The sequence below is a fragment of the Cajanus cajan genome, chromosome 8 (genome assembly GCF_000230855.2).
Source record: "Cajanus cajan strain Asha chromosome 8, NIPB_CcT2T_4, whole genome shotgun sequence".
NCBI lineage: Eukaryota > Viridiplantae > Streptophyta > Magnoliopsida > Fabales > Fabaceae > Cajanus > Cajanus cajan.
In genome coordinates, this window is record NC_138524.1 from 19,807,345 (window position 1) to 19,951,523 (window position 144,179).

The 144,179-nt window shown below is 30.5% G+C and overlaps 10 protein-coding genes, 1 long non-coding RNA gene, 1 other non-coding gene and 1 pseudogene across 16 annotated transcripts; 5 read left to right on the top strand and 8 right to left on the bottom strand.

The window, feature by feature from the left end:
* Positions 1-10,105: 10,105 nt before the first annotated feature.
* LOC109819012 (uncharacterized) lies at positions 10,106-16,197 on the top strand. Its single transcript, XM_020384584.3, has 7 exons — positions 10,106-11,775; positions 13,006-13,096; positions 13,777-13,934; positions 14,025-14,076; positions 14,181-14,263; positions 14,434-14,527; positions 15,085-16,197. Exons 1-7 carry the CDS (start codon positions 10,312-10,314, stop codon positions 15,690-15,692), a joined length of 2,550 nt encoding a protein of 849 aa, XP_020240173.1. The 5' UTR covers positions 10,106-10,311; the 3' UTR covers positions 15,693-16,197.
* A 3,284-nt stretch (positions 16,198-19,481) lies between these two features.
* On the top strand, positions 19,482-22,396 carry LOC109819006 (protochlorophyllide reductase, chloroplastic). The gene is made up of 5 exons (XM_020384578.3): positions 19,482-19,641; positions 19,750-19,836; positions 20,454-20,985; positions 21,394-21,752; positions 21,996-22,396. The coding sequence occupies exons 1-5, from the start codon at positions 19,588-19,590 to the stop codon at positions 22,149-22,151; spliced, it is 1,188 nt and encodes a 395-aa protein (XP_020240167.1). The 5' UTR covers positions 19,482-19,587; the 3' UTR covers positions 22,152-22,396.
* A 6,356-nt stretch (positions 22,397-28,752) lies between these two features.
* On the bottom strand, positions 28,753-34,443 carry LOC109819011 (cyanogenic beta-glucosidase). Its single transcript, XM_020384583.3, has 13 exons — positions 32,177-34,443; positions 31,833-31,902; positions 31,400-31,458; positions 31,112-31,187; positions 30,917-30,994; positions 30,727-30,814; positions 30,379-30,634; positions 30,172-30,287; positions 29,637-29,854; positions 29,498-29,529; positions 29,304-29,406; positions 29,072-29,180; positions 28,753-28,976 (listed from the first exon to the last, which is right to left on the bottom strand). The coding sequence occupies exons 1-13, from the start codon at positions 32,351-32,353 to the stop codon at positions 28,781-28,783; spliced, it is 1,578 nt and encodes a 525-aa protein (XP_020240172.1). The 5' UTR covers positions 32,354-34,443; the 3' UTR covers positions 28,753-28,780.
* A 6,236-nt stretch (positions 34,444-40,679) lies between these two features.
* Positions 40,680-45,852, bottom strand: LOC145950706 (uncharacterized). Its single transcript, XR_014428574.1, has 4 exons — positions 44,592-45,852; positions 44,328-44,411; positions 41,748-43,335; positions 40,680-41,661 (listed from the first exon to the last, which is right to left on the bottom strand). It is a non-coding gene; the product is annotated as an uncharacterized LOC145950706 (long non-coding RNA).
* A 4,754-nt stretch (positions 45,853-50,606) lies between these two features.
* On the top strand, positions 50,607-64,277 carry LOC109819010 (MLO-like protein 11). 4 transcript variants are annotated; one of them, XM_083062325.1, is made up of 17 exons: positions 50,611-50,889; positions 51,115-51,301; positions 51,766-51,902; positions 53,197-53,254; positions 53,418-53,653; positions 54,046-54,162; positions 56,269-56,332; positions 56,901-56,995; positions 58,433-58,507; positions 61,728-61,813; positions 62,223-62,272; positions 62,379-62,419; positions 62,679-62,849; positions 62,946-62,981; positions 63,359-63,426; positions 63,505-63,565; positions 63,884-64,277. In XM_083062325.1, the coding sequence occupies exons 3-17, from the start codon at positions 51,777-51,779 to the stop codon at positions 64,148-64,150; spliced, it is 1,551 nt and encodes a 516-aa protein (XP_082918451.1). In that variant the 5' UTR covers positions 50,611-50,889; positions 51,115-51,301; positions 51,766-51,776; the 3' UTR covers positions 64,151-64,277. The 4 variants fall into 4 exon arrangements, with proteins under 4 accessions (XP_082918453.1, XP_082918452.1, XP_082918451.1 ...); XM_083062326.1 differs by lacking the exon at positions 51,115-51,301 and having other exon boundaries at positions 50,610-50,889; XM_083062324.1 differs by having other exon boundaries at positions 50,611-51,301.
* A 3,589-nt stretch (positions 64,278-67,866) lies between these two features.
* On the bottom strand, positions 67,867-71,074 carry LOC114915025 (protein unc-13 homolog). The gene is made up of 3 exons (XM_029268959.2): positions 70,132-71,074; positions 69,626-69,779; positions 67,867-68,855 (listed from the first exon to the last, which is right to left on the bottom strand). The coding sequence occupies exons 1-3, from the start codon at positions 70,149-70,151 to the stop codon at positions 68,781-68,783; spliced, it is 249 nt and encodes an 82-aa protein (XP_029124792.1). The 5' UTR covers positions 70,152-71,074; the 3' UTR covers positions 67,867-68,780.
* A 133-nt stretch (positions 71,075-71,207) lies between these two features.
* LOC109819016 (choline transporter protein 1) lies at positions 71,208-78,274 on the bottom strand. Its single transcript, XM_020384590.3, has 10 exons — positions 77,860-78,274; positions 76,916-77,274; positions 76,661-76,806; positions 76,273-76,456; positions 75,460-75,533; positions 75,264-75,377; positions 74,442-74,798; positions 73,656-73,916; positions 72,578-72,805; positions 71,208-71,673 (listed from the first exon to the last, which is right to left on the bottom strand). The coding sequence occupies exons 1-10, from the start codon at positions 78,042-78,044 to the stop codon at positions 71,482-71,484; spliced, it is 2,100 nt and encodes a 699-aa protein (XP_020240179.1). The 5' UTR covers positions 78,045-78,274; the 3' UTR covers positions 71,208-71,481.
* Positions 78,275-87,427: 9,153 nt separating this feature from the next.
* On the bottom strand, positions 87,428-89,844 carry LOC109819013 (pentatricopeptide repeat-containing protein At4g21705, mitochondrial). Its single transcript, XM_020384585.3, has 2 exons — positions 89,495-89,844; positions 87,428-88,823 (listed from the first exon to the last, which is right to left on the bottom strand). Exons 1-2 carry the CDS (start codon positions 89,726-89,728, stop codon positions 87,591-87,593), a joined length of 1,467 nt encoding a protein of 488 aa, XP_020240174.1. The 5' UTR covers positions 89,729-89,844; the 3' UTR covers positions 87,428-87,590.
* A 627-nt stretch (positions 89,845-90,471) lies between these two features.
* EXPA12 (expansin 12) lies at positions 90,472-94,630 on the bottom strand. Its single transcript, XM_020384591.3, has 3 exons — positions 93,881-94,630; positions 92,736-93,045; positions 90,472-91,114 (listed from the first exon to the last, which is right to left on the bottom strand). The coding sequence occupies exons 1-3, from the start codon at positions 94,023-94,025 to the stop codon at positions 90,802-90,804; spliced, it is 768 nt and encodes a 255-aa protein (XP_020240180.2). The 5' UTR covers positions 94,026-94,630; the 3' UTR covers positions 90,472-90,801.
* Positions 94,631-110,089: 15,459 nt separating this feature from the next.
* On the top strand, positions 110,090-112,583 carry LOC109819014 (uncharacterized). The gene is made up of 2 exons (XM_020384587.3): positions 110,090-110,215; positions 111,628-112,583. The coding sequence occupies exons 1-2, from the start codon at positions 110,194-110,196 to the stop codon at positions 112,395-112,397; spliced, it is 792 nt and encodes a 263-aa protein (XP_020240176.1). The 5' UTR covers positions 110,090-110,193; the 3' UTR covers positions 112,398-112,583.
* Positions 112,584-118,874: 6,291 nt separating this feature from the next.
* Positions 118,875-118,947, bottom strand: TRNAK-UUU (transfer RNA lysine (anticodon UUU)). Its single transcript has one exon. It is a non-coding gene; the product is annotated as a tRNA-Lys (tRNA).
* Positions 118,948-120,066: 1,119 nt separating this feature from the next.
* On the top strand, positions 120,067-125,083 carry LOC145950301 (protein PEP-RELATED DEVELOPMENT ARRESTED 1, chloroplastic-like; the record flags this gene model as incomplete). Its single annotated transcript, XM_083061385.1, has 9 exons — positions 120,067-120,399; positions 121,127-121,282; positions 121,707-121,775; positions 121,879-122,049; positions 122,694-122,837; positions 123,122-123,280; positions 123,397-123,462; positions 123,709-123,768; positions 124,605-125,083. Coding segments are annotated over 9 exons (1,206 nt in total), but the record flags the coding sequence as incomplete, so codon positions are not given.
* A 558-nt stretch (positions 125,084-125,641) lies between these two features.
* On the bottom strand, positions 125,642-141,356 carry LOC145950606 (T-complex protein 1 subunit theta-like; annotated as a pseudogene). The gene is made up of 16 exons (XR_014428397.1): positions 141,067-141,356; positions 140,467-140,729; positions 140,216-140,362; positions 139,967-140,128; positions 139,746-139,823; positions 138,463-138,595; positions 138,272-138,344; positions 138,117-138,194; positions 137,843-137,965; positions 137,539-137,633; positions 132,871-133,077; positions 132,577-132,634; positions 128,741-128,887; positions 127,547-127,649; positions 126,834-127,014; positions 125,642-126,055 (listed from the first exon to the last, which is right to left on the bottom strand). The product of XR_014428397.1 is annotated as a T-complex protein 1 subunit theta-like (transcript).
* Positions 141,357-144,179: the final 2,823 nt, after the last annotated feature.

Below are 144,179 nucleotides of genomic sequence, written 5' to 3' on the forward strand. Positions count from 1 at the left end.
ATAAAATTAATTTTTTAAATTATTTATGAAAAAAATGAATGTATTTCTTAAATCAAATAAACCCTAATAGGAATAATAAAATTTAAAAATTAATTAAAGATTGAAATGACGTCTTTTAAAAAAAAAAATAGATTATAGTTCAAATATAATAATTAATGTCGTATCATTTTTATTATATCATTCAATCATGTATTATCATAAATTAAAATTATTAACTTTTAGAGTTTGTTTGGTTAAAAAGAGGGAAGGGGAGGGTAGAAATTTAAGTTTTTGTTTGGTTGACAGGAGTGTGGATAAGAGATAACTCTTTTTTTATTTGATTCATAAAGTGGGGAGAAAAATTTTAAAAACTAATTTATCTTTATATCTTTATAATTTCAAATTTAAAAATACAAGTAACGATATTTTAGATATTATACAACATATGTTTTAAAATCTTCCTTTCTCCTCTAAATCTTCCAATATTGAAGGAGAGGGGTTAAGAGAAATTTTGTTCCATTCTCTCTTAAAATTTGAACCAAACAACACAAATTTCAAAAAAATTTCTCACTTCTCTTTCATTTTCCTCTAATCAGACATTTTGTTAGAGTTTAATAAATATGCATTGTTAGTATAAAATATTTTATATTAATTAGAAATCAACTTTGGTGTGATATTTAGGATGATTATTTTCAAAGTTAACAAATTTATCAATTATCATACATTAGCATTAAAAAAGTATTTTGTGCCTCCATGTACTTTTAAAAATAAAGAAATAAAAATTAATAATAAGTATTTAAAATAGAAATAATTATAAGAACAATTTTTTAAAAAATGGTGGAAGAAAAAATAATAATTTTAAAAATATAGTTTAAGAAGTGGTTATAAGAATAAAGTTGTTAAAATATGTTCCCCAAATAAAGTAATTATTTTTATTAATAATACCCGTGAAAGATTTAGTCGTGTGTTTTCATATAATTAAAAATGTTAACTTTAAGAAAAGGATGAAAAAAAATGAAAAAATATTTTATAAAAACGAAAGAAATAAAGAGAGAGAAAAATTATATAAAAAAAAAAAAAAAACAAGAGAGGTATGACATATTCTCATAATATTAAACACTCAATTTTATTTCGGTCGATAAAAAGATTATAAAAATGTTTTAATAAATCTCAAAATGAAGAAAATATAAAAAGTAAATAAAAAATTATATCAATAGTCATTTTCATCACACATCTTCTTTTTACACTACTATAAAAATACTTTTCAACGCCGCTATATTTACATCGATTCCCTAAAAAATGATGTAAAAAAAATATGCGGTGACAATCTTGTAAATAAGTAGAAAATATAAGTATATTTACATTGATTCTTTCAAAAAATGATGTAAATATGAACAATTCTACATCGATTATATTAGTGATCGATGTAGAAATGAAATCAGTGAAGTATTCTACATTGAGTTTTCTTTTGACCGATGAAGAGGGGATGACCAAATTCTTCCCTCCAACCCGCATGAACACACAATAGCTAGGAAGCTTACCCTCTCAACACTCACAGACGCACACTCATCTTGACCTGTAGAGTCTTGTTGATTTTTGAAGCAGCCCCGTGCAAACACACACTTACTAGGAAGCTTACCCTCTCAACACTCACAGACGCACACTCATCTCGACCTGTAGAGTCTTGTTGATTTTTGAAGCAGCCCCGTGCAAACACACACTTACTAGGAAGCAAACCCTCTCAACACTCTTGGACGCACACTCATCACGACTTGCAGAATCTCGTTGATCTTTAAAGCAGCCTCGCACAAACACATACTAGCTAGGAAGCAAACCCGCTCAACACTCTCGGACGCACACTCATCTCGACCTAAAGTGCTCTCACTAATCTTCAACTAATGACAGTCCAAACTTGTTGATCTTCGACTAACGACAATCTAGGGAAGCGTTGAAGCCCTCTTCGACGAACGACATTTTAGGTAAGCGTAGTGAAGCCTTTTAGTTGCGTATCTTGGTTTTCTCTTTTGTTTCTTGTTGCCTCTCTCATCTTGTACAAATAGGTGTTGATGGTTTAGGGTTTGGAGACACTCCTGGAGGAGCTTTCTCGAAATGCGGTGGTCCTATTGTGCGAGTCCGTTGTCGAAGGTATTTGTTTGATTTATGATGCAACTCTGTTTGGTTTCAAAAAAATGGAGAAGTGTGGGCACAATAGTGGCCACAATTGCAACTTTTTTTTTTATATAGCCTTCTAAAATCCATTTTTATCCATAAAATAGCATTGTTTGGGTTTTTTTTTGTATGTGGAATATTCCAAGAGTTCCCTCTATTTTGTCATTTGTTTCTTCACACTATATAAGGTTGTTCTTTCATCTGCTTTATTCTTTGTATTCCTTTATTAGATTTTGCATTTTACATTTTATATAGGCTTTGGAGCCTTTCTTTTCGATTTTCTTGTTGTCATTGCTGCTATATATGCATTCTTCTTAAAGTTTGCAATATTAGTACACTTATTTGAAAATCAAATATCATGCACGGTTGTATTTAACATATTTATATTTTAAGTTTGTTACTTACCTAAGTTGCCCATTTCAGGTGATATGTCCCGCAAGTCTATTTGGGGTTAGCAATAATGATTTTACGCTATATATTACATTTTAAGATATATATGAATTAATACAACGTGAAGCAATGCTTAGCATCTCAATTATACAATTATGAATGTTGTAAGTACAAAATTGTTAGTACCGTTATCTATTTAATTATGATTCTTTCACTTTTAATTTTTTCTTTTGTATGTATTTTAGATATTTGAATCATAAAATTGAAGACCTCGAACATGGTGACTTGTATGGATTTCTTGAGCCCCATGATGGGAAAACAACAACACAATAACAACATAGAGCAAACTCAAACAGTTATCGCAGTAGAAATAAATTCCCCAAACTTGCAAGAATCTGTGAGGAGCAACAACCAATGAACAAAAATAATAAATCACCAAAAATCACACACAGAGTCACCAAGATTTTTAACGTGGAAAACCCCTCAAAGTAAGGGTAAAAACCACGAGTCGTCCAGACCAAAGAAATAGCTCCACTATGATCAATAAAGAGTACAAAAGAGTCTCAGTCAACTGCACAAAATAGTGCTAACACCCAGCCAAACAACAAAGCAATAAAGCTTACAAATAGAGAACAAAGAAGATGAAAAACTCCAAATACACAGCTACAGTGCGAACTAAATATCTCCCTACTCAGACCTCCTTTCAACAATCCAACCGGTCAGAATGAAGAACCGGATGTCACGAACCTGCTATCCACTTTTTAGCCCGATCCAACGGTGAACGAATCTGTAGTACTGATTATACTGTCGCAGCCCTGTGTAAAAACGAGAATGACTTTCTCTCTTCCTCTCTCTCAAAGTGTTGGTGCTCTAAGTGACTTCTGACTTTCCCTCTTTCTCTCTTGCCTGCTTCAGACTCTCTCTCCACTTAATTAAGTGAGACATCAAGTGAGCTTCTCAATTTTGGGTCTTTTCTCCACATAGGAAGGGAGCCCAATACTCAACACTCCAATCAATTCAAAAATCCGGGAATAAAAAAGCAGAGTCTCAAAATTATATCAATGAAATGATACAAAATTTACCAAAGCAAATTTACTTTGCTCCTTATGTTGATTAGTAAGTGCATCTTTGTGAACTACATTTAATTTGTGTAATTTATGTATCTATTGTGAAACTAATTGTGGCTAAATGTAGAACTCATTGGCAACTATTGGTTCTCTGTCCTGCAAACAATGTTGTTGTTTAGTTTTGTTCTTTGCATCGTAAGCCTAATGTTCAATTAAAAAATTTAATGAAAAGGTAAAATTTAGTTTGTAACAGGTATTACTTTTATGCTCTCTATTATAAATTTTAACCATGTAACTTACATTCATTTATTTTTTTAGTGTTATGATTGTGTATAATGTCATGGGGGTAGATCTACAGCACAACCAAAGAACCTAGTTAGATTTATCCCATGGTAATTGATTTGTAACCTCAATATGCCTAAAATGTTTTTTATTAGCTTAAATTAAAACTTACTTATACAAATCAATTTGATATTCATTTTAGAGTAATCGGCAACAAGGAGATTACAAATGTGGATATTATGTGATGAATTGGATGTTAAACATAATTGAAGGAAAAATAACAATTGATTGGATTGAGGTAATATAATTATTTTACTTTTACTATTATTGATTAATTTATTTTCATGATTTTTATGTAACTAATATATTATGTTGTATGTTACAACTTTTTGATGATGTTGCACCATTGCCATAAACCAAATTGGAAGACATTCGAAGTCAATGGGCAAACTTATTTTTAGAAAAATTTAGAAATAGAGCATAATTTTTAGGGTAAGCCAACTCTTTATGTAATTGCTTTTAGTGATTTATTTTCTATAATATCTTAGTTGTTTTCTAATCATGTTACCTATATCTATTTTCAGCCCAAATGAAATTATCTGGATGTTAATCAACATATTTTTTTTATAAAATAGTTTAGATCATAAGTTTGGTGTTGAAATATGTTTTTCTGAAGTGACACATATGTTTGTCAAGGAAGAATCTTATTGTACCATGTTGAAGAATATTTTATCATTACATTGAATGTGAGCTTAGTTATTTTTAAGAACAATATGATTAACTTGAACACCTCTTAAGAATGTAAGCCTAATTTTGTCGACTTTTAATAGGCTTACAAGAGAGTTGGCAGCATGATTCATAATGGTATGTATTTTCCTATTTCATTTTGTTCTAGTAATATCTTATTAATTAGTGTTTTGCATCAGTTTACTTTATATAGTACTAATTGAAACCTTAGAGAGATTAATGTGTGTTGTGCTTGCTTGTTGAATGTTTTCACTCATTTGAGGAATATTAATTGGGTAGAATTCATGTGAAACCCACTAAGTAGTGGATGAGATCGACATTATTTCATCGATCCTAATTATTTCAAACTTGGCCCAGCTCGAAAAGGTCACAATGTGACTAATTGGTGAAGTAATAAATTTCAAAATTTTATGCTTTTGAGTTAGGCTTTTATATGCACAAACCACTTTGTATCTCAAACCAATTTATGTCATGAGCATATGGAATATCGTGCCCTGTTCATATTAAGATAGGCAGACACGCTGATAACGTATATTTAATAGTTTCCAAGAAAAATATGAATACAACTTTGAAAGCTTAAACATAAAAACACACATGAAGACACAGTAAGGTACCTTTTCAGATTGAATATTGCTAATGCATTAGGCAAATGCCAACCTTATATAATAAACATATCACCACCCTATTATGGCATGGGACCACTTTAATTTTCTCCAATAATCCTCAGAAGGTGAACCACAAAGTTTAAAAATTTTATGTAACTTTTCGACCTACTAGATAGAACAATACCTTTTAATCATCTAATTAGTACAAGTATGCAACCAAACTATTGACACACAAAACATACAAAGGAACATTAATTAGAATTTGTAGTGAACATAATATTTATCTGTTTTGTTAGGCATTACTGATATTCCCTTTTGAACCCATCTTAATTAATGCTAAAGAATGGTTCAAAAGCCACCACATATAATACAAAAGTATATTCTAAAATTTCTTATTTCACCTATGAAGAATGGAAGTATTAGCATAACAAACGATTTATGATGGAACATTAATATTAGTAAAATATGGTGTCTATAGACATGATTTATCATAGAATTATGGCATAGTAAGATTCATATATTCAATGACACATAGATATTTAACAAATGAAAGGAAGAAATAGATTGCCACATTTTAACATAAAAATTTAAGTTCTCATACCTCTATTCTCCCAGGCATTATAAGTTTGCTAGCATACAGCTCAACAAGCATACAACTATGGTAGTGATCAAGTCCACATAAAAGTTGTAGCACGTAACATTTAACCTGCCAAGTTCCAATGAGAAATTAATTTTTGCTTGAATTTTTTGCTTGAATTTTGTGGCCATGAAGCATTTAATCTTTAACTAGGATTGTTTACAAGATATCTCAAACACAATTTTGTGTTTTTATTTTATAGTTTATTTTCTTATCCCAAAATAAAATAAACTAAGCAGTTAAAGCTTGGTTATCATGTTTTGATTATTAATTTTTCATCAAAGTATTCACTTAAATTGCTTAGCCAATTATTTGTTGCTGTTTTCACTAGGAAGTTTTTAATTCTCTTTACAACATCTAACTTTGTACATGGGGGTGAGGGGTTGCTTTTTGTGTGTTTCAGTTTCATAAATGTTAAGGAAAGTATGAATTGGTTGGTGCAATGTGTTATTGTTTTTGACCTTTCCCTTCAATGTTTAGAGGCATCACAATTTTTTATTTAGGGGTTACATTTTTGTGTCTCCGTATGTGTGTGATGTCAATATTGAATATATAATAATTTCTCTTATTTTGGTTGAAAGATGTTGTTTTGTTAAATACTCTCATAGAGATATGACTCTGGTAGCTATTAATGGACTTAATGGAACCTATACAATGAGAGTAAGAAAAATTTTCTACATTTTTTTTCCTTTTAATAATTCTCCTTAAGAAAACATTTTAGTTAATCTTGTTGATAGGGATGGCAACAGGGCGAGGCGGGTACGAGTTTCATGATACCCGTCCCCGTCCCCGCAAGTCAAACCCATCCCCGTCCCCGTCCCCGTACCCGTCGGGTATGTGATTTTCATCCTCATCCTCGTCCCCGTCGGGTATCGGGTATACCCATACCCATACTCGTACCCGTCAATTTTTTTATTTTTTATTTTTTGTAAAAAAAATGATATTTTTAAATTATTTTTTATTATATTATAATTATAATTAAATTATTTATCTATCTCATACTATAATAAATAATCACACATAAAAAATATTAAAATTCTTTAATATAATTAAATTGAAAGTGGATATTAAATTAAAAATGAGAACGGGTACAGGTACGGGTACGAGTACGGGGCGGGTAAGTACATACCCGTACCCGTACCCGATTTAATCTATCGGGTTTTACCCGTACCCGTACCTGTACCTGGTCAAACCGGGTATTCCCCGTCAAAATCGGGACAGGTTCGAGTATTACCCGTGGGCACGGGTATAGTTGCCATCCCTACTTGTTGATCCTACACAATGAGAGTAAGAATCTGTAATTTTTGTTGATCCTAATTTTTTACTCCAACAAGTCATTTTTTCTTTCTTGTCACTTATATACTTTTGTTCATCAAGGATGAAGGGAAGGAATTTCTTTTTCACCTTGAACTTTATTACATAATTGCATAAAGAATTCTTGACATATGTGCTTAGAATATGAATCAACTTTTGTGTTGATGCAAAAATATATCAATACTAAACTATTTTTTTTTGTTTATGTAATTAACTGCTTCCATCAAGTCATTAACCATTACTAAGTTTGAACAAGTTTTTTGATTTATTAAACAAGTTAAATTGTATATTGACTCTGCTCAAGCAACAGAATTGAGTAGAATAGCGCACCATACAATTTATGTATGATATATATATATATATATATATATATATATATATATATGTGTGTGTGTGTGTGTGTGTGTGTGTGTGTGTTCATTACAGGTAATCAAAAAGAATCTAAAAAACAAACTATATTTTTTAAAATGCAATCTACATCGATTATCAATAAAATCGATGTAGATTTGTGCATAAATCTATATTGGTTTTCCTTACAATCGATGTAGATTTATGCACAAATCTGTATCAGTTTCAAAATCGATGTAGAAGTGTATATATTTCTAAGTTACCGTATTCTATATCAGTTTTAGAACGAATGTAGATGACCTCGCAGAACTGATATAGATAATGCATCTTGTAGTAGTGTTAATTAAGCACAAAATATCTATAGATTTTGTTAGTTAAATGCAACTAAAACTCAAATAAAAAGATATTTCAGACATGGTGAAAATTGTATAAAAATTACTTCAAAAGATAATTAAAAATATTCAAAAAAAATATAATTTCATATTATTTTTTAGTTGCTTATAAGACATATATTTCACACAAATAAAATTTAAAAAATAAAAGATCATAATAAATATTTTAAAATATAAAAAATCAAAACAAATATGACAAATAAGATAATTTATCTATTTTTTTTTCATTTATTAAACTCAAACCAAATACATTGCTTAAAAATATTGAACTTAGTACCACTAAAATCACATCTCTTTGCCAACCAACAATCCCATGAACAATATCCCATATTTATGATAAGTACCAAACCATTAACACATTAAAGTCTCATCCTGAGTTACTAATACCTCTTAGTGTTGACCCACCATCACGCATGAGTACCAAACTCTTTACCATCGTAGCCAATATAGGGTATAAACCATCAACGAGCCCACTAATCAACCCATCAATCACATTGTGATCAACACACCAATTATATCTCCTAAACCCATGAAAAAACCAACAACAACCATGATTGAGCATCTAAACATACTAAAACAAGTTTGTATACCATATTAACGATTGAACCAAACACCCCATCACTTTATACATGCTACATGCACACCACTTGAGAAGCATCGTGTGATATCATATTACTCCAAACCTATCCACCATGACACCACTTATGAACTAGCATCAACCCATAGTAATTAGGTTCCTATTATTGGTTGTTTCTTCTTTGGCTTTGAGGTTACTTAGATTACTTATGTTTTTTTTTTTAATTACCACTTGCGTCTCTTTAACTAAACGTGTCATATTTAGTTGGTTGCATCTTTTTCTTGTTGTTTGCATGTGACATTGAGTTGTGACTATCTTTTTCTATCCAAATATGGATGCTTTTCATTTCATTTTGATTAATAACTTGTATGTGTATTTTTGTTATATTCCTTTCACATTCTTTTTAGTTTCTTTGGATCAAAATTGTAAAGCTAGTATATTCTTTCGTACGTTAAAAAATTATTTAAATAAAGAAATATGCCTTGTGGTACCGTGAAAGGTCAAGTAAAAGGTAATTAATTAACATATTGAGATAAAATCTTTAAATAGTAACTATAAATACTTCAAAACTATGTAAATAACTCAATTTATATTTATAAAAAATAAAATAAACTAATATAAAAAAGTAAAATAAAGATGTCTAATTGTTATCAATAAAATATGTGTTTCGTTTTTAGTTATCACAACTTTCAAAACATTTCAATGAAGAAATTTATATCTTATTGCTTAGAATCAAACCGAAATTTCAACATTTGAAACACAAAAATAAAAACACTCAAAATTAGTAATAAAACACATAATTGTTGAATATATTTGTTTGTTTTTATATTTGAAATAGTCAAACCTCATTTTGACTCAAAGTAACAATAAACAATCTTCTCCGTTGAAGTATTTTGAAAGTTATGACAATTATAAATCAAAGCACACCGAAATATTAAAATCTTACTATTGAAAGTCCAAATCCTTTGCGTTAGATTCTTATCTCATGTTTTTACCAATTTTAACTCAAATGCTCACTTAAAATGATGATTGTGTTTCCCTCTATGCATTATCATAAGTGAATGATGTGCTTGATGATCATGTGCTATATTTACATTAATTTTCTTAATAAAATTAAAACTTAAAATTTTTATAAATGACTAAAAGTTGACATTTTAAAAATAAGAAGAAAGAGAAACTTTTACACACTCCTTAATTACTAAATGAAGTGTAAAGTTTTTTCACACTGATAACCAATCATATTTTTTAATAGTATCATATCAGTTGCTTATTTAATGAAATAATAAAATAAGCAACTTAAAAAAATATAATTGATTGTCAGTGTAAAAAATTTACATTGTGAATGTATGAATGATTAAACTCTTATTAAATTATTTATATAAAATATTCATTAATATTGTGGATGATTAATTTTGGTTAAAAAAATTTGATTGAGCAAGATCTTTAGGTAGAGTACTTTTTTTTACCCATAAATTTGGATTTCACCAAAATCTAGATTAAAAAGAAATGAGTTAATTTAAAAAAATAAAGTGTATATATATATATATATATATATATATATATATATATATATATATTATGTTGATGGGTGTGATATAGTTATAAAGAAAAGAAAAAACAAAAAAGGCATTCCCTTTCTTCCTTCGTAAACGCATCTTCTCTCTGCAGTGTGCAGTCCCTACTGTGAGTGACTCCAAGTTTCCAAGCGAAGAGAGGCACAGCAGCAGCAGTTTCCTTGGCATTGATCGGATCTGACTCCCCAACCGGACCCGGATCCGACCCAAATGGGAATGCCCCATAAACCATGACCCAACGCGTGGACGACGACACCGAGTCCTGCCGTTTTCACGATTCCTACGACCGCTTACTCTCCTCCTGCTCCACCTCCACCTCCGACGACGACACCTCCACTCCCCAAAACGACGCCGTCTCGCTCAATGCCCTCCCCCAATTCCCCATGTGCAAGTACGACGCCTGGATCTCCGAACCCTCCTCCCTCTCCGAGCGCCGCTCCCGCCTCCTCCGCCAGTTCGGCCTCCCCGCGCCGCCCCCCATCCCCCGATCAGCCTCCTCCACCCAATGCACCGACACTCCCGCCGCCTCTATTTCCCGATCCAAGTCCGACACCACCGCGGATCGCGCCGTCAAGCATTGCAAGTCCTCCGTCGTTCCCATCGACGACAATGCCAACGGTTTTCTCCTAAACAACAATAACAATAATGATAATAATAATAATCATGTTCGTTCTGTTAATGGTGCTTCTGCACCTTCTGTTTCCGTTGTGAGTGTGTTTGAAGATGATGATGGAATTGTGGACGGGGATGGTAATGATAACGGTAATGGTAATGGTAATGGTAATGGTGATGATAATGATGAACAAGCTTGTACGATTAGGGATTTGGATAACGGGAAGGAGTTTGTGGTGAAGGAGGATGGGGTGTGGAATGAGGTGAAGGAAGTGGGGACTGGGAGGCGTTTGACTGTGGAGGAATTTGAGATGACGGTGGGGCATTCTCCTATTGTTCAGGAGTTGATGAGGAGGCAGAATGTGGAGGAGGAAGGTGGTGATGGGGAGGGTTTGGATGGTGGTGATGAGGGGGATGGTGGTGGTGGTGGTGGTGGTGATGGCAAGGTGAAGAAGAGGGGAGGGGGGTGGTTTAAGTTCATGAGTTTGAAGAGTGTTGTGGTGGGTCAGAAGGAGAGGAGAAGCGGCGACGAGAGGGATACCTCGTCGTCGGAGAAGGGGGGTGGCCGGCGGTCTAGCTCGGCCACAGATGATAGCCAGGATGGTGGCAGTGGTGGTTTGGGTCATGGGGGTGAGAGGGTGAGGGTTAGGCAGTATGGGAAGTCTTGTAAGGAGGTTACAGGGCTTTATAAGAGCCAGGAGATTCAGGCTCATGATGGATCCATTTGGAGCATTAAGTTTAGCTTGGATGGGAGGTACCTTGCTAGTGCTGGTGAGGATTGTGTGATCCATGTTTGGCAGGTTGTGGAGTCGGAGAGGAAGGGAGAGCTGCTGGTGGAGAAGCCGGAGGATGGGAATTTGAACATGTTGTTTGTTGTGAATGGGTCCCCGGAGCCTTTGTCTCCTGGGCTGGAGAATAATCTGGAGAAGAAAAGAAGGGGGAGGTTGTCTGTTAGCAGAAAATCCTTGAGCTTGGACCAGTTAGTGGTACCGGAAACTGTGTTTGCACTCACTGAAAAACCCGTTTGTTCCTTTAAGGGCCATCTTGATGATGTGCTTGACCTTTCTTGGTCCAAGTCTCAGGTTAGCTACTATTTTGAATATAGGTGTTGTTCTGTAATTTCACTTGTGTGTTCTATGTCTGAATGTAAGTTTGTTTTTCACTCATATGTTGGCATTAGTTGGTCTTGTGCTTATTGTTTACTACACTTATACGCATTAAAATTGTTATTAGTTTTTCTGTGTTATCTTGTTAACAGATAAAATCACTTAGAGGAAACAACTGGACTTTTCTAACCAATTGATTCTGAGTGCTAACCAAGTAAGCACTAAATAGCGGCTGTAGCGAGAAAGTGGATCTAATGGAACATACTTAGATTAAAGGAGTATAGTAACATAATACTTACTACACAAACATTACTAAATGGTGGCTGTAGTTAATAGTGGATCAATGGAACATAGATTAAAAGGAGTATACTGAAAATTTGATTTTTTTTATAGAGTCCAACAGTGTCTATTGATCTATTTTGGGATTAGACTGGGTTGATACTATTATATAGTACTATTTTTAATTGCCAGAATAGGCATCATGAGACGATGTGTGGATTCTAAATTGCATTAGGATATAATATTAGCTAGAGTTAATTACAGTTTACTCCCTGTAATTTGTCAAATTCCCCGATACTCCTCGTTTTACTTCTATACTAGAGAGTTGGGGTGGGGGGGGGGAGTCATATGCAATCTCATGAGACCTTAGGAAGTGTTATGTAATTTGCTCTATTTATTATTTAGTGTTTAAAACTTTGTTTTGTTGAATATGCTGTTGATGGAACAGAATTTTTTTTTATTAGAGGTGCTGAGAATTTTTTTTTTTTCTGGTTTTTTTTTTCCTGGTTATCAATTCATGGAATGGAAGCATTTTGTGTACTATTAGAACAGTTAACTTTTTACTTCATGGATGTAGAGGGAGTGGCTGTAAGTTAAAGGGAATTTAACTTTGCCGCGTAAGAAACAGAAAAAATATGTTCAGATCAGTACCTTGCTTTAGGAGTTGTAGTGGCAATTCTCCCCATGTTGTAGTATACAGGGTTAAAATGAAAATAATAAATTTTAGTGGTAGACATTATTGCAAGCTAGGAAGATGTCTTTGAAGAGCTTAATTTGGGGAGGGTGGTATATGTTTCTTGATTATTATCAATATGTGATCTTTAAAATTAAAATATTTGTCATGAAGATGTGCAGCGTGTATCAGAAATATAAACTAAACTATATGTGCATGTAAGTCATCTAAATGTTTTTTCTCTGTTTGGTCAGCAATTGCTCTCGTCTTCGATGGACAAAACAGTGCGATTGTGGCATTTGTCTAGCAAGTCTTGCCTGAAAATTTTTTCACACAGTGACTATGGTGAGCACATGCATGTATTACATCTTGCAAAGCTCTCATTTTTGCTTCTCCTTTTTCTGAATAGAATTTATAGACTATACGTCTACACTCCTTTGGTTGGGTACAGTAACATTAAAATAAGTGCCGGAGTATGCATTTGTGTTGGAAGTTTCTTCTGTTGCTTCTCTGACTAAGATTTGAAGAGAAATGCAAGCAATACACTCTTAGACATGCACTTTTGAACATCAGATTATTGGTTGAAATTTATCATTACTTGTGAAATTAATAGTGAGACTGAGAGTCGTTAAATTAGAAGAAACACCCATGTCTTTTTGCGATTTCAATAATAATAAAGAATGTATTGGAAATAATGTATGAGAGTGTGTTGTTAGCATTTCTTAAATTTGAATTAGATTCACAGCATGACCTTTATCACTATACAATGTCAGCCCTTATGCATCGATTGATTGACCACATTAATGGACTGGACAGAGGCATGGTCTTATCAAAATTCATTGTTATTTCATCCTTCATATAGAACTGATTGTATGAGAGTTCTTTGGCTTCTTTCACATGTTGTCAGTTGTCACTTAAATTTAGCTATAAAAGCATTTCTGTACACCCCCACCCCACCCCACTCCAAACCCTTTACCCCCTTGCTAATTATACCTTTGCTTCAATTTGTTCTCTGTCTGGCACAGTAACTTGCATCCAGTTTAATCCTGTTGATGATAGATACTTCATTAGTGGATCTTTGGATGCTAAGGTTCGCATATGGAGCATTCCTGATCGACAAGTTGTTGATTGGATTGATCTACATGAGATGGTCACTGCAGCTTGTTATACGCCTGATGGTCAGGTTGGTTCAACATTTGTATGCATCTTTTTCCACAAATAAAGAACTTTGATTTTTAGGTCACAATTCAATAATATTTTCTGGTCTCTGCAGGGTGCGCTAGTTGGTTCATACAAGGGTAGCTGCCATTTATATAATACATCTGGTATCGGCAGTGAGACTCCAACTATATATAAAATCTATATTCTGATGATTGCAGCAGGGCCACTGATTATTATGTTTATCATTAATTTATTCTATTTGATTCAGAAAATAAGTTGCAACAGAAAAGTCAGATAAATTTGCAGAACAGGAAAAAGAGATCGAACCACAAGAAAATTACTGGCTTCCAGGTATTTGAAGGCTTAATTTTTGGGTTGTATTAAATTTTCCCATCTGAAGGTTTTAAATGGAAAAATAAATAAATAATGACAAATAATTGAGAAGAACCTACAACTATTGTAAATTTTCTTTGACGGGTAATAATGCTTGTGCTTGTTTTCTAACTAATTTTTATGAACAGTTTGTGCCAGGAAGTTCATCTGAAGTACTGATCACTTCTTCTGATTCTCGGATTCGGCTTGTTGATGGTATTGATCTGGTTCATAAGTTTAAAGGTAGGTAAAATTGGTTCTATGTTAAGTGAATTTTATTGAAGATATCAAAACAAGTGAATGTGTATTAACATTGTTGGGTACCTGATGATAATTTTTACTGCTGCCAAGGATAAAACTATTGTTGAGATAATAAATGCTCTGAAACATATGAAGAAGACTTCTGACAAAAATAATGAGAACAAGTGATAAAAAAGTATGCATATACGCGTGTGTGCATGCGCACACGCATGTGAGGTGTGTATTATGTAAGAGCACTAGAGGAGTTGATTTTCACCATACAATCACACATAAGTGGTCAATACTGATTTGACTTTACCATCTGTGTCAGATTAAATGATCTAGATTAGTTCTTCTCATACTCTCAACACATTTTGTTTTGAAATGATTTTTCTTTTTGTTACTTTAGTAGTATTTCGTTTATTTATTTGAATGATATGAGGAAAAGAAAATTGTGGTCATTGCTAGTTATAATTCTTCGATGGAATGTAAGATCTCCCATATATGACTTTCCATACTGGTTTCCATTTCAGAGTGAAATGATGCAAGTTTTTTTCCAGGTTTTCGGAATGCAAATAGCCAAATTTCAGCCTGTCTGACAGAAAACGGTAAATATGTTGTTTCAGCAAGTGAGGATTCTCACGTATACATATGGAAAAATGAAGCTGATTGCAGACCTAGCAGGACTAAAGGTGTTACTGTCACAAGCGCATACGAACATTTTCACTGTAAAGATGTGTCAGTGGCAATTCCTTGGCCTGGTATGGATGATGCATGGGAGATGCATGATACATATTTTGGGGAAGAACCGGAGCTTGATGATGATGGGGATGAGAATAATGGGGATGAGGTCTCATCGGCCAATCATCCTCCTACCCCAGTGGAGGAAAATTTTGGTTCTGAGGGTTCGCAATTTGCTTCAGGTTGCAACAACAGTCCACTTCATGGAACCATTGCAAGTGCGACAGATAGTTATTTTCTTGATAGAATTTCTGCAGCATGGCCTGAGGAAAAACTTCTAACTACAAGGGAGCGAAGCCCTCGGGTAAGTGTGGATTTATCTAATGGGGTGAATCAGAATATGGCCTGGGGTATGGTGATTGTAACTGCCGGCCTTCAAGGGGAAATTAAAATTTTCCAAAATTTTGGATTGGCACTTGGTATATAAGAGGGGATTGAAAATTTATGCCTATCAGCATGGGAGAATGAGTTGAAGGCATCAATTCAGAAGAAAAAGTAAAGTGGTGGGGCTGTTCTGTTTTGGACTTCCACATTCTCCATTAGTTGGTGGGGACTTGTACAGAGAGGCGTTGGGTGAGATATTATAAGGTGAGTTCCATTTCTTCCGTGTTCTTTTGCTTATCGATGAGATATGTTGCAAACTTGCAATTCCAATCAAGTGTTTGGGGGGACAAAAAAAGAAAAAAAAAAGGGGTAAAAACAGTGAACAAAAGGGAAAAGAGAAAGAAGGTACACCTGGAATTTGGAAACCAGTGGATTTATTGTAATGGGAAAATGTAGAGATTAACGGGTATGGGAAAAGCTTGTTGAATTACAAATGATTATTCTTTTACATTTGTTAATATTAGTCCTGTTATTATGTAATCAATTTCTTGTCCAGTGGAATTAATTTCAATAAAACAGCATATGGCTTAAAGTGTTTGTCGATAAAATTATATGTGGAACACCAAGAGTTAAGAGTAAGAGGGCTTTTGTATAACAGATGAAAACTCCGAAACTTGTCTGAAAGTAAATCACTTTTCTGACTCAACAATCAACATGCTGAGTTTCTCGTGCGATTGAACAGTTGTGAGTACCGGTAAGTGGTAACGGTTAATTCACGATCCAAATTAAATCGATTAAGTGAGTTTGGAATTTTGGATCAGATTTTTTTAATGTTCTAGTTAGATCTAATTCAATAAAATCAAATTTCGGTATTATATGGGATTGGGTAACCAGTTTTGTCTCTTCAATTCATTATCGAACTCAATTCGATAATAAATTTGATAATAATGATAATAATAATAATAATATTTGAATGATAATTTGTTCAGAAAAATATTTATTATTGTTTTTATTTAATAATAAGTTGTGTTTTAGATCGATAATATTGTAATAATATTTTAAATTTTATTTTATATTAATTAATGTTAATTTTTTAAATTGATAATAATGTAATAAATTAATAAATTTATTTTAAATTTTAATTTGTATTATTATTTATTTTATAAGTTGATAATATTGTATTTATAACAATATAATAAATAATTTATATTTATTTTAAAATATTTAAATTTTTACAAATAAATAAATAAATTCATTTATGTAAACTTGATTAATGTAACTTAATTACTCGTAATTAGGTTGGATTGAATTTAAAAAAAAAAAGTACGAATTCAATCTAATTTATTTCATTAAATTTTGGTTGTGTTTGAGGCAAGTAACAAATTCATCTAAATCTGGCTTAATTCAGCCGCCTACACCCAAGGTTGTCTTCTTTCTTGGGTATTGTTTAATTTGGCGTCTTCACCGTTAGCAGATGGAAAAATTTACGTTTCATGCGTTTGGTGGGCATCAACACAAGTGTGCGATACTGAAAAATTGTGTATAATCTGAATTTCTTATTGTGGCACATTCCTGTAATACCCAAAATTTCAAGAATAGAAATTGAAAAAAAATATATAGTTAAATATATAATACCAACGTGTAATTATGCTTCAACATAAAATGCTTTAACTGTTAAAATTACTGTATGCTTTCTGTTAGTGTAGGATTCTTCTGTTCACTGCTCATAAATTATTTGCACCCAATCAATAAAAATCACTTGCAGTTTGGGTACAGTTGATATGAACTTTTTCGGCCTTTGACAAGATATAGAAACTGAGACTAACATTCGGAAACAGTGATAAGGTAAAATTTAGTTTAAATGTATAAAATCAGTGAATTTTAATTTTAGTTTCTGTATTTTATTTTTGGTTATCCTTCAAAAGTTTAAAATTATTGTTTTTTTTTCCTTCTCAAAATCAATCTGTTCATGTTAAACACAAATATTTTACATGAAAATATTTTTGGAAACTTTTCTTTAATGAGAGAATTTTTAAATTTTTTAAAACTTTTTTATCTAATTCAATTTTTATTTATCATAATTGTTTACGAATTAAATTTTTATATTTTAAAATAAATTATCAATAAATAAAATAATATTATATTTATTTATCATAAATCTAAAATATAATTTATATGTTTAAAAATATCTATTTATATAATTTTTAAATATAATTTATATATTTAAATATATTATTTATTTATATATAATTTATTATAAATTTTAGCTATACATAATAAATATTTAGCCTGTGCAATACATAGACTAAAATATTAGTATATGTATAAAATCAACTTAGATTGATGTGAATGACGAGAGACTCAACGTGAATCGAATCATAACTTTTAAAAATGCAAAAAGATTCATGCCAGAAAAGGAAATATCCACTTATTTGGTCTCTATTAAACTCGTGAATGAAATTGTCCCTGAATTCGATGAAAAAAAAAATTACATACATATAATAATTTTCATCCTTTCAAAATTTAAATTACTTTTTATTAGTTCTAAATATTTATTTGAAGAGAGGTTATAAAATTCAATTTAGGAATTTGAAAAAATATAAAGATGGTATGTTGACCGGATATTATACAAACATGGTTACTTAATCTTTTATTAATACAAAAACTGTTAACAGATGTTAGAAGACAATAAAAAAAAAAAAGAAAAAAAGATGAGCTTTAAGTTTTTCCAAAGATAAAAATTTACAAAGATCCAAAAAATAAAATAAAATTGCTAGTCGGGGAAAAACATATTTGATTCGTAAAATTTTCTCTGGTGTAACGATTTTGGGAATTTGAAGTCTTACATTACAGGTAATGTTGTGCTAAATGTGCAGAAATTACAAACCATTAACGTAGTATACAATTTATCAAGGAGTAAAATGGTTAAATAAATAATAATCTTTTTAAATAAATAAAATAAACTAGTAAATTATCTTACACAGAAGAAAATCTGCGACTACCATCATAAATCATAAATAAGATATAAAAATTTCTTTAAAAAATGTGTATACTGAAATACTATATATCATTATATATTATAGGTAAAATAAATGCACAGCTGTAACCTTTTTTTAGGTGTTCAACCTGAGCATCCAGTTTCTTGGATATTTTCAGCACAGAAATTATCATTTTTTTTCTTCTTCTAGATCTCTATCATCAATACAAATAATGAATGATCCGAAGGAGAGAAATAAAAAATAAATAAAAATTGTTATACACCTATAATAAATAGTAAAGTTAAAAAATTATTAAAATTATAATATAGAAATTAAAAAATCTAAGACAAAAATATTAAAAATTTACTTAAAAAATTATTAAAATTAAAATATAGAAATTCAAAAATTTTAAGTGAAAAGATAAAAATATATTTAAAAAATTATTAAAATTAAACTATTTAAATATATAATAATATTATTACAAATAAATTAAAATATATAAAATAAAAATAAAATAACTAAATAATTTAAAAATAAAAAAATAAAATATCATAAATATTATTTAAATAAATTATTAAATACATAAAATATTAAAAAAACTGTACCGGTACTCTCTAAAATAAGATGGGTACTATAGAATTTCTTGAATAATATCCATTGTATCCACGTAGACTTAACTGACAAAAGAAGACATGTCTTGTTTGCCTTCTACTTCCACTCCAAGTCCCTTTCATCATCCACGTTCACTGTTGATTCTTGCAACGGATCAAAATATCCCTTCTTTCCAAACTCCAAGCACAAAGTTACCAAAAATATCACAAGAAATCTAAAGCTCAAAGCTTCATTGGTCCGTTTGAGGTGACATGGCAGGTGCACATGCTGCAAACTATCTTATCCACTCATATCCAATGCAACACTTCACTGTATAAATTCGTTACATTCACATCCCCACTTGAACCAATTCAGTGGACCATTCTAAAACCAAACCACCCACTTCACATTTTTCTTTTCTAACTTCCAATGGCTCTCCAGGCTGCTTCCTTGGTTTCTGCTTCTTTCAACATTGCTAAAGAGGTTTGCTTCATTTTTCACATTAACACATCTTCTTTATGTCTACTTTTTCATCTTATTGTTATTGTACATTATTTGAAGAAATAACAGAACTGATGTTTTTGTTTGCAGGGAAAGTCTGGGGTGCCTCTTAGGGACACCACAATGTTTGGTCTTTCAATGTCTGACACTCTCACCTCTCCCTCATTGACATGCAAAGTAACTACTGCAACATAATTTTTGCTTTATTATTCCTAGTTTTCCTTTATATAGTTTCTACATATTTCTCAGGATGTTAATTCAATTCAGTATTGGACTTCAAGAGAAGTGTATGCCCTCATACCTTGTATCAAAACATACTCTAACTCATCTTTTAACATAATCTGTCGAACATGTTCTATATTATCATGTGAATGTCTTATAAATGCACCCTTTAATATAATTTGTTAATGATATTAATATAGTCTTTATTATTGTATGAATTTCATATAAGAATTTGTATGGATACAAGTATAAAAGAACTATTCTACCGGAAATAAAGAGATTTTTTCCAGATGAAAAACTCTACAAAACACTTTTAATTTTGTATCAGAAGAGACTCAAAATCTTGTTAATAATCTCATTCTTTACTACTATTGTGTGAATTTCATATCACACTTATTAATCACTTATAATTTATATACTAATGTGTTAGAAAAATACATCTGACATAGCTTTTCTTTTCTGTTTTGATTTTTTTGGACACTGCATGATGTCATGGTTTCTCACGTGTAATGTTGGTACTTGATCAAAACTCAAAACACAAGCATATTCTAATTTCTGTTTTACCATCTCAGAGGGAGTTCCAACAAAAATTTGGCCCTGTGAGGGTCCAGTCAGTGGCGACAACAACTCCAGGAGTCACAAAGTCTGCACCAGAAGGCAAGAAAACTTTGAGGAAAGGCAGTGTTGTGATCACTGGGGCTTCCTCTGGATTAGGCCTTGCCACTGCCAAGGCTTTGGCTGAGACAGGAAAGTGGCATGTGATAATGGCATGCAGGGATTTCCTGAAAGCTGAAAGGGCAGCAAAATCTGCTGGCATTGCTAAGGAAAACTACACCATCATGCATTTGGACCTTGCCTCTCTTGACAGTGTCAGGCAATTTGTGGATAACTTCAGGAGGTCTGGCAGGCCACTGGATGTGCTTGTTTGCAATGCTGCAGTTTACTTGCCAACTGCTAGTGAACCCACATACACTGCTGAAGGCTTTGAACTCAGTGTTGGGACAAACCATCTGGGACATTTCCTCCTTTCACGCCTCTTGCTTGAGGACTTGAACAAATCTGATTACCCTTCAAAGCGATTGATCATTGTTGGCTCAATCACAGGTATAAATCATTTCAATGTTTTTCGAGAGAAATAATGCATTATCTGATATGCATTCATTTAAACTTTAAGCACACTATTATTGGATGAAATTCACGAGTTCTGAAAAACTCATGTGAAGTTCGCTAAATAGTGAAGACTTAGGAGTGTGTTATGTAGTGTGTTGCTAACATTCTTCGTTTTATAAGAAAAATGTTAATAATATATTATCTAACACACTCTTTAGTATTATATGATATTCACATGGATATACCATGTGGAGTGTGTGGATCCTATCCACGTGAATTTCAATGTAATAAAGAATGTGTTAGAGAATGCGTTGTTAATAATTTTGTTATTGCGTGAACCTTTAACTTGATTGAAGGATTTTGGGATTCATATTGGTGTTGATGATTTTGTAAATGAAACAGGAAACACCAACACATTGGCTGGAAATGTGCCACCCAAGGCTAACCTCGGTGACTTGAGGGGACTAGCTGGGGGCTTGAATGGACTAAACACTTCAGCCATGATAGATGGAGGATCCTTTGATGGTGCAAAGGCCTACAAGGACAGCAAAGTCTGCAACATGCTCACCATGCAAGAATTCCACAGAAGGTACCATGAAGAAACTGGAATCACATTTGCTTCCCTTTACCCTGGTTGCATTGCCACAACAGGGTTGTTCAGAGAACACATTCCCTTGTTCAGACTTCTCTTCCCTCCCTTCCAAAAGTACATAACCAAAGGCTTTGTCTCAGAAGATGAATCAGGAAAGAGACTTGCACAGGTAATACGAATAGCAATAACTATTAATATACTTTAGAGATGATTATGAACCTGTTTAGATACAAACTTTCAAGAATTTTTTGCGAGTTTTTTTTACCAATAAAAACTCTTTATTTTTAATAGAGAAACTCTCAAAAGCTTTATTGAACTTGTATCCAAACAAACCTTATACACTTTTGTATGTTGGAATGTGATTTTGAAGAATATTTGTTTCTCATGTTTGATTGTTGTGTTCTTGTTATAGGTTGTGAGTGATCCAAGCCTAACAAAATCAGGTGTTTACTGGAGCTGGAACAAGGCTTCTGCTTCATTTGAAAACCAATTGTCACAAGAGGCCAGTGATGTAGATAAGGCTCGCAAGGTTTGGGAGATTAGTGAGAAACTTGTTGGTTTGGCTTAAGTGGAAGAAGCTTTCAACACTCATCTTGATTCAGGGACATTTGTCATGGAGTTCAGTAACATCTCAGAAGAGTTTAGACCCTTTTCTGATGCGTTTCTTAGATGCTTTTTTTTTTTCTTCTAGCTGCTAACTCCTCGTGTCGATGAATCTTTCAACTATGAGGCCAAGTGCACATGAACTATAGAGAAATCGAATACCCATGCATGTTGTCTATAATCAATGTCATTGCCTATCTTGGGTCAGCATTTGGTCCTGTTTTTTTCACTCTTCATTATCTCTCACTCATTTTTATCTGTCAACTATATAAAGGAAATAAGTTATGCAGAAAGCATTTTCCTTCAAAACTTCCTATCAACATATTTCTATATACAAATTTTATAAAATTAAATTAAAATTTTTATATAATTATATAATAAAATAATCCATTAATATAAAAAAAAAACTGTAACGGTATTATAAAATAATATTAAGATAAAATTATCATTATATGCTAAACAATAATGAATATTAGTGGGGAAAAATAATACATTAGTAAAGTGAACAATTATCGTAATAATATTTTCTCCCTAAGATATCATAAATAATAATTATAAAAATTATTATGTATTAAGTTAATATAAGAAATATAATTAAATCTAATTTTACATAAAAATATTAATATTTTTATGTAAATAGTTTTAAAGTAAAATATTCAAAATTTCTAATCCAGAAGATTTTCATCTAAAATAATATTTTTTTATAAAATAAAAAGAATAATATATTAATATTGTAAACTTTAACATCTTAAAACATTAATTACATTAATTATTAATTAGTTCAGTTTTAAAATATATTTAAATAAAAAACTACGTATAAAATAGAAAATAAGTATATATAACAGAAATAACTTTTTTACAACTATTTTTCTCAAAAATTCATTAATTACATTAATTTTAAATTATTTTAGTTTTAAAGTAAAAATAATTATAAAATTTACATAATAATTATGATTATATGCTAAAAATATTGAATATTAGCAAAAAAAATAACACATTACTAAAGTGAACAATTTTTGTAACAATTATTTTTCTTTAAAATATCAACAAAGTAATTATAAAAATTATTATTTATTATTTTCATATAGGAAATGTAATCTAGTAATAATATACAACTTCGTTCAAAAACTCTTACCTACCTTCCTTCAAAAACTCTCTCAATTTTTTTATTTTATTTATATAAATGTTAGTTATAAAATTTAATAATATAAAGAAAAGAAGTTCTACAATAATTTCCTTCCCTCCACAACTCTCAACTCTTCCCTTAAAAAAAAAAAAAAACTAATACAGAAATTAGTCAATTTATTAAAAAGATTATGTCATTCATATATTCCATATATAATAGTGATTTAGCGTATTTACTGGTATGAAATTATTACATGCTAAATTAATTAAAATTATTTTAAAATCACAATTTATCAATTATTAAATTAGTCTCATTGACACTCATTTTGTGACACCCTCTACCCCATTATTAATATACAACAAATGTAACAATAAAATATTTCTTTTCTTCTTTTTGGGTAAATAAAATCTTTCATAGTTGACAAATATTTCAAATATAACAAGGTAGAAGATTCACATTCGTAACTCATAAATCATAACTCCAGTGTAAAAATTATAAAAGAAAAGAAGTTAAGATTTTCAATACAATTTAGTGTAAAACAAGAAATCATATATATACAAATAATAATAAAGGAAATATAAATTAACTCCAGTAAAGGTGGCAGTGCCTCCTAGTTAGGAATCAATTTATATTTTCCAAATCATGTAATAAAATATAACAAAGATATTCATTCTGGTCTTTTATCAAGAACGTTCAAATTACAATTCTTAACATACAATTTCCTTGAATTATAAACTTTATCTACGTTATCTCTTCGTTAGAAATTACAAAGAAGAGAAACTAAAGTTATTAAAACAATAACATATTAAACTAAAAATAACTATGCCCCGATGTTACATCCTATCAGAGCATGCCCAATTGAAGCTTTTAAGCCTCATCACCAACATCCTCATGATGCTGATCACCTGCAACATAATTTAAACATATACAAAAGCAACAAGGGAGTGAGAAACATCTCACTCAGTTTCAGGTGCAGAAATAAAGGCTAGATAGCACCCACACACACAACAAATATAAGTCACTTATAAACAATACACATACATCATCAATATCACATATATATTCATTTATCATGCAATGATGTCATGATCTTGACTTATAAATGCATGCATGTGGCGCCATAAGGAAGTTTCACATATCATCACTGGTGACCCTAAGGCACACCTGGTTACATCACTGGTGACCCAAAGGTACACCTGGTTACATCACTGGTATGCGGCCTCAGCGGCACACCTGGAATAAGATATGCATATGATGCATGTCATACATTCATTATTTCATGAACTCAACATTTAACTTATTACAGAATTTCATTTAGTACATCATGTCCTCATTTGTCATAGTCTCATAATCATAGTTTGTCTCAATAGTCAATTCTTAGGTCTCATGTCATTTGTCCATATTTCACATGGTCATGTCATCAATACTCCTCATAAGGTCCGCATAGGTATTCACAGAGATTCAGAGAGCATTCTTATTCATATTAAAACTCATGTATTATTAACATTAATTTCATATTCATTTATTACTTCAACAAAGAAAAAGGTAGAGTAAATAGAAAATCAGACAGAACAACGGCACTTTCAACAAAAACAAAGTAGAATAAATAGAAAATCGGACAGAACAACGGCACCTTCAACAAAAAACAAAGTAGAGTAAATAGAAATTTAGACAGAACAATGGCACCTTCAACAAAAAGCAAAGTAGAGTAAATAGAAATTAAACAGAATAACGACAAAGGATTGGGGGCCAATCCGACAAACAACTATCCAACAATTATCCCCACACCCTTGAGCGAGGTTCTCACTCCCCCCTTACCTGGATAAGCGGAGCTAGAACTTAGGCAGAGCCTCCTCCTCTGGATTCCCTCTTCCTTTCTCTCTCTCTTTCTTTCTCTCTCTCTCTCTCTCTCTCTCTCTCTCTCTCTCTCTTCTCTTTCTCTCTCTAAAATTTCACTTTCTTCCTCTGTATAAAAATTTTCACCCCTGCCCTATTTATAGGCAAACTGATGTACCCGGAACGGCCCGTATTGCATTCGGAACGGCCCGTTCCGGATCCTTCAAACATGGGCAAAATTTTCATCTGGAACGGCCCGTTCCAAAATCGAAACGGCCCGTTTCCGAAAAAGCAGAACGGCCCGTTCTCAAATCTCAGCAGAACGGCCCGTTCTCCCTCCGGAACGTCCCGTTCTCCATACCAGAACGGCCCGTTCCAGGCCCGTTCTGGTGCTACAAAAATTTCACATTTTCAACATTTGGAACGACCCGTTTCACTTTTGGAACGGCCCGTTCCGGAACCCAAAATACCCCTATAACTTTATTAAAATTACGAAAATTCCATTAAAATAATAATAATAAAATTTTGGGTGTTACACATTTCAAATAATATATAATTTGTGAAATTTATAAAAAAGTTATTTGTTTAAGATTTAAATGATTTTTGATATATATATATATATATCATGTAATATGTAATATTTTTTAAAATTAAATGATTATATTTTATAATAAATATATAATTTCATTAACAAAATAAAATTAGCTTCAATTTTTGACTGTTTAATGATGAAATAAGAATATGATAAATTAATAATTAAAAAATATTAAATGAAGTCAAAATCTAAAAATTATAAAATGAAATATATATAATCAATATTATTAACTAATAAATTTATTTACATATTATATAAAAATATATATCAAAATTAATGAAAAAATTAGATTAAAATATTTTTTACAACGTGAAATTTAATATATTTGTTTTAATAAATATATTGACTATGAATTTAAAAGTGTAATAATAAATATATTTTAATAACATCAGAATAATATATTACTAATAATTATAAATATTGTTTACAAAGAAGTTTTTAATAATTTGTAGTAAGTTAATATATATTTATTTTTTAATATTATTTTTGACTTATTCTTAATATTATTATATTATATATATATATATTATTGTTGTCAATTTTTATTTATAAAATTAATTAAATATTATTTCACTCAAGTTACTAAAATAAATCGTACATCACGCATGTATCGATTTAGTTAGCATAACAGTCAATAATATTTATGCGAAGTCGAGAGTTAATTAACTAAGTATATTAATAATTTAACCATGATTTGGAAGGTTTACCTCATATTCATATACAATTTAATCAACGTATATTATATGATATTAAGCCAAATTAGGATGCTTTGACCTAAAAGGAATAACTAGTTTGAGTACCAAGAATAATTCTAACTTCAAAATCATGATGATAGTACCATGAACAAATTAATATAAGTAACTATTTTGTTGTTTTAGTTGCATCATGAAAAAACAATCGATTATTTCTTTGGCATAAACCAATCAAAACACATGGTTGATGAGACGATGACCTTCGACAATAGGCAGTTGAACATTTGAATGGAGGGGTATACTTCACGATCTGAATAATCATTAATCTCATTAAAGTACATATACAATTTCTTAAAATGCACAACAATGTTATATTTCTTTGGGTCTTTTTTATACGAGTAATTATTTAATTTATCATGATTAAGGAAGTTGAATAATTTAATTGATAATATTAAATTTATTATAAATTTATATTTTCTTTTTGGAAATTACTCCTAACAGTAATAAAATTCATAGACTCTTTTAGATATCAATGTAAAAGAGTTTTTGAGAATTTCTTAATAAAGAGTTTTTTTTAGAAGATATATATTTATTTTTTTTAAACTTGTATATTCAAATAAACTATTTTTAAATTAAGAGAAATGACTTTAAGTAAAGGTATTTCTTGTAAAAATAAAAAACTAATACAAGAGACATGTTAAAATTGAATTTTATAAAAATGACTAAATAACATTCTTAATTTGTATCTTATAAAAAGAACTTGAAGGAGTACTTAAATATATACATAAAATCTCCTATGGTGTTTTCAATGTAACATTTTTTTTTTTATTTATGAAATTTTATGGAGAAGGAATGATGTTTTGAAATTAAAGATGATAAAATTGGTCACAACTTGTGAGTCAACTTGATTCATCAAAACTTGATGAAGTGAGGTGAACATTAATTATAATTCATTATTCTTTTTATTTGTCAGGCTAAATGACGAGTCAGTAGGGATGAGAATAAAATAAATCATGTTAGACTTTAAATATATAGACCAAGTTTATTTTATAAAATTAAAGACTAATTAAGTCTAATATATTATTTATCATAAAAGTTTTTACAAGTCTAAACTAACATTTTTAACAACTTAGTTTGCCCTATTAACCTATTTAAAAGCCAATTTTTTATATTAATATATTAAATAGGTCAATAAATTTAATCTTAAATAAGTCACTAAATCTATTTTTAAATATGCTTACAATTCCTTTTAATTTGTGTGATAAAAAAATAGTTTACTCTATAATTATAAAAATTTAGAATTTAAAATAAAAATATATTTATAATGTTAATGAGGTAATATGTATGTTATTTTTTTTTTCATTATATCATGTAGATAAATAGATTGACTTTTTTAAATCTAAGTTCAACTTTTTTTTTTTAAATAAATACTTTTTAAAAACCCAAACTTGATTTTCAAACCAAACTTTAAATAAGTCAGACTATAGATTTTGTTTAAGGCCCGATCAACTCCTATTCCTACAAGTCAAGATATGTAATTAGTCCATGAACCAATTTAATTAAATAATATTTTTATTTATTTTATGACTTATATCATTTATTGATTGAAAAGTTTTTGAATTCTACTAATGTCTTCACATATTAAAATTTCATTCTAAAAAAAATGTAAACATAATAATTTATGAGCTTTGAGAAATATTTTTAGGTATATATGGATTTGAGAAGGTCATACTTTGTCATTATTAATTATTCTTATTATTTCTTTAATAAACCAATGTTATTACATGATATGCTAAACACCCAAAAATACATAAATTCATACTGTTATTGTTTTCACGGGATATAATTATGTACAGATTTAAGGTGTTTACGTATTATTTCATGTAATTAAGTTCTCTTAAATCAATGGTACATAAATTTCTATTTTTTCCCCCTATATATTGTGTGATTCATGACATGGATGGTACTCAAACATTTATAGGCTTGACTACCATATTTGGGCTTAATCCAAACAACATTATTAAAGGTGGTAATGTTATACTTCGGCTAGTAATTAATTTTGCTTGTAATTTCTTAATTACTTTGTTTAATTTCTATTTTCTAGTTCATGATGAAAATAAAGAGAGCTTCATCAACTTTTACAAAAATTGGGAGAAAACTATAAATGAACAAATTATAATCAATATATTTATCATAATAATTATAATTTTCCTTCTTTCATATTGGAACAATAAAAATATACATGTCGATTTTCCATTTACTTTCGAATCTAATGGTACTTCTTTAGAACAAAATAATAAATTATGAAAAAAAAATCTTAAAAAAAAAATAATCTCATAATAATACTATTTACTATAACCATAAAGTCTAGTATCTTTTATGAGAAAACCTTTGAACCATAATGCAGACAATTTCTTATATCTTTTCAACTCATTTTTATAATCTACAAAGGTCATTCCAAATCGTTTTGTATAACCGGAAGACCATTCAAAATTATCGAACAATGACCATACATAATATCCCTTCACATTCACTCCTTGCCTGTCAAGTATAAATAAATGGAAGTTAATTAAAAAATATTAAATTGTGTAATGACAAAACAAAAAATCATTTTAGGATTATATAAAACTACTTACCTAATTGCAGATCGAAGATAAAAGAGATGACGGTAATGATAATCAATTCGAAATGTATCCATTAGAGATTCTTCCACTGATAATGTGGGGTCATTGAATTCATTTATACCTATAAGCAAAGAATGTATGATGAAAATTGTCAAACCCTAAAGGAAAAATAAACCACATATTGTGATGTATGATTTTAAATTCAAGGAAATTGTATATGATATATAGATAAAGAGTTATTTACCATTTTCAGTGATGTAAATCAAAGGGTTATTGTACTTTTCCTTGGTATATAGCAAAAGGTCACGAATTCCTTTTGGATAAACATATATCCAATCAGAAGCAATCTGCATAAATATATATGGAAAAAGGTTAGTTTTATATCGATCAAATGGATTTAACTTGATACATTTGCAAATTTAAAGAAAATACACATACATTTATACCAATGGGTTTTCCATCACGCTCAACTGCAATCAATCAGAAGAAAAACCATTGTTAATAATGATCAAATTCAATATATATTTAAGAAATTTAGACAACTAATAAAAAGGTTATAAATCAATTTGTTCCTTACATGCAGGATTGACCAAAGAATCAGTCAAGTAACTAGGTCTAGCATTACTTAAATGAGGTGCATCAGAAGCGTAAGTTGTGGAGTAATAATTTAGGCCAATAAAATCAAATGAACCCTTGAGTAGTCTAGATTGCTCTGTAGTGAATTTTGGTAATCGTGTTCTCACGAAAGATCGCATGCTTTTGGGGTACTCTCCTAATGTCAACGGATCCATAAACCTGAAATCAAATAGTTTTCAATGTAAGTTTCCATTTAAAAGTCATCGACCCTATATAACCAAAAGGAGAAAACAACAACAAGCTTCCTCTATCCAAGCCTAGCTCTTAAAAACACTGGTTTGACTCTTTATGGCCTCAATAAAATGATAAAGGATTAACAACTTACGAAAGCTACTTGTACAACATATATACATGGTTGAGAGTTTACAGATCTTATACAATTCATATATATGTTTTCTTTTTCTTTTTCTAGTACAACATATGCATGTGTTTTTGGTAAGTAACTTAAATGTGGAGAGGAAAAAGAGATCTCTTACCATCCATACATGAAATCAATTGCTCTTTCAGCAGCCTTTTGATCATATTTGGTATCTGAGTGTGGCAAAAACCAATTAGCTACCAAAGTTATGCCTATCAAACCCTTTTGTGATACCTGCACATAAAAATTCAAATATTTTTGGTTTATTATTACTATTTAATTTAAAAATTAAAACAATGCCCTTATTAACAACAAAAACACTAACTTGATACTTAGTCTTGTACACATGAACAGCTGCTGCATGAGCAAGAAGTTGGTGGTGAGTAACTATGTATGGTTCTGTCCCAGAATCACCACCAGTACAATTTGAATTTAACCAAGCAGAACATCGTCCAGGTGCCATTTGTCCGGTTGCATAGCCATTCTTGCTATAACTCCATGGTTCATTTAAAGTAACCCAATACTTAACCCTATCACCGAACTCTTTGAAGCAAAGTTCTGCATAGTCTTGAAAATCTTTTCTGAAGATAGAAAAAGTTCAATAACATTATAATTTTATCTAGAGGTATTGAATTATTTAATTGTACAATAACAATTTAGAATGAAAACTCACATTATTCGAGGACTTAAGAAACCACCATATTCATCTTCTAAGGATTGTGGAAGATCCCAATGAAAAAGGGTTACTAATGGTTGTATATCTACAGTAGTTGTTAATATTTAATTAATAATGATTATCAATAACAAGAAAACATAATCATGAAAAACTCAAAATAACTAAAAGTTTAATTAGATCTTATTACCATTTGCTACTAGCTCGTTGATAAGGTTGTTGTAATAGTTGATTGCATCTTGATTTATACCTCCACTTAGTTTTCCTTCTGTGGTGGATGTACCAATTGTAAAAAAATAATTTCAAATGATTAAATTTAATCAATTGAAACATTGTTGAAGCGGGTCAGATTTAATATAAAATAATCATCAATCTTTTGACTTACTTGGTAATATTCTTGACCAAGAAATGGAGAATCTGTACGAATCCAAGTTCATATCCTTCATAATCCCAACATCTTCCTAAACACATACATATTGCCAAAAACTAGATATTATTATATTGCACTGAACAATAGTAATAAAATGAAAAGGAACAAAAGTTAACCATAAGATTTAATATACGGCCCTTCAAAATTAGAAAAGATATTATTTAAACTATTATTCATTAGTCAATTACACACATATCACTCTTTAATTTAGAAGATACAAAATACTTTGAAGCAAGCATATACCTTGTAACGGTGATATGTATCAATGGCCACGTCTCCATTGCTTCCGTCTTCTATGTTTTCTGACATCAATATTCAACATGTAAAAATTGTAAATTATCGTTACAAAGCTCTTAAATAACTTTTTATTCTTCGTATGCTCATTGTATAGGGGACTTGTACTGTTATTGGCCTTATATGTCAAGGAAAAATATTTAACATATATATACTAATTTTCTTTACATCTCATTTTGTTATCTCTCTTATTTATTTATTATACCACTAGTCATATTAATTTATCATTTGTTCCCTACTATTTTTCTTTCTTAAATCTTTCTTCTTTACACATCAGTTCATTCAGGGTACTAGACGTTGATTACTATTCATGCATCAGCAAGTATAGTGTTTTGGTTGACCATTTTTTTTTTCTTTTCATATATTAATCAATTATATATACCTGGATGTTCATGGGTGAAGGTATCCCATATACTTGGTCCTCTACCACCTTCCGTTGCCGCACCTTCGAACTATACATTTCACAAACACAACATAATCAAGACCATGTTAAATGTGATCAAGATCTTATTTACGCTTATTTGTAATTAATTGTTTAATTAAAGTGTAACTTTTTTTAATAATGTATAAAAATTAAACCCACCATAACAATTTAACTATTATAATCATACACATGTAAAAGTTTTTAATACTATCATGCATAATAAACTTGTTTTTTGTATTAACTACGTTAAAGATTATAAAGAGGATAATTGATTAACGTAAAAGTCTTCACAAATTAAATACCTGGTACGATGAGGATCCGGCACCAAAGATAAAGCCTGGAGGGAAACTGTGGCGATTCAATGTAGCAAAGTCAAGAATGGGATTAACTTCAACACTTTGTGTGCAATTAACGTTGGATTTGCTAATCACAAAGACAAGAGCAATGACACTGAGAAGGAAAAAGTCATTGCTTGCCATATTTGGTTAATCTTTGATCTTCTCTTGTTTTTCTGGTTAATCTGTTATGTTTGACACGAATGAGAGTGATGAGTGATGCCCTTTTTATATAGGAAGCTGGCCAGCTATAACAAGATTATGATATTCATTATGTGCGGACATTTAGAGACAACACCAAATGTTGTTGAGAGTATAGTAAAAAAAAAATGTTAGAACTTGGTCTCCTTTGACTATTCCAACGTGAAATTAAACAAACAATGTGGCGGCACTTTCTTTTTTAATTAATGCTTTCTTGACCACTTCGCCAAGCTCTTGATTTTATTGACTTGAACTGATTAAAAACTACAAAATATGAGATTCATCGAATAGGACATGAGGTTATATGATTTTAATATATAATTTTCTACCTATCAGATAGATTGTATAGGATAAAATGTAATCTATCTGATAAGTGTTTCCAATAAATGTTTGTGATATTTTTCCCTTTTTTTTGACTAATATTTTTTTTTTTCAAATTTAAAAATTGTTATTTTTAGTTTTGTAATTAAAAAATCTTATTTTAATTCTTATACTCAAATTTTGTTAGAGTATTAAATACTATTACATAAAATATATTTACTGGTATCTTTATTAATAAAAACACCATATTAAACTTAGTTGATATTGCATAATTATCTCAATCTGTCATTTTTAAATATGTTATTGATGATTTGAGAGACTGAAACAATATTTTTTTTTTTAAATTATAGGGGCTAAAAACAACAATTTTAAATTTTAAGGATTAAAAACAAATTTATCCTAAATTTGAGGGATAAAAAAAATATTTAAGCCTACTTTTTGTTATTAGTTAAAAGTTGCAAAATTTTGATGAGTCATACATATTACTAAATCAAAAGAGATTTATTGAATAAGATGTGAAATCCACAAAATTTGTTATTTCTAATAAATTTTAATTTAGTGAAAAAAGTGTTAAAAAGAGAATATTAAATGTGGTTACCATTAATTTCTCTTTCTTTATTATTTCTGCCAAATAGGCTACATGTTTTTTTTTAATTTATTATTTTTATTTTATATATATATATATATAATTTTTTTTTCTTAACTAGAAAATAATATTAATAATTTAGTATTTATTAGTTATTACTGAAAGAAAAATCCTTCAAATATTATGTATTGGTTTTATTTTTTTAATTAACTTGTGTAATTCATATACGAAGGAGCTTCACGAAGATGATACATTTGATTAAGTATCTTCACTTTTATTAGTTAGTATTTGAAATCGAATTTAGTTTTCTTCGTGTTTTATATTATTCTATATAAATTTACACTAAAGATGAAATAGATGATTTATAATCCTACTAAATTTTTTAAAGAGATTTGTGATTAATTCTATCATTACAAGAACTGGTACTTTTTGCAACCAAAGAAAAAAATGATATACGAAGATAACTGATTGGAAAGATGAGAAAGTGAAGTATAGCATTTTAGTTTTGGTAGCAGTTGTTTGTTGGTTTGGTGTTGGATTATGGTTGTTATGAGTTAGTTAAACACTTGGTAATTTGACTAATGTATCTTAGTAGGTATATCTATTTATCAATACCTAACTTTGATTAAGAATTATTTATGAAACTGATGTCAATAAATTTGTCGTATGTGATGTTGTCAATTTGTTAATGAATATTTTATTAACACATTAATTGATTCAATAAGCAAAAAAAATACTTGATTCTAAATAATTTATCAAATTTAAATTTCGTAAAAAGAGATTTTTTTAAAAGAATAATTCTATCTTGTAGTCAGAATCAAAATAATATTTAAATACTGAAAAATTTAGACTAAATCTATAAGAACATATGAAATTTATAATTAAGTAATATTTTTAATAATCATTAGTCATTAAATATAATAAATTTAATATGTCTAATTATTTAGAAAATGAATAATTTTAATAATGAATATTTTTATAAAATTGAAAATTTCACTTAATCAATGTAATGTTATATATATTGACATATAAAAAATGTCATTATAAATATAATATATGGAAGTGTCAATCTATTTGACATTAGGGATGACAACAAGATAAGGTGGGTACGAGTTTCTCTATACTCGTACTCGTTTCCATTCTCATATCCTATATCTATCATCATCTTCATACTTGATAGGTATGAAATTTGTGTCTCTTGTCAATGAATATCGAGTATACTCATACTCGTCCCATATCCATACAAAAATTAATTAAATATTATTTTTTTGTAAAAGAATGTAAAAAAACTTAACATAAGAATGTAAAAAAAATTAACATAAAATAATAATTACAAAATTACATTAATTAAACTTTATTTGACATAAATTAAAAATATTGTAAGAAATTATATAAAACTTAAGTAAATTCTAAAAAAAAAATATTTATAAATATTTTTAAAGGGGTACGGGGATATGTATATATCCATCCCCATCCCTGTACCCAATTTAATGAATCGGTACCCATACCTATACCGTGCCCGGTCAAACTAGGTATTTTTCATCAAAGTCGAGACAAGTTTTGATGGAGGACCACCCTTGAAGCTTCATGTGAGACCCATTACTAGGTCCATGCCTAGGAGAGTGGAGGAGGATGAAGGAGACACCATGCCTAGGGCTATGCTCATCATGTGTGTAGAGTATTGACTCTCTCCTAGGCTTATTTTTGTGTAGTATAGGATTTATTGCTTTTATTTCCATTTTATCCTTGTATTTTGGGGTATCCTAGATGATAAGATTTTATTTTGTATATTCATTTTAGCCTTTGTATTATGGGGCAAATTAACTTAGAATTTATTTTTGGGCTTAAACCTTGACTTGTGAGGTCCAAGTCCACTTTCTTCTTTTTTCTTTCTTTCTAATTTTAGGTCAAAGAGTATTTTACTCTTTTAGGAGGAAAGGAACTCAAACCACACTTAGGGTTTACTTAGGGTGCATTTGGCTTGCATTTCTCGGTCATGCACCTTCAAATGCAACCCTAGATGCTTTCCTTCCTTCTATATATACCATAGGTCTCCCACCATGTAGAAACTTTGGAATATATGATATTGAGTGACCATATTTTTTGCCTCAACATCCTTCCTTAGTCATCTAGGGTTCTTCGGCCTTAACCTCTCCTTTCAACCTAAAGTTAGTGTTAGGTTTACCTTGAGTGACCTGCACCCATCCTTGGTGAAGTGAGCCAACTTAGAAGCACTCAAACACCTTCCACCTCCCATTCATCCTATTTGCCCACCATCCCTACCTTCACGCCTAAATCAACCTACTTCTTATCCTTGAAGAGATTCAACCATTTTTCTTCTTCTATTGCCGTGGAGAAGAGGAGGTTTTCCCTTTGGGAGTCATCAAGCGCACCATGGAGAAAGGAAATCCATCAGGTTTGGGCATTACCCACTAGTACAAGTTTACTTGCCATTCCTATTTGAAATATAGTTACACACAATTTTAATATTGATTTTGAATGAGATTTAACAAAACACACACACGCACGCACGCACGCACGCGCGCGCGCGCACACACACACACACACACATATATATATATATATATATATATATATATATTGTGTATCATTATAGTTTATACCTACACTTTTTAATAATATACTAACATATAATTTTTAATGATAAATATTGTGTTACTATAAAGTGTGTATCATTATATGATAATTTTTTTTTGTAATACTTGGATCAGGCGTGAGTGAAATTGCATGAATGTAAACCACAACCTCTGTTACACTATAAACTTGTACTTTTAATACTAATATTTTAGTTTGTATAATGCATAAACTTATCTTTTTATTTTATATCATAAAAAAATATAATAAAAATTATAAATACTTTTTACATATAAAAATTATATTATAAATAACTTATATTGCAATACAAAATTGTTATATTTTGAAATAAGTTTATGATTTCAAATTTTTTTCAACCATATACTAGTTCAAATGAGATAAAAAAAAATTCAAACCAATTTTATCTAATTAAATAGATATGGATTTTAAATTCAATCTACTTAATTATGAACTAGATATGAAATTCACTCCTCCCCACTAAAAATAGTGGATCAAATTTAAGCAAAAATTAATCATCAAATGAAGTTGATGAATACTTGATACAAAAAATATGATTATCAAAAGATAATTTGTGTTGATCAATGATGCATTATTTGAATAATAATTAGAAAACATTTTAGTTAGAATTACTTGCATTAGTACTTGATTAAATCTTCAATTTTTGTTCATTCATATTTCATTGTATATTTTTCATGAGAATCGCTCATTGAGTGGTTTCTCATTTTGGTTAAAATTGTAAGTTTTATGATTTTTTAATACATCAATTATAAAAAATTAAAAGGATCTTTGAAATTCATGATACTCACATAATAATAAGAAATAATATGTACCTTTCTCCATAATAGAAACCTTCTTTGATCCTTAGAGTATTTTGATCTTCTTGAGAAGAGAACCAAGATTTCACTCCCTTTGACTCTTTTTTTTTATTCTCTCTATCTTCTGTGATGGCTAGGGTTTGAGAGAATATTTTCTGTAAGGGATGTGGACCTTGTTTCACATTAGTGAATATTTATAACTCCTAAAGATTGTTATTCGTATCAAATAACAATTATTCTCAAAACTACTCCATTAAACCTATTTATGATTTAGTTCCTAATTATTTAATTATTTATTTATCCTTTTATACATCACATATTTATCACATGAGACATAATTATCTTAAAAAATCTCACTAAATTATTTATTTTAATTAATTTATAATATATGAGTCGATGAACATATTGTATCTTGTCGACAAAGGCTAGTGCATGCGCAATACCTTTATATGTGATTTATAGTGCACCACTTTCATTAACCATTATATTTATCTAATCTTTATGAAAATATCATGTAACCTCTGAACCGAATCCCTTTACGGGAAAAGCCTTTATGTTGTGTTTGGATAAATCATTTCTAAAATTCAAAGAATTTCAAATGCTTAAAATTTGAATTACTCTCAATTGAATTCCTTTTTCAAATATTTTGTTTGGATAGAGCATTTTTCAATATCTTATATTTCAATTATCTTGTTTGGATAAAATATTTCAAATTCTACTAAGTAGAATTTTATTTTTAAATATTTATTAAAAAATTAATGTTTTATATTAAATTTTATTAAAATATATTTAATAATTGGATATTAATTTTAATATTAGAAAATTTTAATTAATTCAAAAATAGTATTAGACATTATATTTAATCAATTTTTTCTTTATAAATTTTAAAAATATTTTAAATTCACAACATATTTAAAAACTTCAAAACACCATTAACATATGTAAAATAATTAATACACATTGATTCACGATACGAAATAAGTCCATTTTAAACTAAGAAAAAAATAATAAGAATCTTTAACTTTGAGCATAGGTGGTTCAAAATCATAATATCTCGTACAAATTTAAACCAAATACTAATGAAATTTCAAATGTATTTTATGTCCATATTAAAATAACAAAAATAAAAGATAGTTTGTCGAAGATATCAAGATCACAACTTCAAGTCCAAAGATTTTCACCTCCTCATAGAAGCAATGCCTACAAAAGAATAAAAACAAATAACAATAATAATAAGACCAAGGATCAAAACTCAAATAACAAGACTTTTTTTTGTTATCACACTTTAAATTTACACAAGTATATAATATATGATAAACTACAATAATATGTTAAGCATGAGTGTAGTCTAAAAACAATGAAGAGCCACATGGAACGTGGTGCAAAACTTAAACATGAAATCAAGTCAAATAAGTAACTGACCTGATGATAAAATCCAAATATTCATGGAATGCATAAAAGCTCCAAACCTGAAACATACAAAATACATGAAAAAAGTTAGAAAGCTAACTTGCAATAACTAATCAAATTAATTAAAATTAAGAAGTTATGAAAAAAAAATTACATCAAGAAATATGTGTTAAAACATGTTAAGTCTCAATTTTACTTCTTTTTGGATGAGACTTATTGAACAATTTCACTCATCCTCTGAACCATTGCAATATAATTGTTCTCCTTTTGGTTCATTTTGTGTGCAGATATAACTAACCCGAATTCATCTAACAATACCTTAATCCACCTCATTTTTTGTGCAGGTATTGAGTGAAGAGTGGAAAGTTGAAGATCCCTTGGATTGGAAATCTAAGAAGCTAAGGAGCAGAGAAGAGTGAATGCACCGGGCGCCACATGACCTGCGCCGGGCGTGATCAAAACAGAGTCTCACCTCTGCAAAGCCACATATGCGCCGGGCGTAAAATGAATTGCGTCGGGCGTATCCTAAGGCAGAGAGTATTTGGAAGACCCTGCGCCGGGCGCGAAGACTTACGCGCCGGGCGCGAAACCCTAATCTGATCTCCCCAAGCTCGTATTTGAAGCCATTTTCGAGGGTTTCTCCCTCATTCACGTAGGGGCGCCTCCTTGGAGCTGTAGAAGGAATTCTCAGAGCTTGGGAACGTTCGTGTGTGGATTTTTCCTTCGGTTCTTCACTTCTCCTTTCATCTCTATTTTGTATTTACCCTCATTGTTGAGTGGTTCCACCCATTTTTGTGGGGTTAGATGTAACCAACGTACTCTATTGTAATCCTTACGTTTTTAATGATATATATATGTATTGTTTCATTCTTTGTTGTGTATGTTTCTACGCTTAATGCTTGCTTTGGATTGATCACCCTTTGCATGATTTAAGGTTCCATTGAGTATTGGGAAATACCATTGAAACTAGTTCTGGAACATATGCCTAGTGGAGATTGTATCTAGGGATAGAGCTTGACCCATTAGTAGTCTTAAACCCTAGCCCATAATGCGGGTGTAGATATTGGGTACTCAAGGGATTGATATTCAATGTCCGCACCTAGGCTCTTTCTCTAAGGGATTAGGTTTGAGTAAACTTATGGGTTGACTAAGCAGTGTATGTAATAAGAGATTAAGGATTCATTAGTGTAACGTTTGGTGAAATCTGACCCCCACAACCTCACAAAACCATTATACCATTTCTATCCTTTTTCACTCACAAACCAATATTTATTTATAGCTTTCATTCCAATAGTCACAACTTTGAATTCACATGACAAACTATGAAATTGGAATTATTCTTTAGTCACGAATAGTCAATAAATGCTTATTTTACCTTCTAATCCCTGTGGATACGATATTTTTACTACTTGAACGGCCGATATACTTGCCGTGTTTGAGACCGTTGATAGAATTAAACTGATTTACAATTATAACAAAAGTACTTCAACGGAAATCTCAACAAAACATAAGGCCCCTTTTTTTCAATTGGAAGAGCTTTCACAATTGCTCACTGTTTTGGAGTGTCAGATAACCATTTAACAGCTTTGGCTCATTGATGTTGATTAAGGTTTGGTATCAAAGTTGCTTCAGCTAACACTTCTTGAATAAAAACATCTTCATCAATTGTAATATCAAATGCTTGAACAAGTCGCTTTAATGATTCAGCCACTTCTTTCAACGAATTAGCTATTCCATCTTTTTCTCCTGTCTTTCTCCTTTGAGATTGTGTGCTAGTAGAAGCTGAAGATTGACCCCTTCTTTGTGTAGTAGAGCCAGGTTCATCTAAATATATGGTATCACTAGGACCCTCTAAACCTAATTCCCCTTCATTTATTTCTCTACTCATGACCTCATCAGCATCCATAGCAGTCTCAGCTCCATGTCCAGTGGCTCTATCTTTAGCACACAAGTCCACTATATCATCCCAGTTTGCAATCACCTTGAAACAAAATTGTCTTGCTTCTTTATGGGCCTTGAAAATAAAAGAAACAAGTCTGTAATAGGAAAAAAAATTACATTGCTTTAAATAATGATAATATAAAATTACATACATTAACATACTCATTCCAAGCATTTTCATTGTCAACTGTAATCATGTGTTGTGTTCCATCCCAATCAAATCCACTTTGACTGAGGATGTCACTAACAACTCCATACCATGATCTCCAAAGTTTGATACGATTTTTTACATTTTCCCAAGTGACCTGGATTTTGAAGTTGGTAGTTAACATTACAGCTGCAACATTATATGCTACCCTTTTCCAAGCTACATCACTCTTGTTGCCCAAACTTCTTTGATCTTGTAATACATCAGCTAATGCACGTTCCATCTCCAAATTCCATGTGAAATAACTTCTTGTTTCCTCGTTACTTCTTTCTGTCATCTTTCGTTTTCCCTTCAAGTTCGCTTTGGATGACTCCATTGAAGTTAATACCACTTATAAACCTACACATAAAAAATATCATATACAACCCACAAAATTAACTTGATCAATCCAATGCATAATTCTAGATCATGCAAATATTTTTTTGTAAACAAGTGGAAGCTATCAAAAGACAATATTTCAACCAAAGTTTTCTTCAATCTAGTACATAGAAGTCCATCAAGTACATAACAAGAAGTCTTTAATCAATAGAAATTACATAAAAATAAAAAAATCTCCCTAAGCAATGTTTCTTCTAACTTGGTAGTTAGCAAACATATTCATTGCTAATGTATCTCGAAATCTTGTCCATTCCTCAGTAACTTGAATAGTTACAACCTCGTCTGTGACATTGTTTTGAACTCTTTGAATTTGCTGGTTGGTTAGCTCCTCATCAACAATAGATAAGAGCTCCAAGTCTTGAGCCTCCAAAAGTTGATCAATTTGTTGCTCGTCTCTTATATAATTGTGTAACACAAAGCAAGCATTAATAATTCTTATTTGTGTCTTTATATCAAAAAATGAAGGAGTTCTTAATATACCCCATCTTTTCTTCAATATTCCAAAAGACCTTTCGATTGCATTTCATGCACTTGAATGACGAAGATTAAATAAGTCCTTGAAATTTTGAGGGGTGTTTCCAATCCACTCATTTAGATGATATCTAGTTCCTCGATATGGTGCTAAAAATCCTGGACCATTAGTATATCCCGCATCCACAAGAAAGTACTTACTTACAATTTTTAAAAATGAAAATCACAACCTAGAACTAAGATAAAATTAAATAAAATACTATTTACATGATATATTACCAGTTGGAATTTCAAGTTTATTTTGACGACGTAAAGCATCTCGTAATACTTGAGAATCTCCTGCTGACCCTTCCCACCCAGGTAACACATAAATAAACCTCAAATCTGGACCACAAGCGGATAATACATTTGTAGAGACATCACCCTTTCTGTTACGATATTTAGGCCTATCTTCAAAAGAAACTGTTATTGGAATATGTGTTCCATCAAGTGCTCCAACACATTTCTACAAAGACCATAAGTTTATTCACATTTAGTTTTTCAAAAAGGTTTATTTTTAAGTTTGACTAGCCTTACAATTGAAAAACTTACCTCAAACCATCTCCATTTGTTTTCACCTGGAGCTTCTAGATAGGTATGAAACTTCAAATAGTCCTGACTCACTCTCATTACAGCTCTTAAGACATTATTAAATTGTCTACTTATTGTTTCTTTAGATCTACAGTAACTAAACTGCACTACTCTGTACTTTAGGTTGTGAGCAAGAATATGTAAAAACATTGTCACTGCTTCAGTTATTGGAACATTTCTTGTTCTTACTAACCCCCCTCTTTCTTGTAAAATTGCACAAAACTTGAAAAATGAACTCTTACTGAGCCTTAATTGTTCAATGCAATCTTTTTTCGTCCCTCTATAAAGATGATTAAGAAAACTACGCCGCTCCAATTCCCAATTATGGGATGGTTCCTTAACAAAATAATTTTTATGGTACCATGCTACTACACTCATAACCATATAAACCACATAAGCAACAACCAATATGATTATCTCCTTGAACTCTTCTCTTTTACGTTTTCTTGAAGAAATTCTGGTATTAACTAGGCTAACATCCATTTCTTCTCAATCTACACCAAGTGAAACTAATATAAGAGAGAAAAATTTAAAATAATTAAAATGAAATATAAAATAATTTCAAAATATATTATATATATGTCAAGTTTCTATTACATATAAATTCATAATAGTTCAATATACAAATATTAGCAATGATATGTAATTAATAAATGATATCATATTAACTGAAAACAAAGAAACAAAACAAAATATTCATTTTTTGTCATTTTTTGTTTTCACTAATAATTACAACAATGACACCTTTCTATCACATTTCCTATTTTCAAAGATTTATGGCATTATTCAATGATTCCTGTACAAGTCTTTAAAAATATAAAACAAAATACAAACTTGACATTGTTGTAATTACTAGTAGAAAAGAGGAAACAGATATAGAAAATGTTCTTTCAAACCAAACAAATCTCGATATCCAAAAGAAATGATAAATTGCACACAAGTCTCAGATTAATAATTGGTCCTCAAGATATGCTGCTCATCATACAACCAGCCAATTTGAATATTTAAATAAGTTTCACATTTTTAAAACTAATACAAACAATGACACAGCCAGCCCGATAAGTACAATAGGAGATGGTCAAAGAATGGTATAAATTTATTAAGATATACCTATAGACCACCGACAAATAATCAACATCAAGACATAGTAGTTAGTCCCAGATTGCGGCACAAAGCCACCAACCCCAAAAATGAGATAGCATGATGACCGCTATTCTGATGCTTTTATTTGTTATATAGATGCGTGTGCGCGTGCATGTGTATGCTTAACAACATAAGGTAATATAAAGAAAAAACAATGCATTAAAGAAAGAATCTCAAACAAAACATAGATCCTACTTTCCCATGAACATAACACACCCCAAAGGATGTAAACAGAGAAACACGTTTTAGTGTTTCACATCGTGTAGGTTTGGCCACAAAATCTTATTGGTGTGCCATGGGTTCGCCGGAAACTCCATCAGTGTACCATGAGTTGGCTGGAAACATGGTTGGAAGCTCTGAGTCAAATGGTTCATGTCAAAGAGAGAAGAGACCAGTGCCTGTTTCCCTTCAAAAGGCGTGAGTAGGAAAATAGGTTCAGATAAAATAAAACAAAAGGCATGAGTAGCACCCGTTAATGGCTGTGATAATGCCACAATTCATTCCACTCCAAGCATGACACTAAATTGTGATGAAACCTACTCTGTATAGAGACACACCATCACTCCACAACCCAAGAGTACGGTTAACTACTATGCATCAGGATAAACATATGTGGTTCTAAATGATATAAGCAATGGATTAAAATTGCAATGTCAAATGCAACTTTTGTGCCCTCATGCCTTCCAATTTTTTGTGAGCATGGAATCATCAGAGACAGACAGATGAGACTCCTTTGCCTATATATTCATTAGTTGTGAGTTTTCTATTTGAAATGGACTAGGCGCTAGAAGCCTAGAACATGGCTCTTATCAAGATGGTCATAATAATCAAACGATAAAAATAAAGCTACATGATTAAATTCGTTGCAGAATATCACAAATCCAATTTATTCTCACTTATATTGAACAAATGTCACCCCTCAAGTTCCAGAACAACAAATAATAAGACCAATGCTAACAACACACAAATAGTGTAGAGGCAACATAGTATTTAGTAGTAACTTGTATGAAGTGAACATAGAATTTAGCAAGGTAAAGCCACAACCACAAATTATACAGACCCTGCACAATTTTCTTACAACTAGTTGATGGGATGTTTCATATATTACCCATAGGAAGGGGAAAAAATTTGTCAACAAAAAACAGACAAGGACTTGCTCCAAAGGATGCTTTAATCAAAATACTATACCATAAATTTAACAAAACATTTGAGCAATTAATAATAATTCAATGGCAAAATCTATCATATCCCATTCCAGGGAGAAAAAAAACAGGTGACAGTGACCATAATATACAAGAAACAACTACAACATAATAACTATAAATAATCCAGATCCTAAAAATCTATCAGGATAAAACAACTGGAAAAACACATAACAAACCAAGTTTTGCATTGTACCTGTAGAGAGACTGAAGGAACAATTAATGGAAGTTCTATACTTTAGGATATACTGGTAACCTCCTCAACCTGCTTGCTTTGATACTGTAGTGACATTTGCAGACAAATATCATAACAAAACAGAGAAATATTAATTTTTGACAAATGAATCAATGTATGAATTTACTGAAATTAAACATGGAACTGCAAATAAAACCCTAGATTAATGCAAATTCAATAAGAACTAAAATATAACCCTAAAATTGAAAGAGAAGAAAAACTAACCTAAGCAAATGGAGAAATCAAGGATTGTAAGTTAAACAATCACGAGCAAGAGAAAAATCTAGATTATGAGCATGCGGGAGAACGAAAATCGCAAAAGAATGACGAGTACGAGCGAGCAAGAAATCGAGATCAAGATCAGGAATGAGCAAGAGAACGTGAATCGAAAAAGAGAAAGAACCGCTAGAGATGATCACGAGTGTGAGAGCGAAAAGCCAAATCGCAAGTGTGAGAGTGAGAGAGCCAACCCCGAACGTGAGAAACCCATCCGCGAACGTGAGAGAAGCGGCGTGCGTGACTGAGACAAGGAATTTCAAATTCTTCTCTTTTTAGTAGAATTTCAAATTCTATTAATTTTAGTTAATTGAAATGCTTCATAAAATGAGAAATTTAAAATTCTTTTTAAAATAACTTATCCAAACAACATAAATTAAAGTAAAATATTTTAATTTCTTTAAAAAAATGAATTACCTCATTAAAATACTTTATCCAAACACATTGTTAGCAAATTTGCGTGATGAACATTTACATTTATCATGGAAGCATTTATTGGGACCAAGTCATGTCAAAGGGGATCAAATCATATGAAAAAAAAAAAAAAAACTAATTCTTCAATCAAAGATGATGACCATTCACCGTTCCTATGACTATGTCTACATGCAAATCGACCAATTTATTATAAAAATACTAATTCTTTAATGCAATCAGAAATAAAAATATGGGTATTAATAGATACCCTAAATCACTTTACTTAAATACGGGTATTGCATGCAAGGACTTTAATTAATGCGATGTTATTTGGACTTGGATCGTAGTCCTTTACTTAACCCACACATTAAACATAACACGCACACATCTTTAGTTTAAGTTATATAAAATTAAGATTTTTTTTTTCAGTTGAAATATGGCTCGCATACACGCATTAGCTGGCTTACAATCTACCGGACCAAACAACAAGCTAATCAAGTTCTTATTTTAGGCTTCATTTTAAAAAAAAAAAAATTGCTAGTCATATACTTTGTGACATTCTTTTAAATACATTTTTCTCATTAATTGAAATTCTTGAAAAATATAAATTTTGGTGAGCTGACGTTCTCTTTAATGACTCTTTCTTATACTTTCATAATTTTCAATAGATTTTAACCTATAAGAGTAAGTGTGTTAAGAGAAATGTATTAATTTAATATAGTGGTAATTAAAATGTGTTCTTTTATAAATAAATTTTGAATATTGATAACAAAAAAACTATTTTATTTTTTATAAGGTTCTTAATTTTCTATTACTTTTTTTTAATTTTATAAAAAACATACATTGAAGTTTATTTTAATTAGCGCTTAAGAAAATCTTGGACCGAACATGCTTCTAGCTCAATCACTTGACAAAGGAGAATGTAAGGTTATCTCAATCTAGGGTTGGAATATACAAAGTGTAATCCTTTCACTAAGCGTACTATATGTTGGTCAATTAATTATTTTTCAATCTTCAAAAAAGTATCCACATTTAGCCTATGTGGTTCCATCCTTAGAGCATTTCCAGTGGAGGTTGCTTATAAGCAACCCTCTATGTCACATCATGTCATATCAGCTCTTTTTCACTTTATAAGTTGCTTAAATTTTAGTATTTGAGCTTTTATAAACAACTTTGCTAAAATTTAAACAACCTATAAAGTGAAAAAAAGTTGTTGTGACATTATGTGGCATAAGGGGTTGCTTATAAGCAACCCCACTGCGGATGCCCTTAGACTATACAACTAAAATAAAAGATAGAAAAAAGAAAGAAAGAAAATCAAAACCATATTTTGAGAGTAAACATCAAAAGGAAAATGATGCATAACCATTAAATATATAGACTAGGTTACACTCAAAGCTAGGCTCTCTACATCTATTTTAAAATTCCATAATTTGTAGACGAAACTAGCTAACTATATCGACATTATAATACTATTTGCAAGCATTTAGAAACAGAATCCCAAATGATGCAAGGAAAAATAACATTATAATATATAACTTGGTCTCTTTGACTATTCCAAAGTAAAATTAAACAAATGTGACGGCAACTTTTTTATTTTTTATTTTTTTTTTAAGTTTCTTCGTAGTTGTTGGCCATTTCGCACAACAACCACTATTTCTTAATTTTATTTTTATCAAATGCATCATTCCAATTTTTTTATTTATATTCTGAGCTAGTACTTAATAATTTCGTATTTATAACTGAAAAAAAAAAACTCCTACCTCATAAATCGGTTTTATTTTTTAATTAGCCTGTGTCATTGATACGAAGGTCCAAGTATATAACTGATAAAAAGTGCAGAAAGTGAAGGTTATGATCAGTTACTTTGTGGTAGTAGCTGTTTCATACTTTGATCCCTTGATGTTGGGCTATGGTCATTGGTTGTTAATGTTGTGAGAATGTGAGTTACTTACACTTGGTAATTTGACTAATGTGTTAGGCCCATCCTAACAATGTCTTTTCAATGAATAGTTTAGGGTTTTCTGAATATATTAATAAAAAACAAAAAAATTGTTATAAAATATCAATAAATATTAACTAATTTTACTTTATTAAATGCTATAATAATTTAAGATATTTTTCATTTAATTAATATTATATTTTCAATGTTTTTTATTCTTAATATAGTATCAGATTTTAATTTAAAATGCAATTAATTAACATGCAATATTTAATTATACTTCCAGTATTGAATATAAACAAAAAAAATGAAATTCACGCTAATTACCATTTAAAAATAAATTTAATCTTTTTTATTTACAGTAATCCCATTTAAAATATAACCTAATTATTTAAACTACTCTTTCTTGAAATTTGATTTTAAGAAAATAAATTTATTGAAAATACAATCTCAATTTAACAAAGGGTTGTTTTTGAAATAATAACACCAAATAGAATAAATTTAGTTGAGATTTATTTATACTTATTTCATTCTACAATGATTTTATTAGTTTTAACATTAAGAAAATGTTACAAAAATGAATGATGTTTTATTTTTTAATGTTGTATTAATTATTTTTTTCCTAAATTAATCTTTTATATATAAATTATTCAATCACCACAATTGAGTATTAATACATTTATTAAAAGATTTAACTATTTTAGTAAATTTGTATTAAACAATTATACATTTATTATCATTATTAATTTGTGTTAGAATACTTAAACTGCAATTAGTGTGGGACAAAGGGTATTTGAGACCAACATGCATGTGTTTTCTGTTGCTTATATTTAGAATCGGAAGAAGTATTACCGATGCTATGTGACATAATTAAATAATTAAGTTGTTCTTTAAAATTAATGACGTAAATAGTTAAAAATACTCATTATTTTATAATTCTTTTTCATGTTATATGTATTTCTTGTTTGTACTGTTATGATTTTCACCGACTCAAGTTTTTGCATATGGTAGGAATCAAACATAAAATTTCTAGTTGAATAGATAAGTGTAAGTGTGTAACTATTAATTACTTGAAATATATATGTGTGACTAAATATTATTGGATAATAAATAGTATATAATTAAAATAATTATCATAATTTTATACGGTTAAATTAAATCTAAATACACACTATAAGAGTGGATAGTTTATTAATGCTTTTATAAGCATTTATGGAGCTTTGACACTTCTCGTTATGCTTGTTGGTTTGTGGTCATAATTTTACTTAAACTTATTTAATTAAGATATAGAAAAACTAAAAATGATTGGATAATGGCAGTAGCAGCCTATACACGTGTGTAGGGGTTTTTAGGCATTGATTATTTGAAAATTTTAAATCGAATTCAACCAATCCAATTTTATAAAAATGAGTAGGTTAATCAATGAATTAGTTTGATTTTTTTAAAATGTAAATTAAATTTTTTAAATTAAATTGGTTCGGTATGGTGTAGTTATTTATTTATTATTTATATATAGATCGATTTTTTAAAAAAATTAAATTGAATTGAACCAATCTATTTTATAAAAATGGATCGGGTAATTGAATCGATTTTATAGAGTGGATCGATTCAAATTTTTTTCAAAATAAATCAAATTTTTCTATACAGATCAAATTAGTGAAAGATCAATTCAGATTGAATTTTTTACACATCCCTACGGGTCGACATGACAAGAGCTGTGTTAATTGTTTTTAGATGTTGACCTTCATTTCATGCATGATACCCATTGCAGAAATATTGTTGTACACAACTGACCAACGCAAATTCCAAACACCTAATTAAAAATAAGGCATATTGTTAAAAGCTAATCATTGCACACCACGAAAAATTACACTAAAAATAATACATTTTCATTTTACTAAAATCATCTAAATATTAATCGTTGATAATAATATAATATTTTTAATATTACTTGTAATAATTTTTGTACATAAAATATATATATATATTTTTTTACTTGCAGTGGAATGACGAAAGTAAGTTAAAAATAAAGGGTTCTCATTAATTTCTTATAAGATTAAAAAAAAAAAACTTTTAAAACATGGTCTACGAAATCATACATTAATTAAAGGTAATTTACATATATAACATGTATTAATCTTGTAAATTGTTGTCTATTTTCACTATCAATCACAAAAAAAGGCCTTTCTTTTTATCTAAAACTTATACAATTACAAAAGTTATACTTAAGAACTTATTTGTGTGATATGCAAGTTCTCCACAGGTCATTTCCAATAATAATTGATAACATAACTGATAAGTTTTTAAGTGAAAATAACCTAAAATTTTTTGATAAAAAAGATGTTGAGGAAAGAACTTTGTTAAACCTTCTAAAATGTTATATTTATAAGAAAAAAAATATTTTATATACCAAATCAAGAAGATGAGGTAGCAATAATTCTTAAAAGACCAAGTCAAAGAGATAAGATAAGAATTAGATTGAATGACCAAGTCAACAAGACCAAATTTAATTAAAAATATATTTTATATAAAAATTAAATTAATTTATAATAATTTCTAAGCCTTGATTAAATAAATATTGTTAATCTTTTTAAAATATCACTCAAAATATACGACAATTCCCACATAATTCAAAAAGATTAAAGAAAAGATTTTAAGAAAACAAAAAAAAAATTGGATTCTCATTCTCTTTGATGTAATGTGTCGAATCTAGTATAGCAAATTATATAAACCAAACCTATATGAATAAGACTTAACACACAATGTAGTTGGTATAACAAACTATATGAATCAAAAGAAAAATTGTTTCTCAAAATCATCTCAAACTAAGTCAACAGGTCAAGAAGATAAGGTAACAATAATTTTTAAAAGACCAAGTGAAAGGAATAAAATAAGAATTGGTCTAAATGATCGAGTCAACAAGATCAAATTTAATTAAAATATATTTTAAATAAAAACTAAATTTATGATAATTTCTAAACCTTAATTAATAAATATTGTTATTTTTTTTTGAAATATCACTCAAAAATAAACGATCATTAATACCTTATGACACTTTTAATTAATCAAGTAACTATTAATAAACTTATAAAATATTTCTCACCCAAAATAACTAAAATTAGTTGTGACATTGTCATAAAATAATATATTTTAACATGTTTTTAATCAAAATCAATTTATGTACCAAAAAAAATTCAGTAATGTACCCAAAAAAATTACTATCAATTTAAATAGTTTATTTATTTTTGGTGCATATGTGTAGCAGGTTCATATATTGAACACAAAATTAGTGACATGTTAGGATCCTTATATCAAAAGCTTACCGTCTATAGTTAACTAAAATTCAATAGTATCCTAGTTAATCCAAAATTTTACTTGTTGAATTAAAGATTAGAAGAGATTCACCAGAAAAATTTCACCTTTATTACCAAAAAAATCTCCTTAAATAGATATGTCCCAAAGTAGGTGTGGGGGTTTAGTTGTATTAAAAATAGTCTCACATTCACATTCACCTAAGTGTGTTCCATGTGGCATCTAACGTTCCACGTATACCGTTAACATGCTAAATTAACTATGCCATGCATTAAACAAACTTTGCTACACATCAGAGACTAATTTATGTACACGCAATCTTTTGAGGACGAAATTGATTTAAATTACTACTTTCGGGGATCAAAGAGATTGTATAAACAGTGTCATTGATAGAGTCGTTAATAATTGATAGTATACGTATACAACATGTACATTTGAGAGGAAAATAATAACAAAGATACACATATTTGCTGCATGATAATTAGTTTCAATTTTTTTTTGTTTTTCCAGCAAGCATTTTGTGAGAAAGATGGTACAAGAGATTTGACATGGGCATGGAAGATGCAAAGAGAAGAAAGTGTATGTAGGCAATGAAATTCGTATAGAAATTACCATAATCTTGTTTATGGCTAAGTATTGAGCAATTTTTCGGGTTTGAACTCTAATTCTGAAGCATGTGACTCACAAAGAGATTAGATCTCTTCCTTCTTCTGATTCACTTGAGAATTGTAACAGGTGGAAACAATTTCCACTCTGAGATTCCTAGATTCATGACATTGTTCAAGGTGGTTGTTTTTGGTGCAGTGTTGTATATCGAGAAAAAATAACATTGGAGTATTGGACCCTCGGATTTTATTCATGATGTCTAAATCTGCTTGGCACATTTGATGCAATAAATGTCAGGAGTGAGGTTCTTTTCAGAATTTTCAACTATGTGATGATTCGAAAATGGGTTTGGTCTGAAATTGCATACAGTGTTTCTCTGGAGAAAGTAAGAGGAGAAAACAAGCCAAAAAATTTCCTTTCTCACAATCTTTGGTAGTTTACTTATAAAAAAAAATTGATATACAGTGAGAGACTATTAGAAACAATAACCTTGACGAATATATAAATATATAATTCTATTTAAATATAAAAATATACAATTATGCTCAATCCTAAGTTTGACCAGAATTGTATATTTTTATATTTCTATATCTGTTCTGTATATAGAACAAAAACCTTATGCTCAATTCTTGGAATTGTATATTTATATATAAAATCTTAGAAATTGAAATCCTGTGGTGCATATCACACTAAGGACTTCAATTCTTAAGATTCTGTATCATCAAAGTTACATATCAATTATGCATTTTGTTTGTGTTATTTGTATTGAGACCTATATTTTAGGTTCATTGAAGCTGACCTGAGTATTTTTTAAGCCTTAGTCATATTTAAGATTTGGTTTGTGATTAGGATACTTAACAATGGAGGAGAATGAACAAGAATCACGACCATTGGCTTTTACTCCAACATGGTCTATTGCTATTGTCTTAACATTTTTCCTTGCTTTTTCCTTGCTTCTAGAGCGTGCCATTCACCATTTAAGCGATGTAAGTGTTTTTAGAATCTTTATTTAGCTTTAGTTGTGTTATGATGATGTTTGAATAAACTTCTCTATAAACACTTTTAAGAGTGAAAAATAGAAAGAAAAATGAAATAAATTTTTCCATAAGTTATAAAATTAGTTTATACTTAAATTAATTTGTAGAAACTCTCTCTTGATAACTTCTCCAAAATCTTAAAGTTAGTTTTAGCAAACCTAAGTTTGTCTATAACATGCTATCAAACTTGTTACTGAACTGAGTTCATTTATATGTTGCAATAAACTATTCATTTGTAGATCTACTTCTAATAGGATACAAACAAGTCCCACATCGATAAAATAATATAAGAAATAATAACTTATATAACATAAACATACTTCAATGATTGAGAGGCCTTTTGGGTAATGACCAAAAGCAAAACCGTGAGGGCTAAGGCCCAAAGCGGACAATATCTCATCATTGTGGAGTATGCTTATGTAATAACCTTATAAAAATAACTCTCCTCAGACAAATGCCATAAAATAACCCCAACAACTTCATCTCTTACATATACAAATTTATTTTAATGTGCATTGAATGGACTACAAAGAAGCTCTCTAACTCTATCTTCACAATGTAATCTATGAATTTCTTTCTTTTATTCTTTTGGTTGAAGTTTGGTTCTGCCTATTTATTTTCTAAATATTAAAAATATATCTGACTTGAAAAATATCACCCAGGATAAAATTCAAGAGGGACTAAGGGAAAGGGGTTCTTAGAGCTTCCTTTCTGATTTGCTTTCCTTGTGATGCCAACAAATCATCAACAGAATTGAAAATTAATGTATTTTTGTATAAAGTGCCTTTTTATTTGCATCCGTTTTTGGTGATCAAAGTGCCATGTTTCCCTTACTTTTTGTTCACACTATGATAAGATCATAAGTAACTATGTTGATTACATGTATGTTTGAGTAGACTTCTGCATAAGCTGATAACCACTTATGCAAGAAGAAAATAAAAAGAAAAAATGAAATAAATTTTTCCAAAAATTAAAATTAGCTTATACATAAACTAATTTGTAAAAGTTCTCTTGTATTAATTTCTCTAAAGACTAATTGTTAACCTATGTAAAAACTAATTTTAACTTATACAAAAACTTATTTCTTATTTTATTCACCTAAATGTATTTACAGATAAGTTTATTCAAACATGTTTTAGGTCCAAACAAGGGAACTTCTATAAAGTTTAATCACTTAACATGTTTAATTGTTAATTAAACTTGATCACAGTGTTGAAGTAAATGGTTTTTTTTATGGTTATAGTGGTTGAAGAAAACTAATCAAAAGCCCTTGCTTGCAGCATTGGAAAAAATGCAAGAAGGTATCATGCATTAATTAAGTTTTACTACAATCCTTTTTTATAAGCAAGTTTGATCCCTTGGTGCTTACTGACTTTTCTACAATGATCTAATTTTATTTAACATTTCTCTTTTCCTATTTATCAACTCTCACAAGTTCACAATTTTATTTAATATTGATCTCAGAGATGCAGCTGCTTGGATTTGTATCACTTCTATTAATAGCTACCTCAGACATGATAGCAAATATTTGCATTCCAGAGAAGTTCTACAATGATGCTTTTGCTCCATGTACTAGATCCGAGATTGCTGAAGAAACGGAAAAGAATGACACAGAAGAGCATAAATTGTTGATGGCTTCCACTAACCCACGCGTAATTAGGAGAATATTGGATGACATAAATAAAAAATCTTGCAATGAGGTATGATTTCTTGGAAAGTTTCAAATCGCTTGTCTCAATTCTTGAAGTACAACTTATATTCTGTAGGAAAACTTCACTTAATGTCAATTAGTTTTAAGATAAAATTAAACATAATATCAGAGCCTATAATCCATCTTGATAAATCGCCTATCAGAATAGGCGATTTAAGATAAAATCTTGGTAAATTGCTTGTCTCAATCCTTGGAGTACAACTTATATTCTGAAAACTTCACTAAATGTTAATTGGTTTTAAGATAAAAATCTAACAAGACAACTTTACTTAATGTCAATTAGTTTTAAGATAAAATCTAACATGAGTAATACCTTTATTATTGTGGCTTCTACTGTTATGAATTAATGGATGCCAACTTGGAATTTGTTCTTTTGCTCAGGGTTATGAACCTTTTGTTTCACATGAAGGTCTAGAGCAATTGCACCGTTACATTTTTATCATAGCTGTAACACACATATCTTTCAGTTGTCTCACAATGTTGTTAGCAATTGTGAAGGTGAGATATTCTCTATAGTAAAAAAGGTCTGGCTTCCACACATTATCACTATTGAAAAATGAGCATAACATAATATTCTGCAATACACTGGTTTGAATGTTTAATCCACATGTTCATGTTCTTTAATATGCTTATACATGGAAACAATGTAGATTACTTCGAGTCATTCTAAATGTGGGATTTGATCCAACCTGTAATTTATTTGTGCTATCAGGGGAAGATAATCCTTAGCAAGATTTGGGTAAACTACTTTCAGCTAATTAATGTTACTACTAAGTTGAAGAGGGTGAAAATTAATGAACTTGTTATTAAAATATTGAAAAATTTAAAAGAAAGAAAGAAAAATACCATAAAATAACTATATAAGACAAGATTGTATATGTTACTGAAGGCTATACACAATGTTCAGTTCCCTTTAATGCAACTTATTAAACTTTGAACTTTCTTTAGCTTGCACAAGGTAATTAAAATTTGATAGAGAGATCCACCAATGTTAAAGAACTTTGAGATTCTTCCCTTTCTGGAATGGCTCACCATTCTAACTACCATCTTCAATACTTGAGCATATAAAAGCCCTATTGTGATAATTTTCTTCGTAAACACTTATAAGAGACAAAAATAAAAAAGGAAAAATGAATTGAGCTCCTTTCATAAGTTATTTTATTTGTTAGCTTAAATTTCTCCCATAAATTAAAAATCAACCTATGCATCTCAACTTTATGAGAAATTAGATTAAAGTCCTTCTATAAAAGTTAAATGCATAACTTGATTTTAACTTATGGCAGGAGTACAATTTATGTTACCTTCTTATTTTTTGTCCTATACGATTACTTACAAAAAAGATTATCCAAACTGATGGAAAAATAGTCCATCATGTTCTACTCCTATGAAGCATCGTTGTTCTATGTGGTAAACTTAGAAAATTAGTAAGAAAAATAAAACCTTACATGTATATTTTACCCATCCATATTATAAGATGTGTACTATGACTCATTATCATCTATTTTCCGGAATGCTGTGAATGAAAACACAATTTGATGATTAGATTGTTGTTTTGGTCAAAATTCAAACTACATAATAATTGATAGTTCTTCAAACATGTACAAGTGATGTCCTTCAATCTGTCTTATCTTAGTCTGAGATGCATATCCAACTTGCTCACACCAAATCAAAGAGACTTGTTTGATTCATAGTTCGTGTAAAGTAGAAAGGGTAAAGTACCAATCTACAATCAAAAGTTCTACTATATCAACATAAATCCTAAAGTATCTGGGGGAAAATTGTTCCTGACTTGATTTAATTTGATTCTCATTTTCATTGCTTTTAAACGGTGCTTTACCAAAAAATAAAAAAATAAAAACTACCATGTTGAATTGCATTTCCATTTTACAGTCGGTCATTGCTTGACATTATTGTTGGGGGATTAAAACACGGTTTCACATCAATAAAAAAAAAGAATTTATAAAACATACATATAATGTCTTTTGGGTGATAACCAAAAGTATAACTATAAAAGTTTAAATCTAAAGTGGATAATATCTTATCATTGTGAAATTGTTTGTGAAATAACCTTATAAAAAAATAAAATAACTCTATTAGTGGTATAGAGTCACAGGTTGGATTCGGTGACAATCAATAACTTATAATAAAAAGTGATAAAATGATATACAAAGACAACAACGGTATAGAGATAAATACTGACAAAATAACCCTAATAGTGGTATAAAGTCACAGGTTGAATTTGGTAGTAACTAATAACTTATAACAAAAGTGATCAAATGATATATAAAGTTGAGATACAAATAAGGTCTCACATCGATAAAACAAGAAAAAAAAAATAAGAGTTTATAAATCATATACATACTCCAATATGTTTTAAAGATATATTTGATTTTCGGTGTCAGTAAGTGTCAAATGTACTACTCATACTCAGTATTTCAAATTAATTTTAATTTAGATTCCATTAAACATAATCATAGGAACATGAAACAATCTGTTTAAATTCCAGGAATTCTGTGATGTGTCTTGGTATAGAAGTAAAACCTCAATCTGCTATTTATTTTGGATTTTTGCTTGATGTAGTAACAGTGTAATTATTTAAACTAGATTCACAGTTGGAGAACGTGGGAGAATGAGGCTCAAATAGATCCACACAATTGTTCATTTTCTGGTAAGATAAAAATTGATCATTTTTCTTCTGTAGATAGTTGATCATGTATCCATATTCCGTAATCCCATTTTGTCCTTTACAATTATTTTTGCAGCTGTTACTTCTACGATTGACTATAAAATTAATGCAGTTGTCTATTTCTACTTCTAATGTACAATCCATATGCAATAAATCCTTGTTATTTATATAAAATCCAAATCAATATTCATGTTTTGTTCTGATTCACTTTACCAAAACTGCCAAAAAATTATGTTGGTAGTACCTATATAATGATCACTAGCTGTGTACTTCTCTTATTCTGTTAATAAATTAGTAAATCATCAAAAAAATATAATTGTCAGTGCTGATCAAAAATGAAAAATAGGATCTAGATATCATTTCCTAAGTTCTTTTTTACAGACCATGTAAAGCCTTTTTATGTTTTTGTGTCATATCATTTTCAGCGTCGAACATTTAGACCTTCCAAAAATGAACTGTTCAATGTTTTATGATACATGAAAACGTGTGGTCATGTAGTTTATTTAAATTCATCTTCTGAATTAGATTGACAATTCATGTGTTGCAACAGAAATCCCAAGACATGTGCCAGCACTAAGTCAAACATCCTTAATTATGGTTCATAGATCAAATCCATTGTTCAGAAACACTTTCCTCATTTGGGTGGTAATAACAGAACCTCCATTTTATTTCTTCCTTTCCATTTAGTTAAATTTCATTTTTTTTTTCATCATGTCTATTAAAAAATTGAGTTAGAAAAGGAAGATATATGAAAATGTTTGAAATCAAACAGTGCATAACATAGTTTAACATATTTGTATTCTTGACAAGGGCTAGACTTTTTAATCAAATTTGCTTCTTTTCTAAACAAATTTTGAATGAATTCATTGCAATGTTTTATGAAATTGGTTAAAGCATTACAAAATGAATCCTGCGTGCATGTATTATCAGTAAAATGGGATCAAAAGTTGAATGATTATTGTTTTACTTGGATAAAACAAATGATAAGAACTTAATTTTTTTAAGTAATCCAATAAGGCAATTAGTAAAATAATTCAATGGGACTAATAGCATAAATCTCTCGTAACTTTCAGTAATCTTTGAACCAAACTTTCTTTACATGATTTTCTTTTTTGTTAACTTGTAACTTTTCTTCCTGCTTCTGTATATGATGTCTTCTTAGTGTTGCCATCTGTTTCTGAGTAAAAAAGCTTATGGTTTTGAAAAAGGCTTTGACTTGCGTTATCAACAGGATACCAACACTACAACACAAATGGTATTTAGTAACATTTAAAAAATGTTACTTAATTATGTATAAATGTTGTTAATTTGTTTTAGTAACATATTATCAAATGTTGTATATAGTCCATATTGCTAAAGACTTTTAATAACATTTTTGCATAATTAGATAACATTTTTCAAATGTTATCAAAGTAGTATTTTTGTAACATTTAAATAATTTTTTGTAACATTTTAATGATGTTGCCAAGATTTTGTTATAAAATAATAATTAATTTTAATTTAAATATTACTATCAATTATTATATTTCTATGTCTCCTAAACTTCTAGGAATTCTTAGTTTTTAGGGAAAGACATTAATTAGTCACCACTAATTGTATATAGAATATCAAATTTCATTTATTTTAAATATAACTATATGAGTATATATACTTTTTATGAGTCATTAATCTATTCGATGTGGGGCTTTAATTATGGGTTACAATTAGATATAAGAGAAATATTTTTTTTTACTCGATGTGGGACATTGATTTTAGAAGCAATTATAGTAATATTTTTCAAAAAAATGTTGCAAAATAACATGTAATTTTTTTTACTCGATGTGGGACTTTGATTTTGAAAACAATTGAAAAGAATAATATTGAAATACAAAATATTACTCTATCTATAATGACATTTTTCAAAAAAATGTTACAAAATAACATATTTATATAATATATAGTAACATTTTAACAAATGTAAACAAGAAAATGTTGCTAAAGGATTAAAATCTAGTAGTGCAAATACGAGTTCTATTTAGAACCACGTATTCCTTTATAATTTAATTCTGAAGGTATCTAATTTGAAGTTTAATTGAATTGCAGGCTTGTTTTTTACGACAATTTTGGAATTCTTTGGTTCGCAGTAATTATCTTACACTTCGCAAAGGCTTCATCATGGTATCCAATTCTGTTTGTCTGAAGTCTAAATGTTTCTTATTCGAAAGCAACATAATATGCACTACTAGAAAAATTAAAATTTGTGACGAAAATTTGTGACGGATAAAATGTCGTCACTAATAGTGACGACTTCTGTGACGAAAATTTTATTTTTGTGACGAACTACTTATTTTTAGAGTTTGTGACGGAAAAATTTCCGTCTCTAACAATTCCGTCACAAACGCGGTCACTAATAAAAAAAAATTGCGACCGATTTAGTGACAGATTTTGATTCCTCTCTAAATATTTCGTCACAAAAATCCGTCACAAAATTTAATGAATAATTTTGTGACGGATTCTGTGACGAAAATTTTTAAAAATTATATTCAGTCACAAATTCCGTCACAATTTGTGAGGGATTACGTATCTCTCTCAAAATAGAAAATTTTATTGCACAATTATTATATTTAAGAATTATGTATAAATAAAAAATATTTTGCTAAAAAAATAATTAAAAATTTATGAAACTAAAATATTTTTTTCATCAAAAGATTATAAATTAAAACATAAGAAATGAATTAATTTAAATAATAAGTTGTCGTTTTGAAGTATAAGAAATTAAAATATGAATTAGGAAAAAACTTTTAATTTAAAAATACTTATGAAATTATAAAAAGACAATATTATTTTGCATTTTAACTAAAAAATCTAATAATAAATATATAAAAGTATATTTATAAATTATATATAATTATATATAACTATATATATATATATATATATATATATATATAATGGTTGACGCTAGAAAATTCATTGTGCTTGATCATTTAATAAAAAGAGTAATTAAGTCTATCAATAAATATATAAAAATATTATCATCATACTTTATAATACACTTAAATGGAATAATTTAATATATATTATATAATTAATAAAGGGTAAAAATATATATATAATTAATTATAAAGTGTATTATATAATATATATAATACACTTTATAATTAACACTTGTATATTAGAAAAAAAAGGTGAAAATAATATATATTATATAATTAATAAATCTGGAATAATTTAATTATTTTTTATTTAAAAAATTATAAAAATAAAAAATTATGATTTTGTGACGGATTTTGAATCCCTCACAATTTGTGACGGATTCTGTGACGGATAATTTTTAAAAATTGTATTTCGTCACAATCTGTGAGGGATTATGTATCCCTCTCAAAATAGAAAATTTTATTGTACAATTATGTTAAAAGATAGATGAAAAAGAGAAGGATAATATATTTTTAATACAAAGATGAAACTATTACTTTGTAATACATTGTCATTTGCATTTATTTAAACTTCTTTTAATTTTTATAATTAGTTTAAAAAATATTTATGATAATTTATAATATATAATTTATAAAATAATATATGAAAGTAAAATCATTCCTTAATAAATTAATAAAGGTGTGACTCTAATATAGCAGATCAATATCTGTGAATGCAAGTAATGTAAAAATAATATATATATATATATATATATATATATATATATATATGGTTGATGCTGGAGAATTTATGGCACTTGATCATTATTTTGGATTTAAGTGTTACATGTATAATTTTAATAAATATTATAAAAAATCATTATTTATAATATTTTTTATTAATTAAAAAATTAGTTAAAGGATTATAAGTAAGAATTAAAGTTAAATTTATAAAATCATCTAGTAATCGAATATAAGGTTTTAGTAATTGATTACAAGTTTCACAATCTAAACAACTATTTATTCTTTTCGTTTTTCCTCGTGTAACCGTTTCGAATAAATTGTTTTAATTTTCAAATTCTATTTATGCATATTACAGTTTCGGAGTCTATTGTCCTTTATTTTTGTGGAGGATATCACACTGAACTTAGTCCGTACGTATTGGGTAGTTTGGTCCAATCAACATTATTTTTTCGTCTTAATTTTTGGATGACTTAATTATCAAAAGGTTTGATCTTTTTTTTTTATATTATTTTTTTTGGAAAAATAACGCAAACAAATATAAGTTTAGTTTTTTTTGAAAATTTTTACTTAAGTGGTGTTATGAGAGAAATAAATCTTAAAATATATTTTTCATTTAATTATTTATAAAAATACTTTTATAATCAAATATTTACTAAAAATATACTTTCAATTAAAATATATTTTAAAAATTTTGTTAATTCATTATAATTCATTCACTTGATTAAAAAGTGATAAAATATAATTAATTTTTAATTACTTTAATAAAATAAAAATTCTAAAATAAATTATATTATGATTTTAACTATGAATCTATTTTAAATTTTTTAATTTGATGTTTAATGATGTTTGATATTATTGTGATAAAAATTGATATTCTTTCATATTTATATATATATTGTTAAATAAGTACTGAACTGATAAAGTAGCTCAGATGGCTGGAGAAGGAGTGTTAAGGTTAGAATGAGTAGAAGGTAAGAGATTCGAATCTTATCATTGCCAATTATCTGAAAATTAATAATTAATACTTGTAGATTAGAAAAAAAAGTGAAAATAATATATATTGTATAAATAATAAATCTGGAATAATTTAATTTTTTTTATTTAAAAATTTGTAAAAATAAAAAATTAGGATTTTGTGACGGATTTTGAATCCCTCACAATTTGTGACGGCTTTTGAATCCCTCACAGTTTGTGACGGAAAATTTATTAGTTAGTAACGGCATATTTCCGTCACTAATTGTGACGGACAGAATTTTTCGTCACTAAATATTTTGTGACGCCATTTTTTGTGACGACCCAAAATCCGTCACAAATTTCGTCACTAATAATTTTGTGAAGGATTTTCTTTAATTTTGTGAGGGATTTTTTCTGTCTCTAATTTCCATTTTTCTAGTAGTGATGGTTGTTACCTCATTTTGTACATTCAGGTGACTATGTTTTTGTCAAGGTTATGTTGCTAATTTGTTATGTAAGCACTTTCCTCAGCAATCACCATTTGTTGATAAACTATGGCCTACGGTCACAACTACAAAAATGCTTATAGTAGAAACTGAATAGTTAGATGCTTGATGAGTTTCCCAATTTTCTTTCTGATTTTGTGTTTCTACTTTATTTTGGTTGAAGTAACAATCTAGTGATCTACCATGGTACTTGTATGTCAGGTTTATTGGTAGTATGCAGTGATCATGTACCACTACTTTGTGAATGTTTACACAGTCTGTTTTTCTTATTGATGACAGAATCACAATCTCTCATTAAAATATGATTTTCACAACTACATGATTCAATGTGTGGAAGAGGAATTCCGAAAGATAGTTGGTGTGAGGTTAGTAATAGTTGAGATTTAGTTGTTACAAATTACAATATTCATGACAAGAACCTTTGACAGTTATTTTCTGGTTATCTAGAATAATAACATTTCTCCTGTGCTTTGATGTATTTTGAACAATCTTAATTTCTGGGCTGTGGTGATCAATATTTCTCCAAATAGTTGAACAAAATGTCATCGCATTCATCTACATGAAATATTTTAAGAGGCAGTTTGAATAAATATTATAAGGAGGAAAGAACATATGTTGCCTTGACACATGTAACATACTATCCTTTCTGTTATTGCTTTTATATATATATATATATATATATATATATATATATATATATATATAATGAAATAAAAAATGATTCTCATGCACAAATTGAAAGATAAAAATGTCTGCTTGGAAAATCTCTTGTAGTGTCCCACTCTGGGGATTTGTTGTTGCTCTCATGCTATTCAACATTAAAGGTATGTTCTCCCTTTAGCTTTCATTTGTAGTCCGTTTTCTCTATTAGATTACCTAAATCTTTTGCATATTATCCAAGCTTACAATTAGTGTTTTGGAATGTAATAGGATCAAATCTCTATTTCTGGATAGCTATCATTCCAATTTTTGTAAGTTAGCTTTGCCATTTCCTATCTTTCTTTTAATTATCCTTCTTTCTTATCTGTATAGTTCAGTTTTATAATCTTTTTTCTCTGATTTTTAACAGTCATGTGATATACGTAGTATATGTATATTGCAGTAAATGGTTGTCTTAAGTAAGGGGAATTACAGTAGATGATTATCTAAAATATTGCCTTGTATTGAATTTCTTGGATGGGTATACTTTTTTCAACTCTCATTTTATTTCTATTATTTGTTCTTGTGCAGCTAGTTCTTTTAGTTGGAACAAAGCTACAGCATGTTGTTGTAACCTTGGTATTAGAGAATGCTGAAATAACTGATTTCTTCTCTGGAGCAAAGTTGACACCTCGTGATGAACTTTTCTGGTTTAAGAAGCCCGAACTACTACTTTCCTTGATTCATTTCATTCTCTTTCAGGTTGACAACAATTTGTTACATCGTGTGCTATTATCGTCGTAATAATATTTATTTTCTTGCTAACTTCTTATGCAAGCTCATTGGTTTTCTCTGCAGAATGCATTTGAGTTGGCTACATTCTGTTGGTCCTGGGTACTTCTCCATCTTAAGACAGAATCATACTTTTAGTAATAAAGATAACATTTTCAAGTTCTGCCTGAACCATAAATTGTATGAAAGAATTGTGTTTTTCAAAAGAACTGATCCAAAATGTACAGCAAGAAATCATATTCGAGATTAATCAAATAAGATGCAACCATATATTTGTGATAAGTTATTATTATCTCTATACTGCACCTCTTGAACTTTTTGGTCAATCATGATTACTTTTACTAGTTTGCCTTACGTAAGATAAATCACTCCATACAACAATAAAATGAACCCCAAGAATGATAAAAATAAAAATAAAAAAATAAAAAAAAAAAACTCTTCCTTATGCTTTTGACCAAAATGACTTTTTGCATCTGCAGTGGGAGTTTGGAAACAGCTCTTGCTTTAACAGGAATCATCTCCTCGTGTATTCGAGGCTAATCTTGGGGTATGCAGAAAGCAATGCAGCCTTAAGTAGTTAGGATGTTAAATCAATTCCTTTTAACACTTGTTTTCAACATGATAGGTTCATTGGACAGTTTATCTGCAGCTACAGTACTTTGCCCCTCTATGCACTTGTTACACATGTAAGATCATGTTCAAATGATTGACTTTCCACCGGGAACCTATTTTGTTAGGCATTATGTTTTTACTTGAAGTGTTAATTTTCTTTGAATGATCAAGCTTCTTTTAATATGGTCTAACTACATGACATTATTTCCACTTTAGATGTGATACTACTACCATATTTGTTGCTGCAGAAGAGTTAAATGACATCCTTTTTTGGGATAATCTGCATTGTGTTGCATGAGAATAGAGTTGTATTAAGTAAATCTTTATTATACTGAAGGAATTTTGCCTGTTTCATGTCTGATACAGTAACAGCTTTCCTATTTTCGTTTCAGATGGGAACAAACTATAAGGCAGCATTAATTCCAGAGAGTGTAAGGGCGACAATTGATGTCTGGGGGAAGGCAGCAAAGAGAAACAGAAAGCAAGGCAAGGTCACTGATGACTTTGAATTAGAGCCACTAAGGGAAGAAACTTCAGCAAATAATGTTTCAAGTAGGCCAGTTGACCCCGTCCTTCGACCCTCTGCTTCAGTTAACTCAGAACTCCGTTTTAGAACAGAAACAATTCCAAGATCTACTTCTATGCCAAGAGAAATATAATGTGCAAAAGAAAATGATGTTTTAGAAGAAAACACAAAAAGATGAATGGCTCCTTGATGAGGTTGAATGTTGTATGATTTTTGAAAGTTATGAGGTGAATACTTTTGGCTCCCTTGGCAAACTAAAAAGCCAATTTAGATTATGGTTTCTGGATCATATAACAAAGCTTTTGCCTTACTGATTAAACAGTGGTACAAATAATAGTGTGGGAGACTTTAATGTCCTATTAAATTCAAATATGGACCAAGTGTATAATACACCATACACTTGTATAGACACGAAAGAAAATGAAAGCAGTGTTGGGGTTGAAGTTTGGAACCATGTCTGCAGAACTCCAACATCTACAAGGTGCAGTACCTAACTATTAAGTCCACTCAAACTGCTAGCAGTGTAATATGTTTTGGTGCCTTATACATCCATTTTCCAGAATTGTGGCTCTAACATCATGCCAATACTGTAATAACAATTTCCATTCTTTTGGTTTATTTGTGCAGTCTTCTTACACGAATATAGTTCATTATACTAACTTTTCATAAATATCATAATTATTGAGGTAATCTAGCAAAATTTGCATCCAAATAATCATTTTAATCACCTTACACTTGGAAAACAAAAAAAGTGTTTCTTTATTGTTTTTAATGTTTCTACACTTGATGAATATCTAGCTTCTAGCAAAGAAAATTTAGAAAAATAATAGCTTATTTTCAAAAATTCTCTCAAAAAGCTATAAAAATAAGTGATTATTTTTTCAACATGGGTTAAACCAAGCAGGTAATAACTCAACCTATTATATCCGTAACCTACATGATTCAAGTGCCAAACTGCAATCGGTGCAAGACCCCATGTGCAATGGTGGCACATGAGTTTCAAGTTTCAACATGCTAGCAACAGCAAGGGAAACTATTTCCAGTAGGCAAGAATAAAACCATGAAACAAACGTAGAGCTTAAAAGTGACTTGACAAGTTTATTTGCTAAAATGTTAAAAATGTAGTCATAAAGCTGCCTTTCCATAACAAATTCGAAAATTGAAATGAAAATCTACTTGAATATTTCCCACCGGAAAATGCTCAATCCTTAAAGAAATTATACCATAAGCAAATGGGCAGAGGATGAATGCAGAAACCTTTTACATCATAAGGAGAAACACCTTTCAGAAATCTGAAATTCTGCATCTGCAATATGATACTAATATTTTTCAAAAAATCATAGTGTAACACAGTTCAGCCATCTTCACCATTGTTTTCCCCTAACTCCATTGCCCTCAATTCTTCAGCCAGCATCCTCTCCCTGTTCTGTTTTTGCCTTTCTACAGCAACCATATACAGGCCTAGACAAATGTAGTAATCAAAAGAAAAATAAGATTGTAACTGAATAAAGTTTTTTTTTTAGAGAAAAGGATGGGACATATTACAAGACTAAGTTTGATAATAGGATCTGGGGAAAAGATACTATTGAGAAAAGGACAAGAATACTTACTGACGGCACTTCCAAAAGCACAAGCCCAAAGAATTCTCATGGACCACCTGTCCCCAATTACTCCTCTGGTTCCCATGTCATGTAGTATAGGCCAGAAACTTTGCCCTGAAATGAAGGATCAGATGCGAAAGTTAACACAACAGGCTAAGCAAAAGAGAAACTAGCGTAATTTGTCGAACTGTCAATTAAGTATCCCATCCCATTTGACACAAGCAGACAATTTAGAGGTTAAGAGTATTTTAATTAAATTGTATTTCTATTTTTTACAATTTAGTCAAATAACATAATAGAATTTTCTTTGTTACACAGTAGCTACCAGTTCCATCTCAAAGCATTCAGACTTTAATTAGGCAGGTTGCTGATTTGCTGAGACTCCTGCAAATCCATCACTGGACATTGCACCTTTCTTGGCCCATCTCAAATTTCCCAGCAATCCGAGAAACAAAACGCAATCTCAGTCTGAGAAGCATGGATACTAACATAGTCATTGTACCCATGTCAGAGTCAGACATGTACTCATGTTAGAAACTTCATGAAAACTTGGGATACTCTTAAGTTATATTTTGCGTTTCTTTTCACTTCTACTTTGGCCTTATTTAGATAAACTTCTACATTAGCATTTATAGGAGAAAAACAATAAGCTAAAATGAAAAAACCTTCTCCCATAACCTAAAACTAATTTATGAAAAAATTAATTTGTAAAAGTTGTCTTATTTAGCTTCTCCAAAAGTTGATCTTAACTTATGCATAAACTAATTCTAACTTATGAAAAAATCTTAATTTCATTTTTACTTCTTATTTTTTCTTCTATAAGTGCTTCTAAAGAAATTTATCATGTGAATACAAGTTTAAATACAATAACTAGATAAATGGGAAAAATTAACAAACTAGTTCTAGATTTTACAACATTGACTCTCTTCTTTAATTTGAGCCTCGCTTTTACGCTAAATTTGTGTGTGGTGCCATTATTTTGTCGTGCATTTTATGATTATAAAATTTTTTGCATCCCTATGTTCATGTCATATCGTATCAATATCTCATACTGTATCCCTACTTCCATACAAAACGCCGCTTCAGCCAAACTAAATTCATTAACAGTGAAGGACTAGTTCACAATCCCAGTTCCCACCTAATTATACATGCTTTAAATTAATGTACTATTAGTTACAAGCTGCACTTCAAGTGATAGCTGCTCTTGTTGCTATAAAGTTGGAACCCTAAAACAAACCCGTCTATCACAGTGCACATAAATGCTGAAGCACAACGAACATTCTCAGAAGTTCATTTTCTCCAAAACCCATTTTATTAACAAAGTTGTTATTTTGGATACAAAGTGACAAAGTCGTGTGATTAGCCAATATAATCTTCAGAACAATGCAGAAAAAACAAGCTTATGCCTTCACTTGCGAATAAAATTCACACACAAAAAGAAAATGTAATCAAAATTGGAAGGATGAGAAATCTACCAGTACAGCCAGTGCAAAACAATTTCCAAATTTTCAGCCCAGTAAAGAGAAAATACGAGAAAAAAATGTCACGCAATTTGGATAAAAAAAAAAAATTTAAAAAGTGCCCTTTAGAGTGAACCTCGAAGAAAATGGAAAAACAAAATTGAAATACCTTAGACCAATTAAAATAACCAAATCTACAATTTTGAATCATTGAAACCACAACCACGCCAATCTATGAAGAGGGAAAGGGGTACCTTGGAACCTTTCCCTAAATTGCCTTCAATTGGAAAACTTTGCTTCCTGTTACAACTGCGTTGATCACTGTTTTCACTGTGTCTCTGTATGTTTTCTTTTCCATGCGAAACGCATCGTTTTATGTTAATTTACAAGATTATTCACTGGGCTAAAATTAATATGAGGAGGCCCAGTTGTGATTTTCCCTAGACAAGCCCTTTATTAGAAGTAACATTCAGGCCCATAAACATCATAGTTTTTGCTCTTTGCAGTTCGCACACTGCACAATTATTTTGGGCAGATAAATACACCTCCACTCTCGTACAAACACACCCCCTTTTTAAAAAAAAATATATAAAATGTCTAAATTATCCTTAAAAAAATGAAATTCCTAAATTTACATCCCTTTCCCCGCACCCCCCTTCCCCTCACCCCACACCCACTACAAAAAAAATGTGTGATTTGTGGTGGTTAATTTGGTTTTTTCTGGCGGTTAAAAACTGCCACAAATTACATTACCGGCGTCACTAATAACCGCCGGATCTACGGTGGACAAAAACTATTTTTGGCGGATATTTCGTAAACGCTGGCTTTGTGCGCCAGAAAATTCAACCTCTTTGTGGAGGTTTCAAACCGCCATAAAATGCATTTTTGTTTGACTTGTTTGTCATTTTCTGGCGGTTTAAAACCGCCACAAAATTTATCTAAATTTTTCTTGATTCAACATATCTGGCAGTTTTAAACCGCCACAAAATTGCAATTTTCTTTTCTTGAGAATAAGGGGTCAGTTAAGATCCCAAAAATACTGAATAGTTTACAACTAATAGTGGTCCCTGACTGCATAGGATTGTCCAACAGAGCAACTGCAAAGGTGCCTAGAGGATAATTTAGCATTTCAACCTTGAAGCATTTTATATGTAAATAGCAACACAAGATTTAAACAACCTGGTTGTTGTAACATACAATAGCAGAATCCAAATGATCCAAAAGATATCGGAAGATATAAAACAAAAAAGTTTGCAAAAGTACAACCAAGGAAAGTTTGCAGGTTTTATTAACTACAGAACATAATAAAGTTCAACAAAAGGAAAATTTCCTGAGGAATGATCTCTTGGTTTACTGGGAGGAAAAGTATAAGTGTTACCTAATTTAAACAAATTTTAACTAAATCAATTGGGTTATAAAGAATTTTGCCAATAAACAAATAGTGCAAGCAATTATACATGCTGCAAACTTGAAATCTCTATTTAGCACTTGATAGCATAGGATAAACATTTCTTCTAAAATATGAGACACGTAAAACATAAAATCCAATAAAAAAAATCTGAGAAATGGATGCAAGGTATCAGTAAAACAATATTTAAATGACTCAAAGAAATTGGGAAACAATAGTGCTTTTGAAATTAATTGATAAAGAATGAAGGATGATCAGTGAAAAAGATTATTTTCAGAGATCCAGTTAAAACACTTAATGGTAAACAATACCTACATAGAAGCTGGCTTGAGTTGAGCTTTCAGGTCTAATACTGCAGACTGGAAATATCTAGAAAATCACATAAAAAAGATAAATTAAAACTAAAAATAATACTAAATCATTTTAAACTATAATTATATAAAGTATTAAAACTTGTTAAATGCAAGTGGCTATGAATCTTCTGATCAAGATAAGACTCATAATCATTATGGCAAGGTTAAAATGGTCCAAACAGAATGAATCAACCCATGTTGTTCTTTGACTCAACCCCTGTAGGAAGGATTTTAACTCGAGTATATTTCAATCCCAATGGGAAAAAAATTAAAGAGTTTCCTTTTGTTTGTTCCAATCATACTTTAACCATGTTTAAAATTTTGATCAATTTTTTCTATCTTGCAGGCTTCATCAGATTTAAGTATTTTGGACTTTGATATACCTTTTTCCATCACTTCAAAATTTGACAGTCATCACTGCAGTTTTTTTTGGCTTATTCTAGCTCCTCAAGGATATGTATCTCCAGGTATAATTATATGACATGTTAATTACCTCGGTAAGGTTTTGTGCATGCTATTAACAAGATAATATTTGATTAGCTACTCTTAATCAAATTCCATCTCAATAAATGCAAAATTCAGCCTCTAAACCACCAAATAAAAAGAGGAAGCCACAATATCATAAAGGTTTTACTAAATTAAGATATTCATTAGAGAAATCAGAGGCTGTCAAACATTATAAGAGTACACTACACTATGTTGCCAAAAAAAAACAATGGTACAAAAAATCAGTGGAAGGACCAATGGATTAAAGTATAAGTAAATGGAATCTAAATCCCTATATACCTCCATTTGAACACGCATAGTTTCCAACAAGCCAACTAATCCAGGAGCATTTTGAGACTGGGATAAAATCCTTCCACTTTTACTACGCCCAAGCTTCCTAATCAAGCTAGATTTTTTTTCTTTCTTTTTTTCTTTTGATGGGACAATCAGACCCCTGATAAACAAGAAACAGATCAAAGTTTTAACATAAAGAACAGAATACGCGTAAACAAGGAAAAGACATCCCCTGAAGCAAACATATATTGACAGCATACCCTGTGGCTCCGACACAAGCCAAGAGGATCTCATATGCAGTTTCACGAAGATCATCATCTGAGATGTCTAGAAAAAATGTTTTAAAATCGCCAAAAAAAGACCCCTACTATTTACATTATTTTTTGTAGTGACCCTCTTTCCCCGCACCCCCGCATTTAAACATACATCACTTCACTTCAAAACAAATTCTGCTAACACACAGTCTCAACGAAATCTAAAAGAGAGGAATGAGCAAAACAGCACAAACCAACCTATCAATCCCTTCTCCCATTACTGTTGCTGTTGATTCAGAGGGTTTGGCGGAGGGGGCATGCCAGGTCGAGGAGGACCATACTCTGGAACACCACCTCCAGGTGGTGGTGGCATGCCGGGGCGAGGCGGTGGCGGAGCGGGCATCCCGGGATGAGGCGGTGCCGGAGGACCCCTTACCATCTGACCAGGAGGAGGAGGCCCCATGGGACGCTGTCCAAACTGTGACGGAACAGGGTAAGGCTACGGTGGAGCACCGCCGGGCCTAGGAGCAAATTTCCCGGGCGGCACCGGTGGCGGAGGTCCCCTCGCCATGGGAGGCGGGCCCTGCCCGGGGTACCCCGGCATCTGGCCAAGCGGGCGCATCACCAGCGGCGGAGCGCCGGGGTAAGACACCGGCGGCGCGTTGAGCTGCGGCAGGCACGAGATCTGAGACTGCATCATTTCGGGAAGGGGTGCGGGAAACGGAGTGTGCGGAAGGGATATATAAATTTAGAAATTTCATTTTTTAAGGGTAATTTAGACATTATATATATATTTATTTGAAAAGGAGGTGTGTTTATACGTAAGTGGAGGTGTGTTTATCATCGGCCATTATTTTGTTAAAACGTTTTTCACATAAACTAGTTTTCAACTTTTCATACACCATGATGTAAAAAAAAAAAAAAAAAAAAAAAAACTCATACACCAAAATCTTCATGGAAACTAGTTTGTTAGCTTCGTGGTAAATTCACAACGAAAACTTTGTAATTAATTTATTTATTCGTGTTTAGCATTTATTCTTTTATCAAATAATTTAATAATGTTATTGACTAAGAGAACTCAAATATATTTATATAGTTAATTTTTTATGTCTGGCGGAAAAGCACTTATTTAAATAAAAAATAAAATATGAGATAAGGAAAGTTATGATAAGAAAGGTGTCTAGTTATTATAGGCAAAATAGTCCAATCAAAATGTGTACCAAAAGAAAAGAATCACCTTTATTAATAGTAATTAATAATCAAATAATTTAATAATCTCATCCTCATGTTATTATGGTGCACCTTCCCCATCAAATCTTTAGATTAATCTCAAGTTCATCTCAAAAACTTAACATTCATTAAATGGTGCACTTTTGAGAGAATATTATAATCATATAGGAAAAGGGTAATGAATGTGTTTTGTTTTTGCCCATGACATGCATCGATGACCCATATGTTAAATGGCAACCCCACCAATCCCACCTTAGTATACAAAACATATATACATGTGATGTAAGAACAGAACTAGGGTGGCAAAAATATGCACCTTAATAAAAATATCTAAATGTTATTATATTTAGCAAAACTACTACACATGGACATGTTTAATTAGGGTCCTTGTGTGAGTCTCTGCATTTCATTTTGGTCATTGAGAGTCTCAACGAGAAGGGGTGGAGCATATTGGGCTGTCCCTTGGTGCTCTTCAGAATCTTGGCAGAATGATAGAACTATGGTATCAATTGACATCTCCACAACTGCAAAGAAAAGGGTTGCAACAACGTATCCAAGAGCCCAGCAAACCTGCATTACACAAAATAACATTATGAGAATTGTTCAAAATTCAAACTGCATGGTGAATTAGTAGACTTTCATTTTGGCAATTATTTTCCAATTTCCACCCCTTGGTCCTTTCAGGTAAAATTTTATCCATTATGGTACTTTTGAATGCAGGAGTTAATCTCACTTAGTAGTTCAACTGTATAGTCATGGATTCATGCTTCATGCGGATAGATATACAAGTTCTGTAAATAGCTATTGGCCGCAACACATGGACCAATTTAGGACCAAACTGGTTCTGAAATATGAATTAGTTTGAAAATACTATATAATAACAAACCATTTTATTGGAACCGAAAATTCTATGAAGTTCAATAATAGAACATTTAAATAATTTGAAAAACTCTCCTCTATTAAGAGTAAATAAGAATTTAAAGCTTAAATACTGAATTGCCAAGTTTTTTGCTTAATTGCACTTTCTGTCATCTATCTTTCACATTTTTACAAATTTTGTCATCTAACTTTTAAAATTGCATAAGATTTAAAGCTATAATTGACTGTCTGACATCAGCAGTTGACCAACATTGATGACTTTTGACTATTAACATGACACATTAATTGTTAATGTGTCACATTATGTAACGTCATCATATTTATGTCACATCAATAATTTATGTCAACGGTTTCATATCATATCAACAGTCAATGTATCATGTCAACAATTAACATGTCACATTGATAGTCAACTAAAAATGTGAGTGAGACCTAACGGAGTGACAAAATGTATAATTTGAAATTTAGATGACAAAATTTACAAATAAATGAAAGATGAGTAACAAAAAGTACAATAAGTCCTTTTTTTTTACTTCTGTTGAATGGTAATTGATCCTTGCCATCAAGTCACATAATTAGATAATAGAAAACATACCACAACAGGTAAGAGTGGAGATGAGGTCTTGTTATGAGCAGAACTGTACTTGTGTGTGTCCAACATGAGGAACGCAAACAAAGCACTTGAGAGGCTGACACACAGTTTTCCAAGGAACAAAATGACATCTCCAATCACGTTAAGACGCCCAATCTTCATAATGTTATTCATGATCAGCTCTGTTGCGATACAAGAAGCGCTAAAGAAACTTTTGCCCGTTATAGCAATCTGCAGGTGTCAAGAAGGAGCTCAAGTTAAAATCATAAAGTAGAAAGAAAGAAATGTAACAAAGTCTACAGAAACTTTTGCTCACCATAGCAATCCATGGGCATCAAGAAGATACTCAAGAAATTAAAATCAGAGAAAATCTATAATAAGATACATTGTCCTAGGGAAGGGAAGGGTGTCAATGTCAATTAGAAATATTTTAGAGTAAATCACACTGACACTCACTGAAATTCCATGAAATTGCATAACCACCCTCTCCTTTTCTACTCCTACAATAACCATCCTTGAATGTTTGAAAAACATTACACTATTACACTAAACACCTCTTAGACATTTTATTAGTCCCCTTAATTATTTGAAAAGCATTACATTATGACCCTTGTAAAGGAGGTTACTATAAACATTAAAAAAGTAGAGGTGTCAATGCCATTTCATGAAACCTTAGAGAGTGTCAACATAATTTACTCAATATTTTAATACTGCATGTGGCAAATAAAAACAAGCTAGGGTAAATTATTTTTGACTAAGCATATTTATCATCATTCTTTATTCTTTTGCGTAGAACTAAACCAACATTTTCTCTACGCAACCTACTATGATACAGCTCCGAGACATGTTTTCCCTATGGTGAAGTATAGCTTAAACACATTCAAAGCAGGGAAATGAAACTCAGTGTCTAAGAAACACGCCAATCACAATGCAACAAGTACGAGAGAATTGACTTTCACTTCCATTGGTCCTCACTTCATTAAAATAAGTATTGCACCACAATAACAAAATACATGTCTATTACATGATGCATGCACAAAAATTTACATTATGGTGGATGCAGTGGATTAACAAAATTTACCATGATGTAAGCATTTCGGTTTACTGATTTGATGGTCCATTCAATACACCTGAGAAAACATTGAGAAGATTGGTAAGCAGCCCTGCCTATGCAGCTGTCATGCCCATGACTTGATACTTTTAGTTTGCGACGAATAGCTTCAAGCAGAAAGCGGATTGATTCTACAAATGATACAATCAGAGAGCCAAGAGCCACAGACCCAAGACTGTAACGCATAAGCCTCTTCATTGAGGAAAAGACAGAAAGAAATGGAATTTCTGGCTGCATTGAGAAATAAGAATGATATATACTGTTTAGTAACATGGATAACAGAATTTTGTAGGTAACAAACCACAATGCTTAATTAATATATGATCAAATTCAAATAAGTGAAGCAAGTAAGTATTAGTCGTTTGCAAGTTTGGTGTGATTTTGTTTTAAATGAAGCTGAAAATCTGCCTGTGCCTTGAGTCCTTGACACTACCAATTAAACCAAATCCTGCACCATATTATTCTCATAACTGATAGAAATTTAGAATGAGTTGTACTTGAATAATGTAATCTATAATGCTACTACTTATACTGATCAGAAACCACTTCTGAACTCAAATAATAAACTAGGGCCTTGCTTAGGCAGGAACTACAAGAAGTTTGATCAAATAAAACTGGAGTTCTATCGACCGCATGAAACAATCACTGAATTCTCTAAATTACATTATGCATTTTGAACAAGGCATGTGACTCAGATGAAACAATCACTGAAATTCCTAAATTTCATAATGCTTTTTGAACAGGGCAGTGACTTACAGATGTTTCACCACGGGCCCAGTAATATGAGGCGACAGACCCGGCAATCACTGTGGAGGAGCAAGCTATGAAAAATTGTGTAGCCCAATAACACCCAAATAGGTGGAAAAGGATGGAAACTCCAATATGTGGTGTGTAATGAACGCTATAACCACAACAACGATCACAGTTTACCCGTTTTGCCATAAGATCATATGTGCAGCAATTAGAGTTGCAGTTATTCTGAACAACCTGGCCAGAGCTGAACAAATGGAGAGCAGCTGAAATCCAAAACATGTAAAACACAGCAAGGATACCATACGGTATGAGTGGGAAAATAATGAGGGCTTTAACTTCTCCTATCACTTTTGCAGCAACCTGTGAACAAAATTTGCATTAAATCAATTAAATTGACTGACTCGGGTAATGGAAATAATGAAGCATTATAATTACAGTTACTAGTGGTTCTAGCATGTGCAACAATTATGCCAAAAGTCTTGCTTAACATTGTGACAACAGAATGTGCAAAGACTACACATTATACCGGGGTAAAAGTCACAAAAGTATGTATTCTTGCGCGGCGGTCAGAGATCATTCAATGAACATAACGTGTCATATTATATATCAACACACAAAGTGCTACGGTTTGTGAAAAGTACAGAGTAAAGCAGGAATGAAAATTTCAGTAGTCACTAGTCAGTAACGCTTTACTCATAGTGTACGAGTATTTGATAAAGGCCAAAAGTTAAATATGATAGCTATCAGTATCAATTCAATGAATAAAAATAAATAACATAATTGTAATCATAGTTGAGTAATTGCATATCATAAAGTGATGCTTGCCTTCAGGACAGATGTTGCCATAAGGATGCGTCGAACAATAGCAATTGATGTAAGAATGGCGACAATCATGATAAAGGTCATAAGTATAGTGACAGCACGTATATGAGTCAGCTCCTAAAATTGAAATCTTTTTGTTAGGACTACATGCTAAAAATTTCAATAGAGACAAAGAAAACTCAATTAGGATGTTACTTACCCTCCCAAATACACTAATATAAGGGTCATGGTCACCAATGATGGGAGAAATAGCATCATTTCCAATCCATCCAGCTGAAAATTATGAAGAAAAATTAATTCAGCATTATTGACTGATGTTTGTCCAACAAACAGATAAAGAAACAAAAATAATATTTGGTTAGGCAATTCAAAACAGTAATATCAAAATAGGTATTAACTAGAATCACCAACAAAATATAAAATTATTGAAAGAACAGTATATGATCTGAATCAAGAATTCATCAGTCAAAAAACAATCTCCAATAATAAAACTCAATAACCTATCATTTTCAGTACTCCACATTCCAATATTTCATAAGAAATGCTTCGCAATAAGCTGTTGCTTTCTAGAGTTGAGTAGTATCCTGAAAGCTAAATATTTTACCAACACAAGTCTAGAATGAGTCTAGTCTGTGTCTAGCCTGGGAATCCCATTTTTTTTTTAATTACAAGTTGTATAGATGATATCTGTATTAAGTTCCAAACAATGGTTTTGCCTTGGTCTTGATACAAAATCCAGAAATGAAGTTTTTCTCTGTTTGATAGGATATAAAAGTACAGTTGATACAAGAGCATCATCTGAACAGTAATCTCAAATGATAAATGAGGCCATGCTGCTGGAAAGGAACAAAGCATTATATATAAATAGAATGGATAAAGGAGGAACAAAAGGACACTAATCAAAACAGAGTATTCAAATTTTATTTCAACATCTGTATAATGACATTTTCATGAAAACACTGCTATTTAATTAAAAGAAGTAAAACTGAAACAACCAAACAGGGTTCCTAACCTTTTAGGTAGTAGAACATCGTGACAGATATTATTAGAACATTAAAGAGCACAACTGTTATCCAAGGCATTGCAGCAACAAAATGTCGAATCATCATCAGCCAAATTACAGACAGAAAAAGAGGCAAAATCCCTCCACAAACAATCAGCACAGGCCATGCCTTTCCTATGTCTGCCATGTATCTCTGCAAATACAAATCACGACACATTGAAATTCCATAGCAGATAATAAACGTGATGCTGAATGGCACAACATACAAAATACAGGTAAGTAAAGTTTGGTATGGCACTATCGGGGCACTGTAGATTTTGAGTGCTTATGCTTTCCCTGGACAAAATCACAATCCTAAAACCAATAAATGAAAAAGTAAGAAGTTGAAATTTCTAACCTTTAAGACAGCTGACCGAGAATTAATAGTCTTGTGAATGGACTTGTCAATAACAATGTCTTCATTGATGTTAACTCCACCCATCTGCTGCCAATGCTTCAAAGACGTATTTGATGCTCGAGCAATAAATTGGCAACTCCAGTAAACTAGACATATATGTGCATTAAGAACTAGGTACAATATCCATACAACCATTTGCAAGCACACAACAAAATATGAATTTACAAATGCATCAAAAAGGAAGAGTTTACTCACCGTTTACACTGGGAAATATGACAGGATAACATGGACCCTGAAGTTGAAGAGAGGCATTTCTCATTTCCGGTGTAAGGAACTCAAAATAATCATAGTTCCTATTAATCCAATCTTTCACTGAAAGACGAATATCTCCTTCAGGATAATCACACACCCAATTGAGAGAATCATCAGAAGGTATAGGGCAGTCCAACAAGCATATACTACGGGCGTCGGCCAGTTTGAATTGGCTATCCTTCAATCCACTCTCATAAACCTGATTAGGATTTTGCCAATATCTGAGCTCCAATTCACTAAGGCCGGGGTTTGCATGCTTGTCCCCACACACATTTCCTTTGTAGTCCAATCCATAAGTAAGCCTGATAAGTCATAGTGCCAGAAATCATAGGTTACATAATGATAACAGCAAAAAGGAGAATAAAAGTCATGGACTTCAATTCATGTTGCTACACATTCAAGTGCCACTGCCACTTCATGCTTTAAGTTCTTCAGCAGCCAAACAAACAACAAAATTGATCCCACTTGAGAAAAACAAAAACACATTGACAGCTGATAGACCCAGTAAGCAAGCATAGCCAAAATCAAATTGAATGACTTGACCCACATGTTACCTTAAATCAGAATTTCATGTAATCTGAATCACGCCTTACACAGAAAAGAGAAAACCCATTTACTAAGAAAATGGCACCTTTTTTGTATAAATTCTTAACCAAGTAAACTAATCAAAGCCTCAAAATCAGAAAAGGAAAAAGTAGATAATCATAAACTACTAGCTACAAAAATGCACCCGTTACAAATTTCACCAACAACAAAATCTACAAAACCCCATTGATAGACAGCACCTCATATGTTAAACCCTACATTCAAAACCACAACTTGCCAATTGTGGAAACTCCATTCACAGCCCCAACATAGATAAAGTTGGAAACTTTAAGACTACTTACCTCAGTGGGTTTCCTTGGTTGAAACCAAAGCTGGAGTTCACAATCATTGCTATCCAAAAAGCTATGAAGATCACAAGAACAGTGATGTCTCTGCATTTCCTGTTGTGCCTTATGATTCCACCCATTTGGGTAACTCCATCACTTGATGGGTATCTCCCTATGACTGCACCCAAAGGACCCCTCATTTTTCAAGTGTGTGGCTTTGACAAAGGTGCAAGCTTTGCTTCAATTTAGCATTCAGAGAGAAAAGAGTGAGGAGGAAGAGTGGAGGGGAGCAGAAAGAAGCTAGGGGAGCGTGAAGGGCAGTGTGAAAAAGCAAGTGTGTGTTAGATTTGGGTTTATATAATAATGAAAAGTTTATGACATGCTAAGACACAGATTTTCTAAAGTGGGTGTTATTTTAAGTGGATGTTCTGTGGCTTCTCCAAGACAAGACTTCGAGCATGCTACTTACCAATGCTTGGCTTAACTGCATAACATAACCTCTGAAGTGTCACTCACATTACCCAAATAAAAAAACACAACAACATTAAAGTTTTTTTCTATCACATGTATTTTTTACCAAAAAAATAATCTTCTTCAAATCAAGTACAACCATTGGATCGACAAAATCATTCTTGGAATTTTACTCAAGATCACCGCTTAAGTTAAAATAAAATGAAATAATTTTGTAATAATTGATTCACGTATTCATGGATTAATAAAAAAAAATTACAATAAGATGTATATGGTGTGAGAAATAATAAATATTTATTTTTAAGAAGAGTGTTATTAATAGGCTATTTAATTTTTTATTGATTATAATTTATTAAAAAAATATAAATTATTAATGAAATTTATTAAACAGAAGTGAGGTTTCCGTAATTTTTATAGTCTTAGTTAAAAAAAAGTATTAGAAAGAATGTCTTGTTAATATTTTGTTAATTTAAGGTGAATTAAATTTATGGTTGATTTAAGTTATTGTTTAAGGAAGAATTTGGGTTATTTAAAGTTATTTTTTTTAATGGAATAAAACAATGGAGTAAAATAGGGTAGAATGGTAGTTAGTTTTATTGTCTAGATTATTTAAAATCAGATATAATAAAATTGAACTCTATAAAATATATTTATTAAATGCCTTCTTTTTCTTTTTAATTTGGAATATGAAATGTAATGTTTTTATTTTATTTTATCATAGAGTTGAAATAATAGAGTTATAATTTTATTTCGTTTCAATGCACTTTGATTCTATTTCAGTCCTTGTTAAATATTTAAACATAAAAAATATTTTATATGAACAAATGATAAAGTTATTATTGATCAAAAAATGAAAATCAATATTTTTTGTGAATTATCTTATCTTATATGTTGATATAATATATATATATATATAATTTATTATAACTTCTCACTTATTTTGTCATTCAATAATTAAACTTCTTTATTTTAAAATAAAAAATAAAATACTTTTAATTAATGATAGCTGGAATTGAAGAAGAAAAATGTGAACAGTTTAGTCCTTTTCTTCTACTACAAAACTGTCTAGTTATCACTTCCTTTGAAATCTCAATCCTTTGTAATGCTTAAGTGCTAAATAATGTTTCCACATTACACAACTAAATTTTTCACTTCAAATATAAAAGAAACTCCAAATGTTAAAGAATTACTTTTGTCAATTATACATGTGTGTAGATTATAGTTCTTGTTATTGTTGTTCCATATATTTTATTATTATTATTATTATTATTATTCTCTTATTAATAGTTAGGACTGAAGAATGAGCCGTGAGCCGAAGCCAAGAGACAAGCCATTATGGGAAGTCCTTAAAAAATAAAAACTTTGAAACTTTAGTTAATTTTTTTTTTCTTTTCAAATTAGGTGATTTCGCCGACTTAGGAAAGGACATTGATCAAGTTAAAATGAAATAAAATAAATATTCGAGTCATATGGACCAATAATGACAGTTGTATGGTCTTGAGCATTATTATCACATGAAGAGAGATTGGTCAATTTAATACAAGGGTTGCAAAGATCATTTTCATATTTACATTATTATAAAATGGCCACAAATTGATGGACCCTACTAGTGTCTGTATTTCCTCTTTCCTTCTATGAAAGGACACTTTGCTATACAGCTCTTGTCTCTTTAACTATTTCTGCCTTTTTCTTTTTCACTGCCCACTTTTTTCCTTCATTGATTCCTTGGTATGAATATGAGCATTCAAGAATGGAAATTTCACATTAGACATATATATTATAATAGAGTAGATCTGATCGATAATTAATTTGGGGTTAATTTGGTTTTTATTCTTCAATAGTGTTTAATGGTGTATTTTGATTTTCAAATTTCTAATAGAGTAATTATAGTGTTTAAGTATTTTAACGGTGTAGTTTTAGTTTCTTAAATTTTAATTAAATAATTTTTTAAGTATTATAATTATATAATTTTTGAAGTGTTTAAACTCACTCAATTAAAATATTTAAATAATTAATATTGTTCAATTAAAATTTGAGACACTAAAATTATATATATGTAATATTTAAAATAAAATAAAATTTGAAGTGCTAAAATCATACATATTTAAAAAATATATATTTAACTTATTAATTTATTTACCTTATTAAAAAAAATATTTTAGTTGACTGCCATATTCTAAAATTCATTAAATATGTGCATTTTGTATATATGTTACACTTTTGAATTTTGTTTTTTAATAAAATTTTCTTTCCATTATATTTAAGTAATTTGAGACTAATAATATAAGTATACTATTATAAAGTATAAAATAAGTGATACACTAATAATATAAGTATAATTTTACATATAAAATAAAAAATGTTATGTGAAAAATAACTCTTACATAGATATATTTAAGAAATTTAGGATACTGTTTAAACATTAGGGATACATGCAATGTCATCATTTTATTTCAAGTAGCTTGAACTTTCAATAGTTTTAAATTGCTCACAATTAACCACCTAATCCTTCGAATTCACACTATTACATCTAATTATATTGCAACTAATGTCCAATCTTCTTTTAGATAGCAACATTTTCCTACAGCGATGATAAACAATATTTGAATAAATATGAAAACAAAATTCTCCTAACTTGGCAAGGTTAACAAATCTGTATTATAAATAATAATAAAAAAACATATTTTAGTATTTTCTCACATGTAGATTTAACCTTTTTATTATGTATATTTAAACCATGATTTTCAATAAGAAATGCCATATTTTTCAAGTGTACTATTAGTACTTCTTAAATTCTCAATATCTAGCATATTTATTATTTTTATTTTTTAAATACTTTTTTTAAAGCATTTTAAATACTTCCTAAATTTTATCTCTTTAAATATTACAATTATTATTTATTCCTCATCCTATCTTTTTCTTCCTTCTCAAAAAACACACGATTAAAAATGTGATAAAAAATCTAAAATTTATTTTGTAACACTGTACATTTTTATTAAAATTTATGTTGTTTTGATTTGTTGTTAAGTCATTAAGAAACTCTAAAATTAAATAATTCCTTATGAATTTTAGGTATTTAAAGGATTCTCTAGACAAAGGTCCACTTTGATTATAAGAGAAGAGTAGTGAGGAGAGTTTTGGATTTTTTAAACCTTTTTTTTCCTTTCTTAGCCTTCCAAGAGTTGTAGAAGCTCTTAATCGAGTAGCAAGCTAGTGATTCAAAGTTGTGTACGTTAAGAATCAATCTCGTATTGGTGGTGGTGCAATGTTCTCAAAGCTCATTCATCTTTTTATTCCTCTTTTCTCTCGGATTTTGAGACTTGAAGGTAAGGGAAATTAGATTTAAAATTTTTGTTGAATTATGAAGCTATGTGATGCTTGATCTTACTCAATTTATGGCTGTGTTAGTTGATTTTGTGTAGATTGGATGTTGAGATTGGGGGTTTTGGTGTTTTCTTGAATGTGTTGTGAGAATGTAATGTTTTGTAATGACTTATAAATGCATGTTGTTATTCTAAGTTGATTCAAGTTTTCAATGATGTAAATGAATGATATCTTGTGTTGCATGTTGGAGATTTTTTTATTTTCAGGTAATAGTTTGAGCCAAATTCGTGAGTCTACAAGTGCACAACTCATCGTTGCATCAGGCATGCCTTTAGAGCATTGGACAAGCTCAAACCAAGGGACTTTGTCGCACTCTCATTGAGCATAGGATTGGTGGACTAGGCGTGATAAGAGAGAAAAGTCTTTGACTTGGTCATGCTAAGCGTGGTTTGAATAACATTGAATGTGAGGTGAGATAATTGACCTTACAAAGGTTGACACCAAACATCAAATGAGTGACGTCAAGCGTGAGGAGAGAAAATCGTCTTTGCTTAAAATGGGGTCAGGTGTGGATTTTTCCATCCCAGGCGTGAAGTCCTAAGGATTCCTTACCTCATTCACGCTAGGCACGGGTCGAATGGCACTAGGCATGGGCGAGGTAGAGAGTTGCTTACCTCAATGGCGTCAGGCACAAGATGCGTGGTGCCACGATTTACTATGAAAATTACTATTATTTGATTGATGATATGGTGAACATGAATAAGTTAGGTGAATCTATTATATGTTATATGATGATTATGTTGTATTATATGTCATATGTTGATACATGATGTTGAATTTTTATACCTTGATGTAGTATAATATATAAAGCTGGTTAAATGGTTGAAAGTTGAGTTGAGTTATATGTTGTTTAGTTGAGTAGCTGTGTCAATAATGCTTTGATATTAAAGTTGTATTGTGTTGATTGACTTAAAACTAGAGGAGTAGTTGTTTTTAAAGTTTCATATCCCATTATGAGGATATTTTGTTATGGTTCTCTGAGAGTCCAGTTTGTTGAAAATATTTTTTGGAAAGTTGACCCTTAAAGTGGATAGTTGTGTCTCCTCTAGGACCTTAGTTAATGCGGGATGTGGGTCGAGTTGAGGCATATCAACTACAAGTGACCAATGTTAATTCATATCTAGACAAGGTTGACACATTTGTATAAAGCGACAAAATTAAAGTAAGGTACAAGGTTAGAGACAAAAATCCCTAACTAAGTACTAGAAGAGTGTAGTATTTGGAGGGTGGTCGGGGGACTAATTCCATAGGTGGCTTAGTTATGCTAGCTAATGTCATAATAGACTCATACCCAAACTTCTACCCTAACAAGAATATTAGACTTTCTAGTTTAAGTGGCAAAATTTGAGAAAATATGTTGTGTTGTGGATTATTATCCAAAATTGGATGTTGATCTAGTTGGATTAAAAAGATCGAGTTGTTGGTTCACTAGGGTTAAACCACTTAGACTGTTTACCTGTGTTGTAGGAGGTCTCTTAATTGAAATGTGTCATGCCACATATAGTTGATTTGTTGTGCATATGTAGTTGATATTGTTGAGTTGTGTGATGCATATGTTCAATTGTGGTGAGATATATGTTGTTGAGTTGATAAGTTGTGTTGTGAACATATTGTGTTATATGGTTAATGAGTTTATTGTGTTGTTAAGTTGTAGGTTAATGTTCTGTTGAAGCATGTTGAGTTGATTATGTTGATAATATAATAAGATTTACTTTTATACTATTTATGTTGATTTCTCTTTGAATACTAACTTACCCTTGTATATTTTTTATGTGATTAGACGACGATAATCATACATGATATGAGAGCAAAGCATAAATATGTTATTGGTGGAGTTCTTTTGAGGTCATGCTAGCAATGACAATGTTATTATTTTGGGCTACTTCATAGTAGCTAGTCTGGTAGTTATTAGTTGTTGCTTAACCGACAACATCTAGAGTTATATATTACAGTATTTGGATTACTGCATATGTAATACATATAAGTGTACTTATATATAGTGTTTCAATACTTATATATAGTGTTTCAATTGTTTGTGTAAATCACACACACACACACACACACACATGCACACACACGCACACACACGCACGCACGCACGCACACGCACACACGCACGCACGCACACGCACACGCACGCACACACACCACTTGTATATCTAGAATTTGTTGTATATTAATTCTAGGTAGGAGTATGTATGTCTTTTCGCTGTTTGTAGTGGAATTATTAAGTATAGAAATCATGATGAGTCGTTACATATTTAGAATTTTATCCTTAACAATAAATCAATGATAATTATATTAATTTATTGATTTGTAAAACAATAATAAATTCATATTTAAATAACTACAAAGATAATTTAATAAGATATTTTCCTTATAATAAAATAAATATTATTCACATAAAATATTAATAAATTTTAATGTTCATTATATATAAATTAGATATATTTTTTTGAAGAAAAAAAAACTTTTAGCCCCGTTAAGTTTTTCAAATTTGTTTCTGGTGCTCCACTTTTTTTTCCCATTATATTAACCCCTCTAATTTGTTTTGATCTGTATTAATATTTAAAAGAATAGATTTAGCTAAGTTGGTTTAGAGGGTGATTAAGTGCTGTAAACCCTTCGATATCAAAATATCAAATTTGATGACAAAAAAAACTACCAATGTTTGAAAGCAACTATTCATAATAACTCAGAAGTTAGAGAAGTATATAAACATGTGATTGTCAAATGGATTGCGAAAAAAATACTACTTCTATTATTAAAATCAAATAAAAAGTGTGTATAACATCATAAAATTTAATCAAGTGAAATTATTAGAAAGTTAATAATTACTGCACATTTATGATTTTTAAATATCATCATTAATTGAACATGTGAAAACAGATAATGGCTCATTAAATATTTAGATGAAAATTTAATTTATCTAATTTAATACTTTCTTTGAACTTATTTATAATAAATAATTTTTTAAATTTTTTATTCAAATATAAGTAAATTTCAATTATGTGAATTTTATTAATTTATTTAATGTTTTTAGTCCACAGAAATACTTCTAAGACAATAAGTGAGAGCATTTATAATAAATATGACTAAAGATATTTTAAGAAATCTAAGTATATATTTTATGTGAAATGGTGAAAAATTATATACATTTAATTAATTTCTTTATTCTATGTGAAACCAATCTTTTATTTATTTATTTATTTATTTATATATAAGTCCAAAAGGAGTTCATATATTTTTTATCTTGCGTATTTACTATACAAGTTAAAGAACGTTAATTTAGTAAATGTTTTTAAATACGGTTGATTTCGTTTAAAATATAAATATTAAGTATGTTAAAATATAATAAATATTTTATTTTCAATAAAAGTTACTCATTTGTATTGCAAATTTGCAATGTTTTTACGTACAAATTAAAAATAATAATAAATGTATTATTTTTTATAATATACTTTTATTAAAATAATTCTATACTCTCAATAAATATATTACTTTTAATAATAATGATTAAATAATTAATGAAGAGATAAATTAAAAAAATTAATATTATATTAAAAATAAAAATATCAATTATTTTGAGATAATTTTCAAATACTAAAAAATACAGTTAATTTGAGACAGATGGAGTATATATTTGTTCAATTAACCTATATTCTTAAAGAAAATTTACTGCACAGAAAACTTTTAGTATCTCCTAAAAATGAAGTTGAGAATATTAATTTTTTATTATTAGTTTATTATTTAAAGATTTAATAAATCACAAAGGTTCTTGAACTTTGAGAAATTTTTAGTTAGATTCTTAAACTTAAAAAAAATAAAATGTAACTGAGTCATTGAAGTTTTGTAATTTTTGTAATTAGGTTTTTTAAATTAGTAAAATTAGCATAAATTGTTACTTTTGTAACAATCGCTACAAATTAACCACATAAATTCAATTAAAAAAATATTCTAGTTCTAATTATATTTTTTTAAGTATAGGAATTAATTAAAAATTTCCTAAAATTCATGAACCAATTGTCATATTAAACTTTATTTAAAAATATTATTTTTAAAAAATGTTATTTCCTTCAACCGTTTCTTTACATAAATTATACATGAAAATTATTCTCATGATGAAGTAAGAAATTGATTTTTTCAAGTTAAAAGAAAGATTTTACTATGACCTATATTTACTAATTTATTACAATAAAAATATTTGATTTTCAAGTAATATATATAAATATTTTAAAGAATATTTATGACCAATCAAATAAATTTTAATCATTATAATTTCTATAATTCAATGTTCCTGAGATAACAGTTCTTAAACATGAAAAAATTTCTCTTGCATCAACACGTATCCTGAATGTATAAGATAAAAAGTTACTAATAAATTTTGACAAAGAAAAATTACTTGAATTTCATTTATTAACAGAATTTAAATTGTTATGAACTTTTATGTGAAAATATGATATAAAATATTCATTCTAAAGTAATTAATAATTTTTCTTAGCTATGTTGTAATTACTAATATAAAATACTTTTTTCATACTTTACCTTATCATTCTATATTTATTTACACACAAATTATTTTCTCATTATAAGTATTTTCATTATATATTTACTTATAGACAAATTATTTTCTCATCATAAGTATATTTTTATCTTATATTTGATTATAATCCAACATGTTTATATTTTATACTATTTTTAAATTAATTTTACCATGATAGGAAGAGAAACATCTGACACTGTGATAGTGAGACCCACAAAAAATATTCCTCCCCTCTACTCTACTGGTACGGTTTGTTGTTTGGCAGTTGGCAGAGAAAAAGGTGTTGCCATTCTCTGTTTTGCCCCTGTGGGCTGTGGTCCCATTTGTATGTCATCCCTGTCCCCGGAACTATGCATACATACACCCCCCATTTTCACTGCAATCTAAAATCTTGGTAGCTACAGTAACTGCTGCACACCATTTTAGTTTGACCACCGTAGCTACGGTGCTCCTAATGGCATTGTATCGGTGGTCTAAACTTCTTTATAATATTTTAGTTTTTTTTCGGATATTTTTTCATTTTTCATTCATAACAAGTGTTTCTCTTTTTCCATATAATATTTATGTATTTATTTGTATATAATTTTTTTATAAAAATAAATAAACTGTCTCCACTAGCACAATGTTCTAGGTCTGCCACTGTATAGACTCATACAAAAAAAATACTATATCTGTACAAATAATTCAGTCAAGTAGAAATACTAACACTACATGTTCAAGCTCAATAACATTAAAATTAACAGTTTTAGCTTTTAATTAAATAACTAAATATAAACAGGGAGCAACTCTTAAGATTTCTCCAATCAGATAACTAATGAATTACATGATATATTATAAAAATATTTTAAGATACATTAAACAAAATCTGAAGCATTTTGCAGGTATTTTGGACTTTCACCTTACATGACTGTTTAAACATTAAGGATACATGTAATACCTTTATTTATTTCTAGTAGCCAGGACTTAGAAAAGTTTTAAAATGGTCACCGCAACCTTACCACCTAATTCTTCGATTAACAGTACATCCAAACATTGCAACATCTGTCCAATCTTCTTTGGATTGCAGCACTGACCTATAGCGACAAAAACAACATTTGAATATCTAAACACAAACAATGCTGTTTTAGGATCACGCCATCTACCTCATTGAGCACTGAAATGATTGCAAGACTAAAAAAACGGAGGGAGGAAAAAATAAGAATATAACTGCAATCTAGAGCAAGGTTTTCAATTGTGATTGCAGTTGCAATTACAGTACTGTTGCAATCAGAATCATGATGTAATTGTGAAGAGTCCAGAAACTTCGACATTACAGCGGCTATTGTGGTTACGAAACTTTTCTAAAACCTTAATTGTGAGCTAAGATTTCCTTAATTTCTTCTTCATCGAGGTTTATATTATCAGCTTTCATACTCTCTAAAATCCCATCTAAATCCTTCCCACATCTAACGTACATCTTGATCAAAGACAGATACATGTCCCTATTCATTGAATTCACAGTCTTCATTGAATTAACAAAATCTTCCACTTCCCCTACATCTCTGTTACTAGTGACCCAATTGAAAATGCTGGACACGACATCAACTTTTGGTCTCCAACGTGTGTTCTGGTCTAGCACAGCCAGAGCTTCCTTGATGCACTGAAATGCCTTCTCCATGTTCTCCTTGTCTACATACCCAGATGCAATGATGCCCCAACTGTTGGGAGTCGGTGTCTTTCCTTTTGCGGCCAAACTTCGCAGCACTGCTTCTGCCTTCTCAACCATTCCCTTCTGGGAATACCCTATGAGGAGGACGTTAGGCACTCTGAAATCACAAGTGTTACCAGATAACTCCCACTCGGCAAGTACTTTTTCAGCTTGATCAAGCTCCCCAAGCTTCACCAAACAACCCAACATGGTTATATACTCCCTGTTACGCTGCTTCTTGCAGTTGGCTTTCTGGAGCCTCCAAACTCTCATCATGCCCCCCTTGCCCCCAAGACCTGCATAGTGTGATATCAGATGGTTGTAGGCAAGCACGTCGCGCTTGTCTGCTTTTTCCTCACACTTCTTCAGGAAAACCAGAGCCTTCTCCTTCATGCCTGCTTTTATGTAGAACTTCACCACCATAGAATATGTCATCCAATCTGTGCCAATGTGGGGTTCACTCTCCATCTCCTCCAACAGTTTCTCCACATTCGCGAGGTCGCCTCGCATGCCATAAGAGTTTATGCAAATCCTGTAGCTGAAGATGTTTGGAGAAACACCATCGGTTTTCATCTGGGCCAAGACACCAGGGACTTTCTCAAGTTGTTGGGTGTGCGTGTAGAGCCACATTATGTTGTTGTAATTGAGAAGGGAAACCATACCCATGTCCTTCATCTTCTGCATCTGCGAGAGTGACATTTCAACCAATCCTTCCCTCACATAACAATTCAAAAGGGCACCGTGAGCCTTGAAAGTTTTGTCTCTATCACTCAAACTGTTGAAATAACTCTCCGCACTCTCCACTCCACGAACTCTACCAATGAGATCTAACTGCACCGCTTGGTTACCCGAGGAAATTGGGCATAGCCCTTTGCTACTCATCCACTCAGAAACCTGAACATGTTAAGATTGAAGATATCTTAGTATTCATCCACTCAGAAACCTTAACACATGAAGATCGAAGATATCTTAGTAATAGCTATTGATCCACTCGGTTGAAGATATCTCAGTAATTGCTACGTAAGCAGGAACATGTGGAACAATTAAAAAAAAAAAAGAAAACCCTCAGTTTACTGTAGTTCAATTTTTTCATTTTCATGTCTCTTCAACACTCTAACGTTGTTTTTGTTACACACTCAATCTCTGGTTAAAATTTGAGTTTAGTTAGTTTGGAAATGGAATTTCATGTTTAGTGAAACCCACATGAATTTTATCTAATAGTAAGAAAGAATGGGTCAGAAAATAAGTGTTGGGGAGTGGATCAGTAACATTTCTTTTCACCTTATTTCCAATTCTTTTATAGAACAAATACTGAAAGAAAAAAAAGAAAAAAAAAAAACGCATTTACAATATAAAGGTGTTTTTGCACTATCATTTACATGCATGATAATATTTCGAGTTCAATAGATACTATAAACTAATAATATACCCGTTAATAATCCTTTTCTACAAAACATAAGAACCAGGGCTAGCATGCGTTTCTCAGAGGCAAACAATTAGCGTGTTTTACTTCTAAACCTAACTCATTTGTTCTGCTCAGCGACGAAACAGAGAACTGAAAGAACCTCGAGTGCTTGGGTGAGGCGCTTGTTGGTGCGGAGGATTTTGACGATGCGTTGAAGCTCGAGGCCGTTAACGGCGTTACCTTGTTGGATCCACCTGTCGAGAACGGGGACAACGCTCACGGAAGGGTCTCCGAGGGGGCTGATTCGGGAATAGAGGTTTTTTGGGCCCCTTGTGGCTGCGGAGAATCGTCGCAGAAACGTTGCGGCGAGGTTTCGAGACGCCGTTAACGACATTGCCAAACGAAGACCACGTGTTCGTTCAAATGGGAAGGAAGCGAGGTTGCGGAACCTGAACAGAGCAAAGACGCGCGTAAAAGCAGGTTGCCAAGTGGGAACTTGTCTTGGCGGGCTGGCCTGGCCTGTTAAGGCCCAATATTTCGGCCCAAGGAGCTTTTAGCCCGGAATGAAAATAATTTGGAAGATGCATAATTTTCAAAATCCGTCATTGAATCGATTAGGATATTAGATCAAAATAAGTGAGTCATTAATTGATCCAAATTTTATTATTTTTTCTTAAAAAAATATTTATGTTGAATATATTTTAGACTTATACATTTTAATAAATTTATATTTTATCTTAAATTTTAATTTTTATCTTATTTAAAATTATCTTTATTTTCATTTTGTATATATGTGAAAAAATTAATTTTAAATTGTATACACTATAAAAATTATTTAAGTTACATATATTACAAACAAATACATTAGAATAAGTGGTTATTATAGTGTTTACTATGATTTTTTATTCTTTCATTAATGGGGTTTGATTTTTATATTGTGTTTTTTTTTTGAAATTTTTTTTAAAGTGATAAAAAAAATCTTTATGGTTGAACCAATTTGATCGTCCGGTTCACTAGTCGAACCAAAAGTTTAACCGGTTCATTTTAATTTAAAACGGGTCAAATATATAACCGATTCAACTAAAGACTCATATCTAAAGATTGACTACACCATAGATTCCCGTTAAAAGGATGAGATTCATTTGAATAACTCAAAAAGTAAAATAAATTAAAAATTAAATAAAAAAATCGAATGTTCAAATATAACTATAATTAGGGAATATTGAAATGACAAAGACTTAACATAGCATAACACTCCCAAAAATTGGAGCATTTACAAACACGCATTTGACTCTACTGATGCAGCAGAACACATGTTCATAGCACTACTGCATTATTGAATTCTCTGAAACAATATCAATTAAGAATTGAAGAAAGTGTATGATACTGAGATGATATATATCCTCCACTCCTGGCTTTTAAAAGTAGCATGGATGTGGAAATGTATGTTAATGTGTGTCACTGCAGCTAGAAGAACTGAGTTTTGGATGAAAAAGTTTGTCCAAAGGTCCAAGTGGAGGGAACCACATTGAGGAACAGCAGTGTCTTCCCATCAACCAATGTGACCTTGAACGAGAGTCTCTGGTTTCTGAGATCTGCACTGCTCTGCCAGTTGGCTCCCCAGTTCCTGTGCATTGGCAGCCATGCTCCACTTCTGGACCCTCTGATCCACACACCCTTCACATCCCCACTCCCTCCCACATTGGATACCATCACCATGTTGAAATTGGATTGCCCCTTCAATGTGAACCTCACTCCACCTCTTCTTTTGCATGCCACCCTTCAGATCAAGTAACATCAAATCAAAATTACTCATTATAACGCACAACTCTTAAAAGAAACTAATTTATAAAATTAATTTATAAGGTAAAAATTATTCATATATTTTATTATAATCCTATCTTTAATATATATATATATATATATATATATATATATATATATATATATATTATTCTGGTCACTTATCTAACATTAATGATAACAACAAAATTTGAATATAAGAATATATATCTAAATATACTATTTTAGACACTCACCATTAGATTATATTATATTCCATTCAATGAACAAATGGATGTAACTTTCCTCACCCTATATTTAATCACCTACAATTTTGTTGACTTTAATTTCTCTATAAAAAACTTAATTAAGTTTGGTTTTCGTTCATTAAAAAACAAAAAAAAAATTACTTTAGTTCTTTTAATCTAAAAATGCATCATGTTTGATCTTTAAAGTATTTTAGATAATATTTTATAATTATTTTAAGTGCTTTATAAATCACAAAAAAAAAAAATAATAAATGATGTATTTTTAAATTAGAGAGATTAAAATAATTAAAAAATTAAGAGACTGGAATTGAATTTCAAAAATTTTAAGGAGACTAAAAATATTTTTTTAATTAAGGAAAATCAAACTTGATATTAATAAATTTATAATACACATGTATTTAATTATAAACCAATTGAGTTACACTTATCGATAATTATCATTTATGTTTTTTTAATAAAAAGTAAGTGATGTTATTTTTTCTTCAATTTAATATATATATTTTATTTTTATTGTATAATTGCTATTTCTTTTGTTCTATGGTACATATTACAGTGCATGTGGCATATTAACAATTTTATTTATACTTTTTAAACCTCAAAGAATAAGTCGGTCATAGCACATGACATAAAAAGATAGTATAAAAATTATTGTTTCATATTCTTGTGATGTTACACCTCATTTTAATTTATAATATTCATATAAATAATGAGTTGCGTTACAGAACTATCATGAGACATGTAATGGAAAGAAAGAGAGAGAAAAACGCACAAAGCTGATAAAAAAAAGAGAGAGAGAGAGAGAGATTATTTTTAACAAGTTAACAAAATAGATAGATCACTCTTGAGGTAAATAAAAAAGGAGTGTGAAAAAAAAAATTCTAGATAAGAGAAAAGGCAAAGTAAAAGACTATTTTACAATTGTAAAGTTCGGTGAAAAAAAAAATGTAAACTAATCATACTTCAGTTTTGAAGTTTGAAGTTCAAGTTGAATGTTCTAATATCCTCCACTTGCTATTTCATATTAACTAATCTGAAAATCTAAAATTATAATTTTTTTAACTATGTTATTAGTAACATCTATTAGTTTTATTGATCACTAAATTTTTGTTAAAAAATCTAACTCAAACACATAATTTTCATCCAGATAACTCAAACCGTAACTTTACTAAAAGGGGTTGAATTCAGTTTCATTCATTACATACGAGTAATCTAAAATTATATTAATTTTCTTTAGGCATAAGTGTCGTGGATCAACTCTCTTTGCACTTTTTTATTTTTATTTTTATAGTTTTAATTGTTGGTATGTTTTTAATGATATATAGAAGATGGAAATAATGTTTTGTAGTATACCTTCTATAAAGGACAGGAACAATGCCTTCATTTCCTTGTCGTGCAATACGAAGAAAAGCAGGCATAGACATGTCAAAGTGATGGTAAGGAGGGTCACACCACCCTCCATGGTTGTTTGGAGGGCAAAAATTAGTGGCGGTTACTGTCACACTGCGGCTAATAAGGCACCACTTTGGGTCTGCCCTATAGTCACACATTAATTGGTAGCAAGCACCACAAACCTCACCATCTCTGAAAAGCATAGTGCTCACTGCTGCAGTGTTCACACCAAACCCAGCATGAAAGGTATCATCGTAGCCACAAGCTCCCCCTGAAAATAATAGTTACAAATTATATTAAACTCAATGTCACAAATAAAGAATGAAGAATTAATTAAATTGTATATAATCTTTTTTTTACTTTAATAATAAAGAGGTGTAACTCTTTCGAATCAAATGGATCTCTATAAAAATAAAATAGTATTTTTTATTGTAATTTTATATTCAAATTGGTGATCAAACATCAATTATTGTCAAATCACTTGCACTAATATTAATTATAATGACTTTTAGTTGAATATTATGTTTATAATACATGTTTTATTATACTGTGTTTCTCTTTTCATAGTTAATTAATTATATTGCATTTTGAGGAAAGAATAACTTTGATTTTTTTACTAACCATTTCTCTTACATCTCTTTAATGTTTTCTCTTTTCTCTTTTTCTTTTTCATCCCATGCATATCATTTGTGATAGGGTGGTAATAAAGGTTCACTTCAAGGTGACCATGAATTGAGGTAAAAAAAAAAAAAAAAGAGAGATAATAACAAAATAAATCAAATAAAGAAAAGAGTACGTAACCGATATCATGAACAATACAATATAATATAGAGAAGAAGGAAAATGATAAAAATAAACATGAGTAAAAATATATAATGTGAGAGCCCATATATCTCACACCTCGTAAAAGGGGTATGAGAGAATATTTTTGTTTCAAGAATAACTTTTAACTTTCACGTGCATTTGCGAGTTGGTTTTCCCATGAAGAAAGAGGGTGAACGTATTAGTATATATTAATATATATACATAGATCAAACCAACATAATAATAAGTTAGGTTTATAAGCTATAGTAGTGATTGTTAATTACATATTAAAAAAGACTTACCAAGGGTAGAGGGACTTTGATTTGCCCCATAGAACGTTGCATGAGCATTAAGCCAACCGTTACTAGCATGGACGTGGACTACACTGAAAACAAAAGCAAAGCAAAGATAGGAAAGAAAAGTTGAAGAAATCACATGAGGCCCCATTTTCTCTCAGAAGAAACAACTTTTGGTTTGTTTTTCTTTCGTGGAACAAACAGGTACTAGTGTTACATATGATCCTAGGAGAAAGTGTCCGGTTTTATAGGTGGAAAACGCGGTTGTCGGTGACATGAATATTAAATCGGATCCGTTAATTAACGACTTTGATGGGATTTTGATCCTTAGAAAACGCGTTTCCTTATACGCTTCCAAGCACGGAAGACTGTACGGTTGGGTGGCGGAATAGAACTTAGAGACAAGAAGATAAACAAGCACATGCAATAGCCTGTCCTCACAGTAAACACTCTTCAAATCCTCTCTCTTTTCTCTCTCTTCTCCGTCAACAAATCAACACCCATTTTTCACATTTTCAGCCTTTCAAAACATTTTAAAAAAATGAGTAAGTTTAAGGTATTAAATTGAGAGTAGGAGACTAAGACTTTGTTTGGATATAAATTTATATATAAAAAAAAATTAAGAATATTTTTATTTAAATGTTGAGGTACAATTAAAGTCTCACATTTTTATAACAAAATGATCTATAAACATGAATGTGTGCATTGAAGGGAGATATTTTGGATGATGATCAAAAAGAAAAATTATGAAAAATTAAATTTAATGGGACATAATATTTTTGCTAACATAGATACATGCATGTGTAGGAACTTTGATGTACAATAACTAATATAAGAGCCAATGATTTAACTAGATGTACAATAGAAAATAAAGAATGTTTTTAGTAAAAAGTTTTCAAAAAATATTTCTAAATTGTATTCAAACATGTTTTAATTATATTCATTTAAAAATTTGAATTGGGTGTCTCTTTGCTATACTCTTTTAGTCTTTTCATGCACAAGGACATGAGATCGTGTATTTTTGAACAAGTAAAATATAATAGAAGATGTATATACTATATATAATATACATGATGAACTATTAAGAGAACTAGAATTTATATATTGGTGTACATGTTAGAATAGGGAAATGAAAATTCTAATGAAAATAGACCGACAAATTTTTATATATATAATTTAAAAAGTTAATATATAGAAAACAATATTAAAATAATTTTTACTTCTTTTATAAGAAAATTTGTAATACTCTTTTTCGGTTTAATCAAAAAGGAAATGAAAGTTGTGGAAGAAAAATAGAAAAGATAATTATTTTTCCCGTTAATTTTGTTTAACAACGAAATTGTTGAGAAAGGAAAAAAAATGTGAATCTTATTTTATTCTGTATAATATTAGTAAACAAATGTGAAAATGAATTAAAGAGATCGGTTTTTTTACTTGCTTTCAAATGATAGTATCCGTCTCCTACATCACTGATTCTACACAGCTGTCATATTTATTCTACTACTAAAATTTCTTTTATTATATGCAATTTTTTTATGAATTTTTATGAAAAATTCGTAGGAAACATTATTCCTACAAATTTTCTACGAAATTTTATCATAAATAATATATTTTTATGAATTTTAAAATTTGCAAGAAATTTTCATGCAAAATTTCTTGCAAAAAAAAATTTGCAAGAAAGTTTCCTGCAAAAATTTTTTTGCAGGAAACTTTCTTGCAAAGAAAAATTTGCAAGAAAGTTTCTAGCGAATTTTTTCACAAGAAATTATACAGGAATATTTTTTTTGAAAAAAATTAAAAAAATTACTATAAATTCTATCAATAATTCTTCAACTTTCAAATGCTCACAATGAATTCATGCGAAACATTTGTTTCCATGTCTCCAACATGTGATACATATTCTTTTAAATTCTAAGATTGTAGATTATAAGTCTAGCACTCAACCATAAAATCAACTTGTAAGGTAAGTGTTCCCCAAACTTAAATATTCTTTAATTATTTTATTTTCAATCGATGTGGGTCTTGAAGTTTTTTTAAAATATTAAACTTATAAATTTAAATATATATATATATTTTTTATTTCCTGCGGATTAAAATTTGCAGAAAAATGCACAGGAAAAGTTACCTGCAAAATTTTTCTACCATTTAGTAAACATTACTTGCGAATTTATTTTTGCAAGAAAATCTGTAAGAAACAAAATAAAATTCTTACAATATTTTTTGCAAATTTTTACCATGAAAAAAACTTTCTATGATCACTAAAATTGTAGCAAAATTTGCAAAAAAATTCTTGTATATTATTTTTCGTAAAAAAGTTTGAAAAAAATATCTGTAAATTATTTTTCGTAAATAAATTCGTAAAAAAATTTTGCGAATTTATTATTGCAAGAAAATTCGCAAAAAATTTCTGCAAATATTTTTTTTAGAAAAATTGGCAAGAAAATGACATTTTTCTGATAGTGTTCCTTGAAATATTTTTTTAGAACTTCTCTAATGAAAAATATTCTTTATTTATAATAGAGAAGTTCTCAAAAGTGCTTCTACTTTGTATCCATACAAACTCTTATTTATTTATTTTATTTCTTTCATCACCAAACATAATATAAAAAAATATATAAATGAACTTTCTCTAAAAAGAAATCTATAAACGAATTATGTTTTTTTTTTAATTATATTTTGAAATATACGGTCCATGTGTTTTTTTCAATGATTGTCGCAACAATAAGTTAGCATTGCTATTTACATTTTAATAAATGAGTAGTTTTTCAATTTTGACTTATCGAATAAGCTTCTTGAATTTTAAAGATTATTAAATAAAGAGTATCAATTTTATTTTATATCTTATTCGAAGATAAGAAAAATATGTTTTCAATTTCTCTAAATATTTTTGAAATTCAGTTTTAAGTCTTGATTTTTTTAACTATTGCGATCCCTATAATTTTAAAAATATACTATTTTTATTCCAAAGGGGTTTAAATACACTTGAAAATGATTTTAAAATATTATCTAAATTACTTTAAAGACAATAAATAATGCATTTTAAAATTATAATGATCAAAATAATACAATTTAAAAAAAAAAAACACTAGTACCAATCTTCAAAAAATTTAAAGTAACCAAAAAAATATTTTACGCAACACTATTTTTCTCTATAGGTTTTTCACTCTTAATTCCGTGGTATGCTAATTAATTTATTTTCTAAATTTCGTACAGATGAATAGTAATTGTAATTGACACGTACGTATATAATATATAGATAATATAGATATGCATTCACTTGATTCTTTAAAGAAGATTCTTTCAATCGTGTACACATGCAGGAAATCAAGTGGTCATTTAATTAAGATGATATTAATGAGAGGCCTTGAAATTCTTAATGTCTAATTAATTAATAGAATATTTAAGAGTGCTTTATTTATTTTTATTAGTCGGAATTATGAATACAACAATTTTAATTTAAAACTTTATACATACTACACTAACCTCATCATTATTGTTTATATATAAATAAATCCACCTTTATTATGATTTATCATATAATTTATATTTAATTTTAATTTATACAATTTTTTTTTATCAACAAGGTCATGGTTTGATGCAATAGATTGTGTGGTTTAAACAGTAAAGTCAAGCTCTGAATAAAATTTAAAATTGCTAACATTTGAAGTATGAAAATCCACGTTTAACCTCATTAGGAAGGGAGTCTTCGCCTGATTCACGTCTGATGTCACCTTAGTGGCGCCTGACGTCATTCAGAGAGTTTTTGTCTTGTTCATGCTTAGCACCACCCATTTGGTACCTAACGTCACCAAGTCAGAAACTATCTCCCTAATGTACAATTGTGAGTCTCTTCAAGGATCACTTCTTGTTGACAAGAAGAAAGTATGCATACTTGGCCAATCTATAAACAATCACCCACCTTATTTGGTGATACCCCGATTTCATATCTATTTTTGAGAACATCGCAACTCCTTTAAGTTGATCCACATCAAGTCATCTATTCGAGGTAGTGAATATTTGTTTTTTATTGTCAACTTATTTAGTTGTTGGTAATCCACACAAAAGCGAGCACCACCATCCTTCTTCCTTACCAGTAATGCCGAAGCATCTCAAGGAGACACACTTGATGACCTCACCAACTATTTCTCCAACAATTCTTCCACCTACTTCTTCAGCTCCACCAACTCAATTAAGGCCATCTTATAAGGAGCTGTTGATACCGGCTCGGCACCTAGCACCAAATCAATACTAAACTTTGTGTCCTTCACACGAGGTAACCTTAACACTTCATTCGGAAACACCACTAGGAACTCCCTCACCACATCTATCTCACTGATTGCCTTCTTGGGCTCTATGCTTATAACAACAAACAACATGAAGCATCAAACTCCACCCCCAAATAGCTATTTAGCTTGGCTAGCTAAAACCAACACATCATTCTTCACTTGAGGAAACATTAACTCCCTTTAAGCATAATCTATAAGGACGTGATTGGCAAACAATCAATCCATTCCCAAGATTATGTCAATCTCCACCATGGGCAAACATATCAAGTTCACTCTGAACTTTCTACCGAACACCTCTATAAGGCACCTCACACACATTTTCAACATCACCACAGTGATAATAATTGGAGTAGAAACACATAAATCAACATGCAAAGCATATACAAATAACCCCAACCTCCCCACACAAGCAATAGAGATGAAGGGATGTGTGGCTCTTAAGCCAAACAAAAACATAACATCTTTATCAATCACTCTACCCTTCCCTTTCACCAAATCTGATAAAGTGGAAACCTTTACACCAGTCAAAGCAAAAACACCCCTTATTGTTGTAGGCTAGTTGGCCTCAAAGTACTCCTCGCTTAAGTAGGCCTCACCTAACAATCTCCAAAAATGTGGTCCAACTTACCACATTTGTAACACATATTCTCCAAGTGGGAAAAATCCCAAATAAGGTGAGCTCCTCCACATTTGACACATTTGATCTCTTGAGCTCCACCTTAAGGAGTAACAGTTTGAGGTACCCTTATGACAAAACCCCTATGTTGTTAAGAAGGTCTATCATATGGTCTCCTATGTTGACCTCTTCTTTTGAATCCTGATGATCCCTCCTGACCCTTGGTAGCCTTATTACCACCACCACCCTCTAATCTCTCAATAGTCTTTGTCTTCTCAACCAAGGTAGGAAACCCTATGATTGACATAGGGACTACCACACACTTTAGTTCATGCCTCAAACCCTCAACAAACTTCCTACACCTCCAAGTCTCAGATATGGATTGAGAGTAGGAATAAGCTAGATGCTTGAACTCCATAGCATACTTGGAAACTGACATGTTCCCTTGGTACAACTGCATGAACTCCACCTATTTAACATATCTCACACTATCCGGGAAGTACTTCTTCAAAAAGACTCTCTTGAAGCACTCCTAGTCAACTGTCACACCTTTATTCTCAAGCATCTGCCTAATGTCTCTCCACCAATACTCAACCTTCTCCATAAACATGTACACTACATAAGCTAATTTCCTTTCATTAATGCACCCAAGAACTTTGAAGATCTTCTCCATTTCACTTAACCAATGGCCAACCACATTCGGATCTGGTCCCCTTGAACTAGGGAGATGACATGTAATATCATAATGTTTTTAGATAACAATATTCTCAACATTATTATTATGTGTATTGAAATTTTTAGTTATGATAATAAATATATATATATATATATATATATATATATAAAAGAGAATAAATATAATATTTTCACTATATATATATGTATAAAATTTTATTATAACATTTTTTAGTGAAATAAAATTATAAAATATTTATTTCTAATTATATAATTATTATGATTTAATTAATAAAATAGAATCACCTAATATTTATAATTTTATTATTATCTTAAATCAAATTCTTAATTCTTAGTTAGTATAATTAAAATAAAATAAAATAAAATAAAATAAAATAGAATAAATAAAAAAATAGTGTTTTATTTTATAAAATCTTATATTCAACTAACTATATATATATGTGTGTGTGTGTGCGCGCGCTATCTAATTATATTATAAATATTGCCTACTAAAAATAACTTATTATAAATTTGCATGATGTTATAGAAATATAAAATAAAATGCTTTAGTGGTTTCACTAGTTGTCCTTAAGGATTACATGTACTGTGTTCTGGGTTCGAATCCTATCATGGCCTTATATAAAGATAAAAGTCACTCCCTCAATGTAAATCAGTATGCGTAATTGAAATGAGTGGATAACCGCAACGTAAGAAATAAAATTCTGATAAGTGTGCATTTCAAGGTAAGGGGGAGGAGAACTTTATCTCTTTAATTTTATATACTCCTATGTTTATTTATTTATGTTATTTTTATCTAGTGAGGTTCCCCTAACCTCATTTATTTGCTTAATCTATGATTATTTTTATCCATAATAATTGTTAAGGTGTTTATATTTTATATTGTTTAATTATTTTATAATAATTATCATTGTTATTTAATTAATTGGTGCTCTTAATATATTTTATTTACGTATATGTTATTTAATTAAAGCTTAAATAATGATAAATTTTCAAATTTATTTAGCGTGATTGTTTTTATGATTGATTATAATATAATTTTGTTAAAATGTCTTTGACTCGTTTTAAAGATAAATATTACCCTATGGCTATAGAAGATAAAATTTGAATTATTTGTAGCTGGAGATTTGACCTTGGGGATTTAAATGAGTAAGAAGTTATGATCAAAAATTCTTTTGCTGGTTGATATTATAATACTCATTTATGCTGGACTAGTCACTACAAGTGTAATTTAAATTTTATATATATTATTTAATATTAACTATTGTTACGCATGCTTTATGATTATAAATATTTCTTTGAAAAATGTTCTCACTCCTTATGTTTCTTATGTAATATAATAATTAAATAAATAGAGATGGATGTTCCAGCGATCTCAGCTCCTTTTCCTTCAGTAATTTCTGGAACTACGTGGAGTGTTGATACAATAGCAAATGCAGTCACATTTAATGGAGTAGCAGTGTCGAGTTTTACCTTCTCTCCAAACCAAGAAGTCCCTACTGTGATCGACGACCCCATAATAGTCACTTTCTTTTTACCGCCCGCTAACCATGTGAACCCTATTGTAAATTTGTTTCAAACACCCATGTAATTATTATATTAGAAATAGAAAAAGAGAAACTATGATATGTAAATAGACACGTAATAATATGTAACATATATGTAAAAGTAAGCAACTACGCACATAGTAGTAAATATTTTTGGTATGGTATGAGATATAATATTATTACTATACATGTATTTCTAGCTAGAAATATTATATATATATATATATATACGTATATTACCGTTATTAATAAAAATACGACTAGACGTTACATGACACTTCTTAAACTCTACCTAGTCTCTCACTTCTTGTGACACCATAAGTCTACTTGCGTCAGTTGTAGCTCTACTTGCCTTCATTAGAGAAAAGTGAGCACTTTATTGTTACATTGTCATGACCATCATCTCCATGACCCTAATAATGTGATTGTACTATGGCCTAACCATCCTACAAAAATCAACAACCATTTAGCAACACTACACAACCACACACACACAACTAATTCACAACATATTATAAAGATAACACAACAAAAACTTAATGGGATCACCTCCACAAAGTGCCCAAAAAACTTAATTAGCTCTGATACCATTAAAGTATAATGACCCGTCATGGTCACTACATTAAGTGGAATCATTACTAGTAGCGAAACTAAATTACTATAACATACCAAATTAAAGGAGGGAATGTGTCACAAACATATATATAGAATGTGAATATAAAAGTAAAACACATGTACTAATATATACAAGTTATATACATGTATATAGTAATCCCAAAATAATCATGTGTCCCAATGTCAGTTAAGCATAATTATACAAGCTACATTAGGTAGCACTGACACCAACATAAGTCACACTATTAGCTAGCAACCACACCTTAAACCTAATCCTGATCTGCTATCATACAACGTATGATCATCCCAATTCAAACCATATGGAAACAAAATGTTAAGCTAGAGTTTCAACACATGTAAGCATAAAAAACAATTCAATGTCATACAACATCATACCATAAACATATATGAAAGCTAAACATTCCAATGCTAACATATATCTCATCCAAACAATGTCACACAAGACATCTAACAATGCATATGAATACACCACAACATACATCATATACATACACCTCGATAATGTGTTGTCACGCATTCACCTATGAAAATCTACTAACAATATGAGTAATCTTAGTGACTCCACCCTACCGAACCAATCCAATCATTTTTGCACTCGAAGCCCCGACTTATTCATTGCAAAATGGGATAACAATCCCTTCTTTGGTTTCTCAGTTTCATCACTTACACTAGGAAAGTTTGATTTCACTGTTAAGGATAGTATAGTTAGGTATAGGCATATTACGACCTTGGTATGCATTAGGAATTAGCCCACTTGCTATCCTCAAGTAACCATGCAACCTTTCCAAATACTTGGTTAAAGGTTGTAGTCCTCGACCTCCTACCTTACTCAACCACTAACTAAGGACCTAAAGGAGACATCATTATACTTTAAAACCCATTCCAAGAAATACACTTATTCAATAAGGGTTTTCCAACAATGGCCTACTTGAAACACCACTCCAAGATTCCCTATAGGGGATCTTCATTCTTCAAAACCAATTTCCTTTCCTCAAGTCTCAAGTTAGCCAACATGCCTTAATATCATACCACATTTTCATCATCCACATCTCATGCAACATCATCTATATACATCACATCCAATCGATGTTTATAGAGATCAGTAACATCATACATATATACAACATATGTATGCTCATCAACATCCAACACTATCCAAACATCTACATATGTCATATTCAATCAACATACATAGAACTAAGTTGTATATTACATTAATAACATTTTTTTTACATTTGTAGTACTTTTAGGATCGGTCACCATTGTCTACCTAAGACACATGCAACATATGGGATCAATGGGTCACATCTTTTATTGATACTCATAAGTAGTTTGCTCATTAATTTGTAACATGCTTTGTAGTTTAGGTTGTATACCCTTGTGTTAGGATGTTTAGTTAGTTGATAATATGTTTATGTTAACTATAACTTCTAAATGTACTTATGAAATTCTTTTGGTGTTATATGATGAGATCCTTTTTATTTAGTTTATATGATTCAATTATAGTTAATTTTGTTTATTGACAACAAATATGAAAGTTACATAACTAATTTGGTCTATCAAGGACTCATTGATTAGTTTAAATTAGAAATAACATGTCTCGCATATTGTATTTAAATGTTTGTTTTGAAATGAACCCAAAACAAACCCTAAACTTTTAAAATCGGTTATGATATAATCGATTTTATATGTTGCATAACCGATTTTATATGTGTGCAACCTACAAAATCGGTCATGTCATAATTGATTTTATATGTAAAACACATACAAAATTAATTATAAATAATCGATTTTATAGGATACTTTTAAAATTGGTCAAATTTTGATTTTAAAAGTGTCCCACTACATTATAGGTAGGAACAAAATTGATTGTACAACTGGTTTTGTAGCAAAAAATAATTGGTTATATATCTACTTTCCCACTAGTGATAACATAATGAAAGGTAACAACATTATTCTTAATGAAGATTCTTTTTTCCATAGTTTCGAGTATAACTATGTCTTTATATCATGTTAATTATAACTTCCTTATTGACTTGATACAATTAATATCAATCAATGTCATTTTTCTTTGTCACAACTATTTGAAGTCTTGCGCAAAATTATTGGTCTTTACAATGAAGGTGTGGAATCATTTCACTTTAGGGGATTTAGATTAGATGTGTAAACCTTGATTTGAATAATGAATTGTGTTGTTCTCTTAGGAAAATCCATGATTTTATCTATTCAATAATTGATTGAGTTTGTTTCATTCTGGTTTTGGGGTGACAAGGCTTAAATTTGAAAAGATAAAGTCAAAATCCCTTTTATCATATAAGTATACTCTATCTAAATATCAAATGTCTTAATATTTACTTGTTTCTCTATTCTTCGTCATCTATTTAAGATCCACTACATTTATTGTCATAAACCATTACATTAAAAGTTGCAACATCTTGTTTAGACATTTCATCAATCACCTTCCTTGTACCACCCATGCACCTAAAATTTAGGTGCATATCAACCAATGTAATTGCTACATACAATGTAACTAATTGTTGAAAAAATGAATGTAATCTATATAAAATATTTGTACTTAATCTTTAGGTTTCTTTTTCTAATTCCATTTTGTTTTTTATGTAATATTTTTATTAGAGTGTAATGATGGCCTAGGGGTTGGCTTAGTGTTGGCATATAAAAGGGATCAAGTGATTTAGTATTGGGTTATTCACGCTTATGTGTTTGTGGCAGAAAAAATGAGCGTATTTAGGTAAGGTTTAGGGTTCTATGATATAAAGGAACCATTTGGGATAAAAAGAGATCAAGAACAAAAGAGTGAGAAAAAGGAAAGATGAAAGAAGTGAAGAAAGAGAATTTTCTCAAATCATTTTTAATTTGGTACATGCTAATGTGAATCGAATTTGGAAGACCATGTAAGATGTGACACCTTTACTACCCCAACACATATATTGTAATAATGTAATTAAACTAGGAAAACAAATTTTTCAACATTGATAAAAGGGTTCACATGAAAATCTTCATAAATGTTCTTCAATATCCAAAATAATTAAAAAATAAAAATTGGAAAATAAAACACAAGAGTTTACAAATTGTTTTTAAAAATAATAAGTACAACTCCAACTACATATAAAATATCCATGTCCTAGAAATCTTCTGACTTGATGTCATAATATCAAAGCACGCCCACAATTCAACTGTTAGCATTCTAAATGTCACTCATAGTCGGATCTTTCTTACCCAAAACATTCACAAATTGTATGGTGAGAAAAGAGAACATCTATATGTAAAGCACACAAGGAAAAGCCACCACATAATCTCATTATAACTCATTACTTAATGAAATATTTACAAGAATTTCTATATATCTTAATTCTATCAATCATGCATCATCTTCACATCACAATTCACAATCACACCAATTCATCACAAATCTTGCAATTAACACTATGCCAAAGTCACGCCAGCCCTGTAGCATCTCTTGTCCAAGGTCGTGCCACCCTTAACATAAGTGTTAATTGCCTCACACATCCCACACTATGTCAAGGTCACGCCATCTCTGTAGCATCTCTTGCCCAAGGTCGTGCCACCCTCGACATAAGCGTGAGGAATCACACATCCCACACTATGTCAAGGTCATGCCACCCCTGTAGCATCTCTTGCCCAAGGCCGTGCCATCCCCGACATAAGCAAGAGGAATCACACATCCCACACTATGCCAAGGTCACGCCACCCCTATAGCATCTCTTGTCAAAGGTCGTGCCACCCCCGACATAAGTGTGAGGAATCACAATCACATCACATTCACATTCCACACAACATCTCATTTCATGTAAACATACCCACATCATAATTAATTGAACAATTAAGTCATAACATACCATTCGCCACATCATGTTATCAATTCAATACTAAAACAGTAGATATAATGTATACATTTGTTCCAAGACATCACCCCACATTCCATAACTCAATTCCACATCACACACACAAAATAGATAAGTCCACACAAAATAGTGATTCACATACCTCTCAAGCAATTCATCATGAATCCACATCTAGATCATCAATTTTTACCAAATAATATAACAATAAAAATTTTAAATTAATATAAAACTCGATTGAATCTCCAATTTAATAGAATCTTAAATCAAATTTTAAACTCCCAAGTTTTCCAAAACCTAGCTCACATACCCCTCAAGCAATTCATCATGAATCCACATTAGATCATCAATATTTACCAAATAATATAACAATAAAATTTTTAAATTAATATAAAACTCGATTGAATCTCCAATTTAATAGAATCTTAAGTCAAATTTTAAACCCCCAAGTTTTTCAAAACCTAGCTCATAGACACTTTTCTACGATTTCGTTCTCTCTACCAAATCATCATTTTTACAAATTATTTGCATATATTCATAATCCTAAACACATACAAAATCTCATAATACCAATAATTCTCTAAACAGAAATAATTATAAAATTATTAAAAATTTCAGAGGAACTCTTCTCCACCCATTCCCTCATGTAACTCTACACATAAATCTCATTTTTTTCTCGTACCTCGATAAGCAGTAGCTGAAACTAAAACAGGATCTGGTTGGTCTCCTCCTCTGGGTTTCCCTTAATCTTCAGAGAGTGTAGAAGAAAAGAAGTCAGAAGTGAAAAATGTCCTTTGGGGAGTGTTAGTGTAATATTCTAAATTTGTGATACAATATTCTTAAATTATATATATATATATATATATATATATATTCTTAAAATAAAACTTCTTTTAAATTTCAATTACCTTATGTAAAATAAATAAAATTGGTTGTATTATTATTATTAGAATTAGTTATAATTCATATTTTTTTTAGAATAATATTTTAATTATTAAACATATATATATATATATATATATATATATATATATATATGTATATATCCAATGATATTATAGATAATTATAATATTATAATTACATAACAAACTATTTAAAATAATTACATATATAATTAAATTAATTAGTATAAATAAATAGTGTTTTATTATATAAAATTTTATGTTCAGTAAGATTAATAAATAGATATATATATATATAAATATATATATATATATAGGTGTACTAACTAATTACATTATAAATATTATCCATGAAAAATAACTTATTATAAATTTACATGATATTATAGACATATAAAATAAAATGGTTCAGTGGTCTCACTAAGAACGTGGCATACGTGGCAACAGATGCAATGGATTTATGTGGGTTAACAACGGATGCAAGTGGGAAGAGATAACTATACTATAACCAAGCACGTGGAAAAATCCATATGCCAGTAAATGAGCCCCCACATGCACATGTAAACCAGGAGAATCCAGTCTCACATCCGCGAATCCAGTCTCACATCCGCACTTGTAAACCAGCCACGTTAGCATAATCTGTATTGGTAACCATCATAAAATTCTTGCGTGGCTCAGTAAACAATCAGCTTATAAATGAACCCCGTACCAAATTTACGTAATTGCTTACGAAAGTAAATTTCAAACTGCCTATAAATAATACGCAATATACGTTTTACCTCAACGGTGAGAAAATTTTTTTTGAAGAGAAAACAGGAACGGTGAGAAAAGAGGGAAAGAGAAAACAATATAGTGGAAAGAATAAAACCTTGATAAATCTACATTTTAAGGTAAGGGGAGGAGAATTTTATCTCTTTTAAATTTTATTTACTACTATGTTTATTTATTTATGTTATTATCTATATGTATTTATTTAGTGAGGTGTCCCTAACATCATTTATTTGCTTATTCTATGATTATTTTTAATTATAATAATTATTAATATGTTTATATTTTATATTGTTTAATTATTTTATAATAATTATCATTGTCATTTAATTAATTGGTGCTCTTAATATATTTTATTTACGTATATGTTATTTAATTAAAGTTTAAATAATGATAAATTCTCAAATTTATTTAGAGTGATTACTTTTATGATGAATTATAATATAATTTTGTTTAATTGTCCTTAACTCATTTTAAAGATAAATATTACCCTATGGCCATAGAAGATAAAATTTGAACTATTTGTAGTTGGAGGTTTGACCTTGGGGATTTAAATGGGTAAGAAATTATGATTAAATATTCTTGCGCTAGTTAATATTATAATGCTCATTTATCCTGACTAGTCACTACAATTGAAATTCAAATTTTATATTTATTGTTTAATTTTAACTATTGTTACGCATGTTTTATGATTATGAATATTTCTTTGAAAAATGTTCTTACTCCTTGTGTTTCTTGTGTTTGAAATATTTAATAATTAAATAAATATAGATGGATGTGCCAGCAATACCTGCCCCTTTCCCTGCTGTCATAACTGCTGTTTTCTCTGGAACCACCTGGAGCGTCGATGCTCTTGCTAACTCTGTAACTTTCAACGAGATAGCAGTGTCAAGCTTTACTTTCTCCCCAAATCAAGAAATCCCTACCGTGATTGATGGTCCCCTAATAGTCACCTTCTTTTTACCACCTGGAAACCATGTGAACCCCATCGTGAATTTGTTCCAACCACCTATGTAGTTAGTATAGAAGTAGAAAAATAAAAATATGATGTGTAAATAGGCTTGCAATAATCTGTACTATATAAATAGGTAAGAAACGCAACTACGCGTGTTTTTGTAAAATTTTGTAATGATAAGTAATTATGATATGATATAATATATAATATTATCATATATGTGTTTTTTTTAGCTATATATATATATTTATTGAGATTAATATTAATACTATTAGGCGTTACAGCTAGAGGGTGCTATTTATAGACATCAAGAGTGATCAGAATGACCCATTTTGAACCCGGAACTGCCTGTTCTGGACTCATTCATTATGTGTAAAATTCACATCCAGAACGATTCGTTCTTAAACTAGAACGGCTCGTTCTAGGGTTGCATTTTAACCCATAACGACCATGTTTGAAACGACCCGTTCTTAAATTAGAACGACCCGTTTCCAACTAGAGTTATAGGTCATTTTAGTAGTTTGGAACAGCCCGTTCTAAGCTACTAAATATAGGTCTTTTTAGTAGTTTAAAACGGTCTGTTCTAGTTTGGAAACGACCCGTTCTGAGCTATTAAATCACCCTTTTGAACTTTGAACTTTTGTATAATCTATAAAAATCGGAATGTTACATGAGAGAGGAAGTGCCTACATCGCACTCAATGTGATAGTAAACTTTAATTAACATTGTTTAGCAACAAATAATAATACTAATGTTTAAACCAAATTGATGGATGAGATACAATTTCAAAGACTAATTTAAAAATTTGGTTCTTTTAAGAATTAACTTATTAGTTTAATACCTTATATTTTTAGAAACTAAAATAATTCATTATTGCTTTTAAAAGTAAAAAGATTAGATTTAAACAATCAAAATTACATTGACTAAAATTACCTCTTTATTGAATTAAGAGGACTAAAATTACAATTAATCATATATATCTATATATATATATATAAAATCATGATAATAAATATTATTTTAACTTCAACTAATTATTCTAAGTCCGATAATGAAAAATACAATATTTTATTAAAAAAATAATTTATATATTTTAAAAATATTTTTTTTATGAAACAAAGTTGTAATTATAATTTTACTGTTACTGTTTACCTTAATTATTATTTCAGTATGCGCACATGTAATATACATGCAAAATACCTATTTTATATAGTTAAAATTTACTCATAAAAAATAGTTAAAATTTATAATAAATTATGTATAAAATATTATTTTTTAAGTATATAAATATCACAAATTCAAATATGTTTTTTTAATTTTTATAAAATAAATAAATATGTTTTTTTAATATGCACCATTTTTTTTAGATTTATATAAAAATCATGTCTTAAATATCTTTGAGACTTTGTAATATACACGATTTTCACCTTTGGTCTATAAAGTTTTTTTACTTAACTTTTGTTCCCTATAACTTTTTTATTTTTTTATTTTTTAGTTTTGTCATCACTTTTTTTTTAATATTTTGTATGACGTGTTTAATATCAAGTGACTTAAATTCACTTGATATAATTTTTCAACATATGACCCTTCATCCAAACTATTAAAATAAGTTATAAGATATTAAAAAAATGAAAAAAAGATAAATTTACAAAAAATAAAAGTTAAACACTAATTTTTGAGACCAAAAATAAAAAACATGTATAATTCAGGGACAAAAAATATTAAAATCTAAAATCTTATATCATAATATAAGATTATTTTTAATTATTGATATTTTATTTTAAAAAAACTAGAATTTAATAGAGAAATAAATATAAGTATACAGATTAAAATAAATAATATTGAATTAAAATCTCAAAAAATATTTTCAAAGATATTTTTTTTGAAAAAAACACTTTCTTTAAAAAATTTAATAAAAACACTAAAAAATATTGTAATGCACTGTATTGAGTGATCAGTTAAAAAATACTCACATATTTACCTATACTCACCCTTGTTGGTTCTCGTTGCTTCCTTTCTTCATTTCGACGCCAATGGCTTTCGTTGGGGAAAAAGGTTTCTCTCTCTCTCTCTCTCTCTCTCTCTGTGTCTGTCTTTGTATGTCCCTATGATTTTTATTTTATATTTATGTTTTGATGTGTTTAAAATTTTGATTCAGAGCTTTAAATGTCTGTGCTTAATGTGCTGTTTCTTTGATATTGCCAATGTAAAATGGTTTAACGTTGATTGATTATTGAGAACATGAACGACGAATTTATGTTCGTGGTCATTGGTTGTTTTGTGTCGTTTCGATCTTTAGCGGTTGGTTTGTGTGTTGGATTTCTAGGTCGGGTTTCAATTAGAAACCTATATTTCATTACCTGTCCAGTTCACAAAGTGGAAAAAAATCAGAAATCCCTAGGGTTCGTTATTCCCTTTTTCTTCCCCCTTTTAATTCTAACAATTTGTGTTCTGGTTCTATCATTTTGTATTTCATGGTTTGTGTCCTGCGACCACTAATTAATATTTTTTTTGTCTACCTAAAATCATAAATTTTTATTTTTATCTTTCTGCCTTTGTCATTTTAATATAGTATTAAAATTTAGATGTAAAGATGTTTTACTTCATTAAAATATAGTTTCTTATGTTAATACAGAATGCGTAGATCAATTGGAACATGATGATTCTAGCTTATCTAGTGTTATCAAGTTCCAGTTTTGAGTATGTAATTTTGTTAAATATTTGGAATGGGAGTTTTGCTGCCCATAGTGATTTTTCTTAGTTCAAATAAGATTGTCTATGATGAAGGATACTAGTAGTTTCTTATGTTCGTATTATGTGGCTGATTATGAGTAGTTGTTTTGGGCCTATTAGTTATGGCATAAAAATTTATGAATTTTAATTTTGGTTTCAAGTTTAGACTAATGTTCATGAATTACAATATTTTCCTTGGCCAAGTCATTTTTGCGTCTTTTTGGAAGATCTTGTGCAGTCATATAACCTTCTTTTCTTTGTTATATATATATATATAAATATATGTTTGAGTTTGTGAAAATCAACTGATTTTTTCTTTTATAGTCTTTCAACTTGAAGTGTTAAAATGTTAGTTCAGTCAATAGAAAACCAACTTCTAGACACTTTAATGGATGTTAGTGGCACCCACATACTGTTTGTGATATATCTATTGTGGAAGTGATATGAGGTTGTTTGTTTTATGGATTTCTTTGCCAACTTGCATTGATGAATGTGTGCATCTAATGTGGAACATGAAAATCTTTTTCTTATATCTTTCTAGTCATTGGGTGATACCTCATATCAATATCGATCCATACCTTTACAAGTATTGATATCATAATTGAAATTGAGATTGCCATATTTATGAAATGAATTACTATATTGTGTTTCATTGTTGAGTTTCATCAACACAAAGCACTACTTTTTTTTTTTTTTTTTTCCACTTACATTTATATCTATGGACTTGTTTGTAGCTATGGATGACAAAAAGGTAGAGCATGGAGTTTCAGTTTCTTCTGATATTCTCAATTCGATAGCTTTTCGACAAAATGAAGTTATTTCTCCTGAAGATCTTGCTTGGGTTGATTCCTGCCTAGTTAAAGATTCTGATATTTCAGAAAGTGATTGGATCCCTATGCAACATGCTTTATTAGAAATTATCAGTTCCCAATTTCAATCCCTCAACACTGAAGGAGAAGACATGGAAATTCCTCCCTACAATATTAGTTCAGAATGTACTACGGTACAACTTAATGAGCATTCTTCAACTTCTGATGGAAAACACTTATTTAAACCTTCTTCATCTTCTGATAAGAAACACTTATCTGAGCTTTCTTCAATTTATAATGTTAACCCATTACTCCGCATGGCCGTAGAAACAAGTACTAATGAAATTCTAGATGATGAAAAGACTCGTACTTTGCCATCTTTCAATCCTTTCTTGCCAACTTATAATGAAGACTTGAAGGAGAATGAAACCGTTGATTTTGGAGTTAATAATCCGGATTCTTCCTCTAATGAGATGGAGCAACTTGCTGAGAATATCTTCAAAATCTGGGATTTAGACATTCCATCTGAGGAAGGTGAATTGGTTAATCAGTTGGACAATGCTTTATCAGAGAATTCATTTCAAACTGTGCCATCATCTTTAGGTGATTTAGTGAAGTGGAAGGACATAAAGGAAAACTCACTTGATGATCTTACTGCTGCCATTGCTGACTTATCATTAAATAAAAATGTCTAGTGTTCTGTACTTAGGTTAATATTCTGTAGCTAATTTATAGTGTTTACTTTCATGTATTAGTATTAGAAGTTCAAAGTCTCTTTTGCTTGTTATGTTGAATGTATTTTTATTTGGAACAATGATGAGGCCCTGAATCTTAGCAACATAGATCTCTTATGTTCTATACAAAACCACCTGTGATCTCAAGACGATTGTGAATAGTGATTGAGATGCACCGGAAAAAAATAGGAAGTACATGAATTTAGTGCTTTATTATAACCTCATTTCTTAGTGAAATATTTGGATTGATCAATGGATAACTTGCTCATTTAAAAACTGTTCACGAACTCTAATGATATCTAAGAACATTAAGTTATTACATTGCCTCTATTGAGTTCTTCTAACATTCATGTTATTAACCATTCAACTAAGCTTGAGGCCTACACAAACAACACGTGTACTAGCACTAATGAGTGAAGTTAGCACGCTATGAGTGGTCGATAATCTTCACTAACAGCTTGAAGAGGCTAAACAAAGAATACTAGAGCCAATGAGTGAAGTTGGCCAACCAGGAGTGGTTGATAATACTCGGGGATCAGGAGTGGTCGAAAATACTCACTAAGAGCCTGAACAAAGAATACTAGAACTAATGAGTGAAGTTGGCCAACCAAGAGTGGTTGATAATACTCAGGGACCAAAAGTGGTCGAGAATACTCACTAAGAGCCTTCTGAACAAAGAATACTAGCACCAATGAGTGAAGTTGGTGAACCGGTAGTGGTTGATAATACTAAGGACCAGGAGTGGTCAAGAATACTCACTGCGAGCCTGAAGAGGCTGAACAAAGAATACTAGCACTGACGAGTGAAGTTGGCGGGCCAGAAGTAGTCGACAATACTTGGCAAACCAGAAGTGATGATAATACTTGTACTTAATTGAAAATCTAGTGGAACCCTTCAATTGAAGGAGATTGGGCGTAGCTTAGTCTGAGCGAACTAGTATAAAAATCTTTGTATTGTTTATCTACATTTCAAACGCAATTTTGTTTAGTTAATACATCATACTAAAAATTTCATCCATTGCTTATTCATCACTGTAACTTTATTCAAACGAAAAATACACTTACTTAACTTATTATTTTGAGAAACATTTTTCTTGTGCAGACGATAAACTATCAGATGCAAAATCCTTTGTTGAGCAAATCCTGCACAGTTGTTAAGTATTCAAAATAATGTTTTTATTGGACGAAAAAGATTCCCTCTACGAAAATGTTTTTAAAATTCCTCCTTTCACACAACATATTCAACTCCCCTTCTATGTGTTTTTCTTCTAACTTCATATCTTAGATAGTACTTTGAAAATATGTTTAGTAACAGACTTGACAATCTATTAACACAGAGGACATTTGAATATCCTTTTCCAGTAACAGGTTTGGTAATCTATTACGCTGAGTGATAATTTGATTAATAAAGTTACCTTGAAAACTCTTGTTTTGAATCAAGTAATATTTCTATGTTTAAACACTTGGTAGTAAATTACCCTTTTCAAGATAATCTATTACTTCATATTTACTCATGGAAATACTTAAAAAACAAATTATTGGGTTTCTCTAAAAGCTTGATAGATTTTTGAATTAAGCAATCATCATCAAACATAAACAAACACATACACAAGCCTATATCTATAACAGTCAATACAATAGCCTTTTACATAGGCTCAAACATCATTTATACAATATCATCAAAACTAAAACTTCTTGAGGAGTCTTCTTGTCATCTCAATGATCTTCATCATTTCAACAATCTTTAGCACTTAGAACACTTAAAGCCATAGGACAAATCTTGGAACAACCGTTCCCAACACGAGACCGATCATTGTGATGTTGGTGTGGGTTTGCTTGACCTTGTCGAGTTGTCTGATCTGATAATTATTGTGGGTGGACCTTACCCCTTGCTTTTAGACAGTTCCCCGACCGAGGATATTTCTGAGTCTTGATTTCATTATGATTTTAACTTCGGCTCCCTTTTTTTATGTCATCATTGGTGGAGGGATTCCTTCCTATGATGATGTTATTCGCTGAATCTTTATTGGTAAGTATTATTTTAGAAGCCACTCCTCGCTTTGGTCAGGAAGCCATTCCTAGTCTTAACGTTGTCTTGGATCATCCTTCATTCGATTGAGGAGTAAAGCGTGATGGCCTCTTCATGCTTATAGGCTTGTTTGTTTGGTCGATTCCACTATGTTCTACTGTTGACACATTTTTTCTTGGTGGCACATAAAATCACTTGGGATTGGCTTTGTTAGGTGAGGCTTTTGACACGACTTTGGCTCTTGTGTGGCTATTGAGCTTTTACGAGTGTTTTGTCCTGATGACTCCCTCTGATCCATAGCAAGTATAATGCATGTATGCATGGATGCACATGAAAATGCAAGATAGGAATGATTTTTTTTATTATTAATTATTATTATTATTTTGTATTTTTGTGTAACGCCCTTTCATATGCCCCTACCATGTATGCATGCGATGCAGTTTATGCTTGTGTTTTGTTCCTAAAAGATGCAATTCAAATTTTAATGACAGGAAATCATACTATACGCGTTATGGTCAATGTTGACGATTTCCTTTTTTGTTCGTGCCATTTTTATTATTACTGGGACATATTCCTTTGAACCCAAGGTTTTAGTTGCTCCTTAATTATCTGGTCAATGTACAGTCAAACATCTTTAGACTCCATTTAGGGACGTCTCGATCTTCCCTATGTGAGTATTCACTATGCACTCTCTGTGTATCTTTTCGATACCAATTTAATGTCATAAGGTTCAAGATAAAAGAAAGAAGAGATGTTTGTATATTTTTTCAAAAGTGGTTGTTAGAAGGGATTTTTTTCAAAAAGGGGTTTTTTAGAAGAATGGTTGACCAAGGTGGGCTTTAGTGTTTAGGGTTATTAAACAAAACATTTTTGTTGCAAGGAAGTTATCATTGTGTTTTAGCCTTTTTGGAAAGTGGAGTGATGACTTAGGATCACACCTTGGTTAGATGATTCCCCCCTGAGCCGTCTTTCGATTCTTGACTCAGGTTCTTGCCTAGGTTACTTAGAATGTGTTCCCTAGCAGACATTCCTCTTTTGATCCTTATTTTGCCCAAGTTACCCCTTTTGCTTGTGGGTCTCCTAGCGAATCTTGCCCTCATTTTTACGCAGCCCCCTTAGTGGTTTTCCTGTCGGGCTTTCATTTTTGCAACATTTGTGTGGGATGCCTTATTTTACTGAACCCTAGTCATGTGACGTTCCTTTATTACCCTTTCCATGCTATTATCGAGTAATGTCTTTGTCGCAAATACATTTTGTCTATTAAGGGTTAATGGATGAGGCCTAGAGTGAGTATTTAAAGGGAGAAGAGAAATGAAAGAATGTTATGGCATTAAAAGCAATACTTTCAATTTACACGTGCCCCTTTAGCATAGCTTGAAGGCTTGAGCGTGCCCCAAGTTCGTGATTGATACGTAGAGAGATTGACAGAGGTTGCCCCCTAGAGAGGTATGGTTGATGATTGGTCTGACTATTACAAGAACACCCTTCCGCTGGCTTGAACGCCGGTGCTTGAAGTTCGGAGTAAAACCTTTTATGGAGTCTTGCTTCTCAAAGGGACTACTTGAGCCACCTTTCGATTCTCAAATCGAACACGCATTATTTTTTTTTGTATATCCTTGAGTAAAGAACTTTCAATCTAACGGTTGAATTTTCAAAATTCATATTTAATATAAAGTTATTAAATAATATAATACTTAATAAAAATTATAGTAATGTTATTATAACCCTCATATATATATATATATATATATATATATATATATATATATTTAACTTAAACATTGCCACTTGAACAAATGTAAAGAACTCATGTACCTATAATTATAAATGTATAAGTGGAAACGAAAAATTAATGAATCAATATTCTTCGGAGATGTTACACAATCTATAATTTATTTATTTAAAATCAATTTAAAATTTACATGAAATGTTTTTAACCTAAAATAGTTGTTTTAACTTATAAAAATAATAATTGATATTATTTACATAGAAAAACTTTTTGTTGGGTAACATTATAAAAAAAAGAGTATAATTAAGTTTGAATTTGCCGACTAAGATTTTTATACACGAAAACCTTCAATTTTTGTAAACAAAAGTCCTCCAAGTCTACAGCTGCATTCTCACACTCAACAACCTTCTACAAAAGTCATGAAATAGCTAATGGGATTCACACAATTGTTTTTTCATGTTTACAATGAGTTCCATTTTCATAATCTGTCCTCCAAAAAAAATAAATAAATAATAATAATAATAATAATAAAAATAAATAAATAAAAAGTGTCGCAAAAGGCATAAGTATTCTACCACAGTGAGGACCCACTTATAAAACTAATTTATATTTTTAAATACTTTATTTTGATTTGTTACTTTAGGATCAAAGTTCGTATTCATCAAATATTTAATACTTTTGATAGCTTTTTCCTAAAAAGTAATCTAATCTTATATAATAAGTATCAATTCTCATATTTAATGAATGTTTTCAGATTTTTTTTCTTCAATAAAGTGCATTTCCGATTTTTTCTCAGCAAACTCATCAAATTATTTAAATTATTTGATTAATATTATAAACATTATATAATATACAATTTAAAGATTATATATTGATGATATTTTATATGGTTAATTATTTAAAAATATTTATTAGCATGAATTTTTAGTTATTTACTTTAAAATTCAATATATTGATTATATATCTGGTTTATAACTAAATGATAGAATAAAATTATTTTACATTATTGGTGTATAACTTTTTTTTCCTATCATATATATACATTATTAAGAGTCAATTATATTGTTAAATCAAATCATTATGTGAATTTATTTTTTATTTAATATTAATTTTTTTTATTTTTATTTTAAAAATAATAATTGATAAATTTATTGTAGTTGCAGTTTTATATTTACCGTATAAAAATATATTAAATAGTAATTTATATAATTTATCTATTTTTTTTATTTTTCTTAGTGATATAAATTTATTATTTATTATTTTTAACTAGCATTAAATTTAAATTTTTATTATAAATTTTTGTTTTATAATTATTAAAATAGATTCAACAAATATTAAAATTTAAAAGAAAAAAAGTTATGCATGGTTAGTGTAAATAAATTTTAAACGATTATTCAATCACAAATCAATATTAAAGGAAGTTTGTTAACTTTTAAAATAATTATATTAAAAAATAATAATTAAGAAATAAATTTTATTAATTGACATTATAAAGAATTTTACATTGATAGTCTATTATTATTAAATTTTTTTAAAAATTTATAGTTTGAGTAATTAAATACTAAAAATTTTAAAATCAATTTAATTTATAGAAAATAAAATAAAAATATTTAATAAGTAAATTATATAATTTAAGGAAAAAATTGGAATAATTTATAAATTAGTATAATTAAAACAAAAATAGTTTTTATAATCTATAAACCTTAGTTGTAATTATATATAATATGTACTTTATAAATTAAATAATATGAATGATTTAGTAGTTTTAATTTATAAATGAACAGTAAAAATTAATTTTATTTTTAATATTATTATCATGTTAACGGTTAACATTTCATTAAATATTCAATTAATAGATCCAAAAATTAGTTATCTTTAAAATAATTAAAATCATCCAAATAAAAATTAAGTTTATAAATTATATAAACAGAACAACAATATTTATTGAATAAATGCTTTTTATTTTTATTTTAATATAGACCATTTTAATTTTTATTCATTAATTATAAATTTTAAAAATTAATTTTTCCTGCATTACTATTTTTTCTTTGTTTATTCTATTATAAAACTACCATAACTAATTGTGCGCTTTTTTTTTAGAGAGTTAGTTTGTGCCAGTAACTAATAGAAGCCAAATAAAAAGTTTTTCTTATTTTAAGAATAATAGAAGAAAAAAGTGACAAGATAATTGTAAATGAAGTATTAACAAATAAATAAAAATATAAAGTTAAACAAAAAGTAATAATATTTATATTATAAATCAAACATTATAAAAATAGGTAAAAGTGTAGTTAAATAATAATAATAATAATAATAATAAATAATGAAGTTTTGATATTTACCAACAAAATAAAATTTAATAAAATTATAAATTATATGAACAGAATTAAAATATAACTAATAAAAGTGAAGTAAAAATTTTCTTAATTTTAAAAATTAATAAAAAAACTACAATTTACAGAGAGAAAAAAATCTAATAATTACAAATTAAAGATTAAAAAAATAGATAAAATATAATTAAAATTAAATAAAAGAATAATAAATAAAATCTTAAAGATTAACCACAAAATAAAAATTTATTTAATAAAAGTAATAATTGTAAACATCATAAAAATAGATAAAAATGTAGTTTCAAATTAAATAAATGAAATTTTAAGAAATATTGATAAAATAGAAATTTTCGCCGTCTGTGAGAATCAAACCCACGGCCACATGGTTAAAAGCCATACACTCTACCAGCTGAGCTAAGGCGACTATATATTTTATAATTTATTTTTTTTAAATTCAATATAGTCTATCTTTTAAAATTTTTAAAGAGCCAGCCCAACGCACCTCAACCTATTCTTATGTAGAGCTAAAAGCCCAACACTGGAACTAGAAAAGAGTTTAGGCAAGAGGCACAATTATTATGAATTAAGAATGTTTGAGTCTATGTTTTGCTACTACTTATGATGCACGGATACGATACGCGTATCAGATACGATACATATCTGATATGGCGATACGTCAAATTTTGAAAATATAGGATACGATATGTTTAGGATACGTATTAAAAATAAATAAATTAACATATATAAAATAATAATTGTAAATAAATATCATTCAAAAAATCAAAATTAAAAATACATTTCTTGCTTTTTAATTTTTAAACATTACTAAAAAAATTATAAATCATTTTTTTATTAACCCTTTTTACAATTTAAATAAAAAGAAAACAAAAGACATACACGTTGCAGAGGATACTCATTTTATATTAACCCTTACTCACTCACTGCAGGGAAGACATACTTTTTACAATTTTATATTAACCCCTCTTACATAAAGCCCTTATCATTTAAAAAAGAAAAAGTTCCCCAATGCCTGTCCCCGCAAAAGACATACACGTTGTAGTCTTGCAGAGGACTCACTCACTGTCCAGCCCCTTCTCACTCACTGCGGGGAAGAATAATATGAAGAAACTCACTTCGCGAAGACGCGACTCACTGCCCAGCTCCTTCTCACTCACTGCGGGGAAGAATAATGAAGAAACTCACTTCGCGACGAGACTCACTCACTGCCCAGCCCCTTCTCACTCACTACGGGAAAGAATAATGAAGAAACGGAGTTACCTGGATGAGTGGGTCTGGTGCTCGCTGCTTGGAAACTCTGTAGTTTGACTGGGTCTGGCGCTCGGAAACTCTGGTGTTTGGCAGCGCAACACATCAACACATCTTTGTATTCTTCATCTCAAATTTCTTAATTTTTCTGCTTATTTATGGTTGATTTTTATCAATGGAATCGTAGAACATTAAATCTGCAAAAATATTTTTCTTTTTTTCTTTTTTTAACAAAATCATTCTAGATACGTTTGAGATACGTATCCTAGGCGTATAAAACGTATCCGTATCGGATACGTATCCGATACGGATTCCGTGCTTCCGAGGCTACTACCCTTGTCCCAGTCTTTTCCATTACTTTTGTCCAGCTTTAATCTCCTCTTACAACCACCATGCATGGAGATTGAAGCAACTCACTACAAAGAATTATAGCCTCTCAGTTTTGAGCAATGACAGCGGTAGCTATGAGGTTGGAGGAGGCTATCCAGATCTGGAACAAAATCAAAATGGTAGGAATGAAAAGTCGAGCTCAGATACATCTTCTCAGCGTGAAGCCCTTCTCAAAGGAGGAGACCAAGTCATCTCTGTTCTCCAGGAAATGATTACCCTTGTGAGTTACTACTAATGAGGAGAAAGATGAAACACTGTCCATAAATAATTTTATTTTTGTTCTTGACAAAGTTGTGAAAGAGAAATGGTTTTGTAATTATCTAAGACTTAATGGATAACAAATGAGAATATTTCTTTTGTTATTGTATATTTTATGAATTTAAAGTTTAACGTCTATGGGTTTAAAATTAAGTATGATTTGATCAATTTTTTATTTTAATTTCTTTGCTTAGTGGGTAATAATTTTTATTTTATTTTATTTACTGATTTTGTGTTTGTTAAATGCAAGTGTGTATAACTAACAAGTGACAGAAACCTCATCTATGGTATCTTTTTCATCAATGTAGTGTTGTGTTGAAAAACATTTTTATTTTTATTTATTTTGAAGGTGCTTGCAACATATTTCTCCTCATCTTTTGTTCTATTTTTTTTTTTTCTTTTTATCTGGAGTGGCTCATGAGTGACTTTTACTTTTAGTAGGCTTTGATATTAATGTATTGGATAAATTTCCAGTGTTCTTGTGAAGGGAAAGAACCATCCTAGTCACACGTTTTCTTGTTGAAGATCACTGATTATATGTGTGTCAGTTCTTAGTTCTTACACAATTATGTCCGCTGTGCTTTTTTTCTTCGTTTTACAAATATTTATTGTCCTTGGTCATTTTGATAGTGAATCGTGCAGTGCAATGTTGTTTTGAGCCTGTATAACGTGTATAAATGTGTATCCAGTTGGAAGATATGAATATGGATGAAGAATCTGAAAAAGTGGCGGTAGAGTTGGCTGCGCAAGGAATTATTGGAAAGAGAGTTGATGAGATGGAGTCTGATTTCATGATGGCTCTTGACTACATGATCCAGCTTGCTGAGAAGGACCAGGATGATAAGGTATGATTTTCAAACATCAAATTATAATTTGTCAGTTAAAAGTTAGAAATGTACATGTTCTGCTCCATAAGTTTTTGTTTGCAAAAGTATTTTATGAAAAATTTACATTTGGATCCTTTTTTGGAAATAGATTATTTTCTTTTGTTTTTTTTTATTTAAGAAATTACTTTCAATACATTTTTGGTACGATGTTCTTTACTCTGTCAACCAATCAGGTTTTACTTTTAAGTAAGACTTTTAAAGTAATTATTATGAAAATCATCAATCTTAATACATGGAAATCGGTAATTGGATAACAGAGGAAGAAAACCTTTATACTGTCTGTGCATTCTAATTAAATTCTTTTTTTACAGTGAGAAGAGAAACTGTGATGAACTTGTGATTAAGAATTACCTGTTTATGTATTTCAAATTATTGCATTCAGCGGAAGTCACTGTTGGAAGTTATCAAAGAGACAGTATTATCACATCTAACAAAAAAATGTCCACCCCATGTAAGGAACTTCTTTGAGCTACTTCTTGATCATCTTCTAACTGAAGAGAAGCTCCAAATTTTATATTGTTCATCAATGTGCAAATTTTTCCTTCATCTTTTAGGTTCAAGTAATTGGTCTTCTTTGTAGAACACCAAAAAAGGAAAGTAGGCAAGAATTATTGCGCCGGGTTGCAGCTGGTGGTGGTGTATTTAAAGGTGAAAATGAGTTGAAGGTTCATATCCCAGGGGCAAATCTAAATGACATCGCTAACCAAGCTGATGATTTGTTGGAGGTATATATAGAAACTTTAAGCATTAAATAAATTTTCGTGACTTTTAGTACTCATACTTGTCTGTTCCGTATTTAATTTTCTGTATATTGAATGATAAGAGTAAAGTGGCTCTTAAATCCCTTGAGATTGGTATAAATTACATTCTCCTCTTTTAAAATGCAATTGCATGATTTACAAAATCCCCTGTACCATCTTTGTGTTGTGCATTTCATTTTACACCTGCAAATTGTACAAATCAAATTACTGATATATTAGTTATTTTTTGATATTGTACTAATGTGTCTTGTACCTTACAGCTTGGTTTTTGACAAAGTATGCAGATTCCCTTACATTTATAGAGTAGTTGACTTTGTTCTAGTTTTAGAAGATTCTCAATTTTATGGGGCTATAGTGATATATATACTTATATTTTAGAAGATTTTCAATCTTCTAAAATTTTGTTCAAATTTTAAGATTCTTAACTTTAAGGGCTATAATGATATATATATATATATATATATATATATATATATATATACCTTTTCTTTTCCTTCAATTTCTGTTTGTATATTTTAAAATATTTGCATGTCTTTCAAGGAGCAGCTTCTTTAATTCTTGTTGATACTGTTTGAGCAATTGTTCGGTGCTGGGCTATATCTTTGCAGGCAATGGAAACTCGCCCTGTTATCCCAGATCGAAAACTTCTTGCTAGGCTTGTTTTGATTAGAGAAGAAGCTCGTGATATGATGGGAGGGGGAATTTTAGATGAAAGAAATCACCGGGGGTTCTATACTCTTCCTCAGCCTGAGGTATGTCGAGATATAGCTTCCATGTTTTGATCTTAACATGGTTCTCACTTTGAGCAAAACATTTACCTATAGTGTTTCAATTTCATCTGATTTTACTGTTTGTTACTAAAAGGGCTTGGAAATCAAAACTCCATAGGTTTTGAGCTTGTTTAGACACAAGTTTAAAAATTTATTTTAATAGAGAAGCTATCAAAAGTGATTTAGCTTGCATCCAAATACACTCATTGTCTTTCATTGTCAGAAATGTTATTTTCTTGACATCTTTAAACTTTTGGCTACTACAGGTGGACTTTTTAGCCAAGTTGGTGGCTTTAAAGCCTGGAAAAATTGTGCTTGACATGATAAGAAATGTAATGCAAGGAAAAGATGAAGGTGCATACAATTCTGACAATGATGATAAGGACGACACCCTAGATGAGGAGCCAGTTGAATTTCTTGAAAGGGTGGATAGAATTAGATGCTTGTGTATTATACTATTATTTAACTAAGAAATGTGTTATGCATGTATGCAAATTATAGTCATTAAAAGCATATTTAACTTGTCTATCATGATATTCAGCCAATTGTAACAGGACAAAAGACACTTCCAGTACGCCCCGACATGTTTCGTGAGACTGTTTCCAAGGTAATTATATGCCATGCTTTTTGTTTTGAACGGTTTGTATTGAAGCCAAGTGGACCAAATTTAATCTATAAAATATTTGGTCCAGTTAAAAATTTCACCCTTGCAACAACTGAACTTTTTAACCATGATAATTTCTCCTATACTCAGAGCTCTTTGTAGAACAATGCTTGCTGAATTGAACTTGAATGATCTTTTATTTACTTTGTATTTCAAATTAATATTTTTTTCAATTCTTTTGCTCATCAGGTCTTATCCGGTTTATATGTTGGAACTGACTCTGGCATCACTGCGCAACACCTTGAATGGGTACATTATTTTTCTCCTTATAAACTCTCAAATGTTTCTATTTGCAAAATCAATCTCATTTGGTGTCTTTATAAATATCTATTTATAATTTTAGGCCAATGCTTCAGAATTTCCGTTTTATCTCTTCTTTCTTTCGAATTTTCATTAGCTGACCTTTAGTTAAACTTGTTTAACCCACGGAAGATAATTTGGTGCTGGATTGAGATCAGCTTCTTAGAGAACTTAACGATATTGTTTGTTTATGTAAAATGCTCATTGGACTTGACTATTTTAAAAGAAACTTGTTTTCCCTGTAATTTCTAGTTGCAATTACAATTGAAGGGTTTGGTAAACACCTTGCATTGTTATCTATGAAGATGTAAGACTTTTCTTGACTACAGAATGCACAATAAAAGTCCCCTAAAATCCTATAACAGAATGAAACTTGTTAGGCATTATCAACCTCTAGTTTTCTATCCCTTCTTCAAGTCATCGATAATGTAGGGTATATTTGTTTCAATATTGCATTTACATGTGATGCTGAATATAAGTTGTGTTCCCTCTAATGCATGCTTAGTTTTGTCGATTAAATTAACTTCTAAAGTTATCAGTCACATAATCACCTCCATAATTGTTGATTAAACTAACTTCTAAACTTATCAGTCATATAATCACCTCCTTAATTAAATTAACTTCTAAAGTTATCAGTCATATAATCACCTCCTTAATTAAATTAACTTCTAAAGTTATCAGTCATATAATTACCTCCATGATTGTTGATTAAACTAACTTCTAAAGTTATCAGTCATATAATCACCTCCATAATTGTTGTTCTTGTTCTTTACCCATGCTTTCAGGTTCACCGAAAGACACTTCAAGTGCTTCAGGAGATAGCATTTGGCTAGTTCACTTTGTATCCTCTCTTTTATCCTTATGTACTGTCAAAAGACTTGATAGGCTGTTTATAGCTGTAGGGATAACATGGCAGATTATATGAACTAAAGAACCTTTACAAAGTGAATAAAGTAAATTCCATATAATAGTAGACATCAAAATTTTTGGACTTTGCTTTGTGCTATTTGGACTTTACTTTGTGCAATTTGGTTTAAGCACTGTTGTTTGGGACATTTTTTAATTAATTCTAATTTATTAATTTCAATACCTCTCCACCGAGTGAGAGTAGTCCTTGAGTATTAGCTTAAAGACGAGTGATGCATAAAAAGAAAAATACTCAGTAAAATTCGTCAGAGTTTAAATGGATAATGTGCAATATATTGATGAATGTCAAATTTAGGAATATCATGCAATATTAATTCATAATTCTATTATGCGCATCATTTGAATACAAAATCTAAAAATATTTTGAAGAATTTTCTAGTGAAATATATTTTTTATTTTTAATAAAATAGTTTTCAAAAATACTTTTTAAGTCATATCCATAGAGGTAGGTATGTCAACAATTTTATTACAACTTCTTAGGCATAACAAAAATAAAAAATTATTTAAAAAAAAGTACAAGATGCATTTTATGATGTTATAGTCTAAAAGTAATTAACCATCAGAGCTAATACAAAGAGGATTGTGACAATAAGAATAACATGAAACTTCCATCAATTAACCCAAGAGAGAGGTCGCAAGATGAAAATATCTACAAGACAGTCTTTTGCGTTAATTTTATGACATGTAAGTTGATGTTATATACTATAAACGAAGAACATTAGAATTGAATGAATATAAACTCAAAGCAAATGATTTTATATTATTCATCGATTGAAATAAATTTTAGAATAATTATTATCGAAATCGATAAATTTACCATATATGATAATGGTAAACTATAATTGGATGAAAATGAAAAAAGACAACATTGTGAACGATATTAAGAAAAAGAAGATTTGTTCAAGAAAACGAAAATTTGTTCCACCTCTCATTAACTTTTGTTTCTTCACAAATAAAACATAAAATAATGTAAAATTACCCAGAAAAAATGGAGTACGCTACACATCCTTGCAACAATTTTCTACAAGGGTATCTGCTCCAGCTATTATTTCTCAGCTATACAAATAGGAAAAAGTTGTCTAAGAACTAAAAGCTATGAGCAACCTAATATCAATACTCCTTAACCTCATTCACCTGCATGCAACTTCAGCAATGAGGAAGAAACTCTAAATGAGAGTTTCCACAACAAAAAGTACATGTTTTGTCACAAGCATAAATTAGAAATTCATAAATTTTAGGCCCTCCATAAACAACAAATCTTTATTCCCTGCTTCCAACCTTCTGCTTCTTTTGTTTGGTTGTCAGAGAACTTCATAGAAAAAATAATATTAACATTGTCATATATACACACCTCATAAAAACACAACAGGCCTAAGGGTGACGGTCAAATGGACAAGCTGCTTTTTAATTGATGATTACAAATTTTTTTTAAAAGAAAAATGTTTCTAATGCAAAATAATCTAGTGATTGTCATAAATATTAAAATAAAAAACAAATTTATGATTGTTGACAATATATATATATATATATAATAGTAAAGCTGCTGATTTTGCAAGGTTATTTAAAATAGCGATTTAATCAAATTTAGATTCCTTTTAGCTTCCGAGTATTCTAAAAAGTTGAAGCAAATGAAAAATATTTAAAATTGATATTTTTACTAAAAAAATTGTAACAAATGGAACTCTAATCCCCACTAAAATCGCTTTAAAACAGTCTATTCAAGAGACAATCAGTCAATCACTTGAATAGTTCATACTACATTAGGCCACTTATGTTAGAAATAATTAGAAAATAAAGGGTTGTGAACAATGTTAGATGAAGGATTGAGAGTTTATATGCTTTAAGAGACATTATTCTTCTGTAACCACAAAGTTCATGAAGGATTATTGATATTGTGCTCATTTGGTGTGCTGATTAAATAGTCATGTAATAGTTATGGGTTTCTCTACCATAAATAGAGTACCAATCCTTGTAGTTTGTGTCAAAAAACCAATACAATCTCCTGTTTTCTATAATCTCCTTTTTATTTTTATAACAAGTCATATTTGTAGAATTGGTAAACATACATATAAGCTTGGTAAACGTACCTTCCAAGAAATGTTTGTATATCAGCACCGAGACAAGTACTTAGCTCGTCAATGTTTGCATCAACCTCATTGTTACATTTCAATAGGTTGCAAGCATCTAGAAAAGCAGTAGAATTCACCTTATTGGGGATAAGTGATGAATCTTTTACCTCTGCTTTGAGATGTTCCATCAAAACAAGTGCTGCACAAAATTTCATTAGAAGTTAGAAAATGTAGCTAAATAGTAATCATGTGTTATCTAATCTAACCACCACCAGGCAAGAAGTGGATAGATTTTCATGCAACCTGATAGTAAGAAATTCATTAAATTTGCAATGAATATAATAAAATTCCCTTGAGTTCTAAAACTCAAATTCAAATTGTAGGTGCAAATCATGAATTGCGACATTAATTCTCTAGAAATTCATTTTATGTATGCAACAGGAGGGTGCAATAGCCTAGGAGAAGCCAGTTTCCTCCAATGATTTCAATGAATGAAATCATGCGAAGAACATTATAACTAATTCCATACATAACGGGTATGTGTTGTCTTCTAATAAAAAAATGTGACCTCTTCTACCTTGCCTCAACATTATTAATATCAACATTAATATACAGGAACACAACAAAAGAGACATGAAACAACAAACGCATGGTTTTGTTTTTTTTTATTTCATTCAAAATCATGGAACATTATGCATATGAAATTTTGAAAAGGCTTGCAAACAACGTACCAATGGCTCGAATCATTCTAAGGTTGAATTTATTTGCTAGCTCCTTACAACCTATCATTTTTGCACGCCAAATGATCAACAATTTCAAACTAATCAGCATGTCCTGCAAAAGTTTTCAATTTTGAAAATCAAAACTCAAAAGTTAAGAGCTTACATGAGAAATCACTCTAAAATGAAGGGGCATATCCAAATTCATGCACACACATACCCAGCTAGTATTGACTGAACAAGTCTACTTTAAAATAGATTTGCACATATAACCTGATCTAAGACAGGCTTTATTACACGACTATTATTTAATGAACTCGATATAACATGGTCCACTTTAAACTAGATTTGCACGTTTAAACCGGTCTAAGACAGAGACTATCACACTGCCATTCTTTAATGAACTAGATAATCCGATTATTTTTGTTTTCACATGCTCAAATGCTTTTAAAGACAATAAGTTTTATTAAAGAGAGAATAGTGGTCCAATGGGGTCAGGTAGGGGAATAAGATATCCATCAAAGAAAAATGTTGTGTATGGAATCTTTAAAAAAGAGCAAGGCGGCCTAATCTCTGAATTATAGTGATGAATTAACAAGCACCAAAGAGAAATCATAGACGCAATTCTTTCCCAAATAAAATGGCAAATCAAATCCTAAAAAATTGAGACCATTCCTCTCTGATTAAACAGGGTTGTAAAGATAGTATACTACTGCAGAAAACATGCCTTCTTGTAAAGCCACCATAGATATGGACAAATAGAAATATACATCAAACATGCAAAATTCTTATTCCAAAGGAAATTGGCTAGAGCGAAAGTACAACACTACAATGTTATTTAAAGGAGAGTTATTAGTTTGTTAACTAATACACCTAAACATTAGATTTATTTTATTACTTTCAGTACTATTATTAATTTTGTTTTCAACTTGAAAATATTTTATCTTCATCCCCTTACACTTTGTACATTCATCTATCTATCCTCTCTAATAATATTATTATTCTATAGAAAAATGTTCAAGAGTGTGATTATTGCATCCTCTGTAATTTGAGCATGACTTCAGATAAGAAACATTTTACCAAACACCTAGAGCTCCAAACAATAAAGTAGCATAATCTGATGCCACAAACCTATAGAACCTAAAAATAAAGAAAACAACGATGCAATGTGATCCATCACGTTATTGAATAAGAAAAGAGACTTACAATCTCAGACTCTGAAAGAGAGCAAAGCCAAGCAACATCTTCAACCCTAGTCTCGCAATTTTGATCTGGTTCAACCATGTGTTTCAACCTTTTCTTCAGTTGTCTGTCCTTTATAGGACCAAACTGAGGATTGTAAGATCTGAACTCCTATTAAAAATTTAATCAAAACAAAACAAAGTGTTAACTCAAAAATAAAAGAAAAAATGTAGCGTTTCTAACAGACACCAAAAGTGAATAATGAATGGATGGTAACAAAATTAAATATATATCTAACTTTCATTAGTAGTCAATAACGCTTGTCGCGGCCGCTACCGCAGCGCGTCGGAGCGGAGCGACTCCGTGCCGCTACAGAAAGTTTGTTGCAGAGCGCTTTAAAGGAGAGGTCGGAGCGGCCGCGAAAGCGACGAAGCGTGGAGGCGCGATCGCGGGTGGGCGACAGATTTTCTCTTCTTTTTTCAGTGGATATCCGTCGATCTGTCTCCTACGACGGTGGCTCTGTCTTCTCCGACGGTGGCTCTGTCTTCTCCGGCATCTACTGACCTTCTTCTAAGAGGGAAGACAGGCAGGCGATGACGGCTGGATTGAAGGGTTGCAGGAAAAAAAAATAGGTCGGAAAAGTTGGGCCGTCCAACTTTTATTTTCTCTTTTAATTTCTCTATTATTTTTGAGAGTAACCTTTCTTTATTTTTAATTATTATTATTATAATTCAGATAATATTTTAAGTAATAAAAAATTTAATATAAGATTTTTAAAAAAAATCTTAATTTTTTATTATATTTAACTACTATAAATTTTTTTTATTGAAAATATTTAATTTATAAATTAAATTATATATATATATATATAAATTAGAATAGCAATATCTCGCTGGCTATGCGCGGCTACACGGGATTAATATCTATGATATTCTATGTAGGAATGACAAAAATATCCGCACCCGCGAGTATTTGCGGATAAAATCCGTTATAGATAATAAATAGAAAAACTAATTGGGTACTCGCGAATAATGGGGACGGATAACTTTTTACTCGTTTATAAATGGAGGTGGGGGTGAGTATGATAATATCCATAATCGTGGGTACTCGTTTAATAATATTTCTCAAATAACCTAATTATCCTTGTACCACATAACCCTAAAATCACGCTCTCTCATTTTATTTTCTTACAAAAGTGAGGTTTGTAACGTAGCAAGTTGTTTTAGAAGGCCCAAAAGCACAATATAGGTGATTTAGTAGCCCAGAACGGGTCGTTCCCAATCTGGAACGGGTCGTTCCAAACTATTAAATTGCCCTATAAATCGTAGTTGAGAACGGGCCGTTCTGGATGGAGTACAGGGCATTCTAGAGGGAGTACGGGCCGTTCTGGATGGAGAATGCACCGTTTTGGATGAATCCCAGAACGGACTGTTCTGATTTTAGAACGGGCCGTTCTGCATGTGATTTTTGCACATGATGAAGGGGTGCAGAACGGGCCGTTCCAGATTCGAAACGAGCCGTTCTGGTCACTTCAGAACTTCTATAAATAGGGGTTGTGTGGAAGGGAATTCTATTCTTCTTAGTTATTGGCTATTTTGAGCCAATCTTCAAATGAGGGAAGCTAGAATGTTTGTTGTTTAGGTTGCATGTGAGTTTAGAAACTCAATTGATGCATGAATGTTGAGAATCCATAGATGGATTGAAGAAAATCTCATTTTTGGGGTTTTGAGAAAAATGAGGATTTTGATGATTTTGATGCATAGGTTGGATGCATGTGAGATCTAAGTTTATTTAAGTTGTATGGAGCCTATGCATTGTGTTTTTGTGTTTGCATGTGACTGGATTTGTTGGTTTGGATGAGAGTTTTTGAACTCTCTGACTGGGATTAGGTCGGGCGCAGGTTGAGCGCGCCGAGCGTGGAAGAGCTTAGAGCTCTTAGGTTGGTGTTAGGCCAGGAGCGAGCTGACTGCGCTGAGCGTGAATATGTTTATAAATAATTGATTTAAAATGATGTTTCGGCATGTTTAAAGTTGAAGTTTTAGATCATGTATGTATGATATATAATATATGTTGAGGTGTGATTCATATGTATGCTTGGTAATGATATATATGAATGTATAAATATGATATGACATGAGTATATGTTCATATGTGTATGATTATTGATCATAATGGCGGGTAAACCATGTATGATGTATGATGCATTATTGCATTTTTATTATTATTTCAACAAAATAAACGTTAAATACAAGTTCAAAATTAACATTGAATTTTTATTTTTAATATTTCAATGACATTAAATATAAACTTAAAATTATTTATAATATTTTTTTTAATTTCTTAAAAAATTTATAAATAACCATGGAAATCCATAAATATTCATGGGTATTCAAAGAATTCATGAATACCCGTTTAATGGATATCCGCGTGAATATAAGATAGGTATAGGGTCAATTTTCATCCGGTAGAGTGGAGACGGGTTTACTATTACCCGCTCTCATAAGACCTCATTACCATCCCTAATTCCATGTGTGTGCCTACCCATAGCTTAAATAATTTCTTAAGAAATGATTTTGAAAAAAAGCAAGGAGTACAAAGATTTTTGGCAGCACACTACATATGTTTCCATTTGATGGCTCTAATTAGAGCTGTATATACAGATATGCAAGGGGAAGTCTCAATTCATGAACTTACTATGGATAATTTTGTTCCGGTGGCCAGAGAGATCCCCTCAAAATAGCTACGCAACAGAGAGATTTCAGAAGTCTTTTGCAAGATCATCATTATTTTTCCTCCCTCTGTTAATTAACTATTGTCTTTCATCCAAGAAAAGGACAACAATCCATGATATTTGGCATAATCATGGACTGAACTTGTTTATTAGGATTAGAATTACATTAGTAAACTAGTTAGGATGCATTAGTTCTGCAATGGCTACCACTTTTTTTTTTTTTTGATAAATTGTTCCAATATGAAGTTGATAAAAAGGGTCTATTTGACATCATTTGGATCCAATTCTATAACAACCCATCATGCCAATACAATGGGAATAGTGGGAGTGGTTATATTTTGCCTTATGTGCTTAATTCTCAAGTGTTACCGTCCAATGTCATAGTTCAGATACATATAGCAACATTTAATCACAATTGCAAATAAGGATCTTAGGGAGGCTTATCAATTCATATACTTAAATTAAAAATTCTAAAAGACGAAACCAAACATATAAATGAACAAAATACTAGGCCCAAACATAAATCAAAAACCCTAACAAGAAGTGTAGAGATGAGTGAGACAAACCAGAGTAAGATAGAAATCAACCACCAAATGGTAGTGAAGTACTCTTCGGACAAGGCTTAATATGTACAATATGTATGTATTTTTAATTTTACATGGTTATATTTATTTATTTGTAGCATTTTTTTTCTTTTTTTATTTTTTTTATTTTTGTATGCGGGCTAGCCCGCCAGCCCATCTTTAGGCGAGGCGGGCCAATGGCGGGGCGGGCCAAAACGGGCCAAACTGGCCCGTTTTGCCATCCCTAATCATGTACCCATACTCTTCAATATAGTTGCTAATTTACAAAAGCTGCATATTATTAACATTACTCTTAACTGTAGGTTGTAATTTTCCTAAGTTTCTCCCTGAAAATAAATGGAACAAGATACAACAAGAAAGGGGGGAAAGTCCACATCATCAATACAGCTTGCCCACTGTTAGTTGGATATTCCTTCAAAAATATATTTATTAACTATTAAAAAAATCGGGTTTCTAAGCTTGTTTCCTAAACAAAATTGTGCTTTGGAGGTACATATTAAGGTGGCAATATGGAATTGACTAGGAACAATTATTTAAATGATTACCTGGTCCACCCGTAGTACAGTGCATGCAGCATCCGCGGCATACTTAAGAGCAAAGAACCTGAAAAGAAAAAACAATAAGATGAAACTAGTCTATCAAGCAATATGAAGATAAATCCCAATTCAACATAGTATCTCCAATCTTAGCAGTTGAAAGAATGCATTAGCTCCATAACTTTTATATGACAAGGCTTTTTAGAGAAATCTACACTACAATAAAGAAAAGCCAGTTCATTATTTGCTCAAACTATGGGGTTGCCACTATATAAAACATGTTTGTGTTAGAACAAAGCTTACTTAGTCACATGGAGATCCCAAATGCTCAAGGTTGAGACATCCTTACAAACACCTTCCAAATCAATGCCAACTTTGGCATTTCCAGATGCATGTTCTGCATATAAAGAAGATATGATCTCCATTGCATGTAGCCCAACATTCTCAGCCAAAGTTCTAGGAATCATTTCAAAACTTTCAGCAAATTTTGCTATAGCATACTGATCCAACCTGCAGAGTCATTGCAAACATTTAGTCCATCAGATTCTTGTGTCAAATACCAAATAAGCATTAAACAAAGTAGACATAGCATTGACATAACCCAATAAACTACATCAGACAGGTGATCAGAAAAGAGCCACATCTTTGAAACAGAGAAAGAGATATCCAGGATGATAATGAGTATAATAAGCTTATACATTAGGCATACCAGTGAATAATACCAAAGGGCCAAAAGCCAATGAAGAAGTAAGAGAAAGAAAAAGTATATGCATTGCAACTTTATCAAGTGACCAGAGGAATATGACTTGAAAATAAAACTGGGAGATGTTTCAAAGTTTAAATATATAGGTTAAATACAACAAAAGAATGGGGAAATTAATGAGAACGTGACACACAAAATGCATGCGGGATAGTTAAAATTGAGAAAGGCATCAAGGACCTACCAAGTTCAAAGGAAAACTTTATCATACTTCTATATGCCTGATTAGACTATATGGTATCGTTGGGCTTAGCAGAAATTAGAATGTTGAGATGAATGAGTAGTCCGTATGTGCAAAGTTCAGTTTTTTCAGAAAACTAAACCGAGCGAGACTGGACCATTTTCAAAATGGCTCAATTCAATCTAGTTTGATTATCCACTTTCTAAAAGCAGTTTGGTTAACCAAACTATTTATACAATGTGGTTTAGTTCAATGTTGTCAAAAAATGGTTATAACACCGATATAACAGTACGGCGGGGCGGTTTTGGTTCTTGTCACCATTCGATATCCGCAATATGGCATTTTGTGATGCTGCCCACCATTTCTGCCGTGGCGGGCGCCATGGCCGTTTTGTCTCGTTACATTATGAAGGTGATGGTAGGCGTAATGGGTCTAGGGTTTTTGGGGCCAATTTTGGGCTTTGACCCAGGCCCAATTTGAGTATCCTAATGGTTTTGGTGTTCGAGAGTGAGAATAGAGCCGCGACAACCACCCACCCAAATGCACTTCTATGACCTTCAATCCATCTCCAGTGACGTTCCTTTGTCATCACCCACCACTCGCTGCTCACCTTTCTGACCGGCGACCTGAACCGCAGTGGTCCAACACTCCGACGAGCAACCATGATGCGCAAACAGGACTTACAGAAGTTGAAACCGCCCCTGATCACCTTCGTTCACCGTCGTTCACCACTCCTTGGTCACCTTTCTGACCGGCGACCTAAACCGTGATGGCCCAACACTCGAGCGAGCAACTCTAACGATCATAGCCAAACTTAAAAATTGAACTCTTGTTTTTTAATCCAGTTTTAATCCTCCTTCCTTTGGTTTTCCCTACTCCTTTGAGTCCTTTCTTAATGAGTTTGTTGTTGCATCTACAACAATTTTTTTTAATCCTAATCTACCAATTGGGTCAATTTAAATTCCTATTTTGTTTTAAATTCTAAACTAACATTGAGTTCCTATTTTATTATTGTTCTTATTCTTATTTTTAGGACAATGTCTAGAAATCCTACTCAAAGTCAAACATCCTCAAACTCTGTAAAGAGGATAGTTATAGGATGAAAACATTGTCATCCTACCAAAGAGAATGATACCAATGAAATTGTTGTAATTATTGTCAAAAAATCATGAAAGGGGGAATTACAAGAGGAAAACATCTAATGGGAAAGAAGGGAAATGTTGCACCTTGTCAAAGTTGTCCCAAGGAAGTTAGAGATGAGTTGTGAGCACTTGAAAAAAATAAGAAGATGAAAGAGAGTGAGGCATGCCAAAGAGTAGTGGAAGACGTGACTCTTGATAGTGAAGATTATACATCGAAGTGAGATTTTAGAGAACTAGAAGCTGAAACAATTGGTGCCAATAAAAGGAAGAAGCTTGCTATGAAGAAGGGTCCCATTGATCTTTTTTGTAAATGGAAGGAAACTATAATTGTAAGAAACAAGGATAAATTGAAGCAAATAAATATAAGGGAGACTTGTGACAAGTAAGCTATAGCAAGGATCCACCAATTTATAGCCCGATTTTGGTATCAAGCTGAATGATCTTTTAACATGGTCAAATTGGAGAGCTTCCATGACATGGTTGCAGCTATTGGATCTTTTGGACCACATTTGCAACCTCCAACTTATCATAAGATAAGAGTTCCACTTCTCCAAAAGGAGGTAGAGTATACTAATAATTTGATGAAGAGTCAAAAATAACAATGGGCTAGTTTTGGATGTTCTATTATGTCAGATGCTTTGACAAATAATAAGCAAAGATGCATAATTAATTTTTTGGTGAGCTCTTCTGTAGGGACAATGTTCATCAAATCTGTTGATGGGTCTAATTTTGTGAAAACCGAAGAAAAGTTATTTGAGTTACTTGACTCTATTGTAGAGGAGATTGGAGAGGAAAAAGTTGTCCAAGTCATCACAGACAACGGAAGTAACTATGTTCTTGCTGGCAAGATGTTAGAGGAAAAAAGACCCAAAATTTATTGAACTCCATGTGCAGCACATTGCATAGATTTAATATTGGAGGACATTGGAAAGCTTTCCAATATTAAGAAGACAATTCAACGGGCAATCTCTCTTGTTGGCTTTATTTATAGCCATTCAAGTAGTTTAAGTTTGTTAAGATTTTATACAAACAAAAGGTAGCTAGTGAGGCATGCAGTGACTCGATTTGCAACCTCTTTTCTTTCCTTGGAAAAGATCCACCAAGAAAAATCAAATTTAAGAAAGATGTTTGTTTCAGATGAGTGGAATTCAAATAGGTTGTCAATATATGGTTCATCGACCCCCAATTTACAACAACTAGCTATAAAGATATTAGGTTTGACTTGTTCATCTGGTTGTGAACGTAATTGGAGTGTCTTTGAGAAAGTAATTAATTTGCTTTTTAAGAGTCAATAATTAGTTCCAAATTTTCTTATAATGTTTTCTTAATTATTTAACTTAGTGCTATAAATTCGTACAAAGAGGAGGAATAGGCTTGTGCATAAAAAATTACATAACTTGGTCTATGTCAAGTATAATCAAGCACTCAAACAAAGATACAATCTTAAGGATGAAGTTGATCCCATTAGCCTTAATGATATTGATGAATGTAATGAATGGCTTGTTGAAGAGATGGATGGGGATGACGATGATGAAGAAGCTCAAGATGAGAGGGTTTTTGATGGAGATGATCCACTTACTTGGGGATATGTTTATAGGGCTTCAGGGGTTGGAGAGCCTATAATGTATACTAGATGTAGAAGGAAGCAACCTCCATGTGGGGAAGGAGCATCATCTCAAAATGTTTCTAAAAGGGGCAAAGGAGGGCCTTCAACTAGGAAAGGAAAAATGGTTCAAGTTGTTGAAGAAGATTCAGAAGACATTAGTGAGGAGTTAGAGGAAGAATTGCCAAATATTAATTTTGACAATTCAGAAGAAGTTGAAGGCTATGCCACTTTGGCTTTCAATGAGGAAAATGATTACATTGAGGAAGAGGAGAATTGCGAGGATGAGGAGGATGATGAAAATTATATTAGCAAAATGTGTCTTGCACTCTTGTTGTCTTTCTACTCTTTTTGTTGTGTTAATTTAATCAATTTCAATTAATGAATTATGAATTTCTGGTATTGTTGTTATGATATTTAAACTATTTTAGTTGATACTTAGTTGTTCTCAATTTATTTTTACTGCTTGTTATTTATTTTTTTTTGCTTTTTTTTGTGTATATAGATATTTTGTTTTTTTGTCCATTATGACATCCTCCATAGACCGCCATAAGTTTATAAAGGATTTTTGGCTCACCGCCATATACAGTTATCCGTTATCGATAACCTTAGTTTCGTTCGGGTTTTTTCCCTCAAAAATCAGTTTTCTAATTCAGTACAATATAGTTCTAGATCAGTCTAGTTCAGTTTTTGCATATCTTTGAAGTGTGGCCTCACCAAAATAGGAGAAAACACAAAAATAATCATACCAAGAAGATATTGGTGAACACCAATTGAAGAAACGATGACAGTGGCAGTTAAGGTGGTTTGGATACAAAAAAGTCAACTAGAAGTATCATCAAGAATTAAAGATTGCATGGTTTTAGTCATGTTAAAAGGCGGTGAAGGAGACCAAAGACATTGGAGGAAGTTATTAAGAGGGATCTGATGGTGAATAAGCCTTATTGAAGATTTGGATTATAACTGAGCCAAATGACATCATGTGATTCATGTAGTCAACCTCCTCTAGTAAGATGTGGCTTTTTTTTTTTTTTTAGGTGTACTTCTATAAACATCTTGATACGTAATTATGCTCATGCTTCATACTCCACAAACGGAAATATGTAAACATATAATTGGACACAATATGACAACCATATGCCAAAATCATACAAAAAAAACCTTTCTTGTAATTAAAAAATATATAAATAATGTGCAAAAGGCATGTGTCTGAAAAAAACACAGTAATGTATCCCCAAGAATGTAAACCACTGTCTTTTACAGTGAAAAGGGAAATAAAAAGTACCCTGTCTCCTTGAAGGAAAAATCTTTCACCCTTTTAGCCAACTCAATTTCAGTCGCTGCAGCTCCAGGTACAATACGGCTATCCCTGCACATGGCCTAAAGAATAATTGCTTAGAAAAAGACTAACCAGTATTTCAAATAAAAAATAGCTAAAACATGAAATTGTTTTTAAAAATAAAATTCCTTCAAAACTGCAATCCAAAATCCTTATGTTTGCAGGCCAAATTTTCACAAGATTGATGGAAGGAAACATCAGAAAATTACCTTTTCAAGATCATTGGAAATTACAAAACATTGGAAAATACCTTGTAAGTGTTCACTCCATCATCAACTGCTCTTTCAAGATCATCTAGTATACTATCAGTACTTCCTCGTAAAACAACAGTGGCCACAGAATTTCCACCCTCTTCATTTTTCACAATGATCACCTGCATATCATTTCATCATAAAAAAAAACAAAGGAAATTGCATACCATAATTGGAAATGAGAAGAACAAAAAGAAGGGGGAATAATCTAATATATAAATGACAGATGGAACCAATAAAATGACAGAACCCAAACAATCGGCTTTAACATACCCTAACACCACCAATTTCCTCAACTGAAACAGAATCTACATATCCAAGATCATCTGGATTTGGTTGGCCAAGTTTCAGCTATTTCAGGAAAACAAAATGGGTTAGACAGAAAGTAGAAAACCTCTTTATGAAGAGGAACAATCAAAAGCACAAACCATAGCAACAGAACCAGTTGTCCGGCAAAATCGACGTAGTTCAAACTTTGAGCTGATTTTGAGAACCATAAGTCTACAAGCAGGAATTTTGAAATTAGAAAACAATCTATACGTGTACACTTGTAACATTCATATTAATTCAACAGAAAGAGACAATTAAACCATCAAACATGGATAAAGACTTCACATACTTGTAACGCTCACAAAAATGCAAAGCCATCTCTCCTACTGATCCTCCACTGACAATCACTTTGCACCAAAATCTGCTACTGCTTTGATGAGCTCCTCAACTTTAGCCTCTTCAGTTTTTGAATAATTTTCTAGCTATATAAATCAAATGAAGATAACAATTCCAATTAGCAAAAGCATCAAACAATTTAAGAAAACAAAACATGGGAATATTTTGGTCCATAAAATCTCAAGGCTCCACTAGTACTTCAGGTAATAAATAAAGTCATTGCCTAATATAGCAAGAAATAGTTGAAAATCAAAATAAGTAGTCCTAAAAGTTATTGCCAAATTGTTCTACAAGTTTAAATTTACATGTCTAAAATTGTTTCCACTTTCCAACCAAAAGCTCTAGTAACAAATCACTTCAATAAAGCTCAGCATGAAAGAAATAGATGAGGTCATAAATAAAGGCACAATTTGAGAAATCCCATGCTAGTATGCATTAAAGAACTAAGGCTTGCTAGACCTCAAGCTGAAGAATCTAACTGATGCTATATACACATTACATAAAAATATTGCACTAAAAACATGATTATAGCTTAGCATTATAAATACATAGCAGATTTGGTCATACAGCTGAAAAAGCATCCTGAGTTCTTAATCAACTTGAATTAACAATTGATCAACAGTGTTATTAATGACAGATGGTGGAGGCCAAAATTTTTCCATATAAACACAGCATTGCAGCCAATGGTACCACCATAGCGGGCCTCCCTTCACAAATTGCCTATGGCAGTTGGCAAAACTTGCCAGGCCATTCTTCTATAGCAGTAATGGTGCCACCATGTAATAACAATGTTGACCAAGCATTATAGACCTGTTAGGCTATAACATATTTTGAGTTTTAACAATTAGCAAAACATGTAGAAACATAAAGCATATACATGCGCAAATGAACATAGAAACTCCATCAACAATGTCACCTTACAAAATCTACAACACAACTATGACATGGCCCAAAATAATATCTTATTAGAGCCATCCCAATTTTCAGTGGGAGTAAACATAAAACTATGTGAGGAGAAACAATGCCACAAGTTTACAATTGGCATTACTGCATTAGGATTTAGCACAGTACCCAACCACAATCCATTTTCAACCTTCTTATTTGGGAGACGAAATAGATCTCCAGTTTATACCAGCAAACACAAATAGGCTCCACCACTCAAACAATAAAAAACTACATAAAACAAAAGGTAGAAGGTAGTAATCAAATTAAGAACTCTAGACATTTTGATATTACCTGTTCAGCTGTATGTATGAGGACAGTCCATTTAGTTTCAGTTGCAGACTTATCAACACCACCAGCAAACACAGCAACCTTGAATAAAACAGACAAAAGACTTCAGTACTTTGAAACAGTTCACAGTGGTAAAGAATGTCATTCTTAACAAAAATATTATATAGTAGACTCTCCAATAAATGAATAAAACCAAAAAATATTCCAACACATAGAAAGCTCACCTTCGCCTTTTCTGCTTGCTTTATAGTTCCAATAGCATCACTTTTCAAAACCATTCCTCGAACTACTGTACTGTTATGCAAGCCCCCTCCCAAGAGCTTTGCAACAAGGACATTGTCTACGTTAAAGTTTGCAGGGTTTTTGGGACACACTTGGATGCATGCCTATATTTTCCAAACATAGGTCAGAATGTAAACAGTGTGCTACCAAGCATTTTATCAAGTAAAATGGGTAAATTAGGATATACTCACATCGGCAACAAGTGAGCATATGGTATCTTCTTGACCAAATTGCTTGCTAGCAACAGTTGCTTTCATTCGAGAAACAACTTGCTCCTTATCGCGAACATCCATATTCTCTGAACCATCCTCAACCAGTTCATCCAATATTTGAACAGTCTGAAACAAGGCAAAAAATTAGAGGGGAGAGAGAGGGGCAGTATGACATTTAAAGAATAAAGACAAATCACTAAGACTAAGGCTCTCGTCAACAATGGAAAAACCTTGTTGATTGCTTTAGTGTATCCACTGATGATCTCACTAGGATGCAAACCCATCCTAATAAGTTCCTCTGCACCCTGCAGGAGCTCCCCAGCAAATGAAATAGTTAAATTAGCTCCATCCCCAATTTCCTCTTGTTGCGCCTTCCCAGCCAAAACCAAAACCTTGGCAGCAGGATGCTGAACTTCAAGTTCATTCACAATAGTAGCAGCATCATTCGTGACAAAAAGCTTGTCCAAGTGATTTATAACCATCTTATTCATGCCTGAAGCAGATCAAACAAAACTTTTAGAAACAAGACCACCACCGCATTCTAAATCTATCCAAACAAACAAAAACTTCCACATGACCCAAATTGGCAGATTCTCTCTGTAGACAAAAAAACAAAGACAAAAGCTACTTATTCACAATCTCCCTTAAATTTTCAAGCACATCACATTTACTCTTAGCAGTTGATTACGTGAAAAACCTATATCAACATATGATGCAAACGAACACATACCCACATTATAAAAATCCAAACTTTTGGAATCTGAAGATGCAACATTACTTGCGATGAACAAAACAGAGTGTAAATGAGAAAGGGTAGGTGTGATTCTTACCATTGGGTCCAAGGGAAGTTCGAGTGATAGTGGAAAGTTGTTTGCAGGCGTCGATGTTCTTGAGAACCGCTTCATCGAGACCTGTAAGGTGTTTGTGCCCTTCCTTGAGCATGGATTGAATCCCATAGGGTTGAATGTTGAAACCCATCTTCTTGCAATCTTAAAAAACCCTAAACCATAAAACTCTCGAAATGGCAAGTTCTCGTTATGATTTCGTGATGAATAGCACGATTCTGGGCAAAGAGGGTCTCACTGTGACGTTGCTTCTCCAAGGGCCGTCGAATGTGTTTCGCGGTCAAAATCGTGAAAAATGAGCAATTCAGACCGCATGATGGTTGTGTTTTTTTTGTGGGTTTTATTTGGTGTGCACAACCCTAATTCCAAACAACTAGTGAAAGTGAGTTGGCCATAATAAAAGAATACAATTAAGAAAATTTGTGGTTATCTTTAAAATAATGGGATAGTTATACTAATTAATTAAAAAGTATAAATGTATTTCAACACATTAATTAAAGGATAAATGAATTAAAAAATATAATGTTATAGATATAAAACAATTATAAAACACAGTAAAACAGTAAATAAAACTATGTTTAAATATTTTTTTTTTATTGTTATATCTCTTTTACGCTTTTACTCCTCAACAAAATTTTGCTTAACTTTTAATTCTCATTATATTTTTTATTTTCCTTTTGCTCTTCACCATTAAATATTCACTATTAACTGATAACATGTCTGCTAATTTGACACATCAACATGTGAAATGTGTCCACACTTTTTAATTATTATACCAGATGTTAACCGACTAAACCGAACACGCACCTAAACTGACTCGACCGACCACGCCAAACACGGCCGAGCCGGTCGACTAGGTTAACCCATGGTCGACCTGGTCGGCCAGCAAGTTCCGAGCACACGAGATTATGGAATTAAGTCAAGTCAATTAAGGAGAAATTAATTTACTTAATGTATCGGTTTAACCCCCTAATTTTCCGAGGCTCAGTCCCTAATCGTGGCCCAACAACAACCACTATAAATAGGCCCTCAACGAGGTACGTAACTAACTTTCAACTACCGTATTTAATACGCCGAGCACTTACTTAAGCGTTGGAGTGTCTTTGCAGGCACCTCCCACTTCGGACTATATAGAGTGGAATGAGAAGACCTAGACCAAGGATCAGATTCGCAACAATTCAGATAAACAAAGTGTGTATCCTAATTCAGGAATAATTATGTTAACATATTTTATTTTATTAATTTGATTATTACATTTTTATTGATTAAATTTTAAATAATTTGAACAGTCAGTGAACTAAAAAAATGTTTCAATTAGAAATGAGGAGGGTGATAGTCAAATTAGGCTTCAACTAGGGTTAAAATGGCATAAACATATGTTGTATCTCTAATACGCGATTGAGGTTGATAAGCGAGTGAGGAGAACCATTGTTGTTCTTCACATATGCAAAGAAACGCGTTTGGGTTGTAGTGGGTCGTGATTGAGACACATTCTTGATTGGGACAATATTCTTAAGAAACGCAAGCGAGAGAAAGTTAGATACTCTGTTTTTAGCTTTTTTTATTAAGCGAGTTTTTTTATTTTAGTTATTGTAAAATCAATTGTTTATTTTTTTTTTATTTCTTTCAGTTTTTTTCCTATAAAAAAACCCAAATTTTATTTCACTTTCTCTTTTTTTTTTCTTTCTCTGATATTTTTTTTACTTTCTTAATTAAAACAAACAAAATATTAAAGAAAACAAACGAGGATTATTTTTTGGTGGCTTTTTTTTTTTTAGCTAACGAGGATAAGAAAACATCTCAAAACTATATATTTCTGATTTTTTGTTTTAAAAGCATTTGTTTTGAAAGTAATTCTGAATGCACTTTGAAAGAAAAATTAATTGTTATTATATAGGGGAAATGTTTTTTAAAAAAAATAATTTTTAAAAAAGTGAAAAAGGAATTAAACAAATCGTAAAGAGAAAAAGTAAAAGTAATTAAGCTATGAAAAAAATAAATAAGCTAAGCTCGGATTATGTTTCTAATAAATCAAGTTTAAGTTTATATTTAAATTCAATTAAATAAATAAATTTAATTAAAGTAACTCATTTTTTTCACAAACAAAATCCAGATTTTAAGTGGTTAATCAGACTCATCTCATTTATAATCTCACTCATTATGTCTTCTGTTTACCATATACCAGAAAAATTAAACCAACTCTCAGCACAGGTTGTGTTATTCATATTACTGCTGTCTTGTTTGGTTGAGAAAAAATAGATAAAAAATAAGAAGAAAAAAAAAGTGTGAAGATAAGATAATGAAAATGAGAGGTTGTTTGATTAAAAAAAATAGAGAAAAATAAAATTAAAAGATAATAGATTTCATTTTTTTATTTATTTATTTTTCTCTTATCTCTTATATTTATTTTATTTTTCACAGGTTTCTTTCTAATCAAATAATTAAACTTTTATTTTATTTTTTATCTATTTTTAATTTTTATTTTTCTTAACTCTATTTCTCATTTATTTCTTTTTTCTTTACGAGCCGATCATGCTGATGCAGTTCCATCCTTTACATTTATAATTTATAAACATGTATTTTAGTTTTTTAATGTAATGTATAAAAAGTTATTTCACTAGATGATTACATGGGTTTTAGAAATGAAAGACATGAAACTTATCGGACAGATCAATCATTGTAGGATTTTTTTTTAATTAATGTAAATGAAGTTGTTTTGAAACTATTTACATTTTTAAAATAATTTATTATAATATTATTATAGATTATAGTGATACTAATGTCACGTGTATTTATTTTTGAAAATAGCTTAAATTTTTATAGAAGTCGTTATCAGCTGTAACAACTTTAGTAATGTTGCATCAATTATTTTAATTTCTCAAATGGCTAAATTTTTTTTGTAAAAAAATATATTTTAAATATATTTATTTTAAGAGTTGATTATTTAAAATATTTTAATAATTTATTATTCTTTCCACACTAAAAAACTTTTATAGAAATACAGTTATTTGTTAAAAAATAATTGTTACAAGGTATGCAACACATTATGTATAGCTGGTAAAATGAGTCGATCTAACTTATATGAGTAGACTCATCTT

Coding starts and splice junctions, on each gene's coding strand:
- LOC109819012 (XM_020384584.3), top strand. CDS start 10,312: ATGACCCAACGCGTGGACGACGACACCGAGTCCTGCCGTTTTCACGAT. Junction 14,077..14,180: donor CCATTTATATAATACATCTG/GTATCGGCAGTG, acceptor TATTTGATTCAG/AAAATAAGTTGCAACAGAAA. Junction 14,528..15,084: donor TCTGGTTCATAAGTTTAAAG/GTAGGTAAAATT, acceptor GTTTTTTTCCAG/GTTTTCGGAATGCAAATAGC.
- LOC109819006 (XM_020384578.3), top strand. CDS start 19,588: ATGGCTCTCCAGGCTGCTTCCTTGGTTTCTGCTTCTTTCAACATTGCT. Junction 20,986..21,393: donor CATTGTTGGCTCAATCACAG/GTATAAATCATT, acceptor TAAATGAAACAG/GAAACACCAACACATTGGCT. Junction 21,753..21,995: donor CAGGAAAGAGACTTGCACAG/GTAATACGAATA, acceptor TTCTTGTTATAG/GTTGTGAGTGATCCAAGCCT.
- LOC109819011 (XM_020384583.3), bottom strand. CDS start 32,353: ATGGCAAGCAATGACTTTTTCCTTCTCAGTGTCATTGCTCTTGTCTTT. Junction 29,407..29,497: donor GAAAACCCATTGGTATAAAT/GTATGTGTATTT, acceptor ATATTTATGCAG/ATTGCTTCTGATTGGATATA. Junction 29,181..29,303: donor GATTTACATCACTGAAAATG/GTAAATAACTCT, acceptor CTTTGCTTATAG/GTATAAATGAATTCAATGAC.
- LOC109819010 (XM_083062326.1), top strand. CDS start 51,777: ATGGAGGAGAATGAACAAGAATCACGACCATTGGCTTTTACTCCAACA. Junction 56,333..56,900: donor ACACAATTGTTCATTTTCTG/GTAAGATAAAAA, acceptor GTGTTGCAACAG/AAATCCCAAGACATGTGCCA. Junction 61,814..62,222: donor CGAAAGATAGTTGGTGTGAG/GTTAGTAATAGT, acceptor AATCTCTTGTAG/TGTCCCACTCTGGGGATTTG.
- LOC114915025 (XM_029268959.2), bottom strand. CDS start 70,151: ATGGGAGAAGGGATTGATAG. Junction 69,780..70,131: donor ATGGGAGAAGGGATTGATAG/GTTGGTTTGTGC, acceptor CTTGTTTATCAG/GGGTCTGATTGTCCCATCAA. Junction 68,856..69,625: donor CTATGCGTGTTCAAATGGAG/GTATATAGGGAT, acceptor GTGATTTTCTAG/ATATTTCCAGTCTGCAGTAT.
- LOC109819016 (XM_020384590.3), bottom strand. CDS start 78,044: ATGAGGGGTCCTTTGGGTGCAGTCATAGGGAGATACCCATCAAGTGAT. Junction 75,534..76,272: donor GATGTTCTACTACCTAAAAG/GTTAGGAACCCT, acceptor CATAATTTTCAG/CTGGATGGATTGGAAATGAT. Junction 73,917..74,441: donor GGGCCCGTGGTGAAACATCT/GTAAGTCACTGC, acceptor TTCTCAATGCAG/CCAGAAATTCCATTTCTTTC.
- LOC109819013 (XM_020384585.3), bottom strand. CDS start 89,728: ATGTCGTTAACGGCGTCTCGAAACCTCGCCGCAACGTTTCTGCGACGA. Junction 88,824..89,494: donor GCCTCACCCAAGCACTCGAG/GTTCTTTCAGTT, acceptor TAACATGTTCAG/GTTTCTGAGTGGATGAGTAG.
- EXPA12 (XM_020384591.3), bottom strand. CDS start 94,025: ATGGGGCCTCATGTGATTTCTTCAACTTTTCTTTCCTATCTTTGCTTT. Junction 93,046..93,880: donor TCAAAGTCCCTCTACCCTTG/GTAAGTCTTTTT, acceptor TATTATTTTCAG/GGGGAGCTTGTGGCTACGAT. Junction 91,115..92,735: donor GTTCCTGTCCTTTATAGAAG/GTATACTACAAA, acceptor CTTGATCTGAAG/GGTGGCATGCAAAAGAAGAG.
- LOC109819014 (XM_020384587.3), top strand. CDS start 110,194: ATGGCTTTCGTTGGGGAAAAAG. Junction 110,216..111,627: donor GGCTTTCGTTGGGGAAAAAG/GTTTCTCTCTCT, acceptor ACTTGTTTGTAG/CTATGGATGACAAAAAGGTA.